The sequence below is a fragment of the Microcaecilia unicolor genome, chromosome 14 (assembly GCF_901765095.1).
Source record: "Microcaecilia unicolor chromosome 14, aMicUni1.1, whole genome shotgun sequence".
NCBI classification, from domain to species: Eukaryota; Metazoa; Chordata; class Amphibia; order Gymnophiona; family Siphonopidae; genus Microcaecilia; species Microcaecilia unicolor.
In genome coordinates this window covers 37724732-37864877 of record NC_044044.1, presented here as the reverse complement: position 1 = coordinate 37864877, position 140146 = coordinate 37724732, and the positions used below count along the sequence as shown (strand labels likewise).

At 46.3% G+C, this 140146-nt stretch overlaps 6 protein-coding genes across 13 annotated transcripts; 5 read left to right on the top strand and 1 right to left on the bottom strand.

Moving 5' to 3' along the window:
• Nucleotides 1-3931: 3931 nt before the first annotated feature.
• On the bottom strand, nt 3932-13717 carry CKS1B (CDC28 protein kinase regulatory subunit 1B). Its single transcript, XM_030188334.1, has 3 exons — nt 13580-13717; nt 9586-9713; nt 3932-4382 (listed from the first exon to the last, which is right to left on the bottom strand). Exons 1-3 carry the CDS (start codon nt 13636-13638, stop codon nt 4327-4329), a joined length of 243 nt encoding a protein of 80 aa, XP_030044194.1. The 5' UTR covers nt 13639-13717; the 3' UTR covers nt 3932-4326.
• A 336-nt stretch (nt 13718-14053) lies between these two features.
• Nucleotides 14054-42845, top strand: SHC1 (SHC adaptor protein 1). Of its 3 annotated transcripts, XM_030188332.1 has the most exons (14): nt 14055-14152; nt 23901-23978; nt 29083-29244; nt 30924-30994; nt 35791-35854; nt 37020-37139; nt 38408-38461; nt 38546-38597; nt 38800-38926; nt 39258-39453; nt 39536-39596; nt 39678-39854; nt 41258-41526; nt 41669-42845. In XM_030188332.1, exons 2-14 carry the CDS (start codon nt 23967-23969, stop codon nt 41795-41797), a joined length of 1494 nt encoding a protein of 497 aa, XP_030044192.1. In that variant the 5' UTR covers nt 14055-14152; nt 23901-23966; the 3' UTR covers nt 41798-42845. The 3 variants fall into 3 exon arrangements, with proteins under 3 accessions (XP_030044193.1, XP_030044192.1, XP_030044191.1); XM_030188333.1 differs by lacking the exon at nt 23901-23978 and having other exon boundaries at nt 14054-14152; XM_030188331.1 differs by lacking the exons at nt 14055-14152; nt 23901-23978 and having other exon boundaries at nt 28004-29244.
• A 13007-nt stretch (nt 42846-55852) lies between these two features.
• Nucleotides 55853-69734, top strand: PYGO2 (pygopus family PHD finger 2). 2 transcript variants are annotated; one of them, XR_003940050.1, is made up of 5 exons: nt 55853-56083; nt 62850-62899; nt 63227-65644; nt 67467-67469; nt 69724-69734. XR_003940050.1 is itself a non-coding variant. In XM_030188313.1 (3 exons), the coding sequence occupies exons 1-3, from the start codon at nt 56017-56019 to the stop codon at nt 64247-64249; spliced, it is 1140 nt and encodes a 379-aa protein (XP_030044173.1). In that variant the 5' UTR covers nt 55853-56016; the 3' UTR covers nt 64250-65747. The 2 variants fall into 2 exon arrangements, 1 of the variants encoding a protein (XP_030044173.1); XM_030188313.1 differs by lacking the exons at nt 67467-67469; nt 69724-69734 and having other exon boundaries at nt 63227-65747.
• Nucleotides 69735-69894: 160 nt separating this feature from the next.
• Nucleotides 69895-84467, top strand: PBXIP1 (PBX homeobox interacting protein 1). Of its 3 annotated transcripts, none has more exons than XM_030188310.1 (11): nt 69895-70038; nt 72097-72227; nt 72808-72887; nt 73756-73828; nt 74461-74525; nt 75827-75980; nt 77387-77605; nt 79740-79813; nt 80506-80631; nt 80816-82152; nt 82754-84467. In XM_030188310.1, exons 3-11 carry the CDS (start codon nt 72828-72830, stop codon nt 83337-83339), a joined length of 2694 nt encoding a protein of 897 aa, XP_030044170.1. In that variant the 5' UTR covers nt 69895-70038; nt 72097-72227; nt 72808-72827; the 3' UTR covers nt 83340-84467. The 3 variants fall into 3 exon arrangements, with proteins under 3 accessions (XP_030044170.1, XP_030044172.1, XP_030044171.1); XM_030188312.1 differs by lacking the exon at nt 69895-70038 and adding an exon at nt 71532-71586; XM_030188311.1 differs by lacking the exon at nt 69895-70038 and adding an exon at nt 71604-71694.
• Nucleotides 84468-91142: 6675 nt separating this feature from the next.
• On the top strand, nt 91143-95397 carry PMVK (phosphomevalonate kinase). Of its 3 annotated transcripts, XM_030188184.1 has the most exons (6): nt 91143-92043; nt 92297-92480; nt 93508-93571; nt 93677-93829; nt 94589-94718; nt 94997-95397. In XM_030188184.1, the coding sequence occupies exons 2-6, from the start codon at nt 92398-92400 to the stop codon at nt 95131-95133; spliced, it is 567 nt and encodes a 188-aa protein (XP_030044044.1). In that variant the 5' UTR covers nt 91143-92043; nt 92297-92397; the 3' UTR covers nt 95134-95397. The 3 variants fall into 3 exon arrangements, with proteins under 3 accessions (XP_030044044.1, XP_030044045.1, XP_030044046.1); XM_030188185.1 differs by lacking the exons at nt 92297-92480; nt 93508-93571 and having other exon boundaries at nt 91737-92043; XM_030188186.1 differs by lacking the exons at nt 91143-92043; nt 93508-93571 and having other exon boundaries at nt 92407-92480.
• A 14445-nt stretch (nt 95398-109842) lies between these two features.
• Nucleotides 109843-138902, top strand: LOC115457460 (putative PIP5K1A and PSMD4-like protein). The gene is made up of 25 exons (XM_030186874.1): nt 109843-109963; nt 113040-113074; nt 115258-115350; nt 115641-115771; nt 115996-116113; nt 116456-116608; nt 117103-117402; nt 117742-117947; nt 118755-118838; nt 119087-119135; nt 119499-119583; nt 120261-120398; nt 120543-120672; nt 123239-123299; nt 124258-124352; nt 129990-130040; nt 131542-131682; nt 133328-133442; nt 134351-134437; nt 135124-135192; nt 135427-135642; nt 136030-136138; nt 136718-136849; nt 137155-137222; nt 138369-138902. The coding sequence occupies exons 1-25, from the start codon at nt 109858-109860 to the stop codon at nt 138534-138536; spliced, it is 2940 nt and encodes a 979-aa protein (XP_030042734.1). The 5' UTR covers nt 109843-109857; the 3' UTR covers nt 138537-138902.
• The last annotated feature ends 1244 nt before the right edge of the window (nt 138903-140146 follow it).

Sequence of the window (140146 nt, the reverse complement as noted above, 5' to 3'; positions counted from 1 at the left end):
CCTCTGGTAATGTCTCTGCTAGCAGGTCAGGTATGGGTTTACTATCCTGCCACTCTTCTGGTGGGCTGCACACATTTAGCACCATAGCAGTGCTACCTGCCTTGAGGGTCCATAGATAAAAGATTGTATTATTTAGGCACTATATGAGCTTGAAAAGGTCCCTCCCAGTTAGCCTGAAGTTTATTCTGACATACTAGGACTAAAACAAGTACCTGCTGGCCCTCATGAAATTCTCTACTTAGGACTTTTGTTTAGTCTGGGCTGCCTGCAAGTTATCTCTGACAAAGCCCACAAGGTCTTCTAATTTCTGCCACATAATTACATATTCAATTAAAAGGGTGTCAGAGGTATCAACTTTCCCCTGCCAATTTTTTTTTTTTATTAGTTCAAGGGGCCTTCTCACTCTCCAGCTATAAAGCAGCTGAAATTGGGAGAACCCGGTAAACTCCTGGGGTACTTCACTGTAGGCAAGTAGAAGGTAGGGCAAGTACTTTTCCCAGTCCCCTAACTCCACAAGTGTCTTTAACATATGCTTTAATGTCTCATTAGTTTCAGGGTGATAGGGGGTGCTGCAGCCCAACTGTGTCCCCAGAGCTCCTCCTTATAAAACAACCTCTCAATACTTTCAGATCATCTCCCTCCTCTAACAGCTTCTTTAACAATGGCTCCTCTGAATAGACGGAGGCTACATCAGATAAGAAGCAGAGAGCCTCATCTGCCCACTCCTGGAAGTCCAAACAAGATCTCTTATGAGGCGGAGGGGCAACGGGGACAAGAAACTGAAGCACCTTGCAACTCTGACTGTCCCTGCTTCAGTAAATAGGCCTGATGTAAGAGCAATATGAACTCCAGAGAAAAAGATCCCGATACAGCTAAAATGCTCCGTCAGGACCCAAGGATGTAAAATGGCAGCTGTGCCTTGTGCATGATCATCCAGAGGCTGCTTCTCACTGCCAGTCGGCCCCAACAATATGGCACCCGTTCCTGTGTTCTCTGTATCAAACCGGCCTTGTAGAAGAACCCAAAGACCCCAGCATATTCAAATCAGATGTGCTGCCACCACCCATACTGCAATGTCCCGACGCCAGCTGGCAGGTCCCACTGCAAACGCCACTTAACTGCCTCTGCAAAAGTTGTCATTCACCCCAACTGACACCAGCGCAGCACAACACATCCCAAGTGAGGATTCAGGATCCCTTCCCTGCCCCCAGTAGAACTTGCAGCCCTCTAAGCAATTTTGAACCAAGCTTCAGTCAGACTTACCACTGCTGGTTGCTCCCCCCCCCCCCCCCCCCCCCCTTACCACAGAAGAGAAAGGATCAGGATTAATACTCTCTCCCATGCACTCCAGCAAATCTCTCTCTCTCTTTTTTTTTTTTTTTAAGGTTGTGCTGGAAAAGGACAGCTCCAAAGGAAACAAGGTTGAGGTGAAGGGATTATGGATTAAAAGCTGGTTAAAAGATAGGAAGCAGAGAGTAGGGTTGAATGGTCATTATTCTCGACGGAGAAGGGTAGTTAGTGGGGTCCCTCAGGGGTCTGTGCTGGGACTGCTGCTTTTTAACATATTTATAAATGACCTTGAGATGGGAGTAACTAGTGAGGTAATTAAATTCGCAGATGACAAAATTATCCAGGGTCATCTCGTCGCAGGAGGAGTGTGAAAGATTGCAAGAAGACCTCATGAAACTGGGGGATTTGGCATCCAAATGGCAGATGAAGTTCAACGTTGACAAGTGCAAAGTGATGCATGTGGGAAGGAGGAACCCTAATTACAGCTGTCATGCAAGGTTCCACTTTAGGAGTTACAGACCAAGAAAGGGATCTGGGAGTCATCGTGGATAGGACGTTAAAATCATCAGCTCAATGTGCTGCAGTGGCTAAGAAGGCAAACAGAATGTTGAGTATTATTAGAAAAGGGATGGAAAACAAGGATGAGGATGTTATAATGCCGTTATATCGCTCCATGGTGTGACCACACCTGGAGTATTGTGTTCAGTTCTGGTCGCCTCATCTCAAAAAAGATATAAAGGAATTGGAGAAGGTGCAGAGAAGGGTGACAAAAATGATAAAAGGGATGGGACAACTACCCTACGAGGAGAGGTTAAGGCGGCTAGGACTCTTTAGCCTGGAAAAAAAGGTGGCTGAGGGGTGATATGATAGAGGTCTACAAAATAATGAGTGGGGTAGAGCGGACAGATGTGAAGCGTTTGTTTACGCTTTCTAACAATAATAGAACTAGGGGACACAAGATGAAATTAGAATGTGGTAGGTTTAAAACAAATCGGAGAAAGTTTTTCTTTACTCAGCACGTAGACAGACTCTGGAACTCATTGCCAGAGAAGGTAGTGACGGCAGCTGGCCTTGCTGAGTTTAAAGAGGGTCTGGACAGATTCCTGAAGGAAAAGTCCATTGATCATTATTAAATTTGGGGTTATTGCCAGGTTCTTGGGGCCTGGATTGGCTGCTGTCAGAGACAGAGTGCTGGGCTTGATGGACCTTTGGTTTTTTCCCAGCGTGGCAGTGCTTATGTACTTATGTAAAAGTAAATTCAGGAGCCACCAGACAGGCATCTGAAGACCTCCAGAAATGACTGCAGACTAAAGCAACCTACAAAAGTTTAACTGGGGATCTGACCAACTGGACCAGGAGCAAATCACTCAGAAACAGAGGCTGAAAAGTATGTCTATCCACTTGCTGGAGATAGAAAATACAGAGGAGGTGGACTGGATGCCAAAAAAAGATGTGTCTCAGCTAGTTTTCAATTCTGTATCTCCACCTGCTGGTTGATAGACACAACTACCCTAAAGGTCCTGGAATAGCAGGAAGCGCCTCTTTCCAGTTATTTTTTTTTTTTTTTTAAATCTGTGAGGAAGGAAGTGGCAGGAATGTGGCACCACCAGGTGTACCCCCCTAAAGCCATCACCAGTCAGCCTAAGCACCTCCAAGCTCTATTGAACCAGGAAACCCAGAACAAAAGCTGCTGCAGGATATAAAGAGCACTGAACTGTATTATATCTCTATCTGATTCCAGTTCTGTTACTGGATGAGCTGGAAGATTAAAGGGGAACTAAGGCAATCTGCAGAGCTGCAGTTACAAACCTAAGCAGCCCAGACTTTTACACAAAGTAACATAGCAGAGGACAGCAGATGAACTGCACATGCCACCCAGTCACATTCACCCCCCACTCCCGCTATTGAGAAAAAACACATTCATTGCATATGCTCTGAGTGTGTACAGCATAACACTTGATCCTGATCTGTCTTTGCCTTTTTCAGGACACGGACTGTAGAATCCTAGCCTCAGTAACTGTTAGCTGTGGGGATTACAAAACTTGATAAAAATACTGGATGCCTGGGTGGTGGTATTTAACTACTGGTTTTGTAAGAAATTAAACTGAAGATAGCAAGGTATGAACTGATCTGCTAAGAGAAGCTGAGATTCTAGGCATGCTTGAGAGAGGTTAAGATGGGTAGCAATGGATAGAAAGGTTGAAAGATGGAGTAAAATACATAGGACAGAAAAAAAAAAAAAGTTAATGTTGAATAGCATATAGGAATCTTATTATTTTAATTTGACCAAATTAAAAAAAAAAAAAAACATCAACCTACAAACTGGTAGAGCCATTTTTTCCCTATGTTATCCTCAGGTAAAGAAGTTTTTGAAGTGAAGTTTCTCAGCTGTTCAACACCTAGGGGGTTGTTTACTAAAGCAGGGCCCTGCTGCAGATAACTCAAGCTAAGCTTTAGTAAACAACCCTCTAAAACACACTTACTGATGGTTCTACAAAGAGAAATATGTAAAACCTGCCGAAATACTGGGTGATCAAAGAACTTTACCAGCTCTAGGGAAGGATAAGAGGATGAGAAGTTTGTTTAAACGAACCAAAAACCTGTCAGTTATTTTAATATATAGGCTAGATACACAGATCTCTTTACAAAAAAAGTCACTTTATTCAAGTGAATATTTAAAATGATGTCCAAGATAATTTCACAAGGTCAGTCAACATAAAAAGGATATTGTTTACCAGATGTGGACACGTACATGAACATGCAGAAAAGCAGATGAGATAGTTATACATGCACAACTCTGGTAGTGGGTATGGCAGTTCCTTGGGTTGAAATTAAATTACTTTTAATACCTCTTAATGTGACCGCTCCCAGTGAATATGTGGTTTTAACGCAGGGGGGATGCACTGGTTCACGTTATTTGTAACATTACATTTATTCATAAAAAGACAAAGCAGCAGCAGCAACACCTAAGGTGCCTTTGAATAAAATGGGACATATACAAGATTATGTACACAAAAAGTTAAAAAAAGCTGTGGTTCATTTTTCTGGCTTCTTTGATGGAAGCGGTCTTCGGAAGAGAAGAATATGAGGCTCTGTGGGGGGAGGAAAAACACTAGTTTAGGACATTTCAGAAGCAAACTACTGACCAATGGGGTCTCTAATGTTCAGCAGGCTCAACCCCATAACATAAGAGACAGACTTAAAGCTCTAGCAAGCCTTTTATAGAAGGGGGGGAAGGGAAATGGGACGATATACTGCCTTTCTGAGGTTTTTGCAACTACTTTCAAAGCGGTACACATATATTCAGGTACTTATTTTGTACCAGGGGCAATGGAGGGTTAAGTGACTTGCCCAGAGTCATAAGGCGCTGCAGTGGGAATCGAACCCAGTTCTCACGGATCAAAGTCCACTGCACTAACCACTAGGCCACTCCTCCACCAATAAGAGCCAACCTCATCAGTGATGTCACAATGGCTTGATTGCCCGATACAGTTCCCCAGGATCAAAGTCCACTGCACTAACCACTAGGCCACTCCTCCACTCATTCCACCAATAAGAGCCAACCTCATCAGTGATGTCACAATGGCTTGATTGCCCGATACAGTTCCCCAGGATCAAAGTCCACTGCACTAACCACTAGGCCACTCCTCCACTCATTCCACCAATAAGAGCCAACCTCATCAGTGATGTCACAATGGCTTGATTGCCCGATACAGTTCCTCAGGATCAAAGTCCACTGCACTAACCACTAGGCCACTCCTCCACCAATAAGAGCCAACCTCATCAGTGATGTCAATGGCTTGATTGCCCGATACAGTTCCCCAGGATCAAAGTCCACTGCACTAACCACTAGGCCACTCCTCCACTCATTCCACCAATAAGAGCCAACCTCATGAGTGATGTCACAATGGCTTGATTGCCCGATACTTGGCTCAGATATTGTGATGTCATAAGGGAAAGGGAAATGGGACTTGATATACTGCCTTTCCGAGGTTTTTGCAACTACATTCAAAGCGGTTTACATATATTCAGGTACTTATTTTGTACCAGGGGCAATGGAGGGTTAAGTGACTTGCCCAGAATCACAAGGAGCTGCAGTGGGAATCGAATGCAGTTCCCCAAGATCAAAGTCCGCTGCACTAACCACTAGGCTACTCCTCCACTCCATCCTGAACAGCCATCCAGCACACACAATGACTTTCCTCTTTTGATAGCCTTTAACTGATCACCTGCTTTAACACTGGCTTACTCCAGGATGCCCTCCAAGCTACTGTACATATGATTATTCTAAAGCTTCTTTCCCTGGGAAACAGCAAGGGAAGGGAAGAGGTAGCAAAAGCACAGCAATTCCTGCATTTATAACGTCATATCCAATCCCCTTTTTTAGGATATGGTTAGGGAATTCTTAGGGTGCTGGATCTTGCATCATTTTGGTAGCCCTTTAAATTTCTAAGTATCTTTCAACCTTATTGGACACTTTGAAAGGTATAAAGAATAAGCTACAACGACCAGAATCTTGCTTGCTTCATTTCAAACCGGTTGAAGTCAACACCATAACCTGACAATATTGCTCTTTACGGCTAGTAACTCGGCTCTAGCGCAGGCATGGAAGCAGCCTGGTTTGCCCTCCATACCTTGGGTTCTACAGAAAATGGATTTTATTTGTTAAATTGTCCAAGACGGACTCTTAGTTAACTTTTATGGGTTTTGGCAACTTTATGAAACTTGCCTCATAAGTACATAAGTAATGCCACACTGGGAAAAGACCAAGGGTCCATCGAGCCCAGCATCCTGTCCATGACAGCGGTCAATCCAGGCCAGCAAGATCTTAAGGAGATTTTTTATTTTCCTTTTTTTTTTTAAATACAGGTCTGGATCTTTAATGCCACTGCTGTCCTAGCATGGGGGGGTGGGAGTTGGGGGTTGGTTCTGTTATATAGACTGTATTTGGAACTTTCTTGCATTTCAATAAAAATGATTTTGGAAAAAATAATTTCTTTCTAGCACTACTAGGCATTATCAATGTACAAGGGGAAGCAAAATAGAAACTAATTCCCCCCTCCCACCCCCCTTTTTTTCCAGCAACTGCTTGGAATTTCAACAAAAAATTGTATAGATTTACTATATTTGTGCTGAATGAAAGGAGTTTATCTTTAAACATGGCAGACAGACCTTTTAGCACGACCACCTAACAACTGTGTTCAAAAATGTAAAACCCTTCAGTATACAGCACTCGTTTTTTTCTTACAACGAACACTACTAAAAGGTCTTTCTCAAGGTATGTACACAATAACCACTTGCCACAATTCCTTGCTACTTTTTCCGTTTTCCCCCACTCTGTTTTCCTTGTATTTCAGTTCTTTTTTACTATTCTCCTGTGGGTTATGTATCATTGATCAATTACATCCATTGTTCACACTGCTTCCCTCAACACACTAGGCTAAATCTCTCATTTCATCCTCTCTTGTGGATTATTTACTGTTTTCTTTCCTCTACCTACATCCTTTCTTCTTTTAGTCCACACACACAGAGGCATTACCAGAGTACCGGACCGTCCTGGTTCCTTCCCTTTATTCTTCCCCTTGGCATAACCATTTTGCTCCCACCTCTAACTTAAACTTTTATCTTCAAACATTGTTTTGAAACCAAAAGGTCACTTACAAAAGACTATCCAGCGCACTTGGTCAACTAACCTTTCAAGACAAAGCATCCAGGTTAGTTATCACACCATTTTTTTCCAGTCGTTTTTAGTTTACCCTCTATTTATTCACTGTATTTTTAAGCCCCAGAGATTCTTTTTGATTTGTTTGTAACCTTTACACTGTTCACCATGCTTGCAAATGTCATAAGTAGAAGCTGATTACCTTATTTTAAATGATTCAAATCTTTCACCACCAATTGTTTTTATCTGTTTACCTTAATATATGTTATGTTTATTAATATATTTGTAACATAATTTCTTTACATATCCCTTTATACTGCTGAGGAAGGCACTCAGTGCCGAAACAGGGTACCTTGTAGAGTCTTTCAATAAATTATATTTCAAACATTGGATGCCTTTGGTCTGCTTTTCAAGAGCCGGGTTCAGTTCCCACTAGAGAGCTGCACGGCTTCCGTCCCCGCGGGAATCCCGCGGAACCCGCGGGATTCCCGCGGGGACAGAGGCAGTTCCTGCGGGGTTCCCGCGGGGATGGAAGCAGTTCTGCGGGGTTCCCGCGGGGACGGAGGCAGTTCCTGCGGGGTTCCCGCGGGGATGGAACCAGTTCTGTGGGCTTCCCGTGGAAGTGTAAGCTGCACCTGCACCAGCCTCTCATCTACCGAATACCAATTTATTTGAGTGCTGTCTCTTCCTCCTCTTCTTCCTTGCTTTAACAGCATAAATGTAGAAAGTCTTCCATTAAGGAGGTGGTAGAGTCACAAATGATGACGGAATTCAAAAAGGCATGGGATGAACACAGAGGATCTCTAATTAGAAAATGGAAGTTATATAAAAGCTAACCTTAAATGGCTGCATGTGTGTGGATATGTCAAGTGACACTTAGATGGCGACTCTGGCTGTGATAAACTAGAGCTGATACCTGGCAGACTTGTATGGTCTGTGTCTCATACATGGCAATCTGGTGTAGGATGGGCTGGAAAGGGCTTAGACAGCAACTTCAGTGGCTGGAACATAAGGACAGTGCTGGACAGACTTTTACGGTCTGTGTCCCACAAATGAGAACATGAATAGGCTGGAGTGGGCTTCGATGGCAACTCCAGCAGTTGGAACATAAGGATGGGGCCAGATAGACTCCTGTGGTCTTTGTTCCAGAAACACGAAAGAAAGACCATAATCAAGTATATAATATCACACTCGTTGATTTAATGATGAATTGATCATGAGTGTGACTATTGGGCAGAGTGGATGGACCGTTCAGGTCTATTTGCTGTCACTTACTATGTTACTGTTAATCCTCTTTGCTCCCAGGCTGGTGCACAGACCTCAGCTCTGACACAGGCACGAGAATCAGATGTCACCTGACCTACTGGCGCGTGCATGTGGCGACCTCTCAGCACACACTGCCAGTGAATCAGAGACAAATCTTACATGTGCGCACCAGAGTGTTCCAAGTTCCAACTTCCATTCCTTCCTTGCCTACAGTGCTGTGGCTCAAATCCAGAAAGGGAGCTGACTGGAACTTTCTTTTATGTACTATTAAATTCTTACGGGGATGGGTGGGGATGGGTTAAATTCTTGTGGGGACGGGTTGGGATGGTTTTAATTTTTGCGGGGATGGGTGGGGATGGGTAAGATTCCAGCGGGGACGGGCGGGGATGGGTAGGATTTCTGTCCCCGTGCAACTCTCTAGTTCCCACTCCTGTACCTGCTCCTGAGACATTACATGGGACACTATTGTCCTTTTCCACCTCTGGTGGTTTTGTTGCTCAAAATTGTAAACCTACCATTAGGGGAAAAAATGGGGTACCAGCTTACTGTTAAATGTCACAGTTGTCTGGGGAGCAATGTTGAAGGCCTATCAAGCTCCACTCAAAGAAGCGCTGAGGATGATTAGGACAACCTGCCACAGGGCTCCATCAACAATATTGTTAAGAACTTCCCAAAGCAACTGAAGACCTATGTTAAAGCTGGGAATGGACTGAATTCACAGTGACTGCAAAATTCTGACATTAATTGTATCTTCTGAACAACAGTGTTTTAGCTAACATTTTTAATGTGCAAAACGCTAAAATGTCAACATAGCTTAAGATAAATGTTGTTTAATAGTAATATGTTAGTCTGACGACTAAGTATATAAAAGTTCTTGTTGAAATTCAAAGCAATTGATGAGAAAACAAAAAGCTCTATAGAGTAAGGCAAAACGTAACCCCCTATAGTGCTGCATAATCCTTGCCCTGAGAAGTTTCCAGTCTATGTGGATTATTACAAGCAGTGTCAGCAGGTGGGATTGGAAATCAGCCCAATGCTCTAACTAGGGCCACCTCTCCCTTAACTGAAATGCTTCCACCTTATGGATGTCAATGCCAGTTCCAGAGCTCCACTGTTGACCAGTAATCTTTGGCAGCAAGCATAAGGTAGACACCCAAGTCATTTTAAGATTGCGCCTGGTTATTGAATGCACCGCACTTATATCCAGCTACATTCTACTGGTACTAGGCTGGGGCTACAAATACCAAAAGATTTCCTGACAGATCAAAACACATACTGGTCCACATAGAAACCAACACCTTATATCAGTATGGCAGATAATAGTTTGTATATATATTGTAACCAGGTCTAAATCATCTTCAACTTACCAGGCTCATGGATCATGTAATGGACCCAGCCTTGACTCTGCTGGACACCAAGGTTCCTCCACTCAGACTCAGACATTAAGTGGGTTTTTGGGACCAATCTGGCTATGTCTTTTGGTAGCATCACGTGCCTAGACAGGGAAAATAGAAGTTATAAAAAGTTGTGGACTGGAATCCTACTATTTCCTTCTGGATATAGACCTGCAAAATTTCTAAACTGCAGCATGTGGAAATTTAATTCCCCCTACTCTGGGAATACTGTTTTGTTGGAATATTTACTCTTGTACATAATGTTACATAGAAGACAACTAAAAAAGAAAGGATAAAACACTGAAGCTGATATTGTAAAGCATTTGGAATTTAACTCTTAAACCAGAGGCAAAATCAGGGTCTCATTTGACCTATAGGTTGTTTCTGGCTCCCAAAGCTACAGAAGTAGTGGTGACATTCAATCTTTTAAAAAGTATCTCCATGTGCAACTGTTTGTTCCCTACTTGATTCCACAGCACAGACATGCGTGGGATAAACATAAAGGAATCCTGTGCAGAAGGAAGGGATCCTCAGGAGCTTAGCCTAGAATGGGTGGCCCAGCCGGTGGTTGGGAGGCAGGGCTAGTGCTGGGCAGACTTATACGGTCTGTGCCGGGGCTGGTGGTTGGGAAGCGGGACTAGTGCTGGGCAGACTTATACGGTCTGTGACAGAGCCGGTGGTGGGAGGCAGGGATAGTGCTGGGCAGACTTATACAGTCTGTGCCAGAGCTGGTGGTGGGAGGCGGGGTTGGTGGTTGGGAGGCGGGGATAGGGCTGGCCAGACTTATACGGTCTGTGCCCTGAAGAGGACAGTACAAATAAAAAAGTAGCACATATGAATTTATGTTCTTGGGCAGACTGGTCTTTTTCTGCCGTCATCTACTATGTTACTATCACTGGGAGGATGCTACAGCTAATCTAAAACAACCTTTTCCCGCTGGGAACATTTGCTGTCTGCTTCCCCATACTAGAGTTGGTGAAAACAGTAAAAGCTCTTTATTTTCTTCCTAGTTGCAAGAGAAGCACTGGAGAAGTATAATACACATCCCCCCACACATACACACTGCTACAGGCTCCATGGTTTACAGCAGTGGTGCCCAAGCATAATCCTGGAAGCACCCCAGCCAGTCATGTTTTCAAGATACCCACAATGAATATTCATGAGACTCTTGCATCCACTCTTAGGAGTTACTACTGATCGAAATCTCACCATCGACAACCATGGGAACAATGTGACAAAGAAAATGTTTTTTGCAATGTGGAAGCTGTGTCTCAAGGGAAGTATTTCGTACGCTGGTGCAATCATTGGTATTAAGCCACCTGGATTATTGTAACTCCATTTTCGTAGGATGCAAGGAAAAAACTATTAAAAAACTTCAGACTGCACAGAATACCGCAGCTAGACTCATTCGGTAAGGCGAAATATGAGCGCGCCAAACCCCTTACAGAAAAATTGCATTGGCTTCCACTAAAGGATCATATTGCCTTCAAAATTTGCACCTTGACCCAGAAAATCATCCATGGAGAAGCTCCTTCATACATGTCAGACCTAATTGACTTAGCGGCACAAAATATCAACAGTTCGTCGCGTACCTTCCTGAACCTCCACTACCCTAATTGTAGAGGACTCAAACACAAATCAATACATGCATCTACCTTCACATACCTCTGCACAAAAGCATGGAACAAACTACCAAACACTATAAAAATAACACGTAACAAACTTCAGGAAATTACTGAAAACACACTTGTTTGAAAAAACGTACAATAAGAATCCTCCTTAGAACTTAATTATTCTATATCTAAACCAACCACCTACTAATCCCTCTAAACTGATATTAGCCATATCATATTTTTCTTCTTTTTATGTGTTATGTAAATTATTCCACAGACATATCTTCCTGAATTCTTACATAGTAATATGTTAATTTAGAACAAACCTCTTACTCTGTTCATAACTATATCTTTTGCAATATAATGTAAGCCTGCAAATAGGTGGGAAAATGTGGGGTACAAATGTAGCAAATAAATAAATCTCACATGAATATTCATTGCAGGTATCTTGAAAACTTGACTGGCTGGGGTGCGTCCAGGACCAAGTTTGGGAACCACTGGTTTACAGTCTTTGGGCCACTGAAGAGGGGGGCAACACAGAAGCTACAGACTCGAAGGATAGACCATCATAACAGCACAGGATTGCCGTTACCTGCTAACAATCTTGTCTGACTGCACTGAAAACTGGCTCTCCAGACATCAACCAGAAGAAATAAATCCTGTGCAGGCATGACAGTCTGTCTTGGGGGTCTTCGGCAACAAACATCTCCAAGCTGCTGCAGTGGCAGCTGTGTGCCCCCCCCCCCACCTTTTCACAACAACTGGGAAGCCACTGGGTCCAGCAGACCCTAACTCTGTGGCATTTTGAGCCCTTAGTCCACAAGTTAGCACAGCTGCCACACACAGCACTGTGGTTTCAGAATATTACAAGGGGAAAAAAATGGAAGGCTTTATGCTCTGAGTGCAGATACCACAATAGTTATGAAACCTGCTTGGGGGGGGGGGGGGGTGAGATCATGAAGTGTATGAAGCAGGTTAGAATCAGATGAAGACCCTGTGAAACAGGATCAAAAACTGAGAGAGAAAAAAACATTTCCTATACCAAAAAACTTTTATATCATCTCCAAAACACACAAAATCGGTCACCTACCCTCCTGCAAGACCTATCATCATGAGTATTTTTAACCTTTGGTGTGCAAAGGTAAATCTTGATGATTCAACTTTTGTCATTCATAAACTAAGTACAAGATTTACATCCAGATGGTTCCTGGCAACTTCGGGCATACAAAAAAGCATAACGGGCGTCACACATTTATTGAAGGACTCAACACAGGCCATGTTTTGGCAAATGCCTGTGTCATGGGTCATATCAAATAATGAGACACTTATGTGGATTTTCAAAAGTACTTGGACATACAAAGTTCCATAGTAATCTATGGAACTTTGTAAGTCTAAGTGCTTTGAAAATGAGCCCCTTTATGTCTCTTCAGTAATCCTTGACTAGACCTTAGCTTGATTCTTTTGACTGAAGTGATCCATTAATCATGCTTTTTTTTTTTATGTCTCTGTTTCTTACAGACTTCAGCTGTTACAGTGCAATACCCAGAGGGAATTCATACACACTTATTTTAGAAACTGCTGTCAGAGGACTGTCCTGATAGTTTGGCATCAATTTTGACATTTTGTTCAACAAGTCTGTGGGACTGCAACATGATCAGCCATCTTTATGTTACACAGTCTGAAGAGACTGACATTCTCTGGGGTTTGGATGAGAAAACTGTCTTTTGGATTCGTTTTAGCCACAACATTTTTCTCTTCATTTGGAAAAATTCAAGGAATGGTTTTAAGAGTTTTGGGGATTGGCTGAATACGCAAGGTGAGATTTTGAACTTTACCACTAGCCACCTACTAGGTTATTATTATTATTTTTTTGGACTTCCATTTTCTACCCTAGGATTCAGTTTTTGGGAAGGAAATAGACTGGAATGATGAGTAGGGTTCGGGTAAAAGGTGGTTCCTGGGATTCACAGGGTCTAAGTTTTATCCGAACCTGTAAAAACAGTGCGTTTTTTTTCTAGTGAAAGAGGTGCCAGTGAAAATGCTAGGCCTCCCTTCAGGGGGGACCCTCCCCACAATAGGCCCCCTGCAACCAGTCACAGAATCTATGACAAGGCAGAATTGGTGTGTAGAGCCTGAGCTCTTTCATTAGAGGTCCATGGGTCAATTTTAGCAGACAATGGAAAAGGTGCCGGTACTCAGTTCCCCCGAGTACCCCCTCAAAAAAAGGCCTTTGTAAAAGTAGCAGCTAGTTTGCAGATAACAGTCCCACACCACAGTAGGTGAAGGTAACATGGGCCGGACTATTAGGAAGTAGAGCTTACGTCCCCCGCACCCCTCCCCATCCCTCTCCTCACCGGTACTCGAACTCCTCGTCGTCGTACTTGTCCGAGTAGTAAATCTGCTTATAGGACATGGCAGCAGCTGCAGCCTCTCTTTCAAACTCACGCGCGCCCTTAACCGCCCGCCGCAGCCTCTCTTTCAAACGCGCGCCTTCCGCGCTCCCATTGGTCGAGACAGAGCCCGAGCCGCTCAAGCCCCTCCCCCTTCCCCTCCCCGGCCGTTGGCACGGACACAGGGGGTTTCCGCCTCCGGTACGCTACGAGGAAATTGGCGTCGAAACGATGGTAAACGTAAAAATAGCAACAAGGAGGAGGAGGAAGAGCTTTAACGTAAGAGGTTTTTCTTGGCGGCTGTTTGCGACGAACCCGCCCAGTGTCACGTGATGCACTTGACGCCCCAGACGCTCCGTCTCGGCCGGGCACGCCTCTTTTGCGTCACGCTGCCGGGGCTCTGGGAGATGACGTCAGGAGGAGCCGGAAGTGGGTTGAGCGCGGTGTAAAGTTTCTTCTGCGGGAGGGGTCGGAAAAGTTTGGCGGTGGAGAGGCTGCATGGAGACGGAGCAGAGAGCGGTGATTTAGGCTGTGCTGGTAAGAGAGCGCTCAATTGGCTTCTCCCCCCCCCACATATGTCCCCCCTGCTCCCGTCACCACCCCTCCCCCCACGCCTTATTCTTTCAATGTCTCCCTTCCCTTGACCCAATCAACCCCCCCTCACAGGTCCCCCTCAGTCCCCCACTTTCCTAGTTCCTCCTGATTTCTGTACAGACCCCCCCCCCCTCCGCTTCTTTCTCTGCCCCTCCCCCCTATTCTTTCAGTGCCTCCCTTCCATTGACCCAGTAACCCCCCTCCTCATTTCTGTACAGACCCCCCCCAATTCTTGCTTCTGTCTTCCTTCACTGTCCCTCCCCCCAAATGTCCCCCCACTGCCCCTCCCCCCTATTCTTTCAATGCCTCCCTTCCCTTGACCCAGTACCCCCCCCCTCACAGGTCCCCCTCAGTCCCCCACTTTCCTAGTTCCTCCTGATTTCTGTACAGATCCCCCCCCCCCCAGTTCTTGCTTCTGTCTTCCTTCACTGTCCCTCCCCCCAAATGTCCCCCTCTGCCCCTCCCCCCTATTCTTTCAATGCCTCCCTTCCCTTGACCCAGTAACCCCCCCCCCCCCTCACTGGTCCCCCTCAGTCCCCCAACTTCCTAGTTCCTCCTGATTTCTGTACAGATCCCCCCCTCCGCTTCCTTCACTGCCCCTCCCCCTTCACATTCTTGTGCTCCCCTCTTCATCCTACTTTCTTGGCTCCTGCCTGCCATCTCGCCCTCTCCTCAGCTTTCCCTACTCTTCCCCTTCTTTTCTCTTGGTGTTTCTTCCTCTCATCTCTGCTCACTTCCCTCCAACTTTCCCACCATCTCCTCTTCGCTCACTGTACTCCTTCCACCTTTATTCTCACCTCCTCACTGCTGTACTCTCCTCCATAACAAGAACCTCTTAATTCTTGCTTTTTCCTTCGTATTAATGTTCCCACCCTTTCTGTTATCTCTCCCCTGTCACTGCTCCCACTGTTTCTTCCAGTCTGTCCTTACTGTCCCCCTTCTCCTTAATGCCATTCTCTACCCCCACTGTTTTCTTTCCCTTCTTATTGTGCTCCTTATCCCCCCCCCCCCCAATCCTTTTACCTTCACCCTCATTTTTGCCTGCCAACATTTGACTTCTAGTTCTTCCACCTGGCCCTGTTTGTTCCATATTCCTGATTCAAATCCCTTCTTTTTCCACCCCCTGCCTCCCAATATTGAGTGCTAATACTAACGTGTTTTATTAGGAACTAAGTCCAATTACATAAAATGGATGAATAATACATGTTAGCATCTGAGTCGATCTAGCCATGATGTACTTCTTTGTTAAATAACAAGACTTAGAAGGGAGTTTAATGTGCCAACCTATCTGTTGCTAAATGGTTGAGTCAGTGGCTGACTGTAGGATCTGTAACTGTTTGCTGTGTCTTGGTGATGTAGGGTTTCAATCCTGATTGTTGATCTGTGTCCGCTGCGGATACATTATCCAGTCATCGCTCCTTCCTGTTTCTCTGCAGCATTTGTGTACTTGGGGACTTGCTGAGCATATGAGAACGATTAGTTCCTGTCCTGTGAGGTAAAGGGAGAAAAGCCTGAGCAGCCCTCTGTGGCAAACAGCCTGCTCAAATTTATGTAGCTGGATTGAGAAGGGCACATGTCATGACTTGTGTGTCCTGCTCTTTGGTGCTGGATGCTGCAGGACCAGTTTCTGCATATTTCACAGGCTTCTCATTGCTCAGTTTCATGCATCAGTGCTGCTTCTTCCCTTTAATTGTTCCTAAATGAAAATACACCATATTTGCTAATGCAGTACAGGCTGCACTCAGTCTCTGTGGTGCAGCTCTCCTCACTGAATCTTAAAATCATTTTGCAATTGTGATTGTATCTCTAGTTAGTTGTTGCTGTTTTGATACTGCTTGGCAACTTTAAAGTTCCTGTGTGTTTTCTGCACTGAGTTGCTTCTCTTTTCTAGCCCCCTCCTTTTTGTCTGTATTCAGTAGGGATGCCGTAGGCTAAGCAGGGCAACGGGCAATAACCAAAATACCCCTCTGCAGTCTCTATAACCTTTAACTTCAGGCTTATGTGCTGATTTGGGAGTAAGTGTCAGTTGTTTTGCTTCTTAGTAGCGTCTGCACTCATACTAAGTACGCCGCACTTTTTCCTAGTGTCCTTTTTAACTGAAGGGATTATGTGCACGTTGCAGCTCTGCAGGTAAAAGCTCACACCTTCATATTTTTCGATAGGTAAGAAACTCAAATATGTCTAACTGAAAAATAAATGCTGAGCACTGAGGCTGCAGTGACCGTTCCAAAGGGTCACGTGGAAAACTTTAGCTCATGTCGGCTTTTCATCATGTTTGTGCAAAAAGGAATTTGTTGCTGCTTGCTTCCCCAGCCTTTCTTGTGGGCAGCTTTCTGCAGATTTTCTTGTTTCAAAGGTTGTTGAAAAAAATAGTTTTTGCCCAGTTAAGTCGGTCTGCAGAGAAGTTTCTGGCCCTCCACCCTGGTCGATCCGGTTTTAGACCGTGCTGTAGTACAGGGACAATTATCACAGCCGTCTTAGGTGAAGTTGATTCCCATCTGGACAAGGGCCAGGTCACTTTGGCAATCTCACTGGACCTTTTGGCCATGTTTGATCTTGTTGATCACTCTTTATTGTCTAGATGACATAACTTGGGATTATCTGGTACTGAATTGGCCTGGTTCCAGTCGTTATTAACTCACTAACCGAGTCTTTCCCTAACCCTTTGTCCTGCGGTGTGCCGTAAGGATCTATTCTTTCTCCTGTTTAATCTTTTTCTGGGCCCTCTGGCTACACTTATTCAAGAATCTAGCATATCTTTCTACTTCTGCTACTTCACCACACTGATCTGGAGGATCCTGATATTACTGCCCTTCAGCGTCGTTTCAGCTCAGTGGCTCGATGGCTATCTGAATTGCAACAAGACGGTGTCCTGCTGGCTATCTGGACACTTTTCATATCCCTCCAAGGCTCTATAAATTTCTTAATCCTTCTGTTACTCCAGTAAATGATTTCTGTTATCTCGGAGTCATTTTTGACTCTTGCTTGTCCTTCATTCCACAGGTGTCTTCACTCTGCAAGTCAAGCTTCTTTATTTTGTCAGTTGTGATCAGTACGTCTTTTATTCGATGTTGCTAGCTTTCATTCTCTGATATTGGCATTTTTTATGACACGTGTAGATTATTCTAATGTTATTCTTACTGGTACTTCTGAGGTGATTCTCAAGTAGAGAGGTGTGGTAGCCGTGTTAGTCCACTCTTAAGGTTATCAATAGAAATCAAACAAAATAAAACATTGAAAAGAAAATAAGATGATACCTTTTTTATTGGATTTAAGGTGAGTCTCAGAAAGCGCCAAACACTTCAAAACATGGCTTTTTGTATCTTGTGTCTCATGTCACTCCTTTGCTCAAGCAGTTTCATTGGTTACCCATTGAACAGTGTTTAAAATATAAACTTCTCCCTCTCACTTGCAAAGCATTTTGGCTGGGCAGCCTGACGACTCCATATACCCCTACTCATGTTTTGTGATTTTTCAATTTATTTTATTTTTTATTTTTCTTACATTTGTACCCCGCGCTTTCCCACTCATAGCAGGTTCAATGCGGCTTACATATTATATACAGGTACTTATTTGTACCTGGGGCAATGGAGGGTTAAGTGACTTGCCCAGAGTCACAAGGAGCTGCAGTGGGAATCGAACCCAGTTCCCCAGGATCAGAGTCCACTGCACTAACCACTAGGCTACTCCTCCGCTTAGTACTACCCAGATCTCATATGGCACAGCTGGAAAGTGCAAGACGTAGTGTGTTTTATGTTGCGGCCCCTTTGTCAGTTTGAGGTGAACTTTCATCTAACTAGGTTTTTACATTTTTGTTTTATTTCAGCAGGTCTTAATCTCAGGCACCGATTAGGTGGTTTCTGGACTCCAGCTGCTTGGTTGAAATTGTAGGTGTTTGTTTTTCTTGGACTGAATGTTTCTCTATTCTTTTCCAATTTGTAGTTCCTTTCATTATATTAGTTTGTAACACCGCTTTATCTGATCTTTCAGCGTGGTACAAGTCTATTAATGATAAAATGTGAATGTCCCTTTATCTGCTTGATGGGTACACAGGGCTGATGAACGGCAAACGCAAGAGATTGGTTCTTAAGGGCCCTGTTTACTAAGCTGCACTACAGATGCCAACACGGTCAGCATTCGCTAAAAACGGTAGCCCACCTTAGTAAACAGGACCCTAAATCTTTGCCCCAGCTTCAGTAAATAGAGCTGTTCAGCTGGTCGGTAATGCTGGACAGTGGCCTTTCTGATTCATGGGGCACATGGTGAACAGCTTGGCATTTGTCTCCTTTTATCTGGGCAGTACTTTGTTACCATAGTCAAGTTAACTACCTGCTTTGAAATGGTGCGATTTTATTTATTTATTGGGATTTGTTAACCGCCTTTATGAAGAGATGTATCGGAATACATTGTCGAATCGCAAACATGACAAATTGCATTGGAAATAGTCAACCACTGACGCACGGTAACGATATTGTGAAGTTACTCTTTGCGTGATTGCCTGTGTTCATTAGGTGAGAATCTCGCAACTCCATGCTTTGTGATGGGTCAGTTTGACCACTGTAATTCACTACGTGAGGGTGCTCGTGAAATCCCTTTTGCTGCTTCTGCGTGCGTTCTGATGGGATTCTTTGATGGTCAGTCAGAACTCATTTTAAAGCCCTTACGCTGAGGTTAAAAGTCCTTCCTTGTCCAGGACGGACCTGCTAGACTGTGTATAAAGAAATGGAAGCGATGAGATGACTTGAAATGTAGCAAACTGCAGAAAAACATGGATTAGAAATGAGCAGGATCTTCAGATGAAGAAGCCAGGGTGCTGTTCAGATAGTTTCTGTTTGATTATATAGGTTTTCTTTGTAATCTGTCTAGAGTGGTAGATAGAGGGGAACGAAAATTATTTAAATAATGTATCTGTATGCTTAATACTCCTGTGTCTGGTATTGAGAGGCTCATTTTCAAAGGACATAGATTACTATGGGGCTCATTTTCAAAAGAGAAAAACATCTAAAAAGCGACATAAAGCAGCATTTGCACAAAGTGTATTTATTAGGATTAATTTACCACCTTTTTGAAGGAATTTACTCGAGGCGGTGTACAGTAAGAATAGATCAAACAAGCAATTGGTAATTACAGCAGTAAAAATATTCAGATAATAAAAAGTATACTATTTACAATGTCAACACAATACGTAATAGAACATTATAATTGATAGCGAAGGGTAAAGCAACGATGTAACATATAGATGAGTAAGAAAGTAAGGTGATTGATTTTAAAAAAGTTGCACGTGAGGTCAGAGAGATGGTTAAATATTATCTCAGCTAGGGTAGAAGTTGGATAAACATGTCCCACTGCAGTATGTGCAGCCCGACTCAATCCTTGTGTATGTGAGTGAAACTAATAAGTTAGTTACTTCTTCCATTGAAGGCCTGGTTGAAGAGCCAAGCTTTCACCTGCTTCCTGAAGTAGAGGTGGTCTTGGGTTAAGTGGAGCCTTTCAGGCAGTGCATTCCAGAGTGTGGGGGCTACTCCGGAGAAGGCTCGCTCGCGGGTATCACATCGTGTAATGTCTTTTGGAGAGGGTGTGGTTAGGGATACCCCTTGGGAGGTGTGTAAGAGGGTCATCCTCATTCTTGTCAAAACGTCCAAAGCGGTATTTTTGAAAGCTATTTTGCAGACGTTTATCTGTGTAGTTTGTCTGCAGTGCATCCAAATCATAAGAGGGGCTTAGGGCAGGCCTAACACATTTTGGTGTAGACCTGTTCTTCTAACGAATAAGACCCAAAAAGGTGACCTAAACGACCAGATGATCACTGGAGGGATTCAAGGATGACCGCCCCTCCCACCCCCAAAAAATGTACGATGAAAATAGTACCCGCCAGTCTTGTTATAGCCAGGTCCATTAGAGCAGCATGCCTATCCCCGGAGTAGTGTAGTGGTGGGTGCAGTGCACTGCAGACAGGTGGACCCAGGCCCATACGTCCCTCCCTCCAAATCTCACCAGAAACCCACTGTACCCACATATAGGTGCCCCCTGGTGTACAGTTGGAGGTAGTGAGTTTTGGAGGGCTTAGCAGATGAGCTAAGGGAGCAACAGTGAGATATGAAGTCCACAGCAGTGCCCCCTAGGGTGACCCATTGCTCTCCTGGGATGTCTGCTGGACTCTCCTACATCCCAATGGCTTGATTTTGTGTGTTTTCAACTTGTGCAAATTTTTTTTTTCCAAAAATGACCTAAAAGGATAAATGCACAAAGCACAAAACCTTATTGGAAATGGTATTTTCGAACAAAAAAAATTCTCTTTTTTTGAAAATGATTACATTTGCTATTTGGATTTGGGATGTTTAGAGCAAACTGTCCAAAGTCCGTCATATCGAAAATGCTCTGTAAGTCTAAGTGCTTTGAAAATGAGCACCTTGGTTAACTTTGCACTGTAGCTTGTGGTTTTTTTTTTAATTAGTTGATGGTGTTTTCTTTTAATTTTCTTCTATCTTGGTTTTTGAAATGTTTGTACCTCTTATTCTAAGAAATTGGTTTTCATAATTAAACAAACAGATGTGCTAGCTGTTTGGTGGCTTGTGAGAAATGAGTGGGCGATCTGTTGCTGAAACCCACTACTGGGGGCCCATATTGAATTTAACCAGCAGAGACCAAGGAGTGAGCGAACATGGTAAAGCTGAAGCCGAGGACCTGGGAGCGCAGGGTTTATTACCCTATGAGTAATCAAAGGGCTTTGCTGCTTTCAGTGTTGTACCTTTCAGCTCTGTTTTCTGCATAGAATAGAGCTGAAATAAGCATTAAAAGTAGCAGTGCTAAAGTTTAGTCTGAATACAGGACCAGGATTAAATTTAGGATTCTCGCTTCTCTTCCCCCCCCCCCCTCCAGTACCGGGCTCGGGGTCCTGCTTCCCCCCCCCCCCCCCCCCCCCAAAATCTCCAGGTGGTAGGAGAACAGAGGGTGGTTGTACCTGGGTTCAGGCCCCCACTGCCCCCACCCCCCCACACACTGTCTTTGGATGATAGAGCTGCTGTTTGTTCTCTTGAGATCACCGTCTCCATTGAAGGACCAGCTGAGTGACTGGAAAGCAGGACCGAACCAGGTACCCCCACTTGTTTCAAGGATGTTTGACCCTTCTGATTCTCCAGCTCTGAAGAATGTAAGTGATTGAAAGTTGATGGATTATTTAATTTCCCCCAACCATCAAAGGCAGATTTCTGTGTCCTTTTGGACATTTAATGGTCTTAACAGTGGTTTGGAAAGCAGCAGACATGAGTTTTGCTGCTGTGCCTTTCTCTTACCCTCTAACCAAAACTGGAGGGACACATTTGCAGAGTTGTCCACGACACCGGCGAACGTGCCTGTAACATATCACTTCCCATGTCTATGGGCTGGGTATTGAGCAAGTTTGATTTGAAGTGGGCCCCCGGAAATGTGCTCATCCATCTTAGCCTGTGCAAGTTCTGTGGCTGCCTCCAGGGCTGGAATGGAAGGAATGTCTGTGCGGGTTTTCGCATGTCAGCAGGGACACAGCAGAAGTGCAAGAGAGCTTGGGAAGAGGACATTCTCGTCCTGGGTGCCCTGACATAGGGGAACTCTGGGTGGCAGGATAGCAGGCAGAAGCTAATTCAGTTTAGCTGCTTCTTTACCTTAGTTTACCTTACCTCTATTAGATTGTAAGCTCTTTGAGCAGGGACTGTCTTTCTTCTATGTTTGTGCAGCGCTGCGTATGCTTTGTAGCGCTATAGAAATGCTAAGTAGTAGTAGTAGTTCCTGTGTTCATGGTTATAATCTTGCTTTATTGGCATTTTTCTCTAGGATGGTCCATCCTTGGTGCGTGTTTCAAAGCAGCTAAGTTTTCCCTTCATATGAGTCATTCTGCTTCTTTCTCACTGTTTCAGTGATGGCTCACAGAGAGTTAAAATAAAATCTCGGTATAAAACACTGAGAGGGTCATTTCCTAATGCTTAATGTATGCTGTCTGCATCAGACCATAGAGCAGACAGTGCATGCTAATGCCATTTGTACAGGTTAATCATTGGTAAGAGACTTGGAACCATCTAATAAAAATATAGGGTCCAGTATTGAAGTGTAGATATCAGGAGACCTTCTGGAGCTATGCAGAAATGGCCGTGGATATTCAGATAGTGCTCAGGTGCTCTAGGGCTACATTAACCACCTGTGCTAGGTTTGCTTTGATCTAGCCTTTTTTGCTCTCCTAACTTCATGTGGATAGTGGTCTCAGCATCATTCTAAATAACTGAGACCAAATAGTGGACGGATTTAATTTTATTTATATAAAGGCTCGCATCTTAACATTGTAAATCCCTGTCACAGTCTGACATTCAATACCCCCCACCTCCCAAACTAGAGAACTGGAATAAGTCGCATAACAGGGAGATCACACACCCTCCTCAAATCCAACAGGTTAATTTAACAGTTCACGAACAGTCCTCTCCCAGTATCCAAATTGTCGATCCCCCTCCAGCCCCGTCCTAATAACGAACAAGTTGAACAGTTGAGAGCGGCTAAATCAACCCAAACCCGGCATGAAGATTAACTACTTTTCCAAAAACAAGGAAACTTGGGCTGGCTGAAGAAACTCTCCAAGGGGGTGGTAGACCTTCACCCGGTCATGCCTGGGTCCACAGGAGGCAGGCCAGGCAACTGGGCCTGTCAGAGAGGTCTTGTCCATGCCTCCCTCCCCCAATTCAGTTCCATCAGCTGGATCTTTGCAAGGCCTGCAGAGATGTCCCCATATTGTTTTGTGCTGGAGACTAAGAGGATTCAGGTCTCTTCTATTGGCATTTTAGCATTAAGCTGGGCATCATCACTATATATAGATAATTTTGATTATTTTAATCTTTGAGCATTTTCCTGCCCCCCCCCCCCCCCCCCCCACACACACACACTTGTATGACATAATTCATTTCCTGAAATAAGACACAATATAAAGCTCCCATTCCACTACAATTTGAAGCAGGCCCAGATCATGTTCGGAGCACTGGAGCTGCGTAGGTGGCCGAGAGGTTATGAACAGGAAGCCTGTGTTTTCAACGTCATTAGCTGCTATATTTAATAAATGAAATACCTTTAGGAAAAGATTCACACAAGGCAGTGCGCAGTAATTGTAGACTGATAGAGACAACTTACGTGAACAGCATAACAATATTAAACTAACCAAATGTCAGTGTAATACACAATTGGAATGGAGAGTGGAACTTGAAAAGTAGATTAATTGAATTGTAGCAATAATAAATTGTCAATATAGTACACATTAAAACTGCACAGTACAACACACATACAACAAATATGGTGCTCATATAAAAATATAGACACTGACGGCAGATAAATACCGTACAGCCTATCCTTAAGAACATAAGAGTGGCCATACTGGGTCAGACCAATGGTCCATCTAGCCCAGTATCCTGTTTTCCAAACAGTGGCCAAGCCAGGCCTCGTGTACCTGGCAGAAACCCAAATCGTGGCAACACTCCATGCAGCCTATCCAGTCTGTCCATCCACACCAACTACTAATCTCTACAAACCCTTCCTGTCCCTCAGAGATCCTCTGTACATAGAAACTGACAGCAGGTAAAGACCATATGGCCTATCCATAGTGAAGTATGTTAATAACAGAGGGGATGTGCATAATGACTGGTGCCCCTCTTAACACATCTCATTTCTTACCGAAACGCAGGTTTGAGTCAACGGAGAGCGAGTTTGCACTTTGGGCCTTTGCTTTCTGTTCCTCCGAATCACGGAGATGGAATATGTGGTAAGCAGTGGCTCAAGGCATGCGGTGGCGGGGCTTTGCTGGTTCTGCTCTGGTGGTGGCTAAGCCTTTTCTTACCCGTGGCTGATTATGGACATGCATGCATTCCGATGGGTTTTCTCTTGGGTGAAAGGTGTACTTTTGGAGTTCGAGATGGTGATTGGCATACAGAGCAAGAGGCAGATAGTTGATCTCTGAAATTGTTAGCATCTTGTCATTGCTTCGTAATGCTCCACGTGTTTTCTATACGGCAGTGTGAACAGTAGGGGCTTGTAAGAAATCTCATGGGTCCCTGAGTCATAGGTGACTGAGTCCAGATGGAGCACTTAAAGGGAAAGGTGATGTACCACCTTTGTGTGGTTACAATCAAAGCAGTTTACACGTTACATACAGGTACTTATTTTGTACCTGGGACAATGGAGGGTTAAGTGACTTGCCCAGAGTCACAAGGAACTTCAGTGGGTATCGAACCCAGGTTCTCAGGCCCCTGCACTAACCATTAGGCCACTCCTTCACTCCACTTAAATCATATGTTTGACTGCCAAGGGAGAATCGCTTTAGCATGTGAGTGTGAACCTGAGTGAACTACACTGAGCCCCTCCCTCTCTTCCAGCAAGTGCTCGGGGTGCTCCTTGATTCAACTGAGCTAATCTTGGAGAATGGAACCAGGAAGCATGTAGTTACCATTAGGAAAATCTACAAGCAAAGGGGTCACTTACATGGATCAGAATGTATTAAAAAAAAAAATAGCCAGAAAGTAAGTAAAGGTGCCTCTGTCCGTGTCTGCTGGGAACAAAGGTACAGAACAGTGAAGTATGCCTAGTGCCTGCAGGAGCCATCGGTACTGGACTGAGTTGGGGACCATGACCTTTCTGTCTCAAGCTAGCTCTTAGACTCCTCATCTCTGACAGTCCAAAATCCTCTGTCTCCCTCCCCCCTCTATTCGTTAAAAATATTTTTTTTAACCTTGCCCAGCCGCTACATTTCCCTGAGGGCCAGGGCCCAGGCTGGGATCTCTGTAGCAGCATCCTGTTTCAGTATCCAGTGGTTGGAGCGATTTATCCTAAATTCTTTGACTTGATGGTATCTCGATTACACAAGTGCAAATAAAGTTCAGTGTTTAGCAATGAAAGTCGACAAGGAAGCCATGGCTGCTATTAACTGTTGAAGACTTACTTTCAAGAACTCTGCTGTCTATCTGCTGTGTGAAGAATGAGCCCAGAGTGAGCTGAGTAATGTGGAGCGTCTCCAGGTAGCTTGAACTTTCCTGTCCTGATTCAGACAGAAGCAGCGACTGGTTCTTCCTGGCCCTCAAGACCCAAGATGTGCACTGATCAGCTGATTTAGGACCCTTGTCTTCTCTCCCCTCTCTGCCAAGGAAGATGATAAGTGATTTCATCTCTAAAAAGCTGTAGTGTCTTCTCCCACACCCAGATAAGATCCTGGCCCTGTATCTGCACACCTCCTCTCCTCTTTATGCAGGCCCTCAGAATGCACTGACCTGTTGCTTCTTGGCATGGACAATCCTTGCATGTTCCGTGTCCTGGATGCTTGACCATGGGGAGCTGGCTGGCCTGCCTTATCTGTCATCCTGGTGGAGATGCTGGTGCTCAAGAGTTTTTACTTTAAACAGATGGATGCTCCTGTCAGTTTGACATTCAGGAGCAGGTCCTCCTGGGGACGAAGGAGTTAAGGAACAGGACTGGAGGAAGGCACTTAGTGTCTTTCTCCCCCCCCCCCCCCCCCCAAGCTTCCTGTGTGCGTGTCTTGTTGGAGAGTGTTCTGGATGCACCACTGGAGAAAGTTGCAGCCCCCAGGAGAGCAGACGTGCAGAGGGTACAGAGATGAGCCGGAAATGAGGCCTTAAAAGTACACATGCTTGGCAACCAGAGACATAGTGAAAGAGATCCGAACACAGATTGTGCATTTCTGAGGTGTGTAAGACTCTGTTACCAGTGAATATAGTTTGCACCCTTCCCCCTAGGTCAAGATTTGCTGCTCAGATCTGGCCACATTTAGCAGTATAGGCCGGGACAGGGGCTGTATGTACAATCTGAGCTCTGATATGATCATGATTCTGCTGAATCGCATGGCCATATTTCCTTCCTGCCTTATCATGTTTCCCAGAGGACACCCGTGTCTCTGGCGTGGGTTTACCCCTCTCCCTCTCTCACGTCTTTCAGTGCGGTGCTGCCAGTCCCAAAAAAGCAGCTGCTGACTGGGAGGTTGTGCCTCCCCTCAGGCTTGCAGAAAACCACTGGGGCATTGATGCCCTGGGAAGTTAGTTCAGTATCTGAATTCAAGAGAGCAGGACCTGCTGGGGAGTTAAGTAAAACTCACTTTATTGCACAATTTCCAAGCATTTCTGTGATCTTAAGGTTCTTAACCCGTGTTGGTCTCTCTAAAAATTTCTGGGCTCACTTAAATATTATAGCTCATGTTAGGTATATGTTTTTGCTAGTACAGTAGCTGTGGGTTTTGTTTACTTGATGAGCATTTCAGCTACCTTTCAGTGTTTTTTGTTCAGTTTCCCATTTTTTTTTGGGGGGGGGGGGGGTTAGAGACAGCACAGGGGTAGGTTCCGTCCGCTGGGGAATGTGGCTTTTGCTGCTGTGTCCTCTCAGCAGCAGTCTGGCAGCTGGATCTGTAAAGGGGGGGGGGATGAAGGTACAGCAAGGGCTCCGTTCTACAGTCACGGTGGGTGAATCGATGCTGTGGGTCAGTCCAGCTCTCCCTGTTATCTATCTGGAACTGAGCAAGAATGGGATCAGGAGCTGAGAGGAACAGCTGAATGGGACCCAGTGTCGTGGACAAGTTCACCCCTCTCCTCTCCTGCTGTTCTCCTGTAACATCTGGCTGAGAGTCTCACTAAGGATCTAAAGCTGGAGAGGGTAAAGACATCAGGTCCTTAGAAGAGCCAGAGACCCTCCGATGTCTCTTTAAACCTATATGTTTGCTGCATCTGAATATATGTAGGCCCTGGAGTCAGGAACAGCTTTAGTGCTGTGGATTCATGCTATGTTATGGGGAAAAGCTGCGCTGGCTTGCCTGTAAAGTGCCCTGCGGCAGTGCCAACTTGCAGGTCAAGCACCTTCTGGTGGGGTGACGCTGTGCCCATACGATAGTGGCAATATGTAGGTAAAGCACCCTCTGGCGGAGTGGTGCCATGCCCCTAGGATGGTGCTGATGTGCCAGTAAAGCACCCTCTGGTGGGGGAGGGGATGCCGTGCCCTGCGATGGTGCCAGTAAAGCGCCCTCTTGTGGGGCTGGTGCCAACGTGCTGCTAAAGCACCCTCTGGGCGGGGTGCCATGCTCTACAGTGGTTCTGGTAAAGTGCCCTCTGGCAGGGGTGGTGCAAATGTGCTGTTAAAGCGCCCTCTGGTGGTGGGGGGGTGCCATGCCCTACAGTGGTTCTGGTAAAGTGCCCTCTGGTAGGGTGGTGCAGTGTCATGCTGGTAAAGCGCCCTCTGGGGGGGGGGTGCCAACGTGCTGCTAAAGCACCCTCTGGGGGGGGGGTGCCATGCCCTACAGTGGTTCTGGTAAAGTGCCTCTGGCGGGGGTGGTCAACGTGCTGCTAAAGCACCCTCTGCGGGGGGGGGGGGGGGGGGGGTGCCATGCCCTACAGTGGTTCTGGTAAAGTGCCCTCTGGTGGGGCTGGTGCCAACGTGCTGCTAAAGCACCCTCTGGGCGGGGTGCCATGCCCTACAGTGGTTCTGGTAAAGTGCCCTCTGGCGGGGGTGGTGTCAACGTGCTGCTAAAGCACCCTCTGCGGGGGGGGGGGTGCCATGCCCTACAGTGGTTCTGGTAAAGTGCCCTCTGGTGGGGCTGGTGCCAACGTGCTGCTAAAGCAACTTCTGGGCGGGGTGCCATGCCCTACAGTGGTTCTGGTAAAGTGCCCTCTGGCGGGGGTGGTGTCAACGTGCTGCTAAAGCACCCTCTGCGGGGGGGGGGGTGCCATGCCCTACAGTGGTTCTGGTAAAGTGCCCTCTGGCGGGGTGGTGCTGTGTCATGCTGGTAAAGCACCCTCTGGCGGGGGGGGTGCCAACGTGCTGCTGCCGTGCCCTACAGTGGTGCTGTGTCATGCTGTCAGCTGTGCCGGAATACCTGCCATCTGCTGCTTCTGGAGTGCTGTCAGATCAGGCGGTGCTGGGAGTGGGCGGGTCCTAAGCTTTGGGGCAGGGCTGTGTATTCCAGGATTTCCTCAGAGGGGACCATAGAGAGCACAAAGTCCGTCTTGTCCTAATGTCTGTGTATTTTCAAGCAACCACAGTGAAATGAGCTCTCCTGTGCTCTGTCTGCTCAGGGATTTCAGCCTGCGCTGAGCTAAATGATCTTGGCGTAATATTCAGTGCATGAAGATGGAGCACTTTACATGGAAGCAGCAGGGGCTCTGAGCTGCTACTGAAGGCATGAGAACAGGAGACACAGCCGTCTGGTTTCCTCTTGGCTGCCCTGGGCAGGGGGGAGGGAGGGTGAGAAGGGTTTCTGCCTGAGGATATCTTTGCAGATCAGTTGTTGTGCTTGCAGGATTGTTCTGTGGACTCTGCCATTCTAGAAATGAAGTAGGAGTGTATCTGACCTCTTGGGTCTTGCTGCCAGTTTCCCATCCCCTCTGAATGCTGCCTGCTCCGGTCGGACTATGAGAGGGCCTTGCCTTCCTGGCCCAGTCTGCGAGTGCCCTGTGCAGGGCTATAGAGCCACTGCCATGGATCTGCTACACAAAAGCAAATATAACCATTTACGAAATGAGTCTGTCTCCTCACTGGACGATGCAATGGTGGCTCCCCTGAGCTCTACAGTGGAGCTAATGGTTACCCAGTCCCTGCCCAGCTCAACCTCCTCTTCCTCCCTCACCCCGATGCTGCCCATTGGGGAACTCTCCCCCGAGTCGGAGGACAGCCCCACCACCCTGTGTTCCTTCTTTCCGAAAATGGCTAACCTGAAGCTCTCCAACCCTGCCAACCTGCTGAACCTGAGGGCTTTCTCTCTGGGTGGGAAAGATGCAGGGAGCCCAGACGAGGTGGCCGAGCCTGTGGGCTCACTGGCAACTGCTGCCACCGCCTCCTCCAGCCCAGACTCAGGCACCACTATCACTGTTTTCTCCCAGGATATGAACAAGCTGAGCTGTGGAAAGAAGACCCGAGTGGAAGGTGGTCAGCTAGGGGGTGATGAATGGACGAGACACGGCAGTTTTGTCAATAAGCCCACCAGGGGTTGGCTACACCAGGACGACAGAGTTATGGGCCCTGGAGTCACCTACCTCGTCAGGGTGAGTAAAACATTTCCTGCCTTTGTATTTCTAAATGATTCCTGTCAGCTCTGTGCTAAGTTGTTCCCAAACCTGGTCCTGGAGTCACCCCAGCCAGCCAGTCACTTTTCCCACCATGAATATTCATGAGAGATTTTCTTTGTGGATATCCTGAAAACCAGGACCAGGTTTGGGAGCCACTGTTAGACCTTGAGGTACTCAGGAAAATAAGGGGTTAACAACATTAGTGAGACTTTCTCCGACAATCTTGTCCTGAGGCACGCCTTCCCCCATACCCAGCTGTGCTAAATGCCCCTCACCCCTGGCTTACAGCCCCCCTCTCCACCCTTATTCCACTGCTGGGACCCTCACACACAGCTCTGCCAACGCCCCTCAGTCCTGCCATCCAGCACTCCTGTGCTATTCCAGTACCGAGACCCCCCCATACAGAGCTCTGCCCTGTACCCCTCCTCTCTGCTATTCCAGTAGTGAGACACCCCCCCCCACCACACACACACACACAGAGCTCTGCCCTGTACCCCCCTCTCTGCTATTTGCCGTGCCCTGTACCCCCCCACCTTCCTGCTGTTCCTGTACTGAAATCCGCTCCCCCCCACACACACACTTTTTGCACTGATTGAGACTAGATGGCTTCCGGCAGCATTTACTGGAACCAGTGTTGGTACTTATTGTTCTTGTAAGAAAGTTTTCCAAGAGAGATTAGTGAGGAAGTGGGACGGGGCAGTTTTAAGATGAATTTCTCCCTTCCCTCCTGTTCTTAGGCCCTGCTAAGGTAAAATCTCCAGCCACACAAGGGAGAGGGGTTTCCGTGAGGTGCCTGAAAATGTGCTCTTTACTGTTCCATTTATTTAAAATTGTTTTCTCTGTTCTGATATTGGTTTGATTTTGTGTCTGTGTGCGCAATGCATGTTAGAAAGAAATACATAGAAGTAAAAAGGTGATATTTTTTATTGCCCACACTTTCAAAGGCAATCCCTTTTTTTGCTTTTGCTTTGTTTTATTTCCAAGCTGGAATTCTTTTTCAGATATGGTGCAGGAAATGCCCAGATTTCAGGCTTAATCCAAATTTTGCTGGAACTTGCAGCATCTTCTCGGAGTGGCTCCAGATCTGCCCTCCCATCCCAGAGACGAAGGGCAATAGAATCCGCTTCCCAATTTGTCATGTGCGCTTGGGAGACCAAAGTATAGGGAGATAGAATGATCTCGGGCTTCGGCCATGCCTAGGAGACGACCCAGTAACCAATACCCAGACCTTGCTTGCGGAGAAAGAGCTAAAGGCCCCCTCCCTGTCTGTCATTAATGGCAGTGATGCTGCATGTTCCAGCCCAGCAGTGGAGCAATCTCTGAAGAAAGGCCCAGCCTTCTCCAGACATTCAAATAATGACCCTGCTGCCCCCCCCCCCCTTTTTTTTTTTAAAGATTCATAGGACACTGCTTAACTGGCTTGAAAGTTTAAAAAAGACCCTCAAGTAATGCTGGGACAAAGTGCTTTGAATATATGATTGTCTGACCCACGTTTTACAGGGTGGGGCAGGGGGGGAGCTGTGCACACCCTTTTATAGATTTATGCCAGACAGCACGTTGGGGAAGGGGGGGGCATGTGGATCTCCTGGTACTTAGCTGAACTTCTGGTGCTGTGGGTCCCTCTCACCTTCTCTTTCTCTCTCTCTGACCCACAGTACATGGGATGCGTTGAGGTTCTGCAGTCCATGCGGGCTCTGGATTTTAGCACTAGAACTCAAGTCACCAGGTGAGATCCTGTTTCTCATGTACAAGTGTAATACAGATAGTGTGAAAGAAGAGGTGACTCTAGAGAGACCTGACAGTCCAGCCCTCCCCCACTCCTCAATCAATGCAGAATGGATGAGACAGGTCTGGAGAGACACCCCTCCCCCTCTCCTCAGGCACTGCAGTAAGGATGAAACAGGCCTGGAGAGACACTTGTCCCCCACTCCTCAGTCACTGCAGAATGGATGAGACAGGTCTGGAGAGACACCCCTCCTCCTCTCCTCAGGCACTGCAGAATGGATGAGACAGGCCTGGAGAGACACCCCTCCCCCTCTCCTCAGGCACTGCAGTAAGGATGAGACAGGCCTGGAGAGACACCCGTCCCCCACTCCTCAGTCACTGCAGAATGGATGAGACAGGTCTGGAGAGACACCCCTCCTCCTGTCCTCAGGCACTGCAGAATGGATGAGACAGGCCTGGAGAGACACCCCTCCCCCTCTCCTCAGGCACTGTAGTAAGGATGAGACAGGCCTGGAGAGACACCCGTCCCCCACTCCTCAGTCACTGCAGAATGGATGAGACAAGTCTGGAGAGACACCCCTCCTCCTCTCCTCAGGCACTGCAGAATGGATGAGACAGGTCTGGAGAGACACCCCTCCCCCTCTCCTCAGGCACTGCAGTAAGGGTGAGACAGGCCTGGAGAGACACCCGTCCCCCACTCCTCAGTCACTGCAGAATGGATGAGACAGGTCTGGAGAGACACCCCTCCTCCTCTCCTCAGGCACTGCAGTAAGGATGAGACAGGCCTGGAGAGACACCCCCACTCAGGCACTGTGATGAGACAGGCTTGGAGAGACAGCCCCTCCTTGTTTTCACTACTGCTTCAGGTGGTGCAGCTCCCCTCAGAGCACGTGACTCATGTCTGGTGTTAGCTGAGCTCTTTTGTGGTAATCAGCTAAGTTAGCCTTAGCAGAAAAATCCTGAGAACCAGAGAGCCTTGTGTGAGTCTCTGATACTTGCAGCAATGTAGAGATGTCTTTGCACAGAAGAGGCGGGAAGAACTGATGTATATGTAAAATGGAGGTTTGCACCTCAGCTGCTCTTCTTAAAGGGACAAGGAACCTGGTTCTGGGATAGTTCTAGAATTTTTATTTATCACACGAAAGGGCTATGAGAGGAGGAGGAGGAAGAGGCAGTGTCACCCGGCTCTATAAAGCCCTGCTGCTCCTCTCAGCACCGCAGGACTATTACACTGAGAGATGGGAGGAGGCACTTCAGACGAGATTTTCTTCAGGTTGGTGGGCGGGTAGTTATAGACATCTGCTAAAGCCCTCCATCGCCCAAGCCTCGATTGACGGGTATAAAATACTATATTGGTGGTATTACACACCAGATAGGTTACATAAAATCTACCCCCAGATCCCAGCAGATTGTTGGAGGGAATGTGGAGGGCGTGGAACCTTCCTACATATCTGGTGGGAATGCCCAAAAGTACAGACATATTGGACCCAGATAACTGAACTGGTGAGAGAGGTGGTACAGGTGGAATATCCCCGTCGGGCAGAAATATGCTTATTACACTCGGCCCCCCGAGAAGCCGGAAGTACGGCCACAAGTTGGCGATCCAATTCTTGGTGGCGGCAAAGATGGCATTGGCGAAGGCCTGGAAAAAAGTAGCAACACCCACCATTAAGGAGGTGTTGGTTAGAGTTGATTATTTGCACCTGATGTCGAGATTGACGGCCGTGAGAAAAGGCCAGTTGCACATATATCAGAAAATTTGGCAACCATATGATAATGTAAAAAAAGATTTATTATAGCTCCATAAAGCTGAGACGCAAGGGGGGGAGGTTACTATGGGTGGAGTTCTGTTATGGATAAAAGGTATTGAATGTGGATACTGACCGTTGATTTGAATTGTATCTATCAGTAGTATGTTTCCAGGTGATATTGGACAATGTTTTATAGAACTGTTATATTAAAATAAAAATAAACTTAAAAAAGAAAAATCTCACACAATACTTCCCAATATAACGAAAATAGTCGCTCCTTCCCCCCTCCCCCCCCAATCATTTTTTTTCCAGGTCTTAAGTATGCCCAGGGTGTTCCCAGGGAAGCCTCCATCGACCAGCAGGAAGAATTAGCCACACTTGTGGGTGACGTCATCTGAGAGTGCAAATGAGGATGAGATGGTCTTTTCCAGCTCTGTAAATGGATGCGAACTGTCTCATTTTGAGCTGCCTTATGATTTCTTTCCTTTTTTGATTTGCCTCTGTGAACCCACGCCTCTGGGGGATTGCTGGGGGTGTGTCCTTTCTTTTGCCTCGGACATTTTTCCATCAGTGGCTCCAGACAGTAACCAGTGTACAACAGGAAAACGTCCATCACTGATTGTGGCTCCAACTGTATTCATTGCACGATCCTTGCATAGTGCAACTGGGGCTCGTATCTTGCAAGGATGCATCCAAAAGTCATCAGAGTCAGGAAATGTAACTTTACTGACTCTCCAGTCTTTACTGTGAGATCTACATCTCTGGCCTGTTGTAGATTAATCCTTCATGTTTGAAGGAGCCACCAACTGCCTCATCTTCCTCCTTGGCACATTTTCTCCTAGCAGCATTGACGATCAGATTCTAGCCTCCAGGACATACCTCCCACTTTGAAAGAGGTGGCATGCAGCGTCAGAACATGCTTTAACCCCCCTTCCAGTCATATTTAACCCCAATGGTGCTGTTCTCCAGAGAATACTTGGATGTTTGCTTTGTCAGTGCTACCAGAGCACCCGCATCGGTCACCTTCAACGGAACAACAAGATGCCACACGTGTTACTAGCGCAAAGCGTTCATGACACATGTATTTCAAACTGCACAAAGTTGCATCACATGAAGACTTCACTTGATCCCTGTTTGTGTCAACGTGTGCTTTGTGATTATTTTAAGGTGAGATGGTCAGCTTGGCAGCATCTACACCTTCAGAAAGCTTTTGAACTGTCTACAACCTCTATCTTGAGGTGAATGATTCTTCAGCAGCTACATTTTTGTATCGGCAAGTGATTTCTCTCAAGATATTGATTGTTATTCAAGCAGACCTTTGCCAGCTGCCTTAATGATCCAGTGCCTGCACTACCTCTTGTCTTCCCCAGCCTGTCTTAGAATCTGTACTCTTCTGCCCTGTTAGAAGACTTCTCCTCCTGGAGGTGTTCTGATGTAGTTTGACTCTTCTCATTGAGTCAATCTAGCTCCGAGGATCAGCTTCCTCCATCACCAGAAAAACACACTACTCCCCTGTCTTTCTTTCTAGAGGATTAGAAAAAGCAGTGATCACAGCCCACACTCAAGAACATACTCCTGTCTTGGTACCTCTTGTATCGCTCAGATAATATTACTTCAGAAAACCAAAAAGTCATAGGATTTCTTTCTGACTGTCTTCACCCCACTGATAAGATCTTCCAGAGGTGAAACCCTTTCATATCCCCAATTCATCCAGAAGCTAAGGACATTTCTTTTTAGACCAGACCTCCTTTGAATTATTAAAAATGATTGATGTTCAGTCTAGAATGTGGCAGATGCAAATTTTAGTTTGATAGCGAGAAATAAGATGCCTGAATTACATTGAAGATCATTTGCCCTCTCCTCCTATTGAGACAAGTTAGATGCTGGACCTGATTGGAAAGGTGTTTTTTTTTTTTGTTTGTTTGTTTGTCTCCTCCCCCACCCCCAGTGCCAGATATGATTCAGTACTTTTATGCAAGAATGTATTTAGAAAAGACACATTTTCATGATCCTGTTAAAATCTGAAGATCAGTGTTTGTCTATCCTGTATAACTTGGGCAGAAGAACTTGGCAAACATATCAGAAAACTTGTTCATGATGATTGACACCCTTGCAATAGGGGCAGTGCATTTCAGTCTTCTCCTGAAGGCACACCCAGCCAGTAAGGTATGTGCAATGAGTCTCCAATATATGCAGTTCTATCTCATGCATATTCATGGTGGTAATTCTGAAAACCTGACTGGCTAGGTCTGCTTCCAATAGAGGGCCGAGTGAGGTACGTTGACTATCATGGTAGGAAGGAGTGTCTGAGAAGCATGTGAAAAGTCCCCTGATGAGGCATGCTCAGGAGAGAACTTCATTGAAGATAAAGTTGACGTGTTCGGGACTCTTTGTGTAGCCTTCATACACAAGGAAAGCCATTCTATTACCACTGATAAAGGGTCGCTCAATAATCCGGATATCCTCATTGGAGGTAAGATGGCCAAAGCCCTAGGCGGCTTTCTGACTTCTTCTCCTTCTTGGTTTTCCTACGACCTCCGAGTCAAAGAATGTCTAAACTCTTCCAGCAGTTTGTCCTCCAATCACAACCAGTGCTTAGGTCCTGAGGATTGTACAGTAGGTGTATCACCATTGCATCTTCCGTCGAGCCCCTTCACAATCTTGTCAACTCCGCCATCGAAAGAAGTATGGTTATCTTGTGGTGATCGGCTGAAGTCCTAAACTCATGAAGTGTACTGGCTTCTAGTCCTTTTTGAGTTCCAGAGCTTTATCTGTTGGTGCCATCAGATGATGTTGCCCCCTTGTGTGGTCGATTTTTCACCTGCCGTCTTTGGAGAATAAAGGTAGGTGAAGCCCTATGGGATTCTGTAATAACATCTGTATTTGTCGAGGGAGCACAGATGTGTCTGGGTCATCTTGCACTTACATGTCCATGCAGCCTTGTCTAGCTAGGCACACACATTTGCTGCGTGTGTGTGTGTGTGTCTGAGGCTCAGGTTTCTCTTTTGAAGGGCATTTCCCAAGCTTTCTGTGTGTCTTTTTGCAGGGAGGCCATCAGCCTGGTGTGTGAGGCAGTTCCTGGGGCCAAGGGAGCACTTCGCAGAAGGAAGGTGACGCACTTTGTTTAATTTTGAGCATGTGTTTAGAAGGCAGTCACAAGGCAAATCTGTGCAAAATAAAAGATCTCCAGGAGAGAAATGATGTTGCAGATTAAAGAAACAAGGCACACGTCAGCCTCAATCTGCTGCCTTCTGTACTGCCGGCATTGGAGTTCATAGTTTTATTTGTTTTAACCTTCTCCTTTCCTTTCTGCTCCTCTGTTTCATCTGGTTACAGTTCTGGGGTAATTGTCTCTCCCCCCCCCCCCCCCCTCTCTTCTTCCAGCTTCCCAGTCAGCTTTCGTCAGGGAATCTTCTCCTAGTGTTTTCTATTACTTGTCCTTTTTAGCTGGTGGGAAACTCCCCGTGCAGATGGCATGCCCTCTCCTCAGTCTGAAAGGCCCTTTTCAGTAGTGCTCTGGCCTGATATTTAAGAAACATAGAGGAAAAGCCAGCACTGTTCTGTAAGCAAAGTGTGTGTGTGGTGGGGGGGGGGGGGGGGGGGAGGAGATGATGCACCTTGACAATGTCATTCTGAACTTCTGGCCCAGTGTAGTGAGTGCTGGGCCCTGGTTCACAGCTGGAACAGAGACTTAGCTTTCAGGTCAAGAGAACATCCTCCCACTTCCCCTTCACCCCCAGGCCTCAGCAATTTGATTTGTAGGGCAGGGACAGATCAATAGCTCTCACTGTACCCTCAGTGTCTGCTCTTGTCTGCTGGCTTCACTAATGGACCTGTGTGGCTGGCTATACTTAGGAAGCACCAGGGGCCGTGCATATTCCAGACGAGCTTTCTTGACATTAAATTAGATTGACAGTTTCCCAGTGAGCCTCTCCTAATGAGACTTAATGGATCAGCCCAGTAGTGAAGTTCTAGCAGATGTGGGGGAGGGGAAATGTTGAGCATAAGGGGAAAGAATGAAGGTTGGGGGAGAGAATGACAGCTTGAGAATGTGTTTACTGGTCCTCCCTAAAGGACAGTCAGCCTTGTGTCTCATCCCTCAAGTGAAAGGTGAGGTTCAGGTGCCAGGGTGTTGGGCATTTGGGAAAAGCCACCTATGCTGCTCTGGAACACCAGTAGAGGGCAGTGTTCTGCTTGTGTGGTTAGAAATAGGCGTTGTTGGTACTCCTAGAGGTTCTGCTGTCAGTCTGTTTATTGGTTGCTGCTCTTTTACAGACATGTGGCCTCTCGCTGACCTCTATCCTGGGGAAGAGTAACCTGAAATTTGCTGGCATGCCCATCACCCTGACTATCTCCACCAGCAGCTTAAACCTCATGGCCTCTGACTGCAAACAGGTTAGACTTACCATACCCAGTCTGCTGCCTGTTCTCGTCCTACTCTTGGGTCACGCCAGCCTCGGTCCGTTTCCTGTTGTCCTTCCGCCCTCAGGTCAGGCTCGCCAGCCCCGATCCGTTGCCTGTTTTCTTCCCAACCTCGGATCACACTCGCCAGCCTCGGTTCCTTGCCTGGTCTCCTCCCGCCCTTGGGTCACGCTTGCCAGCCTCGGTTCCTTGCCTGGTCTCCTCCCGCCCTTGGGTCACGCTCGCCAGCCTCGGTTCCTTGCCTGGTCTCCTCCCGCCCTTGGGTCATGCTCGCCAGTCTCGGTTCCTTGCCTGGTCTCCTCCCGCCCTTGGGTCACGCTCGCCAACCCCGGTCCGTTGCCTGGTCTCCTCCCGCCCTTGGGTCACGCTCGCCAGCCTCGGCCCGTTGCCTGTTGTCCTTCCGCCCTCAGGTCAGGTTCGCCAGCCCCGATCCGTTGCCTGTTTTCCTCCCAACCTCGGATCACACTCGCCAGCCTCGATTCCTTGCCTGGTCTCCTCCCGCCCTTGGGTCACGCTCGCCAGCCTCGGTTCCTTGCCTGATCTCCTCCCGCCCTTGGGTCACGCTCGCCAACCCCGGTCCGTTGCCTGGTCTCCTCCCGCCCTCAGATCACGCTCGCCAGCCTCGGTTCCTTGCCTGGTCTCCTCCCGCCCTTGGGTCACGCTTGCCAGCCTCGGTTCCTTGCCTGGTCTCCTCCTGCCCTTGGGTCACGCTCGCCAGCCTCGGTTCCTTGCCTGGTCTCCTCCCGCCCTTGGGTCACGCTCGCCAGCCTCGGTTCCTTGCCTGATCTCCTCCCGCCCTTGGGTCATGCTCGCCAGCCTCGGTTCCTTGCCTGGTCTCCTCCCACCCTTGGGTCACGCTCGCCAACCCCGGTCCGTTGCCTGGTCTCCTCCCGCCCTTGGGTCACGCTTGCCAACCCCGGTCCGTTGCCTGGTCTCCTCCCGCCCTTGGGTCACGCTCGCCAACCCCGGTCCGTTGCCTTGTCTCCTCCCGCCCTTGGGTCACGCTCTCCAACCCCGGTCCGTTGCCTGGTCTCCTCCCGCCCTCAGATCACGCTCGCCAGCCCTGTTCTTCTACCCTGCGATGTTGATCCTACCCTAGAGGAAATTTCATGTGCTTTGGGAGCCAGCAGAGGGGATAAATGCACTCCTCTTCTGAAGTTCAAACAGGCGTATAATGAAGTTTGCTTCTCTGGCTCCTCACCTTCCAGCTTTTAATAAGAAATGTTTTTCTGTCTGCACAGATAATTGCCAACCATCACATGCAGTCAATCTCGTTCGCCTCGGGAGGTGATCCAGTAAGTATGTAGGTGAGGGGGTGTGTAATGCCTGGGCTCCTGCTTCCTGCAGTAATTCATTTTTTTCTGTATATTTCTGTTCAGGATACAGCTGAATACGTTGCTTATGTTGCCAAAGATCCAGTGAATCAAAGAGGTAGGGAGAGACACTCTGCTATCTGGTTGGGGAATGTTCTCGTTTTCTGCCTGCCTTCTCCCTCCTAGTTAATGTGCTCTGCCAGATATTTTCTCGGCTGAATTTTACTTGCTGCTGAACTGAGGAGCTCTTGTAGTATTCTGCTTCTGTTGCCTTTGTGCATGCCCTTTAGCACCTAATGTGCCTGTCTGTTGCCTTTCAGCCTGTCACATCTTGGAGTGTCCGGAAGGACTTGCCCAGGACGTGATCAGCACCATAGGGCAAGCCTTTGAGCTGCGCTTCAAGCAGTACCTCAAGAACCCACCAAAGCTTGTGACGCCCCATGATAGGTAGGCCTGCACACCCAGTGTATTATTCTCGGAGGGTTTAGTGGTGCGTACTCTTCTCGCTGGCAGTTGTCTTGCTAAGATGTGCAAAAGACTTAACTGGGTAGTAAACAATGACAGCTCAGCTGATGGGGTAAAAGTACCTGAGTTTTTCAGCTCCCTCTGTCTACATGTTTTAGGGGAGTTGCAGTTGGCATACGTTTAATGTTATAAGAACGAAAGGGCTTTGCTTAATTTTCCTGGGGGTTGTGAATGTTTCCAAGATGCTGGAGAAGTGCTGGGTGGTAATGGCGTAGGGATCTCTCTCATGGACAGTCTGTCTCTCCTATCCCAGGATGGCTGGTTTTGATGGCTCTGCTTGGGATGAAGAGGACGAGGACTCCACAGAGCACCAATATTACAATGATTTCCCAGGCAAAGAGCCTCCCCTTGGAGGGCTGGTTGACATGAGGTTACGGGATGGGGCTGGCTCAGGGCAGTCACGGTTCCCAGCTCCTAGTCAAACCGCAAATCATTTGGGAGCAACACTAGTAAGTGAAGGGTTCTGAAGGTGGGGACCGATTAGTGTGGTGGCACTGAATGAGGTCTCAATCTGTCATTTATTTCCTGCAGCCCGTGGGCCAGATGTCTGGGGAAGACTATGATTCCAGGAAACAGTACCCTCCTGTACAAGGTAGGGTCCGCTCTGGTGACAGGGGAGGGTTTGGGGATTCTGTGATCTGCCTGACCCCCGTGTTCTCGGATTCTTTTGCAGGAAGGGACAGGTTTCCTGCAGCGACCTCTTCCACCGTAAAACCGCCAAACCGGGCCGAACTCTTCGATGATCCTTCCTACGTCAACGTACAGAATCTGGACAAGTCCCGGCAGCCAGCAGCAGTGGGGGTCCCTGTTTCCATGAATGGCACTACCCAGAGGGATGCCTTTGACATGAGTGAGTTTGCTGTACCTGTAGCCCTAGTAGTAACGACACACTGCCCACATGTTCTGCCCTACGGACGAGCTGCTGCCAGCCAGTGACTGAAGGAGAGAGTTTGCAAACGGGCATGTGTAGCTTTGTCTGATAAAGCACCACAGATAACTAATAGGAGTCTTAATCCGATCCTCAGTACACACCAAGACATCTGCAATGAATATGCACTGCCTCCACTGTTATGTAGATTTCTCTCATGCATATTCATTACAGATATCTTGAAAGCCTGACTGGCTTGGTGTGTCCCGAGAGCTGGGTTGAGAACCCCTGAGCTGGAGTAATGTACTGCTATGGATTTACAGTCTGTCTCACTGACACAGACTACTCAATAATTACCGTGGATTCTTTTAGATTCATATTAGGTAAATGAGACCTTTATTAGAGGTGCCAAAATCTACAATGATTAAGATGATTAAGATATACACACACACAATGATTAAATCATCTAACTAAAAGAAAGCTATATGGTCAGGGATTTCAGGCCCTTATCTCATGAGCTGGGAGGTCCGTTGCAGCGAAAGCCCGATGTCTCCTTATGACCAGGAACAAGTCCTCTGTGCGATACATCTACCCACAGATGAGCCTCAAAACTCTGCTGCAACAAGCCCCCCTTTTTATAAGGCTTAGAACTCATATTCAGAGCTAAGGAAAATTACAGAATGCTTCTCTGTTTAGGTAAACAAGCCATACTGTGGGAACATGGTCACATGTTTTCCGAGTCCAGGTGGCCAGGCTGAACTCCGAAAACAAGCACCATCCTCCTCTTCACATACCAAATTAATTAGAGCTGTGTCTTATCTTCTGCATTCCAACTTATTTTCACACAATCAAAGTTAAACAATCATTTTTAAACAGAATTATTTCTAATCAACAATACAGACCCCGAGTGCACTGGTCGATCAAGGCAGAGTTGAAAAACAATCTTTAAAATTCACTTTTATTACAAGTGACAGTCCCCCCGTCCCCCCCCCACACACCCACACACACACATTTTATCATTGTCGGTGCAGAGGTGAATGTTGGGAATTTGGTTTCTCATATCACTTGCTGATTTCAACCCAAGTCCATTATAAGACTACACCAGAAAGAGTGGAAAAGAGACGGCCACACCGCGAGACATACAGCATATGAACAGAGCTTGAGCAAACATTTAAAACTATGGAGTGTCTGGCGGTGTGAGGGGTTGATATGTAAAGCGTTAGGAGAAATAAGGGGATATCTGTAGATCAGGAAGGGTAGGGCCATAGTTCTGCTTATCTCTTGGTGGGGGAGGGGGTACTATAACAGTCCAGGCCCGTCAGACCTAGTGTGTGTTCTAGTTTTAGGGCAGATTGCATCTTCATTTGTATTGTATTCTTCTCCAGAGCCATTCGAGGATGCCCTGAGGGTCCCTACACCTGCTCCCACCCCTACAAGTCTTCCTGCAGCTCAGTTGGTGGCTTCAGTGGAGGAGCAGCTGAAACGGGAGCTCTGGTACCACAGCAAGATGAGCCGTAAAGAGGCAGAAAAGCAGCTGAAGAGGAATGGAGACTTCCTGGTGCGGGAAAGCACAACCACGCCAGGGCAGTATGTGCTGACAGGGCTGCAGAATGGGCAGCCCAAGCATCTGTTGCTCGTGGACCCCGAAGGAGTGGTGAGTCCTTATTGCATGCAGATAGGGAAGTGAAGAAAGCTTAAAACCCTTGAAAGACCCTTGGCCCTGCCTTCCTCCTCTCATGTTAATCTTTCCAGTGTTTCACCTGTAAAACGTCTGTTTGTTGCATCTCTTGTTACAGGTTCGAACCAAGGATCACCGCTTTGAAAGTGTAAGTCACTTGATCAGCTACCACATGGACAATCACTTACCGATTATCTCGGCTGGCAGCGAGCTGTGCCTGCAGCAGCCCGTGGAGCGGAGATTGTGAACCGTCTCGGATTTCCTCAGCTTTCCTATGGACACAGCTCTCTCTGTGCCCTCTTGCACCATTTCTGCCACGGCATTCCATTCTTTCAGAGTCTCTACAATCTACCTCCAGTGTTGTCTGGACTGAAGGACCCCAGCCCCCCACTCTGGGGAAGAAAAACACCTTTCCCTCTCCAGCTCTGAGATTTCTCCTATAGATTTCCTTCCACTCTGAAGCAACAAAGCCCTCTTCTGTCCACTGTGGAATAAGGAGCGAAGGAGGGGGGGGGGAACTGGCACCTTGTTCCCCTCCAGTCGTCCTGAAGAAGACAACACTGAGCTTCTCTGAACCTTAGTCCTCCTCTTACCCTGCTCTGACACTTGATAAACTGAGAGTAGAGACGCTGTTTGCTCACACTCAGGGAACCTGCTGATAGTGGAAGTGTCTGCATTCACAGTGGCTCAGCCCTGATGGAAGGGCTGCGCTTCATTTCTGCTAATGTCAGCCCAATGACAACTCGATGGGACCTCTATGCCACCAAAAATTGAACCTTTTGTGGAAGAGACTCAGTGGTCAATCTAGATCTACATAGCCCAGATCCTGGTGAGGTCCTGCAGGATGAGGAAAATCTCACCTGATGGTCTTTCTGCAGGGCAAGTTCCAACTTTGTTTGGGTGGCTTTTGGATCAGAACTAAGCCTGCAGATCCTAGGACTCTGTAATAATTTAGCTGTAAAGACTAGGGTCAGGAAAATCTTGACTGATGTCCCGAGTGCCTGGATTTGGGGGAGATATAGCACCTACCCAGCCAGAACTTCAGCTGCTGGGACCCCCTGTTCCCCATTAAACTTGGCAGAAAATGTGTGGCAAGCCCTGCATCGTTCTCTTCCTACCCCCAAGTTCTTCAGTGGCCCCAAAGGGGTGACATCGGGAACTCTCCAGGTCTGCCACGTGACAGAGCAGACTTCACACTCCTGTGAATGCAATCAGTTTGGCCTTTCAGAAGTGTGAGCTGTTTGCTTTGGATTCCTGCATGCAGAACGCAAACTTTTCACTATGAAACCATGTGCCTTGGTAGCTCTGAACAGATTTATTTTATGCAAGTAGTTTGTTGAAGATGGTGGTATCTCGTGACGCCCAGGCTGCTGTGAGAAGCCTGGGTAAGGTGGGTGACAGCTGGGACAGGATAGGAAAGTGGAAAGGATGGGGAGTGGGTCTCATTTGAGACATTCTTTAATTTTTAAAACCCCATCCATATATATATATATATGTATAAATATCCCTCCGGTATATCCCACCTCCCGTTTTCCATGGAAATGTGCGGCTGCTTCCAGACATCAAAGCAACAGTTTACCAAAAATACTCGGTTTGATCACGGGAGAGCTGCTATTTCTGAGGGGTTTCCCTGCTCGGGTGAAACTTCGTCTGGGGAAGGGGGGCGGCATCGAGAAGCAGTAGAGAAGGTATTCCATCCCTCCCCCACCCCTATGAGCAGGACACGAGTAAAGGGGCAGAATCTCTTGTCTGGCACTCTAGTTTGGTTCTTCCTAAAAACGGATGCCTCCTCCTCCTCCCTTCCTGCTGTCCCCTCACCTGCACTCTGGGAGGTTTCTTTGCTTGGATTATTTGCCCTGTATTCTTTCTCTTGGTTTGTTAACAGGCCATGATTATACCAAAGGAATCTGCTGCTTATTAAAAGTAGTATTTTTAAAAAAAGGGACAATTTCTGTGTAATGTCTTATTCAGAGCCCCCCACCGCTGGGCCCTAAAGTGACTGACTGGGTTGGGAATTGGTTGAGGGGCAGGCGACAGAGGGTAGTGGTAAATGGACCTCACTCTGAGGAAAAGGATGTTTACCAGTGATGTGCCACAAGGTTCACTTCTTGAGCTGATTCTTTTTAACATTTTTATAAATGATATTACCGAAGGGCTGTCTGGTAAGGTTTGCCTCTTTTTACTGATGACACCAAAATTGTCAATAGGGTAGATACCCCTGATGATGCGGAGAACATGAGGAGTGACCTAGTGAAGTTTGAAAAATGGTTCAGAATTTGACAACTGAGATTTAATGCTCAAAACTTGTGGGTCATGTATTTGGGCTACAGAACCCCAAGGGAACAGTACAGTTTAGGGGGTGAAGAAAATGTTTTACATGAAAGAGGAGCGGGACTTGAGTGTGATCATATGTGATGATCTTAAAGTAGCCAAACAGGTAGAAACGTTGATGGCTGGGTGCCTAAGGAGAGGAATAGCCAGTAGGAAAAAGGAGGTGGTGATACCCCTGTATAAGACTCTGGTGTGGTCCCTTTTAAAGTACATATACAAATCTGGAGACCCCACCTTCAAAAAAAATATAAACAGGATGGAGTCGGTCAACAGAGCGGCTTCTAAAATGGTCAGTGGTCTTCATAAAGCATATGAGGACAGACTTAAAGATCTCAACATGTATACGTTTGGAAGAAAGAGGAGGGGGGAATATGATGGAGATGTTTAAATACCTACATGGCATGAATGCACAGGACGTGAATCTCTCAATTGAAAGGAAGCTCTGGAACGAGGGGGCATAGTCCAGTCAGGAGGATATAGTTGCCAATTTAAGGGGATTTCTTTGATGCAGCCTGGTGGGCTAAACATGTTGGATGTTTCCCCTAACTTGACTGAGAAAGATGTTAAAAATCTTCATTATAAGAAGAGTACGTTTTGTTTTGTATAAAAGAAAAAGCTGTATTTGCTGGAAACATTCTAGTGGAGATGAGAAACAAAACTAAGGAATGTAGGCGACCTGTGATGTGGTGGGTGTGTAAAGCTAAAGTGTTGAGCCTTTGAGTGACACTGCTGAGGTCTGTGATTAAATTGAGAAGAGCTTGATTGTACACAGTGTCTACTAGAAGGGAAACATAGCAAAGATAGATTCTGCATTCCATAAAAACTACAGCCTAATGGTAAATTTATAAACTCCAACATCTAAGATAGAGCTTCTCCATATAGAGTTTTGAAAACCAGAGGACATGTCTTGAATTGAACTCTGGCTTCTGTTGGTAGCCAGTGAAGTTCAGACTACATGGGAGTTTGAGTCAGTCAGACATGTGGCCTGCTCGCTGACCTCTATCCTGGGGAAGAGTAACCTGAAGTTTGTTGGCATGCCCATCACCGTGATTATCTCCACCAGCAGCGTAAACCTCATGGCCTCTGACTGCAAACAGGTTCGACTTAGTTACGGACCAAGAAAGGGATCTGGGTGTCGTCGTCGATAACACACTGAAACCTTCTGCTCAGTGTGCTGCTGCGGCTAAGAAAGCAAATAGAATGTTGGGTATTATTAGGAAAGGTATGGAAAACAGGTGTGAGGATGTTATAATGCTGTTGTATCGCTCCATGGTGCGACCGCACCTTGAGTACTGTGTTCAATTCTGGTCGCCGCATCTCAAGAAAGATATAGTAGAATTGGAAAAGGTGCAGCGAAGGGCGACTAAAATGATAGCGTGGATGGGACGACTTCCCTATGAAGAAAGACTAAGGAGGCTAGGGCTATACAGCTTGGAGAAGAGACGGCTGAGGGGAGACATGATAGAGGTATATAAAATAATGAGTGGAGTGGAACAGGTGGATGTGAAGCGTCTGTTCACGCTTTCCAAAAATAGTAGGACTAGGGGGCATGCGATGAAACTACAGTGTAGTAAATTTAGAACAAATAGGAGAAAATTCTTCACCCAACACATAATTAAACTCTGGAATTTGTTGCCGGAGAACGTAGTGAAGGCGGTTAGCTTGGCAGAGTTTAAAAAGGGGTTAGACAGTTTCCTAAAGGCCAAGTCCATAAACCGCTACTAAATGGGAAAAATCCACAATTCCAGGAATAACATGTATAGAATGTTTGTACGTTTGGGAAGCTCGCCAGGTGCCCTTGGCCTGGATTGGCCGCTGTCATGGACAGGATGCTGGGCTCGATGGACCCTTGGTCTTTTCCCAGTGTGGCATTACTTATGTACTTATGTACATTTCATAGCCACAGGATGGACACTGACCTTGGTGTAAATCACTTGTGTCCCGGCGTACAGGTGCCGTTCTAACCCCTGCCATTGCAGCGTTTCCACATTCAGCCAGGTGGAGCTGATAGTATCTTATTGTTTGTTTGGTATTTACTATTGCTATAGAGCGGTGTACAGACTAAAACACGGCTAGAAAGGAACTCCAATTAAGTTAGTGGATAGAAGAGAAATACATGGCAAGCGCACTATCCCCTCCCCTCCCCTCCCCCCCAAGACTCAACACTACCTATTCAGTCTTCAAGCCTGCTTTGAATTTGCAGAAGTTCAGCCCTAGGTGATGGGGCAATGAATTCCATAAGGCCGGTGCTAAGTAGAAAAAGGCTGTGAGCCAGCTTGAATCTAGATGAGCCTTGGACATAGGTAGCAAAGTAAATAGTAATTCAGATGAGGAAGAGTGTGGTGATGAGCCCGATGGTACCAGACGTGGGGAACCAGTGTGAAGTGCTTTATAGGCAAGTATAAAAACCTTATGCTTGAAATGATATTGAATTGGAAGCCAATGGTGTTGATATAGCAGAGGTGACACTCGATCATACGTCAGAACCCTACAGAGTAGGCTGATTGCCATATTCTGGACTGATGTTTTTTTGTTTGTTTACAGAAGGCTTGATACACTGCATACTCTATGATTGAAACCATTTAAGAGATGATTTTGGAAGGCCTGCATCGATTTATGTACAGACAGAGTGAGGGAGAAGCTTTATTAGATAAGATCATCATGGCCAGATCTTCTGAACTTTATCCATAGACCTAAAACAAGGGGGGAAAGGACTAGTTTTAGGGCATCTTCCATCAAATTATTTTAATCACTCTTAATTAATTTGGACAGTGTTCTCTGCTATTTGAGGCCTTGTACTGGCCGCCTCCACCTTGTGTCCACTGCAGCAAAATGAGACAGCAGGGGATATGAGCTTGCCTGGTGTCCAGCAAGCCTTAAAATTTAACTATGAAGAGAGGCTGAGAAGGCTAGGGCTTTTCAGCTTGGAGAAGAGACGGCTAAGGGGAGATATGATAGAAGTGTATAAAATAATGAATGGAATGGATCGGGTGGATGTGAAGCGACTGTTCACGCTATCCAAAAATACTAGGACTAGAGGGCATGAGTTGAAGCTACAGTGTGGTAAATTTAAAACGAATCGGAGAAAATTTTTCTTCACCCAACGTGTAATTAGACTCTGGAATTCGTTGCCGGAGAACGTGGTACGGGCGGTTAGCTTGACGAAGTTTAAAAAGGGGTTAGATAGATTCCTAAAGGACAAGTCCATAGACCGCTATTAAATGGACTTGGAAAAATTCCGCATTTTTAGGTATAACTTGTCTGGAATGTTTTTACGTTTGGGGAGCGTGCCAGGTGCCCTTGACCTGGATTGGCCACTGTCGGTGACAGGATGCTGGGCTAGATGGACCTTTGGTCTTTCCCAGTATGGCACTACTTATGAACTTATGTATTAGCGTTATTTAATATACTATTTATTTTTGTTACATTTATATCCTGCGCTTTCCCACTCATGGCAGGCTCAATGCGGCTTACATGGGGCAATGGAGGGTTAAGTGACTTGGCCAGAGTCACAAGGAGCTGCCTGTGCCTGAAGTGGGAATCCAACTCAGTTCCTCAGGACCAAAGTCCACCACCCTAACCACTAGGCCACTCCTCCACTCCAATTCACACTGAAGTATATCATAATAGTTTACAATTGAAAATATTCACTGTGATGCTGTGGACTAGGATAAGGGCGGGAGCAAGAAAGAAAAGGGACCGGTACATCTGAGACTCATTCATGGAGGTTGGGGGGGAGGGGGTTGAAACTAGAGGCATAACAGTGTAAGAGAGCCTGGGAGAAGCATGGAGAAATCAATGTTAAATCCCAGCTCTTTTTTTTTTGTAATGACATTGTACAAAGAATGAAATAGGGCAGCTAGATTTCCCCCCTCCCCCCTTTATCTGTGTTAAGGAGTCTGGAAAAAAGCCAGGCAGCAACATTTCAGCTCCATCAATAAAATAACCAGAGCACTTCAAGTTGAGAGCCGGAAAACCGAGGAGCTGCAGGCTGCTCTGATTATGTTAATTTTCAGACCGGAGTCCATTTCCTAAACAGCCCTAATGGGGGACAGAAGATGCAGCCAGTAGGTCTGATGCCAGGCACGCCCTCCTGGTTATAGAATTACACCGCAGTTGGGGAGGGAGTAGATGAAATTCATCTTCCAGGAAACAGCGTGTATGTGTTCATTGAAGGGAAATTAGATGCAAACATGACCTCTCATTTTCAAATAAGCTGTATCATGGGTTGATCCTCTGGGTGCTCAAACTCCATGTCTGGTGCAGATCAGCAATTTTCCAGAGCTCAGATTTGGATGCCTTTTAAAAATGGGTATGCACTTATTGATATAGCACTACAGTACATAGGGAGACCTATTTGCAGGCTCGATGTGGCTTACGTTATGCCGTAGTGGCGATCACCATTTCCGGAGTGAGAAATAAAGTGGTTTTGTTTTAAAGTTCATAAGTGATAGAGTAAATTAAGCAATCAAGTATAGAGAGTTCATTCCGGCATGAGAAATAAAGTGGTATTGCGTTAAAGTTCGTTAGTGACAGAGTAAATGAAGCAGTCAAGTATAAAGAATACAGTTTTGTCCAGTTCTGGTATAGGTTTCATTGTCTGATATTTAGGATGGATCATTGTGGTATGCCTTATCGAACAGATTGGTTTTTAATGATTTTCGGAAGTTCGTTAGGTCGTGCATTCCATAGTTGCGTGCTTATGTAGGAGAAGCTGGATTCATATGTTGATGTATATTTTAGTCCTTTGCAGCTGGGGTAGTGGAGATTCAGGAATGTACGTGCTGACCTTTTTGTGTTCCTGGTTGGTAGGTCTGTGAGGTCTGACATGTAGACCGGGGCCTCGCCGTGAATGATTTTATGAACCAGGGTGCAAATTTTGAACGCAATACGTTCTTTGAATGGGAGCCAGTGTAGTCTTTCTCTTAGAGGTTTGGCGCTTTCGTATTTCGTTTTTCCAAATATAAGTCTGGCTGCTGTGTTTTGGGCAGTTTGGAGTTTCTTAATGATTTATTCTTTACATCCGGCATAGATTGCATTGCAGTAGTCTAGGTGGCTTAGCACCATTGATTGTACCAGGCTACGGAATATTTCCCTTGGAAAGAAAGGTTTTACTCTTTTGAGTTTCCACATTGAACGGAACATTTTCTTTGTTGTATTTTTTGCATGGCTTTCTAGTGTGAGATTTCGATCAATTGTAACTCCGAGAATTTTCAGGCTTTCTGAAACAGGAAGGGTATAGCCTGGGGTGCTTATAGTAGTGGGTTTCTTCGTGTTATATTGTGATGAGAGGATGAGACATTGTGTTTTTTCTGCGTTGAACTTTAGTTGGATTGCATCCGCCCATGAATTCATTATTTGGAGGCTGTGTTTGATTTCATTTATGATTTCTGTCGGATCGTGATTGAACGGGATGTATATTGTGACATCGTCTGCGTAGATGTAAGGATTGCGGCCTTGGCTGGATAGCGATTTGGCTAGGGGTGTCATCATTAGGTTGAATAGTGATAACTGTTCGGGTAGGAGAGGTCCCTGCACCAAACAGCTTACAATCTACATGGGAGATACTGACTGCCCTACAGGGAGTGTTAGTGGCAGAAGCAGGATTTGAACCTGCGTTCCCTGTTTCTCTCAGCCCATTGCTCTAACCACTTGGCATTTCTTTCCTCAGCAGAGCTCGGGAACAGCTAATGAAATGTTCCCTACCCTGAACTGTTAGGTTTATAGTATTGTCTTGTCTTCTGCTCATTAAAGTGTCTGTTCCTCTCTCTCTTCTGGGTTCATTGGGCAGTTATTCTTTGCAGCCAGTCAGTGTTTCCCACTGTCTTCCCCCCCTCCCCTTCCCCCCAGAGCACCAGACATACAAATGCACTGACCTTCAGTGGGAGACAACAGCCACTGGAATGATGCATCATGGAATATAATGTTTAATGTTTTGGGTTTTTTTTTTACTTTCCTATCTACTTTTTCGTTTGACTGTTAAGAAGTGGAAATATATTCTGCAGTTTGGCTAATGGATGCATTTGAAAGAACAGACGTTGGGCTAAACATAAGGCACCTAATCGAATGCTGCTCTTACTTTTTGGGTTCTGAAGTCAGGAAATTGAGATGGGCTGTGCGTGGAACTGGGCTGATTGCCAAAATGGCGCTTATCAAGTGCTGGCTTGGAAGGGTTGGGTTCAGCACCATGGACAGCTGTGGATCCACACCTGCTCCCATAGACCCCAACTCATTTTATTTATTAGGATTGAAATAGGCCACCTTTTAAAAACAAATTCTCTCAATGCAGTGTACAGTAAGAATAGGTTGAACATAGGCAGCAGACAAGCAGTAAATACATTCAAATAACACTACATCGTATACTGCTTAAATTATCAGTACAATACTCAATAAAACATTTGCATAGACAACATAAAGGTGAAACAGAGATACTATAGAGTAACAATCCTCTTATTTTCTACCTCCTAACTTAGGAAAGGTGCATGAATATAATCTTGGAGTAGGAGTGGGGTCCTGGGACAGTATGTAATTGTCAGAGCAGTCAGCAGGGATGGCCAAAGCCTTTGGGGCTCATTTTCAAAGCACTTAGACTTACAAAGTTCCATATTGATATAGCTTGGTGCTTTGAAAATACACCTCCCGCATGACCTTGAGCAAGTCACTTAACCCTCAATTGCCTGGGGATGGGACAATAGCAGCAGGACCTTAATATAACTGGCCTTGAGCTACTACTGAAAAATAAAAGGTATGAACTAAATCCAAAATCTCTCTCCTGTAGAGGGTGAGATCTCCCCTTGGACTAGGACCTTGGGCTAAATTCTGCTCACAGCTTATTAGAGTTCACAGAAAGCCTCTGGATCCCATAAAATATCCTTTGGAAAAATAGCTTATATGTAGATAGGGATTGGCTGGGAACTGAAGACTGGAAAATGGGACATTGGAAAGAACTTAAGTACCAGGTGAGTCTGACGTCGGTGCTGGGCAAAATGGTAGAGACTATTATTAAGAACAATATTACAGAGCATATTCAAAAGCATGGATTAATGAGACAAAGCCAACATGGATTTAGTGAAGGGAAATCTTGCCTCACCAATCTACTACATTTCTTTGATGGGCTGAGCAAACATGTGGATAAAGGTGAGCCGGTCGATATTGTGTATCTGGATTTTCAAAAGGCCTTTGACAAAATACCTCATGAAAGACTCCAGAAGAAATTGGAAAGTTATGGGATAGGAGGGTAGTGTCCTATTGTGGATTAAAAACTGGTTAAAGGATAGAAACAGAGTAGGGTTAAATGGTCAGTATTCTCAATGGAGAAGGGTAGTTAGTGGGGTTCCCCAGGGGTCTGTGCTAGGACCACTGCTTTTTAACTTATTTATAAATGACTTAGAGATGGGAGTAACTAGTGAGGTAATTAAATTTGCTGATGACACAAAGTTTATTTTTATTTATTTATTTAGATTTTGCTCACAATCTAAAGTTATTCAAAGCTGTTAAATTGCAAGAAGATTGTAAAAAATTACAAGAGGACCTTGCGAGACTGGGCGTCTAAATGGGAGATGACGTTTAATGTGAGCAAGTGGGAAAGAGAAACCCGAATTATAGTTATGTTATGCAAGGTTCTACATTAGGAGTCACAGACCAAGATAAGGGATCTAGATGTCGCCGTTGACGATACGTTGAAACCTTCTGCTCAGTGTGCTGCTGCGGCTAAGAAAGCAAATAGAATGTTAGGTATTATTAAGAAAGGAATGGAAAACAAAAGTGAGGATGTTATAATGCCTTTGTATCGCTCCACGGTGCGACCGCAAATAGATGGGAAGATGTGGGATACAAGTGCAATAAATGAATAATAAAAAATACTTCCTGACATTTTTCTTGAGTCTGCCCCCCTTCAATCTCATATCATGCCCTCTACTTCTACCGCCTTCCCATCTCCGGAAAAGGTTCGTTTGCAGATTAATACCTTTCAGATATTTGAACGTCTGTATCATATCACCCCTGTTTCTCCTTTCCTCCAGGGTATACATGTTCAGGTCAGCAAGTCTCTCCTCATACGTCTTGTAACGCAAATCCCATACCATTCTCATAGCTTTTCTTTGCACCGCTTCAATTCTTTTTACATCCTTAGCAAGATACGGCCTCCAGAACTGAACACAATACTCCAGGTGGCGTTCAGTTGCTGCGGCCGCGTCGTCGTCGGTTGGTTCCTCTGTGGGATTTGAATCTCGTTTTGGATGCTTTGGTTAGGCCTCCATTTGAACCCTTGGTTTCGGCCTCTTGCAAGGATCTTTCCTTAAAGGCGGTATTTTTGGTGGCTATTACTTCAGCACGGAGGGTTTCGGAGCTTCATGCTTTGTCTTGTAGAGGTTTCTTTGCGGCCGGTGCCTTCCTTTTTGCCCAAGGTGGTTTCCGAGTTTCATGTAAATCAGGTCATTTCTTTGCCAGTTTTAGATAACTTGGCGGGAGATTCAGAACAGTTTTGCATTATCTGTCTAGAACTCAGGAGTTCAAAGTCTCTGATTGTTTGTTCGTTCTTCATGGTGGACCCAAAAAGGGTGCAGCGGCTTCTAAGGCGACTATAGCAAGGTGGTTGAAGGAGATGATTGCATCTGCTTATTTGGTGAAGGGTCGTGAGATACCCAAGGTTTTTTCAGCTCATTCCACTAGGGGAGTGGATCCCTCCGTCAGATATTTGCCGGGCAGCAGTTTGGTCTTCCTTGCATTCTTTTGTTAAACATTATAGGATTGATGTGCGTGCTAAGGAAGAGACGCGCTTTGGTGAAGCAGTTTTGACCTCTGGCCTTTGTAGGTCCCGCCCATAAGATAGTTACTGCTTTGGTACGTCCCATGCGTCTTGACCGGTCTGGAGGGTCGCGGAGGAAGGTGGAATTAGATCCTACCTGCTAATTTTCTTTCCTCTAGACCCCCCAGACCGGTCAAGGGCCCGGCCTGTTTATACTTTAGGCCAGGAGGTATGCTTGGTGTTTTTGATATTCCTCGGCAGCTGCTGATTGTTGTTCACATAATTTCAGACTCTGATTACCAGATTCTTGTTGGTATGAGTCTGAGACAGGTGAGGCTGTGGTTTTGTAGTCCACCTGTGGAAGCACAAAAGAAAAAGAAACGGAAAATGATATTGCAGTTTTGCAGTGACTACGTACAGGGTTGCTGTCTGGTTATAGTTAGTGTTTTGTTTTCTCTGCTTTGTTAGTGTTATACTGACTAGTGGGTGTACTGCACAGGTTATATATACAGTATCCAAAAGCTCAGTGTTTTCTCAGTCTCCCTCTGCTGGTAGGAGTACATAACCCACACGTCTTGCCATCGCTGGTCCGCCCACGCTTCGTCCCTCCGAACACCAGTTCGTCGCCTCCCACCCTCCCTCCAACCCAACAAGCATCAGGCCAAGCCCGCCCGTCCTCCCTCCCAGCACCAGGAACCCCCTCCTCCTGTGAAATTTAAAAAGTGTACCGTCCTCGGGATTAAGGCAGCGTGCAGCGGCAGTGAAGCACATGTTCTTTGATCGGCGTGCCTTCGGCCTTCCCTTCTGTCTCTCAAGCTCGCTTGAGAGACAGAAAGGCTGAAGGTGCGCCGATCGAAGAACATGCGCTTCACTGCCGCTGCACGCTGCCTTAATCCCGAGGAGGACGGTACGCTTTTTAAATTTCACAGGAGGAGGGGGGTTCCTGGTGCTGGGAGGGAGGACGGGCGGGTGGCCTGATGCTGCTTGGGTTGGAGGGAGGGAGGGCGGGAGGCAGGCCTGGTGCTGGGTGCTGCTGGGTAGGAGAGAGGCCTGATGTTGGGTGCTGGGAGGGAGGCTTGGTGCTGGGTGCTGCTGGGTAGGAGGGAGACCTGATGGGTGCTGGGAGGGAGGGTGGCAGGCCTTGTGCTGGGTGGGAGGGAGGCCTGATGTTGGGTGCTGGGTGGGAGGAAGGCTGGGTGCTGGGAGGGAGGGCGGCCTGGTGCTAGGAGCGAGGGCGGCAGGCCTGGTGCTGGGTGGGAGGGAGGCTGGGTGCTGCTAGGTGCTAGGAGGGAGGGCGGGCTGGTGCTGGGTAGTGCTGGGTGGGAGGGAGGCCTGATGTTGGGTGCTGGGAGGTAGGGTGGCAGGCCTGGTGCTGGGTGGGAGGGAGGCCTACTACTGGGTGCTGGGTGGGAGGGAGGCAGGCCTGATACTGGGTGCTGCTGGGTGCTGGGAGGGAGGGCAGGAGGAGAGGAGGGTGGCTGGACATGGGTGGCTGGAGGGGAGGGGAGGGTTGCTGGACATGGATGGAGGGCAAGAAATGAAGAAGAAAGGAGAAAAGTAAAGAAATAAATGGAAAGGAAGCTCTGGAAATGGAGTTAAGAGAACAGATAGCAGCAGAATCAGAGACTGGACCAATATGGATAGAAAAACAAAATCACCAGACAACAAAGGTAGAAAAAAAAAATCATTTTATTTTCATTTTAGTGTTTGGAATATGTCCAATTTGAGAATTTACATCTGCTGTCTTATTTTGCACTGGGTATACTGGAGCTGTAACAGCTTACAGAAATGATTTATAATGAAAAAAAATCATGTTATTTTTTCCTTCTATACTAGTATAATATTTTCAATGATGTCTGTTTATATGCACCATGGCTGGTGTAGGGGGTGTGGCTATCATAGGGGTGGAGTCATGTGGTAACCCCGCCCATAATGAGTACCGGCACTTTGCGATAAATAATTCGATTTTGGGTTGCTGTTTGGGCACTCGGTCTCTGAAAGGTTCGCCATCACTGGTCTAGAGGAAAGAAAATTAGCAGGTAAGATTTAATTTCACCTTGGTTTTGCCTTTGTTTATTTTTGGTATTGCTTATTAACCCCAATCTATGTTTAAGGCATATGTCCTAAATATGTAATATTTGCTAGCAGGGGCGTAACCAGACTTTGGCGGGAGGGTGGTCCAGATCCTGAGGTGAGGGGGGCACATTTTAGCCCCCCTCCCCGGTGCCGCTGACCCTCCCCTGCCATTCTTGAGCTGCCGCTGCCACCACCAACAACAACTTTGATCCCACCCCCTGCTGACGACCCTTTCGACCCCCCCCCCAACCCCCACCATTGCTGTTGGCTACCTTTGCTGGCAGGGGACCCAACCCCTGGCAGCTGTGTTCCTCTTCTTCCGGCGCAAGGCTTCATTCTGTTTCTGACGTAGCCGATGGCGTGGGAGGGGGGGTCGAGAGGGTCGTTGGCAGGGGCAGTCCAGGGCCAAATCTATGGGGGCCCAGGCGCCCGTGGCCCCACATAGATACGCTACTGTTTGCTAGCAATGATTAAAGAATGATGGAATATTTACATAGGCAGCCAACAGCTTTATTTTCCACTGAAAATAATCAACTTCGTATGATGGTGGTGACTAATCCTGTGCAGCTTGCTGGTTTGTATTTTAGTGGCGTATTGTTTGCCTGCATAATAAAATCACAAATATTTTTCTGACATGGCTTTATTTAACAAAAGCTATGAAAAGAGGCAGACAGGGGTGTAGAATTAACATAATTTTATTTGTATTTGGGTAATGATGAGAGAAAGGGGTAGCTTTTGCTGTATTTATTTATTTATTGCTAGCAACCAGTGTTAATCATATGAAACTTTTTTTTATCTGTTTATTACTATTACTTAAGAATTATTACTACTCTGCCTATGAAAGGTTGCCCCGTTTTTATGCTTCCTCTGTATACTGCCCAAGCGGGCATGTTTGAAAATAGAAGTGCGTTCAAAGAGGACGACGTCCTTGCAGCAGCTGCTAGTTTTGCTTGCTTTGTTGGGGAAGACAGCGTTTTGACGTCACTTCATTACCCCTACGTCAACGAGAACTGCATTTCCCGGCATGCTGGCAAGAGAGGCGCATGCGCATTCGTCGCAGGCGGTCCCAAGAGGAGGGGTGTTCATTGCGAGTAAGTTGTCGGGCCCAGTGTCTGTGAGAGGACATTTCAGTGCGGGGAATGGCGTGAGATGATGCCTCTCCGTTTCCCGGGTGTCCAATTCTCTTTTCCGGGTTCCCCTCACCCCCCCCCCGGGGGTAGTGGAATGTTCCGGAGCACTTCCGTCGCGCGGAGGCCGCTTCCTGTTTTTTTTGTCTACGTTGGTTCCGGAGGTGGGACTGAGTTGGGCGCCTGATGGCGGCGGAGCCGGAGAAGCTGGACGGAGGGCCGGGTCCCGGTCAGGGCAGGCGGGGGAAGACAGGTGAGCTGGAGCCCCGCTTGGCTCTGTCCCCGCCCCGAAGAGCTTCCGTCTGACTCAGGGCGGGTCACGGGGAGAGAGGAAGAGAACTGGGGGCTTTGGAGGACATGAAACGGGCCCTAGGAAGGCCTACTGTCTAAGCGTTTTCTCTTCTCTCCCCTCCATGTCCACCAATTCCCCCCCTCCCCCTCCATGTCCAGCGATCCCCCCTCCCCCTCCATGTCCAGAGATTTCCCCCTCCATGTCCAGAGATTTCCCCCTCCCCCTCCATGTTCAGCGATTCCCCCCTCCCCTCCATGTTCAGCGATCCCCCTCCATGTCCAGCGATCCCCCCTCCCCCTCCATGTCCAGAGATTCCCCCCTCCCCCTCCATGTCCAGCGATCCCCCCTCCATGTCCAGCGATCCCCCCTCCCCCTCCATGTCCAGCGATCCCCCCTCCCCCTCCATGTCCAGCGATCCCCCCTCCATGTCCAGAGATTTCCCCCTCCCCCTCCATGTCCAGAGATTTCCCCCTCCCCCTCCATGTTCAGCGATTCCCCCCTCCCCTCCATGTCCAGAGATTCCCCCCTCCCCTCCATGTTCAGCGATTCCCCCCTCCCCTCCATGTCCAGCGATCCCCCTCCATGTCCAGCGATCCCCCCTCCCCCTCCATGTCCAGCGATCCCCCCTCCATGTCCAGCGATTCCCCCCTCCCCTCCATGTCCAGAGATTCCCCCTCCCCCTCCATGTCCAGCGATCCCCCCTCCCCCTCCATGTCCAGAGATTTCCCCCTCCCCCTCCATGTCCAGAGATTCCCCCCTCCCCCTCCATGTCCAGCGATTCCCCCTCCCCTCCATGTCCAGCGATCCCCCCTCCCCCTCCATGTCCAGAGATTTCCCCCTCCCCCTCCATGTCCAGAGATTTCCCCCTCCCCCTCCATGTTCAGCGATTCCCCCCTCCCCTCCATGTCCAGAGATTCCCCCCTCCCCTCCATGTTCAGCGATTCCCCCCTCCCCTCCATGTCCAGCGATCCCCCCCTCCATGTCCTGCGATCCCCCCTCCCCCTCCATGTCCAGCGATCCCCCCTCCCCCTCCATGTCCAGCGATTCCCCCCTCCCCTCCATGTCCAGAGATTCCCCCTCCATGTCCAGCGATTCCCCCCTCCCCTCCATGTCCAGAGATTCCCCCTCCATGTCCAGCGATTCCCCCCTCCCCTCCATGTCCAGCGATTCCCCCCTCCCCTCCATGTCCATCGATCCCCCCTCCATGTCCAGCGATCCCCCCTCCCCCTCCATGTCCAGCGATCCCCCCTCCCCCTCCATGTCCAGCGATCCCCCCTCCCCCTCCATGTCCAGCGATTCTCCCACTCCTCCATGTCCAGCGATTCTCCCCCCCCCCATGTCCAGTGATTCTCCCCCCCTCCATGTCCAGCGATTCCCCCACCCCATCATGTCCACCGATTCCCCCACCCCATCATGTCCAGCGATACCCCCACCCCACCTCATCATGTCCAGCGAATCTCCCTTCCCCTGCCCTCCCATCCCATCTCATCTCATCCATGTCCAGCGATCCTCCACTCCATACCTGAGGTCGCAGCAGCAGCAGGCTCGGCTCACGTTGCCTCCAGCCTCCCTTGCCTTCCCTCTCAGGGTCCCGCCCTCCTCTTGACGTCATTTCGTCTTTCCGCGAGGGCGGGACACAGAGGGAAGGCAATGCTGGAGGCGTGCTGACGTAAGCTCATTAGCATACAGTTACAAACCCATCCAGGGACGCAGATTGACAAATTATTATATAGCGACATCTGCAGCTTAATAAGGATAATATTTATCCACTTCTTATTATACATCATTTTCTTAAGCACCTTAATTGCATCAATTCTGAAATTCTTATTCCGTTAATATGATTGCCATGACATTCTTATGCACGTTATCTGTTATCTATATTCTGATTTTCTTATTCCATCAATCTGATTATTGTTGTATTATGTTGTAAGCCAAATTGAGCCTGCAAATAGGTGGGAAAATTTGGGGTATAAATGCAGCAAAATAAAATAAATAATAAGGATGTTTTAAAAATTAAACCAAAAGTGGTTTTTAACGGTTGCCTCTCGGCTCATTGCCGGGCCCGTACTCTATGATCTCGTTCAGTGGAACTGGAGCTCTCTGTGCTGCTGCATCTTCTCTTATGTTCTTGCCAGACTGATGAAGTCTGACAAGGGCAAAGTAGTGTTTTCCGATTGGTCTGTTTCTGTATGTGGCAAATCCGTTCCTCAGATCATTTGCATAGGTAAAACGGGGGAGAAAGGAATAGGGTGGGCTGGGAGACCTGTATGCGATTATAGGTCTTTAATGGAAAGCACCAAACGACTTGACAGCTGCTGTGTTTCGGAGCATAAGCGCCTGCCTCGGGAGTCTTATGCAGTAATAAAATGTTTCCAAGGTCAAATTCAAGGAGAAAACCAAAACCAAGCTAATGTCCTAATCCAAAGTCACAAGATGTACTTCTAGGCAGCCACCAAGGTGATGTGAGTGACAATGCATATACGCAGGACTTTTTTTGAGAGGGTACTGAGTACCGGCACCTTTTCCATTGGTTCCTAAAATTGACCCATGGACCTCAAGTTTATAATGAAAGAGCTCAGGCTCTACACACCGATTCTGCCTTGTCATAGATTCTGTGACTGGTTGCAGGGGCCCTGGCTATCGTGGGGTGGGTCCCTCAGTGATCACCCCACCCCTGAAGGGTGGTCTGGCATTTGACTACCGGCACCTTTTCCATTGTTTCCTAAAATTGACGCATGGACCTCAAGTTTATAATGAAAGAGCTCAGGCTCTACACACCGATTCTGCCTTGTCATAGATTCTGTGACTGGTTGCAGGGGGTCTGGCTATTGTGGGGTGGGTCTCTCAGTGATCACCCCACCCCTGAAGGCTGGTTTGGCATTTGAGTACCAGCACCTTTTCCATTGTCTGCTAAAATTGAGCCATGGACCTCTAATGAAAGAGCTCAGGGTCTACACACCAAGTCTGCCTTGTCATAGATTCTGTGATTGGTTGCAGGGGGCCTGGCTATTGTGGGGTGGGTCCCTCAGTGATCACCCCATTCCTGAAGGGTGATCTGGCATTTGAGTACCAGCACCTTTTTTGATAGAAAAAATGCGCTGTATATACATCGCCCTGGTTGTTTGGAAAAAGCCAGCCTACCCTACTCCTCACTTGATTCACTCTCATAGGTATTGAGTGTTCCTCCACTTCTGTAGTTGTTCCTTTCTTCATAGATAAAACAGCCCGTGGGGTGTATGAAGAGCGGAGGTGTTGGGCTGGCTTTCTTAAAAAAAAAAAAAAAAAAAAGGTGGCCCATTGTCAATGCCGCACTAGTTTTACAGGGGAACCTTCGGTGTCCAGGGAAGTGTGGCATGCATCAAGTTGTACTTCCTGGTTTTCATTCTTGTATTATAAGGTACCTAATTTGTGGTGATTCTCTATAGTTAAAGTGAAGTTGTTCTAAGGAACGGAAGACCGTTATCCTTGGTTACTTGCTTGCTTATATAAAGAGAGTGTGGGTGGGTAGTACCAGAAAATTACTTTTCTTGTCTGTGTGTGTCAGAATTTTGTTGTTGGATGGTGCAGCCAGCCTTGCTCTCCTAGAGATGAAAGCCATCCGGGAAGAATCTTGGCAAAGTTGACTAAGAGATGCCATGACTTACAATGAAGGAGAGGGCAGCAGAGCAGAAAGCAAATGAGAACACCGCAGTAAAGAGATGGGTTTATGGAGGTGATGGATGCTGGCGCCCTGGCACTCACTGGACATATTCACGGACAGTGCTGTGTGGGAAATGAGTGGTCACTGTTCTTTTCCCTGTGTTCGCTCTCTGAAACTTCTCGGGTTCCTATGCCTATTATGGGTTCTCACTACTGGTATAGTACAGCAACTTTGTCCACAGTTGTCAGGGAAGGTCTGTGCACATGAGTAGGCCAACCTGAATGTAACTCACTTTGAGCTACTACTGAAAAAGATGTGAGCTAAAACCAAATAAAGAGAAAATAAAAGATGAAGCTTCTTAAATTGTGAAATAAGGGCATGAGGCAGGGGTGTGCTGGTAAATTGTTAACAGGGGGCTCTCTCTCGCCAGCAGAGTAAAAGAGAATTCAGGAGGGGCTCCAGCCCCCATTTTGGGATCCATTTGTTAAAGTAGCCATGGAGAACCGGCTCCCAAAATTCTTAAAAACTTAACAAACGGCTCTCGAGAGCCTGTGAGAGCCTGCTCCAGCACACCACTGCGAGTCATACCCCTTCCCCAGCCTTTACCCTGTCTCTCTCTCTTTCATACCCCCTCCTCCAGCCTTCACTCTGTCTCTCTCTCTATCCCCCTCCAGCCTTCATCCTGTCTCTCTCTCTATCCCCCTCCAGCCTTCATCCTGTCTCTCTCTCTCATACCCAGGGGTGTGCTGGTAAATGATTAACAGGGGGCTTTCTCTTGCCAGCAAAGTAAAAGAGAATTCAGGAGGGCCCAAGCCCCCATTTTGGGATCCATTTGTTAAAGTAGCCATGGAGAACCGGCTCCCAAAATTCTTAAAAACTTAACAAACGGCTCTCGAGAGCCTGCTCCAGCACACCACTGGCATGAGGTCTCGATTTGTGAGCCCTTCAGAAAAGATGGGAATACAGTTCTCATGGCTGATTTCATTATGTGATAATATTATAAATATAGGTTCTCATTGAAAGCAGTAAGCATAAAGAAAGCAAGGGAGGGAAAAGCCACAATTAGCTGGACGAGCAGGACTTCCTCATCGTTGGCATTAAAAAAAAAAAAATCCCGTTGCACTATAAATTTTTATTCGATTTCAGTAGTTATCAAAACTTAAAAATACTTAGCTGCATCTACCGTTTTCCAAATCCACCACAGACTGTGACCGATGGAGGCCAGCGTTTCATTAAAGCTGTGTCAGAGTCAAACAGTCATGGCTCTGTAAAAGAAAAACTAAAGGCAATTAACATAGCCGATACAGCTTTGTATAACTTTCAAAACAGCGCTTACTTCAAAAAGGCAGGCACAGTCAAAACTTTGAAAAACACTTATATAATGTGAGGTCAGATGCCAAAACCTTTAGAAAAAAATGGCACACTTTTCCAATTGGCATATTTTGTACGGTGAGCCGGTTTTGCTTGCTGATTGGTGCATTCCAGTGTTGGCGTCGGACGTCACATTATATGCATGCTTTTGAAAGTTTAGACTGTGGCTGCCGTTTTGCTCCGACAAGGTGGAACGGAGCCTTTTTGAAGTAAGCTCTGTTTTGAAAATGTTATACAAAGCTGTATCAGCTATGTTAATTGGAGTGGAACGGGTAGAAGTGAATACTAAGATAGAAGGCATGCAATGAGGCTACTAAGTAGTAAATTTAAAACAAACCAGAGAAAATATTTCTTCACTCAATGTGTAATTAAAGTCTGGAATTTTTTTTACCAGAGAATGTGGCAAAAAGCAGTTAGCTTAGCAAGGTTTAAAAAAGGTTTGGATAGTTTCCTAAAAGAAAAATTCATAAGATGTTAAGATGGACTTGGGATGAGCAGCATATAATGGATGCAAAGAACAAATCTTGAAACTTCAAACTGCCCAAAACACTGCAGCTAGACTTGTATTTGGAAGAACGAAATAGGAAAGTGCTAAGCCCTTACGAGAAAAACTACACTGGCTCCCAATCTAAGAGCGAATCGCGTCAAAAGGTCTGCACCCTAGTTCATAAAATTATTCATGGCGAGGCCCCAGCCTACATGGCAGACATTATAGACCTCCCAACCAGGAACACAAAAAGAGCAGCACGCTCTTACCTAAATCTCCACTTCCCAAGCTGCAAAGGTCTAAAATATAAAACATATGCCTTGCCTCATTTTGCCTTGCCTCACCCTATGCCTGGAACAGTCTTCCTGAATCCCTACGCCAAGCCCCCTCCCTACCCATCTTCAAATCCTTGCTTAAAGCTCACCTCTTCAGTGCTGCTTTCGGAACCTAACCTTTCGAACATATAGGTTGCCCCAATCTGTCTGACCTTTCAGATTAACTGTACATTTGTCTTTTAGATTGTAAGCTCTTCGAGCAGGGACTGTCTTTCCTTGTTAAATTGTACAGCGCTGCGTAACCCTAGTAGCGCTTTAGAAATGTTAAGTAATAGTAGTAGTATATGCATCCAGCTTCTCTTATATAAGCATGCAACTGTGGAATGCAATTCCAAACATCACGAAAAGAATGCACGACCTAACAAACTTTCGGAAATCGTCAAAAACCTACCTGTTCACAAAAGGCATACCAGAAAGAACCAACCTAAACTCCTGAACTCTGCAAAACAATCAAAACTCGTACCAGAACTGGTCAAAATCTAACTCTCTCTCTCCTTGATCACTTAAAATACTTTGTCACTCTGTATTTCTCTTACCGGAATTGGCGATCGCCATCACGGTACTATGTAAGCCACATTGAGCCTGCAAAATAGGTAGGAAAATGTGGGATACAAATGCAACAAATAAATCTGTTTACTTTTGACCTGGATTGGCCACTGTTGGAAACAGGATGCTGGGCTTGATAGACCTTTGGTCTGTCCCAGTATGGCAAAACTTATGTTCTTATGACTGCAGAGTTTATTTCTAGGTGTTAGAACATTTAAAGTCTATTTTCCAGATTCATGTGGTTGTATCCCTGGCTACAGTCTAACGTTTGTAGCATTAGTGACAAAACCTGACAAGGTATTAGAAAGAGGCTGTATGTAGTATCTGATCTCCATGTTTCTGTTAAAGGTCTGCAGATGAAGAGCCCAGAGAAGAAACGGCGGAAGTCGAGCACTCAGGTAAGGCAAGTGAAGGGTCAGCACAAGGCATGTCTTTCCTTTTGCCCAATCCAGCTGTTGCATGTTGGGCGTCCATCTGCTCCATTCAAAGTGAAAACACGGCAGCATGTGGGGAAGTGAGCATCTATAGGTAATGGAGGGGGGGGGGGGGGATATGTTCAGACTCTTTGTTCAAAGTAAGCTAGAATCTACATACAATTAGATTAGACGCTGACTTTGCAATGCCAGCATTCTGAACTTTAAAGGAGTGGGCATTAATGTGTTTGAAGAACACAGAAAAATGTGTGACAGTCACCCTTCACATAAACTGCCTGTGCTCTCTTTCAGAGTCCTGCTTATTCTCATCTCTCTGAATTTGCCCCTCCGCCGACCCCGATGGTTGACCATCTGGTGGCCTCTAACCCCTTTGAAGATGATTTTGGAGTACCCAAAGTGGGGGGTCCGTCAGCCCCTTTCCTCAACAACCCCATGCCATTTGGGAACTTTCGAATGCAAGGGGCCTTGACTTCACAAATTCCTCCCGGCTATGGAGGAGGGCCTCAGCCTATCCGAAGGCAGCCTCCACCCTTCCCGCCAAATCAGATGGGCCCTGCTTTTAATATGCCTCCAACCCCAGATTATGTCCAACAAGGTCACATGAACTTCTCTAATCAACCTTTTAACCAAGCAATGGGACAAGGCTTCAGCCCCCCTGCGGGGCAGATGATACAAGGACCTGCTGGGGGCTTTGGACCCATGATGTCCCCAGCCATGGGTCAGCTTCCCCGAGGAGACATTGGACCGAGTCCTGCTTTAAACTCTTCTGGTGCCCCGGCACTGCAGCAAAGGTTCAGTGTAGCAGGCAACCCTTTTGGCCAGTCTTCTATGCCACGGCCAAACTTGCCACCAAATGCCAGTCCCTATGCCGGGGCTGAGCAGAGCTTCCCCTTGGCCGGAGAGGAAACTGGAAAGAATCTGAACCCGCCCAGCACTGCTTTCAGTCAGGAACAGCACGTAGGATCCCCTGCTGCTGTGAACGGCAATCAGCGCAGTTTTCCTCCGAGCAGCAGCACGCCAGAACTTAACAATCTTCCGCCTTCAAACAAGCCAGCAGCTTGCTCAGGACTGGTGTACCCCTGTGGGGCCTGCCGAAATGAGGTCAGTGACGACCAAGATGCTATCCTGTGCGAGGCCTCGTGCCAGAAGTGGTTTCACCGGGAATGCACCGGCATGACGGAGAGCGCCTATGGGCTACTGACCACAGAGGCTTCGGCTGTGTGGGCCTGCGATTACTGTCTCAAGACTAAAGAGATCCAGTCGGTGTACATTCGGGAGGGCATGGGGCAGCTGGTGGTGGCTACTGATGGATGATGGACGTAGACTGAGGGGCTGATGTTGCAGATGTGTTTTGTTTACCTCTGTCAATAAATGTGGGGTGGGTGGGAGTGCAGTGCCCACAACATCGCTGGCCTGCTGGGCCTGGTGACTCCAGGAGGATTCTTTTACCAACCGGATGAGAGTGTGGCTTCCACACCTCCCAGGTGCTGTCTGGGCTGACGGCTAAGCAAGGGCAAGAACAGTCTTTTCTTTAAAGTTTAAATACTACTTTGCTATTTGACAGAATACATTAGCAACACATGCAAGAGACACATTAAGTCCTCAGCGGTAGCATCTGGGTTTTTCTTCGGGGGGAGGGGGGTCAGGGTCCCACGATCCCGTCTTAAAAATCAGTGTATTGTTTTTAAAGGTTTGAGGTGGAGTATCTGGTTTATAGAGAGGGAGGGTTGGATGAGTTTTTAGGACTGGTATTTATGCAGAGGTGACCTCTTAAGCTCTCATTTCATTTTATAAATTTGTATTCTGCACATTTTAGGCTTTCTTGAGTGGATTAAACACCAACTATTCCCCTGGTATAATAAGCAGTCCAGTGGTTCTATGAATCAGGCCTACAAGAAGCGGGTAAAGTAAAGCAGCTGCGGCAGAGCAGACCTGACCAAAGCGCAAAGCCAGATGCTAAAACAGTAGCTTTAATCCCCTTTTTTCGTCAGCCTATCTAACCCCTGAACGTTACTGTGAACTGTCACTACAGATTCTTAGAGAAGACGGCAGGGGTGTAATGTTCCCCTTAGCAAAAGAACAGAGCCCCACAAAGGTGATTAGCCCTGCCTGCTTTACGTTTTGGGAAGAAAATCGGTAAGAAACAGCAATGTTTGAGGGAGGGATGCAGTTGTGGAAATGTGTGCCTGAACTTGCACATTAAATAGAAATCTTGAATGCTTAGTGAAGCTGTCAAGTCTCTTTTTTTTGTAGCGGTAAAGAGCAGTTCAGAGACCTCTGTCACGTTTCGTCAGGACTTGGGAATGTTCATGTGCCCAGTCCACCGTGTGGACCACCAGAAGCATCATCTTGCCTGCCAGCACTGGCTGAAACTAGTAGCCCCACCCGTGTGCTGCCCCTAAAGAAAGGAACAAGGCTTTGTTTTACTAAGATGCCAACCAGCAGAAAGTTGCTCTCAGATGAGCAGAGGTACTTTTGTCAAAAAAAGGATTGAATTGAAGCTGAGTAGCTTGTTGGCCTGTCGCTTTTCTGAAAGAAGTAGGCATGTGCTTGAACGTATGTCTGCGAGGGAAATCTGTATTTGAAAAGCAGCCATTTTCTTGGTGTACTTTGTAGGAAGTGGTGGGGTGTCTCTGCCTTGTATCGGGGGTTGTCAAGTGTGTTTCAGAGCCTGAACAAAAACAGAACCGTGTAATTACATGTGCGAACGTGTGCAGAGGCCGTGCAAGATCCGAGTTTGAAACGGCTTTTTTCCTTGTGTGTGTATACAGAAAAGAAATAAAAATGGAATGTGGTGGATTTAAAACAGAAAACAAAATGGATAAACAGCCTATAACTTGTCTTGACAGCTTGATCCTCGGAGGAAGCTCCTCACCAGGACAAAAGGTTCCCATTGCTTCCCCCTCCCCCAATGTGCCTCGTGAGCTGCTGTATTTCTTTTAGCTCATGCTCTAGAGGGCAAGAATATATTAAGTATTAATATGGAGAGAAGTTTATGAGCACCACAGTTGTGTCTAGGGTTCAGACAAGGTGGGTCTCTGGGATTAACGGTGTGTATTAACTGTTACTAAATGACCCCCTACATATGGTGTGATAGCTAATTCATACCTCTCGTTATGGTGGGAAGAGAAAACTAATATAGAACTTGTCCGTGTGTTTTTATATCAAAAACGGTGGCACAGCAGCCCACAGGGTCCGAGGTAAGACTGCAGTTGTCAGTCATAGGACTTCACCACACTTAACACAGTAACTGTCAGCAGATAAAGACCTGTACCATTCACCGAGAGATTTCTTTTTTTTCATCTTCCTCCGCTACACACCATTCACTTCTCCTTACAGCCCATCAAGACCTTTCCCGGCTTAGAGGAGAAGCTGGGGATGGTGGCAGACTGACGGAGATAAAAGGCATGTATACTGTGGGGAGGGGGGAAGCGTACGAGAGGAGAGGAGTTGCAAACAATGTTGAGGGGTAATGTGTTGGGGCATCCAAATGGCAGATGAAATTTAATGCCAACAGAAGGTAACCTCTCCACTTAGGAGCCAATGACAAGCAAAGAACAGCGGAGCAAAAAAAACCTCTCTCAGATGGCGTTCACAAAAAGATGTTTATTCAAATCAGTAAAATAAGCGACCCAAAAGAGCAAACAGGATGCTGGGAATTATTAGGAAAGGGATGGCAAATAAGACCGGAAATACTGTCTCGGAAAAGATATAGTGGAACCCTTGTTCACTTGTTCAGAACCCTTATTTTATCATCCTCACTTTAATATTCCCTTATCTCTTGTTTGTCCTGTTTGTCTGGCCTAATTAGATTGTAAGCTCTGTCGAGCAGGGACTGTCTCTTCATGTTCAAGTGTACAGCGCTGCGTACGTCTAGTAGCGCTTTAGAAATGATAAGTAGTAGTATTGCCCCGTGGTGCGTCTACACCTTGAGTATTGTGTTCAGGTCGCCGTATCTCAAAAAAGATCTAGCGGAATTAGAAAAGGTTCAAAGAAGAGCCACTAAAATGATAAAGGGGATTGGAACTCCTCTCGTATCAGGAAAGGCTAAAGAGGTTAGGGCTCTTCAGCTTGGGAAAGAGACAGATGAGGGGGGGATATGATTGAGGTCTATAAAACCCTGAGTGGTGTAGGTAAACCTGTTCTAATTCCGCTATATCTTTTTTGAGATAGGGCGACCAGAACTGAATGCAGTACTCGCGGTAAGGTCGCACCATGGCATTATAATATTCTTGCTCTTATTTTGCATTCCTTTCCTGAAAATTCCTAGCATCCTGTTTGGTATTTAAGTCGCTCTGTGGCCTGAACTCTGAAGATGTAGCATAGTGTTTGCTGTTTGTGTACCTTGCCCCGAAAAAGATATGTTTAAAGTCTATTCCTGAGATCTTGTTCTCATTTGAAGCTGCTAAGGAAAGCTTGAAGACCTTTTTGTTTGATCTATAATGTATCAAAAAATGTTATAAAGCACCAGACTGAGGTTATAGCTTATCCTATGCTTCAATAATGTTCTTGTGGTTTTCCCTCAAATGAGTAGGTGTGATCTTTTTATAAACTGCTTTGAATTCCTTGGGAGAGTTGGCAGTATATAAAAACATGAATCGAAATGGCCTGAAATGCAGAGTCCAGAGCAGCAGTAACGCTGTGTCCAGCCTCTTCCTTTGAAGGGAGGGAGGGAGGGAGCCTGCTGCCTAATTCAGCTGGCACCTGTCTCCTTCTAGGGTTCCACAATTCTACTTCCTTTGTGTCTACAAATTAAGCTCTGTGTGTGTACCCCACATTTTCCCACCTGGTGTTTTTGATGAGATCATTCTGAAGTGATCACAGAAGGTGAGTTTAGAACCACCTGACATTTTTACAACTTGAAAGATGAGGGGGAAGGGGGTAGCACAAGGCCGAAGGTTTGCCTAGGGTGCACATACCCTTGCCCAAGCCCTGGCCTGTCACTTTCTCCACACGCTGCCTCCCCTTCAGAAGCAATGATTTGGTAGAAATGCTTTTTCGATAGCCAGGTGCAAGGAATCGCAGGTTGTTGTGTCAGAGCAGGAGCCCACGGTGTCCATTTTCAAAAGTTCCATAGGTTCCTTTGTAAGTCTAAGTGCTTTGAAAATACATAAGTATTGTCATACTGGGAAAGACCAAACGTTCATCAAGCCCAGCATCCTGTTTCCAACAGTGGCCAATCCAGGTCACATATACCTGGCAAGATCCCCAAAAAGTACAAAACATTTTATACTGCTTATCCCAGAAATAGTGGATTTTCCCCAAGTCCATTTAATAACGGTCTATGGACTTTTCCTTATAGGAAGCCGTCCAAACCTTTTTTTAAACTCCACAAAGCTAACCGCCAATACCACATTCTCTGGCGACGAATTCCAGAGTTTAATTACACGTTGAGTGAAGAAATATTTTCTCCGATTCATTTTAAATTTACTACATTGTAGCTTGATCGCATGCCCCCTAGTATTTTTGGAAAGCGTGAACAGACGCTTCACATCTACCCTTTCAACTCCACTCATTATTTTATAGACCACCAAGTTTCTAAGTGTGAATGTTTAGGAACATGTCTAACAGTTGGGCTGAGCTGGATTTCTTGGGATAACTCCATCCTACGCTGGGGGGATTTTCTCTTAGCTTGAATTCTACAGGGCTGACGTGGCCTTTTGCAGGGTCATTTCAGTGTACTGGAAGCACTTGCGTTGTAGACCTACATTGGACTTGCATCACAGCTTCGGGGATCTTCCTATCACAATTAGTTTATATTCAGAAAGCTGCCCCTCCCCAAGAAAAAATTAGAGAAAAGCCTTGACACGTGTCAAAATGGAGTTACCACGTGGCTCACGGTAATTTCATTTTTGGCACACGCCTGATATGCGCATCCGAAAAAATTATTTTTACTTTCAGACGTGCGCAGATCATTAGCACCCGGTTTACCACGTGAGACTTTACCGCTAGGTCAATGGCTGACGGTAAGGTCTCAGACCCAAAATGGATGCGTAGCAATTTTCATTTTGCCACACGTCCATTTTTGGCAAAAATTTTAAAAGGCATTTTTTTACAGGTGCGCTGGAAAATGATTCTGCATGCGCCCAAAACACGTGTCTACACAACACAGGCCATATTTTCCTGTGCCTTTGTAAAAGGGCCACTTAGTGATCTAGGTGGGGGGTAGGGGGGAGAATAAGGGAGATGCTTACAGAAAGATTTTCTTTGTGCTGGAAGAACAATTCTCAAGATATAGTTAAAACATTTTTGGTCTTTCTAATGTAACTGGAGTGAAACATGTTCTGTGTTGGGGACTTACCATCTTTCCTTCAAGAATGCTGGATCTGATCTGCATAAGGTGATTTATGTGCAATTCAGCTATTTACAGGGTTCCACACCTGTCTCCAGATCAATTCTCTTTCGGGTCATTTTGTGAACTGATGTTATTTCTCACAAAACTTTGATGAAAGTGGTTTGTAGCAAGAAAATGTATTAAACTGCAGTGATTATACCATTTGGTGCTGCTGTCCCTAGTTAAGAACCCAAAAGAACTTTCTTGAGCTTTATATACACTCATTTTGCACAGGAGCTCATTGGTTTTGATGGGCTTGTAGAAGAGCAGCTGCACTTACAGGGTCGGTCTCTGCCCTCAAGAGCTTACTCTAAATAGGGGCTATTGGACGGTTTGCTTGGCGGACAGGGACTGTGCTGTGACATCATAAGAATGATGTAAGAGATAAAAGAGCATCATCACTGCCCCCTCAGGAGTAGGACAGGGCACCCAGCCTATTGCCCATCCCATGCAGCTGGAGCAGAAAGTGGCTTTGTGCTGACCCCGCCCCCTTTAGCTCCCTCTTACCATAATAAGCTGCTCCCTGGAGGCTCCGCCTCTTCAGTCCTTCTCTAGAGCTGTGTGGCACGCCCCTAGCTGGACTCCTGCCCATTGGACACTGAGGGTGTGCGTACTCCTCTGGGGGTGGGGACTTCCTGAAACTGTGGCTGTGATACAAAGTTGCAGGGAGTGAAGTTAACAAGTCAGAGGGACCAGACCTGATGGGGCTGGAAGCTAAAATGTCCTAGAGCAAAGAGGAGTGCATTCGGTTACTCTGTTATATAGACAGGTGAGAGTTAAATCTGTATTGGATGCTGAAGGGATTTGTGGGGGGGGGGGGGGGGGATACATCTGTGTGAGGGTTGGGTTTATAAGAAACTAGCCTTTAATGGGTCTGGGAGAGTGGCAGCTCATTTACTTGATAGAGAGGGTATGACACGGGTTTATAAGAGACGCCCTCATACCAGGATATTCACAGAGAGATTTGCATGCAATTCATTGTGGATATCCTGAAAACCTGTTTGCCTGGGGCGCGTCCAGGACCAGGTTTGGGGACCACTGGACTAGCCCGTAATGGGTCCTGGAGAGCAGCAGCTGGTTGAGGTGAGGGATGGAATGGAGGAGCTTGCTCAGTCTCTCTCATGCCTGTGCACTTACTAACTGATCTGGCCAAGTGTTTGCTATTCTTAGCCACCCTTGACTTTATTTCTGGGACACTGTAACCCTTTCGATGTAAAGTCTGGCACTGAGGCCCATTAGAGGGCTGTTTCCTTGGGCTCGGAAGTCTAGATTCTCTGCTTACCAACACTATTTTCATTTTCAAATCTCATTACCTGGTAATTGATCTGCAGCCCTTGCAAGCGTGCTGTGCAGGCTGGAAATGCAAATCATTTTGCTAGGATGCTTTAGGCCAGGGCTACTCAATTCTGGTCCTTGAGATTCACAGGCAGGCCAGGATTTCAGGATATGCATGAGAGAGATGTGCATGCACTGCCTCCTTGGTATGCAAATCTCTTTCATGCATATTCATTGTGGATATCCTGAAAACTTGGTCTACCTGGGGGACAGGTATTGAGTAACGCTGTACTATATATGAGAAATAGAATTTCAGCTATTCATGATTGTATCATGTCAGCAGTGATGGTATTAGCGCACCTGTTGCCCTTCCCCCAAATAGCTGCTTTATAACCTCAGGTATTTGGAGGGGGGGAGTCATAATCTGCTGTGTCCTGTGGCTAGAGATGAGGCAATTATAACCCAACAGGAAGGTGAAATACATGTGGAAACAAACTGTCGGGGCAGTAAAGCAGTTACTGGAACCTCTGCCCCCACCTTCTGAGGGGTGGCTATTTGGGAATGTGAAGGGGGGGGGGGGGGGTTCAACAGTGGAGCCGTGTGGTGTGCTGAAAACTGGGCCTTGCCTCCTTTGAACGTCTTCTGTTCCACAGTTGTGGATTGATTTCTCACTATCTTTACGCCAGTCGCTGAGCCTGGTCTCCCCCAGCATCAGTTTGTCTGCGGGACTGGCCCAACCAGTAGGCAAGACTAGGCAGTTGCCTAGGACAGCAGCTGCAAAGCAGAAGTAAGTCCTGACAGCTAGACAAACTGAAAGAATTATCAATGTGCACTTTTACCTGCAAAAAAAAAAAAAGTTAAACAGACTTTTTACATGTTAAATCATTTAAGCAATGTTTTTTATAGAATTGTATGGTGTTTAAGACGGTAGAGTTTAATTATTACAACTTTGGAGGGTGGGGATGAAAGGTGGAAGGTTTGACTAGAGTGCCCGATAACCTCTGCACCACTCCTGTTTGTGCCCAAATCCCAGAGTGACGGGGTGAGTGTCACCACTTCCATAAATTACATTAATAGTGGGCCATGCAGACTTTCTGAGGTTTGGACATTGCATCGTGTGTGACTTGGCAAGGAGAGGCAGCTTGAGAGGGTGAGCCACAGATCGGCTGCGCTATCTTGCAAAAACATCTAAATCCTCACACCCCTTTTACTTCCTTCCTGCTCTCTGGTCTCATAGCAGGCGGGGGGGGGGGGGGGGGGGGCTTTTAACATTCAGGGCCAGACTGTGCCCTTCAAATCCTTAAAAAAAGTTACAGAAGGAAAGTTGACAGAGATGAGAGGAGTGGATGCAGCTCCTTGTTCTCTCCTCCTGCAGCTGTTCAGTGCTATATCTGGTGTAGTTCAAAGAGCAGGAGGCACATCCCCTTCTCAGCATTTAGAAAGAGCTTTACCTTTTTAGGACTCAGCTTGGCTATTGCTTTCCTTTAGTGCATCGACTTCCCATCCAGCTGAGGTACAACCCCCACCTTTCATCATTTCACTTTTTCACCAGTGGGAGATGCTGGAAACTACATCTTTGGACAGACTGAGAAGCGGAGTGTATGTGGGAAAGCGATTCTCTTTTCCTGTAAAGCCCGTGGAGATGTAGTTTGCATGAAAGGCTTAGCCTGTAACAGACGTCAGGTGAGTACATGTAAGAGGGAATGTCTGCTGAACTGCAATTTCAGCCACTTTGGAACTGACCTGCTTCATGAAAGGATCCTGGCTCTCGTTTGCAAGTCAATTTATTTCCAATGCAAATTTCCCTGCAGTTACAAGTCACAAAAGAATACTTTGCCAACTGGGGCAGGGGGTGGAGCTGGGAGTGGAGTCCAGGACTTGGGTACTCAACTCATTTTTGTGTCTGTCATTTATTAATTTGATACACCGCCGCTTTTGAGCATGAATTGAGGTGGTTTACATACAAGTTGTCCAGGTACTTGCGCTGTCCCTGATAGGCTCACAATCTAAGCAGTATATGCTGTCCCGTCCCCCCTCCCTTCACATAGCGTCTGCTGTTTTATGCAGAGATGGGCTTTATAGTTCTTTAGGGACAGAAAACACCCCAGCTGGAAGTCACTGGCAGTCTGGCTCCAGCTTTACACACTTTACATGGATGTGCCCAGCATTTTAAACGTGGCTTGAAAACCACCTGATACGTGTCCCAGAGCTCATGTTTACGTAACGTGCAGGACCCCTCATCCAGCCTGTCTGTTTCCTACAGGTGGGAGCTCAGCAACAAGAATGTCTCATCCCTCCAATTCTAGAGGTTCAGATAGCAGTTGGGTCACAGCGAACACTGAGGTATGTTACCACTGAAATGCTACTGAAAGTGACTATTCCCAAGCAAGAAGGGGTCTAATGTGTTCAATGTAGCAAAGGGTGGGCACAGGTAGGGAATAGGCAGGGTGGGTAGCTTACGTCCCACCCCCAAACCCACAAGTTCAGGACTGAAAGTTCTGGGGAACCAGAGCCCTGGAACGCCGTTGTGTGGTTGACGAGACTTTGCCAAAATGTGTAACACGCACGGGTCAGCTCTGGGAAGTCTGTAGCGGTGTTTTCTATTGCACATCTTAAGAGCCTGGCTAAAGGAGTGAAAGTTACCAGGGAAGTGTTAGGGTGGCTGTTGAGTGACTTGGGGGTAGAAGGTATTAGAACAGAACTGAACCAGACCCCCTAGATCGGTCTTGAGCTCAGCGGGTGACTGATTCCAGAGCAGTTTGCCTGCATTTCTGCCCATCTTGCAGGGAATTGGGTGAGCCAGGTATAGTGAGGCCCTGTGCTGGAGTTGAGGGGTGGGGGTTAGTCTTGAGGGCAGTGGGTTAATCTTGTGCATAGCAGCATGAAGATGAGCTTCTGTTCGGAGTTTGACGTGTCAGATTTACTGCCATGCTTGTGCAGTGACGGGCCGCATGGGGAGTCAAAAACTCTGCAGGACCTTCAGCCACCTTTTATTCCAGAGTGACCCAATGGTGGCTGGCTGCTCAGGAGAGGTACGTAGTCTGCTTGCCCCCTCTCGTTGGGCTGGTCCTGGTCAGGAGATGGGGTGTAACAAGCTATTCCTTCACGGTGTCTTGAGCTGCGGAACTGACTCATAGGAAACACTGTCTATTAAATCTTATTGTTACTTGCGTGCTCTGCTCTCTGAGTAATCGGACTCTTGCGTTCTTAGGGGCTGCATGTGGAGACATTGGGCCCAGTACAAAGAGGAGAATCCCTCCAAATCCCAGCTGATGGAGCCTCAGGTAGGAGTTTACCAAACGTCTTTCCCTGAATAATCGGGAGGCCTGGTGATCGGGTCTTCATGGGATGGTCCTCTGACTTCACAGCTACAACTTGTTCTCACACAAATGCTGCAGAGTGAAAATGGAGCAGGAAGCTTGACATGATTGTCCTGAGCTGATCTGTTTCTTAGTTGGGCCAGATAAAACGTGTTTGGTGACATTGGTTTCAGAAGACTGGTATTTTTCTGAGCTTTGTTTTCACTGCGGAGAACAGGGTTGGATCCAGCTGTGACAATCCTCAATAGTCTTGAGTGGCAGGCACACCTCCCCCTCAGACTAAACGGGCATAACATGTAATCATGGTAAAAATACAAGAAAAGTAAAACGTGAACAATAAATACACGGGCAAAATCATAATCACATATTACAAATACAAAGCGTAGCAGCCATCAAAGTCGTCAGCTTCCCAGTATTAATTTGAGGCCCAGATTCCCTCAGAAACCAATTTAAAAATAACCACCATCACATCACCCCTCCCCCCCCCCCCCCCCCCCCCCCCAGGGAGCTCCTTGCATGAAGACATACTGTACACAGGATAAGATGTAGTGACGGTGCTTTGTGTGTCACTGGACCTTTTAATCCTCTCTTCATAGGTTCTGCCTCTGACAGGGGAGAAGATTCTGGGACCTTTGATCCTTCCCATCCTTTGAAAGTGAAGGTACAGGTTCCCTCTTATATTTCAGCTCCAGGTTTAATGAGGGGCCGTAAGTGCATCTAGCAAAAGAAAACAGACAGATGAGAAGCATTTTGGTCTTTCTCGGCCTCGTGTACTGTTTAACTCCATAGTTAAGTCGTGCTGGCTTGGATCAGTGACGTGTCCCATCGAGAGTCCTGCCAGACCTCGCTTCGTACAAGAGCCTGTCCATCCCATGTATTGTGTTCTACTTGCTTTTCAGAACATTTTCTATCATCTTTCCTATTTCCTATTTTCTGAGGTAGGGTGACCAGAGCTGCGCACATGGGCATCTCTAAACCAGGCAGCCTCATGCATGTAAATGTTTACAATACCGTCATCTACACTGGCACCTACGCATGGAAAGGTTTAGAATGCAGTTGCGTCCTCATCCTCGTCTGCCCACATAAAGGCTAGCCTGGGACCTAAGCACCGTTCTGCAAATACCCTGCTTAACTTGTAGCAAGGGTTGGACATGGGGGGGAGGGGATACGGGCAGGGCTCCCGAGGGTTGGACACGGGCATGGGGTCGGGCAGGGCTCCTGAGGGTTGGATTCAGGAGTGGGATACGGGCAGGGCTCCCGAGGGTTGGACACAGGGGTGGGGTAGGGACAGGGCTCCTGAGGGTTGGATTCAGGAGTGGGATACGGGCAGGGTGGGCATGAGTGGGATACGGGCAGGGCTCCCGAGGGTTGGACACGGGTGGGGTAAGGGCAGGGCTCCCATGTGAGTGACTTACAGAATATCGTGGCTTGTGTTCATCCATGCTGTACTTGTATCCGCTCTCTGCCTTGTGTAAGTTCCAGCACGTAAACGCTAGGCGTATTGATACCACCTTAAGCTACTATTGTATAATGGAACCTAAACGCCTACGTCAGTCAGGTTCCTGCCTTGTGCCCCCACCCCAGTGCTCACGATGAACAGAAAGGCAGTATGATGCTGTTTGTGGCTCATGGTGGAAGTAGATCGGGTGTATGTACGTTGAACCATTAACTGCCTGTTGCTCGTTCATAAAGTCAGGGCTAGGAACACTACAGACATATGTTATGTCCTTTTAAAGGTGAAGAGAATGTTTTCTAAGGAATTTGGAAGGAAGCGTGTATTTTGGTTTTACTGACACTCTTCCAGGGAGTGGCTCTGGAGATGAAACACACTCTGGTCCCATGGCTGCTCCTCAGATTGTGAGGGAGAAAAGACCATGATTTGTGCATGAGAAATGGCTTTACCTGGGAGGGGAAGATTACTGACCACACAGGATAAATGATAAAAGTTTTCTTTATCCCAAGGATGAAGACGAGAAAGAGCCACCGATCAACCTTAAGCTGGCTGGACAGGCAGCAGATGTGTTGCTGCCACCCTCTCCATCCAGCTGTGCAGGGAACCCTCCAGATGAAGTGCCAACCTCCCACCCAGAAAAACCCTCATTGGCTAACAATGGAGGTAAGTGGAGAGGGAGGGAGGGAAGCTGCATTTTTCCTTCCTCTCCTGAGGGTTTTGGAGCAGCCTTCACGTTACAGTTCATTTATTAGCAAATGCGGAAGGTGAGTAACTTCAAAGCTGCTACTCTTTTTCTGCTTCTTGGTTTTTTGTTGCGGGTTGGCACTTGCTTCCCTTTGCTTTTTCTCTTTTAATTTCCTTCGTCTGTGTGCCCACTTTCCCACAGCTGGACCAAGCCAAACTCTGTGGGGTGTACAGGGACTTCTCCCACTCCCAGAGCTGCCAAGTTAACCCAGTTCCAGGAAGTCTTTCTGGACAGTCCTGGTTTTAAGCTTGCATCCCAAAGCAGTGTGGGATATGTAGTCCTTGATTCTACCCATTGAAACTGGCACAGCAGATCCCATAATGCACCAGGACAGAGTTGTCAAATCCTGGACTGGCCTGGTAATATGGAAGCTCCGCACTCTAGCCCTTAGGAAAGAGAGCAGCGGAAGCAAACACTCGCTTATGGATTTCTTCTGAGTTTGTCTCTCCAAAAGGGTTTGAACTTTGCTTTCTGAAACTGGTACAGAGCATGCTGGGAGGTTATTGGAGACGTGTGTGTGATTTATACATGAGGCCATGGCACACTCTATCTGTAATTCAGACACGTGTAGCCCTGTCCTTCGAGGATCTCCACTCCCCGATTGCAGACCTTGTTCTTACACCAGTGCAGGTTGCTCAGGGACTGCAGGAATCCTTCCCACCTCCGCTGCAGTATTAGTGTTCTGATGGCCTGGGCTACTGGCATGTTAATGTGCAGATAGCATGATTTACATTTCTGCAGCACACTGCAGCTGGTCGCTCGGTGTTGGAGAGGTTGGGTGACAAGTAGGACCTGGGCTTAATATGTAATCATGGATTTGTGGAATCAGCATTACTTGCACCCCAAAACTACCAGGAGAGGGGCTGCAGTCAGCCTGCCTTCCATGAAGAAAGCAGGGCTCCAGTGTCACAGTGCTGGCTTGGTTATTTGTAACGCATCCTTCATCCGACCAACAGGTAGATAAGTGTTGCCATACTGGACCAGACCAAAGGTCCATCAAGCCCAGCATCCTGTTTCCAACAGTGGCCAATTCAGGTCACAAATACCTGGCAAGATCCCAAAAAAGTACAAAGCATTTTATGCTGCTTATCCCAGAAATAAGCAGTGGATTCTCCCCAAGTCCAATTCAATAATGGTCTATGGACTTTCCCTTTGGGAAGTCGTCCAACCCTTTTTTAAACCCTTCTAAGCTAACCGCCTTTACCAGATTCTCTGGCAAAGAATTCCAGAGTTTAATTACACGTTCAGTGAAGAAAATTTTCTCTGATTTTGTTTTTTGCTGGAACTGATGGCTGGGTCTCTTGTTGTATGTGTTTCTTTTCAGAGGAGGAGGACATGGAGGGGGGGAGCTGTTCCAGCAATGAGGACGATGACATGGAGGGACTGCAGAAAAGGCGGCCAAGGGGCACCTGCCCATCCCCTGCTGCTACTGCTGACCAGGGAGAAGCTGAGGGGGGCAGTTGGGAGGGGGCCTGGCTGACTTTGAACAAGTGTCTTCTTGGCACCTTTGCCCTGTTGTGCGTTGGATTCGTGCTGTTCTCAGGTGAGCTGGGGAGGATCAGCAGCATCTGGTCTTGGATTACACCTGCAGACAGACCTTGTTCATTTACTAGCAGGGTCAGTGAGCTGCACATGAGACATTTCCATGCTACTACTACTACTACTACTTAACATTTCTAGAGCGCTACTAGGGTTACGCAGCGCTGTACAATTTAACAAAGAGAGACAGTCCCTGCTCAAAGAGCTTACAATCTAATAGACAAGTGAATGCTGAGGTGGAACTGCCTAGATGATTGAATTTCAGTGATATCGTAAATAAGTGTGTGTGTGGTGGGGGTGGGGGGAATGCAGCAGCTCTTGTCAGTGTGTGATATCATTTATGCAACACCACTGGCCGACCATTAGGCAAGGCTAGGTAGTTGCCTAGGGAGCAGCTTCTGGAGACAGCAAAGAGCAGCTGCAGTCAAAGTAAAAAAAAAAAAAAACAGGTCCTGATGGGCAGAAACTTAAAAGAATCAATTTCCTGATGTGTTGGGGGGGGAGGGGGTATAAGGTTTGCAGAGGGCGCCAGTGCCCTGGACTAGCTTCTGGTGCGGTGTGGCCTGGCAGTCATTGTGGAGAGAGGTCCTTACGGCATTCTCGTGGGTGTATGTGTCTCTCTTATCTCCCAGGCAGCCTCTATGATGCTGAAGACGGTAAGTAACCCCACTCCACCAGGATGCAACCACTTAAGACTCAAAATTCTGTAGAACATTTATAACCGTTGCTTATCAGTCTTTGTGGTTGTGACCCTGACTGTGGCAAATAAAATTGTGTGACCCCCAGATGTGCATATGGAGATCCCACCCAGGTCACAACCTCAAACACAGGTTTTGTGACCCCACTTGGGAAGCTCTGGTTTAAAGAACGAATCGGAGCCTCATGTAAGGCTCCATTGGTCTTCCTCACCTGCAGACGGACAGATGGCAGGAGGTTTGTAAAAGTTTAGTGTTTATAATTTAATAGACACAGAGGTTTGCAGCAAAGAGTAAAAACATCTTCAATGTAATAAAAATAAAACATAAGGCAACATGATGAGGAAACAGCAGGAAATTGGAGAGAGAGAGAGAGAGATGCAGAGGTTTTTCAGAAAAAGTGAGACACAAACCACAGGATCAACAGAAAAAGTTTTACTGCAGTGTGTAAAAAGCAACGCACAATAACACAAAATTCATACTCGAGACTCGAAACGGCACCGTGTTTTGCCACAGATGTGCCTGCCTCAGGAGTCTGATACGCTCGACCTGATATTCTGTTTATACCAGAGTATTAGGCCCTATATTACACTAGTGTTTTACGGGGGTGTAGCCAGACTTCGGCGGGAGGGGGGGTCCAGAGCCCGAGGTGAGGGGGCACATTTTAGCCCCCCATGGTGCCGCCGACCCCACCACCTGTCATTTTTTACCTCCCCGCCGCCACCACCACCTTTGACCCCCCCCCCCCCCCCTAAACGCCAACCCTTTCGACCCCCTCTTCTCGCCACCATCCCTCCCCCGCCACCGGGTACCTTAGACTCACAGAAACAGAAGCCTGCCCTTGCAGATCAGCAATGCGGCCACGCTGGAGAAGAGGACTTCGGCTGGCGGGGGTTGGGGACTCCCACCAGCAAAGGTGCCCAGCGGCAGGGGGGGCCAGGGCCAAATCTATGGGGGCCCATGCCCCCGTGGCCCCACGTAGCTACGCCCCTGGTTTTGAATGGTGCATTATTCATGTATGTGCAGTCTTTTTAAAGACCAGTCCATCATTTCTACTCAACTGTACAATCTCATTTTGTCAGACTCCTGAGGCAGGCACATCTGAGTATCAATTTTGTGTTGCTATGCATTGCTTTTTACACATTGCAATAGTAAACGTTTTCTGTTGATCCTAGTGTCCAGCCTTCCTTCGTTTCCCACTTTTTGGTGTGTGCCTGTTTCTCTTGTGTTCAGTTACCATCTGGTTCCTGAAGGTTTTCACAAGCCACAGAATGAGCAAACGGCAGAGCTGAGTGAGACTTGGTTAGACAGCTAACCAGCTCCAGTGCTACTAACAGAAGAGACGAGCAGAAAGCAGCTGTCGTTTTTACACATGACCCCCCCTGCTCTGAAAGCGCTGGCTCTCAGGTGCTGAATAACTTTTCCTCTCCTTTCTTTACACAGCTCCACTTGAGAATTTGGAGCAACAGAGTCTTGGGGCAGGGGAGAAGCAGTCACAGATCTTGGATGAGCTTAGGGTGAGTAGGGTGGGGGGTGGAGGGCAGCAGTTTCTGCAGACGAAGACTGCAGCCAGAGTAGAGGGACGCTCTCCACTTTTAGTGAACCATCAACAGAATGTGGCCAGAAAAGCAAACAGGATGGCAGGGGTGCTTCCATACCTTGAGTATTGTGTACAGTTCTGGTCGCTGTATATCAAAAGAAGATATAGCGGAATTAGAAAAGGTTCAAAGAGGAGCGACCAAAATGATAAAGGGAGTGGAACTCCTCTCATATGAGGGAAGGCTGAAGAGGTTAGGTCTCTTCAGCTTGGAAAAGAGATGGCCGAGGGGAGATATGATTGTGGTGCAGAGTGGGTAGAAGTGAATCGTTTTGGGGTGGGGTTTTTTTTCCACTCAATGAAATTACATGGAAATACTTTTAAAACAAATAGGAGGAAATATTCTTTCAACATTTGTATTCTGCTTATAAAAATAGGCTGACATAGGGTGTGCTGGCTGTGGAAGGGGGGAGAGGGATGGGGCATGCTGGCTGTGAAAGAATGGGGGGTGGGGGGATGGGGCGTGCTGGCTGTAGAAGAAGGGGAGAAGATGGACAGGTTGTGGTGGCTGTAGAGAGGAGGGGGGGTGGGTGGGTGTGTGAAACTCCGCTGTTCTCTGCCACTGCATGAGGTGAAGGTCTTCCAATGAGTGTCCGTCTGTACCTCACACAGGATTGGCTGAAGTGGCATGCGCAGGACTCCTCAGGAGACGTGGACAGCCTCCAAGCTATTAATGGGCTGTTGGACAGGTTGGTCAAAGAGAACCAGGAGATTGGACTCTTGCGGGTTCAGCTGCAGGTAAGACTCTTCTTCCAGACTGCCTTCAGGGGGAGGCGAAGGGGGTACAGTAGCAGCTGTGAACAAGCTAATTCTTGGAGCTTGAGAGGGAGCTAACCCTGAGCTTTCCTCTTATCGAGTAACTAAAGCAGTAAAAATCCGACGCTGTGACTGACGGATGAGTTCTGTTTTCCATCTTATTCAGGCCCAAAAGGAAGAGCTTCAAACCTTGCTTAAGAAAAGCAGCAATGAGAGAGACTCGGCAGAGTCCCAGCAGCAGAGCCTCTTGGAGGAAAATCTGCGCCTTAGAGAGTCTGTGCTGCATGAAGAAATGGAACACCTGTCTGCACAGGATGAGCTCCAGGCATTGAAAGAGACGCTTCAGGTGCTGGAACAAACCGTGTCGGACAGCAGGAATCTTGTGACTGAAAACATGAACCTTAATGAAGCGCTGGATGCAGAGAGGCAGCGGATCAAGGACTCCTTGATACTGAAAGAGATGCTGGTGGCCGAATCCCAGATGCTGAGGCAGGAGTTGGACAAGCAGCGGATGCTTGTGGCTTCCATTAGACATGACCTTGATCATCTGAGCAGTCAGTCGGTGTCCTTGGAGACTGAAGGGGAATCACAGCAGCAAAGAGAAATGCTGATAAAGTGGAGGAACAAACTGGTGTTGGAGCTTCAGAGAGCGGAGTCATGGGAGAGCAGCTATGTTGAGAACAAAGAGAAAAGCAGAGGATCCAAACCTGGAATTCATGAGGAAAGTTTGACTGACCCTTCTAACACCTCTGGATCCTCGGGTGCTGCCTTGAAGACAGCCACTGTGCCACCCAGCACAGAATTCTCAAAGGGACCCATCCACGGTGAGCGGAAGAACCTAAACAAAAGCTGGGAGCAGAATAAATCTGAACATGAAGAAGGGAGGCATGGCCAACAGCATCCAAAGTGGGGAGAAAAGAAAGAGGATCAGGACGGCAAGCCAGGGAAGGAGAGAACTGAGGCCTGGGTGGAAGAGAGAGGCCACCAGCCCAGAAGAAAAGTACAGGCTGAGCGGGAGAACCCAGGTGATGGGCTGCACTCCCACAGAGAGAATAGAGTGGACACAGATGGTGACCAGCATGGCAAAGAATCCATCCACAGACACCACGATCACAACAAATTCTGGAAGAAACTCTCCAGTCACCAGTACCGAGTTCCCGAAGGATGCACGGGGATACCTGACTGTGCTCGGAAGGAAGGCCTGGACCTGTTCAGTACCGAGCTGGAGCCAGTCAAGAAGCAAGACTTTCAGCAGCTTCTCGAGAAATACCTGGAGAAGAGCAACTTGTCCAGATACCTCCCAGAGCTGACATCTGTCTTGAGTGGCTTCTTTCAGGGGGACATCTTCAGCCATGACCAGATACGCTTCCGGGACTTTGTGGACGATGTGGAGGATTACCTGGAAGATATTGCCAGGAAGGAGAAGGGAGATGATGATGCTGTGGATGACTTTGAAGATTATGTCTTCAGACACTTCTACGGAGACGCAGCTCTTAAAAAGAGGTGGGTCCAGATGGCTTTGCTGTTTGCTGTTTGACTTGGCTGCAGGTATAGAATTGTGTAGTTGGGTTGCTGCTGGCCCAAATGCTGGTTTGAAGGTACTCTGAGCTCTTCCAAAGAAAAGGAACAGAGTTTTGAAATTTAAACCAGAGTTAATTCCAGAATTATTATAGTTTTATCTTCACAACCGAGAGGGGGGTTGTCTTATTGCACCAGTTCCAAAGGACCTAAAGAAAGGCCTTAAAGGAGTCACTTGTTTAATCTTCCCTGGTCATAGATGGAAACGGAGAAAAATGAAGGCAGATAAAGATCCATATGGTCCATCTAGTCTATCCATGTCATCTACTATCCCTTCCTCTCCCTTGGAGATCCTATGTACTTATCCCACGTTTTTTTGTCTCTAGCACCTCTTCTGTGAAGAAGTATTTTCTCAGGTTAACCCCTGAATCTATCCCCTTTCACCTTCATCCTACGCTTCCTTTCAGTTGGGTATTGGGTACCACTGTGCTGGTTTTGGGAAGGTGGGATCTTTGTCTGAAATGACTTAATGAAACTTATTTGTTTTTCTAATAATAGTTACAGAACTGCATTATTCCATTTCTAGGTCTACCAAGAGGGACACGTATCAGAGGAAGGATCGGGGAGGGAAGGTCACCATCCACCCTCACAAAAGCTCTGCAGGAGGGGGAACTATCCATAAACCAGACAGTTCTGATGAGCAATTGGACCACCACAACAGCCATAAACGGCCACACTCCAAGGAAGAGTGGTCTGGCCAGCACAACAGAAAGCCCACACACGTCAACCAACACCATCATCGCCAAGAAAGCTCCAAACCAGTGAGAGAGAGAGACATGCTATCAAACCACTACCACAAAAACCACAAAGAATTCAACCACAAGCAGAATCGGAAGGAAGAGAAATCCAAACAATTCAACCATGAAGGCAGAGCCAAGCACTACGCTAAAAACCATCAAGGATCGACTGGTGACTCTCCTCTTCCAGAAGGACGATTGGATTATCTCAAGAGTGCTAAAGAATTTAACCATGAAGATTCTCCTAAGGGAGGGAGGTCTGGCCATTACAAGAGCCACAAAGACTATGGTGATAAGCATGGAGGAGGGGACCATGAAGACTCAAAACCATTCACCACGAGGAAGCACCACCACAAGGAAAGAGGGGAAGAGTAGAACTACAGAGCTGCCAGTTGGGCAAGGACTGTTTAGGCAGATTCTGACTTTCTCTGGTGTGACCTAACCAAATTATTCCCATCTGTTTTTTCTCTGTGTGGTATCCTGACTGTGGACACTGGTGTTCTTTATCGAAGGAAGGGGACGGATTGTATGGCACTTTATGAAAAAGAAATGGTCTTTTTTTTTGTTTGTTTCTGGGACATAGACCGTGGAAGTCCACCCGGCTCCATCCTTATATTCCGTTGTCTGGACTCAACTTTGTAAATGAGCTCTGAGCTGTTAACTGCTGTTCTGATTTCCATATGGACTTATCCCTTAATTTTTGTTTTTCTTCCCTTGCCTTGCCTCCTCAGACTAGAGCACAAGCAGGTTCTTGTCATAGTTGGAAAAGAGCCACTAAAAGTTAGGATTTGTTTGTTTTTGTTGTTTTTTACTGGTCTGGCCTCTGACATTTTTATTCCTGAAGTGCCTTTGTGCTTGATCACAGCTGCGATTAGGACTTCTTAAGCTGATCTTCCTAAGAAAATGAGTCTTTTTCCCCTGTGGCTGGGGGCTAGGGTAGGGGTGTTTTTTTACTAATACATTCTTAATCCTGTAACCTGTTGTGTGTTTGTGAGGGTTGTGTATTTGCTAGTCATTCTACACGTCAGAGCCCCTGCTGAATGGTCTTCCAGTGGGGAGAGGGGGTTGTTTCTGTCCCTGAACTCCTCCCAGCGGGTCAGGTACAAGTTACTGGCTAAAGAGCTTCTCGGGGCTGGTGCCGGGTTTGGTTCCTGTTTGCCCTGATCAGAACCACCTTTCCCTTACTGGGCTGCGGTCCAGTCCTGGGTTATCCCCTTTTCCCCACCTCCTTTTCCCATGCTATTTCAAAATACATGGTAAGCTCAGTCAGGACTGGTTGAAGTTGATGCTGGGCTGGAGTTACTGGTAGCCACAGTGCTGACTGACTATTTCCTTTTATGTAAATAACTGATCTTACACTGGTAAGACACTGTGAGCTTTGTTTTAAGGGCACCTCTGTTGCCTCCTTACTTTGTGTGTGTTTTGTTTTGTTTTTTTGCCGTCTAGCTGTCTGTAAACAGCGCCACTGGCTATTGTCAATAAAACCTAAGTCACCCTGTTTTCTTTCTCATCTGTGATTTGCCCCAGGGTTAGTCGAAATTCTCCCCCTCCCTTCTGGGCAGCAGGAGAACAGAACTGGCAGCTGGTTGCTTTGTGTTGTGTGTGCTGTAGATTTGGGAGGTGCAGTGCTTTTATTGACAGCCAACAGGAAAGGAGAATGAATGGTGTGCCATGATTAATACTGTGTACTCTTTCCCCCCCTCCCGCCTTCCCTCCCAAAACAAAACCCCTTGTCCTGACATTAACCACAGCACTAATGCTACAACCTCATTCACTAGGGAGGAAAAGACAGCCAAAAATAAAAAAAGTGACAGCACTCATTACAGACCAGCAGAACTGATTGTTTTAACAGGGGAAAATGCCAGCCGGAAAAAATGGGTAGAGCAAGCTGCCCACAGACCCTGCTCACATAGTGGAGAGGAAAGAGGGCGATACCTGGCCTGTTCCAAAGGAAAGCAGCCATTGTACACCTCTAACACAAGTGTCACTGACTTAAAGGGAGGACTGAACCCCACCCTGCCGCTGGCATGTGCTGCAAATGATTTCAGGTTATAACACTTACACTGGGCAGTCCTGCAGCCAAGATTCCTTGTGCCATGTGGCCTGGGCTCCTGGGAACCCAGCCGTCAGCTGTGGAGCAAGAGGCTTCCTGTCAAAGGCCTTGGATTTGTGATAGACTTACCTTTAAGGCTGCCCCTCTTATTTAGAATAAAACTACAGTATTCGGTAAAGCAGCTCTGCGGGAAACATGAACATAATCATCTCCTTAGGCCTAGATGGATTCATCCAAGGTTACTGACAGAACTCAAACATTCGCTGCAGGAAAAGGTGGTTAAGGCGGTTAACTTAGCGGACTTCAAAAAAGGGTTGGACGGCTTCCTGGAGGAAATAGCCATAGAATGTTATTGAATGGACGAGGGAATAATACAGTATTTCTAGGATGGGCGGGACAAATTGCTTGTTCTTTTGGCCGCTGTCGGTGACAGTGTGCTGGACTCGATGAACCCTTGGTCTGTCCCAGCATGGCGATGCTTATGTAAATTGCTGATCTGCTAGTTGTAATCTGTAACCGGTCATTCAAATCGTACCTAGTACCTGAAGGTTGGAGGGTGATTTTTAAAAGGGGTTCCTGGCACAATTCCGGGCAAAATAGTGGAAACTATTATAAAGAATAAAACATGGTTTCATGGGACACAGTCAGCATAGATTCAGCCAAGGGAAGTCTTGCTTCACCCGTTTGTTTAATTTCTTTGAAGGCGTGAATAAGCAAGTCAATAAAGGTGAGCCGGTTGACGTAGTGTATCTAGATTTTCAGAAACCCTTTGACAAAGTTCCTCATGAGAGACTTCTGAGAAAATTAAAAAGTCATGGGATAGGAGGCAAGGTTCTGGTGTGGATTAGGAATTGGTTATTGGACAGAAAACAGAGGGTAGGGTTAAATGGTCATTTCTCTCAATGGAGGAGGGTGAACAGTGGAGTGCCACAGGGACCAGTACTAAGACTGGTGCTATTTAACATATTTATAAATGATCTGGAAAATGGAACGACGAGCGAAGTGATTACATTTGCAGATGACACAAAACCATTCAAGGTTGCTAAAATTACATGTGGACTGTACAAAAATTGCAGGAAGACGTTAGGAAACTGGAAAGACTGGGCATGTAAATGGTAGATGAATTTACTGGACAAATGCAAAGTGATGCACATTGGGAAGAATAATCCAAATCCTAGTTACCTGATGTTAGGGTCCACCTTAGAAGACACCACACAAGAAAAAGATCTAGGTGTCATTGTATCTAATACACTGAAATCTTCTGTCCCTTGTGCAGCAGCTGCCAAAAAAAGGCAAACAGGATGCTATGAATTATTTGGAAAAGGATAAGACCAAGAATGCTATAATGCCTTTGTATCACTCCATGGTGTGACCTCAATTCGAGTTCTGCGTTCAGTTCTAGTCTTTGTATCTCAAACAAGATATAGCGGAATTAGAAAAAGTTAAAAGAAGGGCGACCAAAATGATAAAGGGGATGGAACTCCTCTCCTATGAGGAAAGGCTAAAGAGGTTAGGGTTCTTCAGCTTCGAAAAGAAATGGCTGAGGGGAGATAAGATTTGAGGTCTATAAAATCCTGAGTGAGACCAGGGGATTACATGGAAATACTTTTAAAATAAATAGGAGGAAATATTTTTTCACTCAGCTGTTAAGCTGTGGAATATTTTTTCACTCAACTGTTAAGCTGTGGAACTCATTGCCAGAGGATATGGTAGCAGTTACTGTATCTGAGTTTTAAAAAGGTTTGGACAAGTTCCTGGAGGAAAAGTCCATAGTTATTATTGAGATGGACATAGGGCAGCTACTGCTTGCCCTGGGATTTGTAGCCTGGAATGCTGCTTCTGTTTGGGTTTCTGCCAGGTACTTGTGACCTGAATTGGAAACAGGATACTGGGCTAGATGGAGCATTGGTCTGACCCAGTATGGCTACTCATGTTCTTGATAAATCAGGGCAATGAACCAAGTGGCAGTGCTGGGAATAAGGCAAAGATCCCAAGAGTCAGAAAGGAAGAGGGGGGCAAGAGTGAGGGAGGCACGAAAGAAGTCGGAGTAAAAAGTACACCCTCCCCACCTGCTCCCTGTTTTTGGAAAGTCCATCATAGAAAGAGAAAATTGAAGGTGGGAGGGGGATGTTTTGCCTGGTTGCTGTGAGCCAGAGTTGCAGAAGCTGGTTGGAAATAAGACCCAGAATCAAAAGCCCTTTATGGAGAAGAGAGCGAGTGTTAAGTAAAAGGGTGATCGATTCATTCCTACCTGACTGCAGTGGGAAGTCTTTCTTTTCCTGTCAGCTTTGGAAAATGGACTTAATTAAATCACTCCAGTGGAATATCAACACCTCTGTATTCTGTAACCCACCAGCTTCTATCATTTAGTGATATTTCTTTTGATGCATTTGTATCCCACATTTTCCCACCTATTTGCAGGCTCAATGTGGCTTACGTTATATATTGATGCCTCAGTGGGGCAACACACTGAACTTTACTGTAATCAGAATTCCAGCACCCAGCTTCTCATCGGCAACTTTATTACAGTCAAAAAGGATTAATTTCAAGAGCTCTCGTTCACTTACCTTTCAAACAAACTATCATCTGCTCATGTAAAAGCTGCCGGTCGGGACTCAAAATCTGACGTGCATGGGTGGAGTCATTTTTAGGTACTGGATCAGCACGTTCTATTTAAGTGAGTTAAATGACACCGCCATTTTTACCTGGATGGCATAATGCATTGTTGTTATTATTAACTTGGGGTAGTGGATTATCATGATTGGGCAGAGTTGGATGTAATTTTCTTCCTCTGCGTAATTTTTTTTAGGGGGACAGTCCTTGAGGTAGCTTGGTATAGCGAAACATGCATATCGGGTTTTGAATCCCTGACCAGCAAGCTTTTTCATCATTGGATGATAATTTGTTTAAAATAAGTGAATGAGAGCTATTGAATGAATCCTGCTTGACTATATTAGTAAAGTATTATTATTGTGAAAAGTAATCTTCTTAATATTAATTGAGTTGCTGATGAGGACGTGGGTGCTAGAAATCTCACTGATTACAGTAAATTCCCCCCCCCCCCCAACTTGAGGCAATCAATCTGTAATATTCAGTACATGATACAATCTGGTGCATTACAGTATGTGGAGCTTTGGAAAACATACATAGTAACATAGGCAGAAAAAGACCCGCACGGTCAATCCAGTCTGCCCAACAAGATAAACTCATGTGTATACCTTACCTTGATTTGTACCTGTCTTTTTCAGGGCACAGATCGTATAAGTCTGCCCAGCATTCCCGCCTCCCACCACCAGTTCTGGCACAGACCGTATAAGTCTGCCCAGCACTATCGCCGCCTCCCAACCACCAGTTCTGGCACAGACCGTATAAGTCTGCCCAGCACCATCCCCGCCACTGGCTCTGCCACCCAATCTCGGCTAAGCTCCTTAGGATCCATTCCTTCTGAACAGGATTCCTTTATGTTTATCCCACACATGTTTGACATACATCTCGGCTATCTTTGTATGTTGCATTTCTATTTTGTGTGTGTGTGTGTGGGGGGGGGGGGGGTTAAGCAATTCGACTCTCCAGCACAGGGCCGTTTCCTCCTGTTTCAGCGCTGCGTGTCTTTGTAGATTAAAACAAGTGATAACCTCATCAGCTCTGCAACTCCTCCAGATGTACCAAGAGCTGAAAAAGTAGGACAGGCCACATGATTAATAAAATGACTATTAGTAAGACAAAGCACCTGGTGGGTTTTTATTTTTGGAGAAGGTAATGAACCCAGGTCTGTGGGCTTTGCTCCAGCACAAAAAAGGTGTTGGGAGCCATGACCCACTCGAGTCACAGTAGCTAAGGGTTAGCTTGTTTTGTTTTAATCAGTCTCTCCTCCATGGGCTTCCAGCTGAACTAAAAGGTCACAAGTACCAGCTCTTTGGGTGCAGTAGTGCTTAACAACCCCCACTACGGAAAAAACCTCTTCAAAAGTGGGCATGGGGGCCGTTTCTGTTGAGTTTTGCACCTCCAGTCTCTTTAAAAACAACATGACCTATGGTTGCTCAGATTTTGGTCATTTCTTTTGCTGTTGTAACAGCTGTGCCAAGCAAGCCAGGGTCTACTGAAGGGGAATTTTAAGGTAAAACCGCCTATATGATCAAAGATCCTGATGCTGGGATTTTATGAAGAAATATTATTATTAAGAAAATGACAAACCCTACATCAACATAGTTGTTTCACTAGTCTTGACTGAAAGAACAAATATGTAGCAGACCACTGCCAGGCCAGGGCTCATTGGATGCCCTAAATTAACCTTCAGCCTTATGCCACCTGCAGTAGATGAGGGACAATTTCTAAATGCCATATAACCACAGAAATGAGCAATTTGAAAAGTGATCACTCTTCCTGTAGGTAAAAGTGCTTGTTGATCGTTCTTTGATTTTGTCTGGGTGCATAGGCGCCCCATATAAGAGGCTTGGGGAGGCTAAGCCTCCCCAGCCCAACCGACCGTGACCTTTTTCCCCTGCTGCCTCCACCCCGTGAGCTGCAGTCTTCCCCGCTCCCCAGCCAGGTCATCCATCATCTCTCCCGTCTGCCCTCAGCTCCCCGATAGCCCTCGTTTCCTTCCTGCCCCGGCCCCCCAGCCCTACCTTTAAATATTCTATTTTTCCTGGAGTCGCGGGTGGCGCTGGCGTTGAAAGCAGCAGCAGGCTCATCTCGGCTGCAGCCTTCCCTTGCATGGCTCCGCCCTCTTCTGACGTATTTCCTGTTTCCGCGAGGGCAGAGCCATGCGAGGGAAGACTGCAGCCGAGATGAGCCTGCTGCTGCTTTCAATGCCGGCGCCGCCTGCAACGCCAGGAAAAATAGAATATTTAAAGGTAGGGCTGGGGGGCCGGGGCAGGAAGGAAACGAGGGCTATTGGGGAGCTGAGGGCAGACGGGAGAGATGATGGACGATCTGGACATGGGTGGATGAAGGGGAGGGGAGGGTTGCTGGACATGGTGGATGGAGGGGAGGGTTGCTGGACATGGGAGAGGGGGGCAGGGGAGAGGAGAGTTGCTGGACATGGGTGGATGGAGGGGGAGGAGGGTTGCTGGATATGGTGGATGGAGGGGAGAGGAGAGTTGCTGGACATGGGGGAGGGGAGAGCAGAGTTGCTGGGCATGGGTGGATGGAGGGGAGAGGAGGGTTGCTGGACATGGTGGATATAGGGGAGGGGAGAGTTGCTGGACATGGGAGGATGGAGGGGAGGACTGGGGGAGAGGAGAGTTGCCGGACATGGGTGGATGGAGGGGAGAGGAGGGTTGCTGGACATGGAGGGGAGGGAAGAGTGAGGAAGGAGATGAGATGAGGGAAAAGGAAGACAGAAAAACTGCACATGGAGGAAGAAAATAGGCAGAAGCTGGATCCACTGGACAGTCAAGTCTGTGGAGGACCCAGCTTTTACTTACAGATGTAGGGCAAGAAATGAAGAAGAAAGGCGGAAAGTAAAGAAATAAATGGAAAGGAAGCCCTGGAAATGGAGTTAAGAGGACAGATAGCAGCAGAATTGGATACTGGGCCAGCATGATCAGAAAAACAAAGTCACCAGACAACAAAGGTAGAAAAGATCATTTTATTTTCATTATAGTGTTAGAAATATGTCCACTTTGAGAATCAGGTGCTCAACATTAAAAGTTTATATTTATTTACTTATTTATGTCATTTTATCCCACATTAAACATGAATTAGGGTGTTTTGTGGCTCTACACGTATCATGATATTATGATCCCTTGTTTCATATTGTTGAGGGTTTGCATTTTCCGTATGGGTGGTATATTGGTGTATTAGGTTCTGCCCAGTGTAATATTTATGGTACAGTAAGGTTCTGAGTGTGTTTTTGCACAAAGTTGTGCATAGTGTTTTGCAGTTGAGTGATTGTGGTTAGTATATGCTTTGAGCAACCACTTTATTCTTCGACATATGATACTTAGCTAATATCTAAATGTAATAAAAGGTATTGTGACTTTTATTTTTTTTCTGTGTGTTATCAGACAATTATGGATTTAATCTCCACCCCTGGCCCCACCCTTAACCCCGCCCCCTTTAGCCTCCCCAAACATTTGGGCCACCGACCATCTATGTCTGGGTGTCAGTCTGTATTTATTGTTGTGATTGCGGCTGCTGCCCTAGGCAACCGCCTAATTGTTGGGTGGCCCTGCTTGCAGCACCCCAGGTGATCAATGTGTGTACTCTCCAGAGAACAGAACAAAGTCCAAAACATGTTTCCTGGCTACTGTAAAAGCAAGAAGGGCTCCTTCTCCCTCCCCCCCTGAGTCTTTCTCTTCTCACCCTCATGGACAGACCAGTGTGAGCTTTTGCCAAAAGCAGCAGACCACAAACAAAGCCTGAGGACTGTGACAACCCAACCCACTTCCCACTTCTGCAGTGTGTATTTCACAAAAAGCCCAACCCTGCATTTTGCAATGCATGCTGTGTGTTTTTTCCCTTTCAAGATGATGCAATATAACATTTCCAATGATGTGCTTGGTTTCATATACAAAGAGAAGCCAGGAAGTTCTGAAAAGCACAGGCACGAAATAGTTACATCAGAGGCTTGGCTCTTGGAATACACTCAAAAGAAGCAACTGGAGCACCAGGACAGTCTTGGAACGCAAGGCGAGAGACTATTGGAGCACTAGAATGAGGCTTGGAATGCAAGGAGAAAGGCTATTGGAGCAGCAGGATGAGGCTTGGAACGCAAGGTGAGAGACTATTGGAGAACTAGAATGAGGCTTGGAATGCAAGGAGGTTATTGGAGCAGCAGGATGAGGCTTGGAACCCAAGGAGAAAGGCTATTGGAGCAGCAGGATGAGGCTTGGAACCCAAGGAGAAAGGCTATTGGAGCAGCAGGATGAGGCTTGGAACGCAAGGCGAGAAGCTTAGCTATTGGAGGAGCATCAGAATGAGACTTGGAAGTGAAGGAGAGAGACTATGGGAGCGTGAGTGAGGCCTGGAACCCTTAGGGTTGACCACTACTGCACAAAGTGAGCCAAAACCCCTCAACCTGTAAGTGCAAAGTTTCCCGTAGCTGCCTTCAAACAATAGTTCAATTAGAATCTGTCAGACTGTCAAAGTAATGCTTTGATGTTTCTCTTATATATACTATCTGCTACCACATTTGCTTATTTCCGATCTGAGGAAGAAGGGCAACCTTCGAAAGCTAATCAAGAAATGTATTAAGTTATGTCCAATAAAAAAGGTATCATCTTATTTTCTTTTCCATGTTTTATTTTGTTTGATTTCTATTGATATCAATTAGACGGGAAACTGCTTAACAAGCAACCCCGGCGTGTGGCAGGAAGGAGGAGGAGTCAGAGCGAACCGGCGTCTGTTGCACTGCGTCCCGGTCCCGGTCTCAGCATGGTCGCCCCTCGCCTTATTCTGCTCTTCAGCGGCAAGAGGAAGTCGGGCAAGGATTTTGTGACAGAGTCAATCCGGGACAGGTACCAGGATGCAGGGACTGGGAGGGGGAGTGATCGGAGGAATGGAGGGCACAGCAAGGTCTCAGGAGGTGGTGGGATGGGGGAATCAGGTACTATTACTACTTAACATTTCTAAAGCGCTACTAGGGTTACGCAGCGCTGTACAGTTTAACATAGAAGGACTGTCCCTGCTCAAGGAGCTTACAATCTAAAGGGCAAATGTACAGTCAGTCCGATTGGGGCAGTCTAGATTTCCTGAATAGGTATAAAGGTTAGGTGCCAAAGGTACTGGGAGAGGGGATGGGATGGGTGAATCAGGTATCGGGAGAGGAGATGGGATGGGGGAATTGGGTACCGGGAGAGATGATGGGATGGGGGAATCAGGTACCGGGAGAGGAGATGGGGGAATTGGGTACCAGGAGAGATGATTGGATGGGGGAATCAGGTACCAGGAGAGATGATGGGATGGGGGAATCAGATACCAGGAGAGATGGTGGGATGGGGAAATCGGATACTGGGAGAATTGATGGGATGGAGGAATCAGGTACCGGGAGAGATGGTGGGATGGGGGAATCGGGTACTGGGAGAGATGATGGAGTGAGGTGAGGAGTCAGAAACTGGGAGAATTGATGGGATGGAAGGGGAACAACATGAGGAGATAAAAAAATATGTATTTTATACTTTTCAGTTTGTTTCATAAAGTTTTATTTTTATTATTATTTTTTGTAAGCTGCTTAATTTTATTATTTGTAGTATAACAAATCTAATAAAATGTAGATGAGGTGGTAGTAAATCATTTTTACTTCAGGTCTGGGCTCCAACGTTTTGAAATGGTTTGAGGTAGTAAATGCAGCACAGATGACCCTCCCTAGGCTCAGATTCATCAATACAGGAGCTGCTCAAGCACTTGTGTCTCTGGATCTGAGATCTGCCACGCTGTGTTTCTAGCTGAAACAACAAGACTTCCCGGATGACCAGCTTTGTTTTGTATAGTGAACATTTTTAATAGAAATAAGTATAAAAGATACAATTTGCTGTTGTACCACAGGTTGGGGTGTGACAGTTGTGCATTTCTGCGTCTCTCTGGACCCCTCAAAGAGCAGTTTGCTAAGGTATAACCCATGTCCATACCTAAGTTCTTGCCTGAGAGACCCTTTTCTCTCTGAAAATAAAGGGCTGAAAGGTGTGTGTGTGTGTTTTGTTTTGTTTTTTTGCAGGATAATGGTTTGGATTTCCAGCGCTTGTTGGATGCCAGTAACTATAAGGAGATTTACAGAACTAAGATGATCCGATGGGGGGAGGAGAAACGGAATGCAGACCCGGGATTTTTCTGCAGGCTTATTGTGGAGGGTGTCGTTCAGCCTCTCTGGGTAAGAGTGAGGAGGAAACTTTTCATGCATTTTGTGTCAATTGATCTTTTTGTCTCCTCCACCTCCATGGGACATGTACCTGGGTGTGATACCAAGATCCCTACTAATCGGAAAGTCCCCGAGTCTTTTAGCGCTGATTCACAATGGCTTCCTTCAGGACCGGAGCACGTTTTCTGCATTCAGCTATCTGGAGTGGAGGAGTAGCTTAATGGTTAGTGCAGTGGCCTGAGAACCAGGAGAGCTGGGTTCGATTCCCACTGCAGCTCCTTGTGATTCTGAGCAAGTCACTTAACCTTCCACTTCCCCAGGTACAAAATAAGCAGCTGTATGTAATGTGTAAACCACTTGAATTGTAACCATAGAAAGGCAGTATAGCAAATCCTGTCCCCTTTCCCTGGTGAACATGAGCCATGGGACCAGTAGCTGGTGTGGAGGGTGGGCTGCATGGGCTTTAGTTGCCATCATTTTCTATCTTCATGATGGGTTTGGCAGGTTGCTTTACAGAAGTGTTTAATGCTTACGTTGGGCATGAGGAACTGGCGTCCTGTGAAAGGGGGGGGGGATGGGATGCAGCTCTATCTTGGCTAGTGATACCTGAAAAGACGGGGGCTGGTGTCATGGCTGACAAAGACTAATACAGCAAAGCTGGAGATTTAGTGTGAGCTTGGGCTCAGCATTTCCCTGCCTGTTCTCTCAAGCCAGGAGTGATCCATATGACACCTTTCCTCCACCACCCCCCACCCCCACCTTCTGCTGCAGGTCGTGAGTGACACTCGGAGAAGGTCAGACTTGAAGTGGTTCCAAGATGCCTATGGTGACATAGTGCAGACTGTTCGAATTGTGGCTTCAGAAGAGACCAGGAAACACAGGGGCTGGGTGTTTACAGCAGGTCAGTGACCCTGCAGCAAGAAGCCAGACCCTATAAAATGTTATAAAATGGAAGAAAGTGAGGGCAGCTCTGCATAGAGTGAGAGAACATCTCTTTCAACCAGTCAGAGTCCTGCACTGACTGAAAACCTTGACCTTTCATCATTTCAGCCGTAAAATGGCTGCACAGCCCTCAGTAAAATTGATCGATCTGCGCTAGCCCCAGGTTTTGTGCTCTGGTGATGCTGGTTGACTGGTGGGTAGGATGTGATCCCCCCTCTCTGGTATTTCCCTTGGCAGGAGTCGATGATGCGGAGTCTGAGTGCGGACTGGATCATGGAGTGAAGTTCGACTGGACCATTATCAATGATGGAGACCAGCAGTCTCTGGAGGGCCAACTGAACAAACTGATGACCTTCATTCATGGCAGACTTTAACCGGAACCAAAACCACATGACGGTGCCGTGAAGCAGGTTCCATCCAGACTCGCAAACCGTGGCAGTGATGTTGCAGGAGGGGTGGCACTTTCGAAAATCAGGAGCACGGTAGTAGGCCGAGCTCCAGCTCGTGAGAAGTACTGCAAATGGTGGATCTCGGCCCAGTGAAGCATCTGCTTTTAAATATCTGGTAAATATTCCCCAATGTGAAATCTCTACAATGAGTCCATCTGCCTATATATGTGAACTGTGGGGCAGGGGAGAGTTTTAATTGAATAAGAACATTAAAACCCATGACCCTACCCTTTTTGGTCCTGGTCATGTCATTAGGCCTCTTCTTTTGTGGAGTTGGACAGGATCATAGTAGCCAGAGCAGTTGGCGGAGAAAGTGTTGCCCCAAGCAAGTGCTTTTCTGCCTTCCTCCTACGTTTTTGAGTTGATGTGTTGAGAGCTTGACTGAAAGGGATGCAAATGAAAAGGGTGCAAATTGCTGATGTGGTTTCTTCTCTGCCCCCTCCCCAAATCACCACCACACACACACTACTGTAACTATAACCCTGCTTGTTGCTGTGGAGTCATGATGTAAGGTTATTGCTGTTTATTGTGTAAGTTATAAGTGGCATATGAGTTTTTTTAAATAAATAAGACACACACACACTCTCTCTCTCTCTATTTATTAACCTTTAAAGTGGACATACTAGGTCAGACTATTGGTCCATCTAGCCTTCATTCATGACATTCCATGCTACCAATCCCAGGGCAAGCAGTGGCTTCTCCCATGTCCGTCTCAATAGCAGGCTGTGGACTTTTCTTCCAGGAACTTGGCCAAATCTGTTTTAAACCCAGATAAGCTAACTGCTGTTACCACATCCTCCGACAATGAGTTCTAGAGCTTAACTATTCTTTGGACTAACACAGCAACCACCTGAAGAAAACTGGCTTGCTTATTTCTATTATGGCTGTACCAAATATACTTTGTGCTCTGAGACTGCTTGTTCTAGAGTTTGTTACAACAGACTTCAGCGCATCCTGTCCATGGTAGCTAGAGGCCTGATAACGGTCATATCTGCAAACTAGTACAAACCAGTTTTAGCTGGACATATAAGAATAACTGTACGTAAAACATGTGATAATGACCAGACACATGGGCGAGGCCCTGTGTATGTGCAGGATTGCTGATTGGGTGATATATGAGGTGGTCCTCTATGAGGGGAAGGGTATATAAGTGACTGCTCATCTAAGAAGCTCTGAAATACGCCTCCTGGACAAGAGTATTACTTCCTTGCCAGAGCCTATTTCTCAGGGTACCTCCCTCCCTCCCCCGTGACAACTGAATCTTTGCAGCTAAGAATCTTTCTTTCTGATCTCCACCAGAAATGCCTTTGATAATGTAGTAATTTTCCAAACGCTGTTTAGTTATTCCCTGGTAGTGGACCTGAATTGTTTCTTATTCTTTCTACAACCTTGCATTCTGTTTGCCTTTTTAGTCTGATAAGCCTGGGTATAATAAAAGTAACTTCTCTGTACTTGTATACAAAATGACCTTCTGTGGTGAGTAATAAAACCTCCCTTTTTCTATCTTCTGGTCTTTGCCTGACTTTATTCTTCCTGAGAATAGCATAACAAATGCAGCCAGTACATTTGAAAGGCGATAAATAAATCCTAATCTGTTTTGTGGATTGCAGTGGTATATTATAAAAATGCACTTGCCTTTTTTTTTTATTACTACTATTCACAGGGGGGTATTGAATAATGAGAGAAGAGCTTCAATCATCCAAAGTCAGTCTAATCCAGTTTTGCACACTGTTAGCTGCCAAGTTCATACAAAGTTAATTATGTTTAATGGGAAATAAATCCGCTGGCTCAGGCAACCTACTGCTACTACTTATCATTTCTATAGCGCTACAAGGCATACGCAGCGCTGTACACCATACACAAAAAAAGACAGTCCCTGCTCAAAGAGCTTACAATCTAGATAAGACAGGCAGACAGACAGAACAATTAAGGGTAAGGGAATAAAGAGGTGAGGATAAAAGGACAGGGCAAGCGAGCAGTGGTTAGGAATCAAAAACAGTGGTAAAGAGGTGGGCTTTAAGTTTGGACTTGAAAACGGCCAAAGAGGGGGCTAGATGTACAGGCTCGGGAACCTCCTATGTGAATATTCTAATTTCATTATTGCTACCAAGTATTACATATTTAGGGCATTTGCTTTAAACTTTAATTTGATTCTGTCCTTACATGCACATGGTTTTGCATTTTAAACCCAAGGGAGAATCCTAAGGGTGGTTGAACAGTTAGGTACAGTGGTTCCCAAACCTGGTCCTGGAGGCACCCCAGCCAGTCAGGTTTTCAGGATACCCACAATGAATATTCACCAGAGAGATCTGCATGCACTGCCTCCACTGCATGCAAATCTTTCTCATGAGTATTCATTGTGGGTGTCCTAAAAACCTGACTGACTGGAGTGCCTCCAGGACCAGGTTTGGGAACCACTGAGGTATAAACTGGGTTGCTTCTGACCGTACTTGTTTTGGACTGCTTGGGTCCTACTGATCTGTACACCTGCTGTCTAGAATTTTAGAAGATGGAAACGAGAAAATAAAAACTAAGTTTTGGATGTACTCTGTAGAAGTTGTTGTTTTCTTTTGCAATGTGTATATAGATGACTGTTCTGGTGTATGCATTTAATTATGTTTGAATAACTATACTTATGGCTGAACATGTGGCATCATTAAAGGACAGCCACATTGCGTTTGCGTGGGATAATGTGGGATATAAATGTAAAAAAAAAAATCCTTTATCCTCCACCTTTTAAGACACTGCCTATCCTGCTGGATTATGATGGCACAAGGAAAGCAAGTTTGGTCCAGTGCAGGCTAACTAAAAATTATCTGTTCCATAGCTGGGCTCTAGTATTACCATATTTAAAATGTGACCATACTGTGCCTCTGTGCTTATGTTGCACTAATAAGTTAAATGATTAATAATGTGTCTTTCTTGAAAGGATTATATAACCTTTGGATGCATGATGGGGAACAAAAACCTATACTTATTTATTCAGTATCAGAATTCCTAATTTACAGCCACAAAACAACCTTTTAGGGTGGATAGTGTTCACAGTGAGCGCCTTTTATTATCGACCAGATAGAAGAGATGAGTTTTCAGTTTTGCCACAGTCTAAGTCATCACGAGAACAAAATATAAGAAAAGCAATGCACAGTTTTAGGGACTTGTAATCCATTTAGTTATGTTTAAACAAAAGAGATCTGCTTGAAACAAAACATTAAATTTTATTTTGATTTATAAAACCATTTGCCCCTGAAACACGTTCAAAGAATAATCCATTTGTGTATCTAACATGTCAAATTCCGCAAAACAGATGAAGATGTGATTCCATGTGGCCCAATGAAAGGAGAGTTTAATTTTACTTCCGCTATATTACATGTCAATATATTCCGTCGTTATCAGGCTTCGCAGTTTACAACAACAGTTGAGATGAAGCCATCAGCAGAGCTTCCATTACAGGAGGGAGACTTTTGGGCCAGGCCTGGATGTCTGCCAACCTCATCCTGGTGCATTATGGGACCTGCAGCACTGTTTTCAATGGAGACAATCATCATGGACTATAAATCCCAGATTGCTTTGGGCTGTAAGTTTAAAACCAGGACTGGCCCAAAAGTCTCCCTCCTGGAATGGGTAACTTGGAAGCTCTGCATCAGTAAACAGGATATGTAGACTGAAATGTGGCCATCTGTATTGTGTAGAAAAATGGGTCCCAAAAGCCATTTAAACCCGCTTCTCTCTTCCACCCAGACTTAGGCCTATAGGGTTTGTTTTGGGTGAACTAAAAGCGCGGAAGCTCCGCCCACTTGCTTCAGCTCTCTCATTGGCCTAGAGCGGTTCACGTCGTCTGGCTGTCACGTGGATGGCACAGGCGTGCTGTCGTCACTCTCGGCCGCGCATGCGTGACAGGGTTCCGGCGCGCTCCGTGAGTGTCCGCTTTTGTTTTGGGTGAACTAGAAGCGCGGAAGCTCCGCCCACTGGCTTCAGCTCTCTCATTGGCCTAGAGCGGTTCACGTCGTCTGGCTGTCACGTGGCTGGCACAGGCGTGCTGTCGTCACTCTCGGCCGCGCATGCGTGACGGGGTTCCGGCGCTCGGCGCGCTCCGTGAGTGTCCGCTTTCGGGCTTTTGGCCGGGCTGTTGTTGTGAAGAGCGACCGGCCGCCGGCGCCCGTTTCTTTTCCTCGCTGGAACCGGCTCCACCGGAGGAGACATGGCGTCGGCTGCGGAACCCACCAGTAGCAGCAGCGGCCTCGGTAAGAGAAAGAGAGGAGGGGCGGCTCGTGTCACCCCCCCCCCACCCCCGGCAGCCTGTGCGAACTTTTTCCTTACTTGTCAGGGCGGGGGGGGAGGGGAGGACCACCACCACCACCACCACGTCTCCCCTTCCCCCCCCCCAGTGATACCTGAATTCCCCTCCCCCACTAAGCAACAACTCCCCTCCCCCCCCCAGACTGACTCCCCTCCCCCCCCCAGTGATACCTAAATTCCCCTCCCCCACTGAGCAACAACTCCCCTCCCCCCCCAGACTGACTCCCCTCCCCCCCCAGTGATACCTAAATTCCCCTCCCCCACTGAGCAACAACTCCCCTCCCCCCCCCAGACTGACTCCCCTCCCCCCCCAGTGATACCTAAATTCCCCTCCCCCACTGAGCAACAACTCCCCTCCCCCCCGTGATACCCCTCCCCCATTGTGTGATACCCCTCCCCCACTGATACCTAAATTCCCAGAATGATACTCCCCTCCCCCACCGACGGACAACTCCCCTCCCCCCCCCGTGATACCCCTCCCCCATTGTGTGATACTTAAATTCCCCTCCCCCACTGAGCAACAACTCCCCTCCCCCCCCGTGATACCCCTCCCCCATTGTGTGATACCTGAATTCCCCTCCCCCACTGAGCAACAACTCCCCTCCCCCCCAGCTTGACTCCCCTCCCCCCCAGACTGACTCCCCTCCCCCACTGAGCAACAACTCCCCTCCCCCCCCCCAGACTGACTCCCCTCCCCCCCTGTGATACCCCTCCCCCACTGAGCAACAACTCCCCTCCCCCCCTGTGATACCCCTCCCCCACTGAGCAACAACTCCCCTCCCCCCCCAGACTGACTCCCCTCCCCCCCCCAGACTGACTCCCCTCCCCCCCCCAGACTGACTCCCCTCCCCCCCTGTGATACCCCTCCCCCACTGAGCAACAACTCCCCTCCCCCCCTGTGATACCCCTCCCCCACTGAGCAACAACTCCCCCCCCCCCCAGACTGACTCCCCTCCCCCCCCAGACTGACTCCCCTCCCCCACTGAGCAACAACTCCCCTCCCCCCCCAGACTGACTCCCCTCCCCCCCCTGTGATACCCCTCCCCCACTGATACCTAAATTCCCAGAATGATACTCCCCTCCCCCACCGAGGGACAACTCCCCTCACCCCAGAGTGATACCCCTCCCCCACTAAGTGATACTTTCCTTCCCTAAAATCCCAGAGTGATACACCCCTCCCCCACAGAGTGACAACTCCCCTCCCCAAATTCCCAGCTACTTCCTTCTCCCACCCCCAAGTGATAACTCTCCAGAATGATACTCCCCTCCCCCACTGATTAATAGCCACCCTGCCCCCACTCAGTGATACTTGCTTTCCCTAAATCCCCAGAGTGATATTAGCCCCCCCCCCTCCCCCAGGGTTAGCATAATCCCCCTTCTTAGATCCCTACTCTGATTATCCTTCCCATCTGCACTTCTCCAGGGATGGGGGCAGATGGGGAGATAGTTCCTTAAACCTCCAGGGTATGAGAACTCTCTCGCTTCTCAGAGAGGAGTAGTGTGAATCTGGCTATTCTCTCTCCTGTTTTACTGTAAACTGTTTTTGTTTGATGGTTTCTAAGAGCATTATTTGGTTGTATTCTGTGTGACATATTTTGAAATGAAAATGTGGCTGACCTCCCAGAGCGCGATAACACTTTCTCTTATCCCAAGGGATTATGAGCCTTCCCCCTCCCCACCCCCAACCTTTGTGTGAGAGAGGGTTGTAACTCCCTAACCAAATCCCCCCTGATAGAGAAGATTTGAATTGTTTACATCTTTTCAGTAGTAGTGAGTTACTTTCACATATACTGGGTATTTAACTATATCCCTTCAATCCCACCATTTGTGGTTTTTATCCATTTCTCCCACCAGGAATGCATTAATGCTCCCCCATTGGCATACAGTAACTTTTGCAGTAATTCCCAAGCGTGGATTTGTGTACCTCCTACCACCTTAGAGGTGTGATTAGGGTCTCTTTAGGTCATCCTGTTCCTCAGGTGTGTAAAAATACTGACCTCTTCCTTATAAGGTGTTTGATAATATTCATTCATTCATTTGAGTATTTATATACAGCTTCACAGTACATTATACTACTGTTGTACCCGCATCAGCAGAGGGTGAAGTGACTTGCCCAGGGTCACATGGAGCTGTAGAGGGAATTGAACTTGGCTCCTCTGAGCATCAGTCCACAACCCACTACACTAACCATAAGGCCCACTTTGTTCTCGCATTGGATGTAATTTTGTTATTTTGTTTTTATTCCTTTGATATTGTGACTTTTTCTAGCTGAGGCACAACATTCAGGGATTTGATAATCTCCCAAGATGGTGATAAACATCCTGTTACACAGAAGTGTAATTAGCTCGTGCTAAGTGCGTGCTTGTTCCCCCTCATATCACCCTCCCCACCATAAAGAACAATAACTGGATTGTGAGCCTGTTTCTGGGTCCAGAAGGGAATAGTACAGTGCTTTGTGGGGACAGAAATTTGAGAACAGAAAGATAAAATAGACCTTCAGCTGGGAAATCAAATTGTCGTTTGCCTGGAACCAGTAGCGGGCAGCGCATGGGATCTGCGACATCTCTGAGGGCTTCAAAGAATTAAAGAACAGGATGAGCTTTACATGAATATACATTCTTGCATGCTTCACAGGAACTACTGCTGATGGCTCCATGTCACGATAATCTATCTGTGCATGACTTATTATCTGCCTGTGACAGAAGAAATGTGGCCATTGGTTGGAGACTTTTTCATTTGACGTACAGACTCTTCATATTTGTGTTATTCCCCCCTCCACCCCCCATCCCAACATGCAGTGCTTTAATTTCTTCCTCTGTACTCTGAGTTTGCTGAATGGTGTAGATCTGTTTTATTCAGTTAAGTGAAAGCATGGTACTTAGCTTCACATGGTGTAAGTCTCTGTTAAACCCTGCCTTTGCAGGTGAATATGTCATGCATAACAATGGAATGAATGCTGGGATAAGACCAGTTGGATCAATTCTTTCTTCTCCCTGAGAAGTCCCCTGAGGTTCTCCCTTACTTTTTTGAATTCTAGTACTATCCTGATCACCTCCACCTTTCTAGGACATGAAATGAGATTGAAGGGGGGCAGACTCAGGAAAGATGTCAGGAAGTATTTTTTCACAGAGAGGGTGGTGGACGCTTGGAATGCCCTCCCGCGGGAGGTGGTGGAGATGAAAACGGTAACGGAGTTCAAACATGCATGGGATATGCATAGAGGAATCCTCAGGAATGGATCCTCAGAAGCTTAGCTGAAATTGGGTGGCGGTGGTGGTTGGGAAGCAAGGATAGGGGAGGGCAGACTTATACGGTCTGTACCAGAGCCGGTGATGGGAGGCGGGACTGGTGGTTGGGAGGCGGGAAATACTGCTGGGCAGACTTATATGGTCTGTGCCCTGAAAAGGACAGGTACAAATTCAAGGTAAGGTATACACATATGAGTTTGTTTTGGGCAGACTGGATGGACCATGCAGGTCTTTTTCTGCCGTCATCTACTATGTTACATCGGTGGCTGCCATCTTGGCCTTCCTCCAGGAGGGGCTCTGAAAGAGTCTGTCTCTGAGTTCTCTTAGAGTCCAGGTTGAGGCTTTGGCCTGCTATAGAGGGCGTGTGAAGGGTGTTTCCCTTGCCTCTCAGCCAGATATTGTGCGCTTTTTTTGAGAGGGGTAACCAGCTTCGGCCTCCCCTGCGCTCCATTTTTTCCTTGGCAGTTTAACATGGTGCTGAGAGCCTTGCAGTAACCGCCGTTTGAGCCTCTTTCTCGGTTGTCTCTGAAGGATCCTCCTGAAGACTGTGTTTTTTGGTAGCAATCTCTTTGGCAACAAGAGTTTTTGAGCGTCAAGCTTTGTCTTGTAGGGTTTCCTTCCTGCGTTTTACCATAGCAGGTGTCTCAATACACACAGTGCCTTCTTTTTGCCGAAGATTGGGTCTCGCTTTCATGTAGATCAGCAGCTCTGTCTCCCTTTCTTCCGAAAGGAGGATTATCTTAAGGAGTTTCAAGCCTAGAGATGCTTGGATGTTAAGCGAGTTCTTTGCAGATACTTGGAGGTTACGAATGACTTCCGAAATTCGGATCATCTTTTTTGTACCGCACGCTGGGTCTAGGAAAGGTCAGAAGGTTTCCAAGCCTACAGTGGCTCGCTGAGAGAAAATAAAGAAAACAGGATGATGAATGGAATTACCCAAAGTCCTGTGTAGGGAGTGGCAAACCTGGGTTTAGAACCCTCCAGACTCTGTTTTCTCTAAGTCTGGATATGTCCAGTTATTTTTGTAAACATAGTGTAATTTGTCTACAGGATTGTGTAGTAAACAAAAGACCAGACTGAGCATTTGGGGGAAGTGTGTAATCATTGCTAGCAAAGCTTACAAACAGTTCAGCCAAATGCTGGAGCGAAGGTTCAACAAGAACAGCAGGCTTTTCCAGGCTGTCCTCTTTCCCAGTGAGTCTCTTCAATGGCAGCTCAAAGCGGTGTTAATCTCGGCAACAATGAGGAGAGATGTTATGTGTACCTGCCTTGCAAAGAAATTACAGCAAAAAAGTCATTTTGACAAGATGCCAGAATAATGTTGGCATCTGAGTATCGAAATGACAGATGAGATTTAATTTGGGAAAGAGCAAAACCATGTGCATAAGGAAGCAATCCAAACTGCTCTCTGCATGCAGACCCTGGCATGCCTGATCATTACACACATTTAATTGTAGTTACTTTGAAAGTCTGTTTGGGTACGGCACGTGATGCTTCTGATGTCATAAACTTGTCACATAGGTGCCTGTGTCATAGTGCGTGCTTGTGCACACCACAGGTATCATCTGTATGACTGTTTCTTCCTCTGGGAGCTCACTAAACCTTACTCTGAATTTGCAGCATGGTGGCTTGGGTATAACTGATTAAGAAGTGAGATCTTGGGATTACTGCAACTCCTCTCAGACGGGTGTTACACTGCCTTGACTGCATTCATAGGTAAAAGTTGATCTTCCAGAGCACAGCACACTTGCTGAACTGTGTCAGTGAGAGTGTCTGTTAATCCTCTCAAATGCAATTATTGTGAGAGGAATATACAGCTGCTATCTTGCCTTCAAGCACAGTCTCTCTCTTGGCAATAGCTGGCAAAGAAGCCCAGCTTCCCTTGCCAGGCTCCAGGTTTGACTGTGGATTCTTTAATTACACTAAAGCTGTCAAGAACATCTGAAATGCCATGTTGGGTCAGGGCAAAAGCCCCTGGAGCCCATCAGTCTGTCTCCGACAGAGGCTCATCTGAGTCACAAGGACCCAGCAGTACAGCCCAAAGAACAGATGCTCCCGGAATAAACGGTGCATTTCCCAAGTCTACCAGGCCTGCTAATGCCTGAAGCCTTTTAAAACCCATTTTCACCACCTCCTACAACAAATTCTACAGCTTAATTGTGCATTGAGTGAAAAACTATTTCTACAGTCTGTGTCTTGAACATGGCAAGGACAGATCAAGAACAAGTATGTATATTGTACGTAGCGGGATATGAATAATATATCTCGGGTTGGTTGCCAGTTTGCAACATTGCTGGATTGTTGTTTAATAAAATACAGACAATGTGACTGTTCTAAAAACCACTCTTCCAAGATTGTGTCGGGCTTTTAGCATTTTCAATTCACTTTTCTACTTCTCTTAGCTTTTTGAGGTTGGGTGACTAAAACTGTACACAGATGATACGATATTGTTCTCCATTCTTTTCTAAATACTAATATTTGCCTCTCTGACTACAACTGTTACATACTGAGCTTGAGGATTTCCAAGTGATGTCAAGATCCTTTTCCTGGATGACGCCTAACGCAGAATCCAGTATAGTTTGGACTATAGTATTACTTTGCACTTTTCCACATAAATGTATCTGCCGTTTTGATTCCCAGATGCCTAATTGCTGGTAGATGTGATGACTTTACGGCTTGTTTCAGAGCCAAAGGTGTGTTCAAGGAAATACATAGCACCACAGTGTAAAATAATAGCTAAAGTTTTAGGAAAGACCATTATGCAACAGCAAGCTCAGGAGCTTTGCAAACAGGCTTCTAATCCCTATTTCTGCTAACCTGTTTTTATTAACAGATACATTCCGTGGCATGATAAGAAACACACTTTTATTTTCTCACTACCTTTCTGTTACGTTAATAGGTACACCAGTTTCCTTCATGTCTTAGGTACATTGGGTTCAACAGATAATTATCATAGTAACATAATAAATGATGACAGATAAAGATATGTACAGTCATCCAGTCTGCCCAACAAGATAAACTCATTTTACATGGTCTGTGATACTTTATATGATTTGTCCTTGTCATTCTCAGGGCACAGACTGCCCATGCAGTGCATGCAAATCTCTCTCATGAATATTCATTGTGGTATCCTGAAAACCTGAGTGGCTGGGGTGCCTCCAGGACCAGGTTTGGGAACCACTGAAGTAGGTAAACAGAGACAATGACAGTAAATAAAGACCACACAGGTCTATCCAGTCTGTCTGTTTCCACCAACTACTAATCTGTACAATCCCTTCCTCTCCCTTGGAGATCCTCTGTGCATAGAAACTGACACAGATAAATGAAGGGTTAAGTGACTTTTTCCCAGAATCACAAGGAGATGCAGTGGAAATCAGACCCAGCTCTCCTGGTTCTCAGTCCACTGCACTAACCATTATTTATTTATTTATTTATTTGTTACATTTGTACCCCACATTTTCCCACCTATTTGCAGGCTCAATGTGGCTTACATAGTACCGTCAAGGCATTTGCCAGGTTGGTGATTGAATGAGGTAGCTGTAGAGGGTCGAAGGTAATGAAGATTGTATATTGTCCGGTACGATCATTGGTCATGCTGTGTTGCTGGGTGAAGGGGTTACGTTGGATCATTGGGGTAGACCTTTTTGAAGAGGTTGGTTTTTAGTGATTTCCTGAAGTTCAGGTGGTCATGGATTGTTTTTACAGCTTTAGAGAGTCCGTTCCATAGTTGTGTGCTTATGTAGGAGAAGCTGGATGCGTAAGTTGTTTTGTATTTAAGTCCTTTGCAGTTTGGAGAATGTAGGTTTAGGTAGGATCGTGATGGTCCGATACTGTTTCTTAATGGTAGGCTACTCCACTGCTTAAATGTAATGAAACTTGTATATAATGTGTACAGTGCTGTGTATGTCCAGTAGCGCTATAGAAATAAGTAGTAGTAGTGGTATTTTTTGGTGGGGGGGGGGGGGGGTCAAAAGCTATCTAAAGGCAGTAGGCCAGTTTCCTCGGAGATCTCCAAAGGCGCAGTCAGAGCTGTAGAGAGAGATCCAGTACAGCCTTTCTAGAGGACTTCAGTAAGCTACAAGGATAGATTTCAATCCATAGAAGAGCCAGGAAGCCATGTAACTGAGAAAAGGAAAGATCCTGAGCTGTTAAGCCACACCTGTTAGATGTGTCTGCTGCGTTTGGGATCATCTGGCCTTCTTGTAAAAGAGGGGTAAGGAAAGCCAAGTAGTCCAGTCCTGACAGTGTTAATGCCTCAGCCTTAATGGGGAGAAAAGGCAGCCTGCTTTCAGCTGTAGTTCCACATGTGTCTCCTGTTTATTCACTGTGGATTTCCTGCTGGTTGTGAGGTCCTCAGGATAGGTTTCTCCTCTATTCGAAACACCACACACATGGAAAGGGAGCCCCAGAAGTAGTTCATTTGTCTCTTGTGACATTTGCTACAATTGTCTTATCCCCAAGTGTTTCCCCACTGTTTCCTTCTGCTTTGTGGCACATCCTAGCCCATAGCTAATGTCTTTAGATTGGTGACGCTTCTGGGCCGGTAAAAACAGCTTCATTTCACTAGGATTTCATGTTAACCTTGGCTAAAAATAATCCACCTTTAATGTCTTAATATAGGGCAGGGCTCGGAGGGTGCTTTTTTGAGCAGCATAATTTTGAAATAGCACGCTATTGTGTCTTATTTCCTCCTGTATTTTCAGAGCAGAGTTGTAACTTACACTGCTCCCCAGATATTGCGACATAGGGCCTTCCTGTTTAAGAGGAGACTGAAGATTGGAGTCATGGGACAGCTGAGGGTTTCTGCTGATGCACTAGTAATCTCATCACTTGGGAATCACTGGATGGCAGACACAGGATGAGACCTTACTGTGTCAGGAACTTTGGCTCCTGTGGCTGTGGCTTCCTGCCAGGATTCTTTGTGAGTAAGCAGGAAGCGATCCTTGAATCTTGGCTCTTGCTTCTCAGTGCAACTAGAATTTCTGGCCTGTGATTCCGTCAGTTTGCACGGGGAGCTCCGGGACACATGTCCAGAGGACTCATCTGTAGCCACCGATATTATGATGCGTGCACCTTGAGCCATATGGAGGTCTGCTGGTTACAGGGAAGAAGTTTTGCATTTTTTTTACAAACATCACTTTGACCAGTGTATGTTCATCTGTGTTGTAGCCTAACAATGACTGCAGATGGAACACTTCATTACTCTTAAACTGAGCTAAAGAGGCTGTAAACTATGGAATGGCCTCTCCAGACCAATCCGATCACTCAATGACCATCTGCCCTTCCGGAAATCAGTAAAAACCCTACCCAAATGACCCAGATTAATTCCTATGAACCTATCTATCCATCACATATCAAGGAGACAACGATAATGACCTAGACTACATCTCCCGCCACATTCTCCCCTCCCTATCCACTGCTCTATCCCCTCATCCACCCCTCAAATTGCTCACTTACCCTTGCTCCGCCTTCTACTACTCCCCCCATCCTTGCATCTCTACACTCTTATTCCTTTTATTACACCGATAATACCCAACTTACTTCTCTTCATCAACACTTTGTAATCCCAATTACTATGTAAGCCGCATTGAACCTGCTTTGAGTTGCAAAGCGCGGGGTACAAATGTAATAAATAAATAAAAGTTCTTGTTGAGATTTTGTCTGATCTACTCTCATATCTACCCCTGTTCTCAGACCTTTGATCATTTTAGCAATAGTTTGTCATGAAGTTTGCTGTATCAGGTTATTTCCTTCTGTATTCACCCTTTTTTATCCCCTTTCACTGGTTCTGTGAAAGACTTTGGGACATTCACAATTGAGAATCTTTTTAGTACCAGTTCTGATAGAGTGTAACATCTTACTCATTCTCCTGGTATCCAGCCCTCTCTTCATCACTGTCCTATTCTGCTTTTAATAGGGTAAGGAGGGAAGGCATTCAGGCTGCTATTCCTGCCAGGGGTAAGCTGTGATTTCTCTGACTTGGTGTCTGCTTGTGGTTTACGTTGAGTTGGTACAGAAAACCACACACTGTAGTTCCTTCTTTTTTTTTTTTTTACGTGTGACGTGCTCTCGGTTAACGTCAGCAGAGAGTCCCATTCAGAAGTTGGCTTCTTTATAATAGGATTGCCAAAGAGATTCAAAAGACTTCATGTGGTAACTCTACTTTGGACCAAGTACCTAAGCTCGCTGGCCCCAGGAAAGCACTCTTAATGGTTCAGTTAAGATGCTGCTCCGGACAGGCACCTGGGAACAGTGGAGGGGCCTGTGAAGGCCAGTGTTTGTGTTTTCCTCTGTGTTCATTTGTCCTTCAGTGAACCCAGCTCCAAATCTGGATCTTTAGGTCTTCAAACCCATGGCATTTAGAAATGTGCAAATGTTAATCTTGGCAGGTGATTTCCTAGGTAAGAGCACCGATTCTAAAACATGTTGTTGGAAGTTCTCCTAACTCATCGTCTTCCCCTTCCCTTGGCCGGATATGTTATTACAGTCTTGTACTCGGAGCATGGCTCACACTAGGAGTTTGGTTACTCTTGAGGTCTTCTTCTAAGAGAAGAGAGCTCCATGGATGCGAGGAGATTAGACCAAACATCGCAAATGCTTTTCCTCTGTAGTCACAGAATGGAAAAGCTCGGGTGTGAAACACTTCTAATCTTTCAATATGACGCACAGTTCACGTTTTACAGGTTCTGTTTGAATCTCTCTAGTCAGGGGAACTGGATTTCCTCTTAAGATGTGGAAGACCGTAAGAGCTTCATAAACTCCTGCTTGTTCCTCTCTGGTGCTTTCTGTTGAATTTGTTCCTCTCTCTTCTCTGTCTAGTCCTAAACTCTGTGTGCTGTGGGAGGTGTGCAGGAGATGTTCGGAGAGGTAGATACTGTGTGTGGGAAGCACCATGTCTGCCATCATTGCTTGCATGCCCTGCCCGTGAAAGGCATGTTTTGGTTCATGGGTGTAACAAGCTTGTGCAAGTTCCTGGCAGTAACCTTGGGAAATGCTTCTAGACTTTCCGCAATGTGTAACCCTTTGTTACAGCCAGCTTAACAGGACTGACTGACTGCTGTCTCTTGAATCTAAATCCAGCTCTCTGTAAGTGGGTGCTGTCTGTATGCTGGCTTGGCCTATACTGGTTTCAGGTGTCAGATACGGGTATACACTTGCAGCATCTGGAGAGAAGGAAAAAGACTCCCAGTGTGCAGATGAGGGTATTAGCAGTAAGTGTGGGATTAAAAGTAGGCTGTGTGATCCTGCATTTCCCGATCATGCTACAAAGCACTGGATTGTTGTGAGATACGGAGAGGCCCTCATTTTTGTCAGGGTGTCACCAGCTGAGGCAAGCTGATTTGTTTATGGTGTGAGACCAGATCCCCTTCTTTTCCATGTGGTGTGTGATTATCTGGAATGTTGGAGAAGGCTAGCAAGACCCATTTATTCAGAATATTTATTTACTGCATTTGTATCCCACATTTTTCATAAATCAAATTGTCAGTTCAGTGTGGCTTACAATTTACAATAGTTGAACATATATTCTCGTTCGAAGTCGACGTGTGCTTTGTTCAGTTTCTTTTAGTGATTTGAGTTTTGTGATGGTTGGTGTTCAGTTTAGTAAAGGTTTTCTGAAGAAGTGGGCTTTCAGGTGTTTTCGGAAAGTTAGGTAGTCAGTCGTTCATTTTAGGTCTTTTGGTATCGTGTTCCATATCTTGGGACAGATGTATGTGAGGCTGGTTGAGTATGAAGATTGTATTTTTGGCCTTTGCCATCTTGGAAAGTGTAGGGTAGGTTCTTAAGCCTTCTAATGCATTGCATATAGGTAGGTTGATCAAGTTTGTCATGCAAGGCCAAATATTATTTTATAGGCCAGGGAGCAAATCTTGAAAGATATAAGTTCCTTGATGGGTAGCCAATGTAATTTTTGGAGCAGTGGTCTTGTGCTTTTGAATCTCTTTGTTCCGAATATTAGTCTAGCAGCTGTATTTTGTGCCGTTTGCAGTCTCTTTAGTAATTGTTTTCTGCATTTGACATAGGTTCCGTTGCAGTAGTCTGTATGGGCGAGGACCATGGATTGAACTAATGTGTGGAATATGTCTCTCAGTAGGTCATTTTTTTATGCGCTTCAGTTTCCACATGGTCTGGAACATTTTCTTCGGCGTGTTTGAGATTTGTTTATCGAAGGATAGATAGCAGTCAATGGTGACTTCTAGGATTTTTAAGTTGTCAGGTATTGGGAGGGATGTGCCCATGGTCTTGATGTTTGGAAAGCGTTCAGTGTTGTGTGATGTGAGTATCAGGCAGTGGGTTTTTTCCTTGTTCAGTTTAAGCTTGATTCCATTATGTTTACGATGTCCACAATCCTGGTTGCAATTTCATTCACATTCTTTTAGCAGGGGATGTAAATTTGTCTCATCATCGGTGTATATAAGGGGGTTGAAGTCTTAAGAACTTAAGAATTGCCATACTGAGACAGATCAAAGGTCCTTCAAGCCCAGCATCCTGTTTCCAACAGTGGCCAATCCAGGTTACAAATACCTGGCAAGATCCCAAAACAGATTGGATAGTGTTTGGGCAAGGGAGGTCCTAGAAGAATTAGGATCTTCCTAGATGTACTCAGGGTCGTCATCTCTCAGAAGAGTGCTGCCTTAATGAGAGACGTTTACAGTGCATGAACACTTAGGACGCTTTATATTCACCTAATGGGGATGTGAATGTTTTATGTGTTTTAAGCATAGTATTGATTCCCTGCCGCGGGGTGGGATGGGAGGACCTGGAGTCCTGCTCATCTTTTTGGCTGTGTCCCATGTTGATTTGAACCCATGCTTGCTTGCTTGTGACAGTAGTGATTGCAGTGCACTGCTAACCAGGCTGTGCTGCAAGGCTGTACACTGTGTGTGGAGAGCAGAATTTGTCAGGGGGTTGATCATTTCAGTAATTTTGTTTTTCTGGTTTGTCTCATGCTAACATGAAACAGCCCAACCTAACAGAGACTGAAAATGCACATTGCTATTGTAAGGGAGAAGAGAACTTAAATCACTGTGTGTGATGCAGAGTACATTCTGCAAAGACCTGTAAGGAGTCCTGGTCTAGTTAGCAGGGTGTGTGGGGAGGGGGAGGGAGCTCTTGATCAAATATACACTCTGCTCCCTGTCTTTTAAATTAGTCAACAGAGTCCAGTTGTAAAGAGTGAGTCTGTGGACTAAGTCGGAGAAGTAGCCTAATGGTTAGTGTATCAGGTTGCGGACCTGGGGAACTGGGTTTGATTCCCACTGATGCCTGACGGTCAGCAGTTGGTTGAGATCCTGGAGAACCGAGTTCAGTTCCTGGGCAAATCACTTAACCCTCCATTGCCCCAGGTACAATATTTAACTTAGATTGTGAGCATATTAGGGCTACCTGTAATAGAAATTATAAACCGCATAGTCACCTCACGGATCAATTGCGGTATATCAAGTCCTATCTATAAATAAGATAGATATTGTAATGGAGTTGCAGACTATGCTGCTGGCACAAAACATGATTCATGATATTCCCAGAAGGAAAGGCTGAAGCGGCTAGGGCTCTTCAGCTTGGAGAAAAGGCGGCTGAGGGGAGATATGATAGAGGTCTATAAAATAATGAGTGGAGTGGAATGGGTAGATGTGAAGCGTCTGTTTACGCTTTCCAAAAATACTAGGACTAGGGGGCATGCGATGAAACTACAATGTAGTAAATTTAAAACGAATCGGAGAAAATGTTTCTTCACTCAACGTGTAATTTAAACTCTGGAATTTGTTGCCAGAGAATGTGGTAAAGGCAGTTAGCTTAGCGGAGTTTAAAAAAGGTTTGGACGGCTTTCCTAAAGGAAAAGTCCATAGACCATTATTAAATTGACTTGGGGAAAATCCACTATTTCTGGGATAAGCAGTATAAAATGTTTTGTACATTTTTGGGATCTTGCCGGGTATTTGTGACCTGGATTGGCCTCTGTTGGAAACAGGATGCTGGGCTCGATGGACCTTTGGTCTTTCCCAGTATGGCAATACTTATGTACTTATGTAATAGCAGTTCAGATCTCGGTGGAAGTATGAGAACATGTTAGGAACACAAGGATGGTGGTGTATTATATATTACCTGCATGCAGGTAGCTGGGAGCCAACATAATCACTGAGTATAACATGCCCTTAATACCTGCATGCAAGTTGACACTATGTCTCGGGTACTTACACACAAAAGAGAAGCACCAGAGGGGGTTGGGTTACTAAAGAATTTTCTTTCCTTCATGCTAAACCTTTCTGTCTGATATTTTGTTCTTAACAGGAGCCGTCACTTTAAAGAAACCAGCCACATCTGAGGTAAGCCATGAACTTAAAAATGCGTTTTGCAATTTTGGGTGTTACTCTGTATCCATTAGAGACTAAAGTCACACAGAAAAGGTGAGTTGTGTTAATTGGGAGCCAGGCTTTATGCTTCAGCAGTGCACTTGTGTGGTTAGGTGGTGGATAGTTCTTCAGACAGGCATTGCTGTGACTTGTCTTCTCTTGAAATACTCATCTATTGGGCCTCACTTCCAGGAGATAATAATATCTGTGGAAATCCGACAGGCTACGACTAGCTATTTTGTGCATTGCTCTGTACTCTTTGAGATACCGGGCCCAGTAACTTATTAATCAACAGATCCTACCAGAGCTCAAATAACAAAAATCACCAGGACTTGATGGTTTTCATAGCAGAGTTCTGGAGGAAATCAAACGTGGAATTCCAGACCTGCTACTGTCATCAAGGCGCTTGGTGTTCCACAGTAAGGACTGCGAAATACATGGAATTCCCCAGTCGCTGAGGGAGAAGTTAGCAGTTGCCGTGGTGGCTGGTACATCTCCAAACCGATCCAGGTTCTGGGTGAAGGAGTGGTAGAACCCTCTGGGCTGCTTTCTCCTCTGAGTGGCACATTTTGAACGGCAGAGTATTGTGGTGGTGCCTGTGATTCAAAATGCTAGGCAGCCGGGGGAATCATGCTGCTACACTGCCAAACCTGGATTGATGGATTAGCAATTAAACAAGGCAGGTGGTGAGGAGAAGCGATCAGCTTTACTGTATGAGCCCTGGAATTAGAGGGAGCATTACATAAGAATGTGCGTGAAGGGGGTCATTTACGCTGTGTGAAAGCAAGTGAGACAGGGGCTTGGAGTGACTGGATCTGCCCACCTCTGTCATCCGTTGCCCCTCCATCTTCTTTCTGTCTATCGTTCACCTACAAGATGTCTTTCAATCCCCTTGCTAGCACTGATCAGTGGAATCCCTTCCCCTGTAAAGATCATCAAACAATTTTGTGTTTTCCTTTATTAGAAATAGTTGCAGCAATTGTAGCAAATGTGTCTATTAAAGAGTGCAATATTTCAGAATGTTTGTCACAATTTCTTAGCTCTTGCGGCAGAACTGTAGGGCTCTGGCACTCATTCAGCTCTGTCCCTGACCTGACAACCAGAGAGTATAGCCGTTGTAACACCAGTTAAAAAAAGGAGGGGGGGGGCTCAAGGGCATAGACGGTCGGTAGCCCAACTGTTTGGGGAGGCTAAAGGGGGCGGAGCTTAGCTCCGTGGCAGCGACGTCAATGAAGAAAAAGACTACAGGCTCACCGCCAGCTTCTCCCTTCTCTCTGCACACAGTGTCCCGTGATGCATTTCCTGTTTCCGCGAGAGCAGAGAGAAGGGAGAAGCTGGCGGCGAGCCTGTAGTCTTTTTCTTCATTGATGTCGCTGCCACGGAAATAAAAGATGAAAATGCACGGGGCGGGAGGGTGGGCTGCACCACAAGCGGAAGTGGACGATTGGGCTGGGGAGGCTTAGCCTCCCCAAGCCTCTTATACGGGGCGCCTATGCTCAAGGGATGACCCAAGTAAGTATATACTGGTGAGCCTGACCTCAGTGCTGGGTAAAATACTGGAAGCAGTTTTTTAAGTGTTTGGATAAATCTGGTTTCATGAGGAAGAGGCAGTGTGGATTTAAGAAAGGGAGGTTGTGACTTACTTATTGGAAGGCATGAAAAAACATAGTAACATAGTAAATGACGGTCCATCCAGTCTGCCCAACGAGATAAATTCATTATACATGGTATGTGATACTTTATATGTAGATAAAGGTGAGCTGGTGAATACAGTTTATCTGGGTTTCCAGAAGACTTGTGATAAGTCCATGAGACTCCTTAGGAAATTAAGAATTCATGGAGTAGGAGCCATTGTTCTTTTGTGGATTTGGGAAGCTCAGAGTTGAAAGATGGGAAATAAAGCATGACTGGATGGTCCATTTTCCCAAAGGTGGAGCTTTCCAGTTCAAGTTGCATAGAACCCCAGAACCTCAGGTTACATCTGGACTGCTAAGAACTACAACCGACTTTAAAGTTTTTATTAGAAAAAGGCCACAAGTCCCAAATCATCTGACAAAATTCATCTTAGGTGCAGATCGGATTGCTATTATTCTGTGAAAGGGAGCCGTCAACTGGAGCAAATGACATTAAAACTACTGTTTCTGCCTTCTTTCCAGATGCCTGGTTCTTCTGGACAGCCCACCACCCTAACTATGAAGAGGATCGGCCACCGTGGAGTGGATCCCTCAGGTGAAACTACGTACAAAAAGGTATACAGCTCGGGATTATTGAGCTTCTGTCCTCTCTGCTTTTAGGGTCCAAGGTGGGGAGGGAGGAGCACAGTATTTGCCATTAAAAATAATGATCGGATGCCTCTTGGAAACGTGCCTCGCTATTTCAGCAAGTAAAGTGAATCGTGGTTACTGCTGCTATGCTGGTAGGTGGCACACTTTGTCGAGCACAATGAATGATTTAGAACAAAATGGAGGTTGGGGTCTGAAGACTACAGCTCTTAAGTGCTTCTTACCCCCTCCTCTGACTCTTTTTGCTGTGTCCACAGACAACCTCCTCTGCCCTTAAAGGTGCCATCCAGCTGGGCATCACTCACACCGTAGGGAGCCTGAGCACCAAGCCTGAGAGAGATGTCCTCATGCAGGACTTCTACGTGGTGGAGAGCATTTTCTTCCCCAGGTAGGAATTGGGTGGAGCTTCACACCGGTAGTATGAATTTATTATGCAGACGAGCTGTGCAGGTGCTCTGCTCTGAGCCTGGTGAAAGGGGGTGGGACAGGAGAGCTGTACTGGAGAAGAGCAATGTTTACACAGCCCTACGAAGGAATGTTTTTCGAGGCTGCGTCTCAAATTGTGCCGGGGGAACCGGATGAGACACTGATGCGTTGTCCTCTCTTCTGCAGTGAGGGAAGCAACCTGACTCCTGCCCATCACTACAATGACTTCCGCTTTAAGACATATGCCCCTGTGGCATTCCGCTACTTCCGAGAACTCTTTGGCATCCGGCCCGATGACTATCTGGTGAGTTCTGTACCACCAATGGGATGGGGAGAGGTACTGTTCCATCCGGAGAATTTGTTAGCTTTCTCCATTTATACAACAGGCAGACATTGCACTTGTATATATACAGAGGCTGTTACTGAACCTCATAATCCACATTAAAATTCTCATTAGAATTCTCGTCTAGTTTTAAAGAGGTAAAATTCTAAAAGCCTCATTAAAATCTGTTAGAACTTGAGATGCATTTTGTTTTGTTTTCTGAAACTGTGCTGTGTGTGAGCCCAGAGAAATCAGCCCTGTCTTTGCAGGGTGGCAAATTTCCCTGCCTATTTATGTTCATGTCTGTGTCTTTCTTTGCTGCAGTACTCCCTCTGTAATGAGCCACTGATTGAGCTGTCCAACTCCGGGGCCAGTGGCTCCCTCTTCTATGTGTCTGGGGATGACGAGTTCATAATCAAAACTGTTCAGCACAAGGAGGCAGAGTTCTTACAGAAGCTGCTGCCAGGTTATTACATGGTAAGTGCTGTCAGGATGAGAGCAAAGAGCGTGGGATTGGGGTCCCAGGAGAGAGAATGTCTGGTGTCATTTTGCTCAGTGAGGGATCATCATAAGTTCTGCTGTGCTTCACTTATGAAATTTCCCAGAATCCCTTTCATCCCCACTCACCACCCGGTACTATAAGTCCAGACACCAAATGACTCGGCATGCCACTACTAGCAAGGCCGAGAGTACCAGCTCTGAAAAGCAGAGGTCCAGAGTCATTCCCGGTGTGGAGCACAAGACCAGCAGCAGCCAGAGTGCAGGATGGCATCAAATCACCAGGGCCAAAGTTTTATCAGTATTTTTCCCTGGTTCTAGATTTATAGATCTATATACGGTACAAGTCATAGGATTTGGGTGGGGGTGGGGATGTTCCTGAAGCAGTTTTTATTGTTCCCCCACCCCCCCTTGGGTGAGGAGGGGGGAAGGCTCATGAAGAAACCTTTCTCTGAATTAATCTTCTTTTCCAGAACTTGAATCAGAATCCACGGACCCTGCTGCCCAAGTTCTACGGTTTATATTGTGTGCAAGCTGGTGGCAAGAACATCCGAATTGTGGTGATGAACAACCTCCTTCCCCGCTCCGTGAAGATGCACCTAAAGTATGATCTCAAAGGCTCTACCTACAAGCGCCGGGCCTCCCCAAAGGAGCGGGAGAAGAGCTTCCCCACGTACAAAGACTTAGATTTCATGCAGGACATCCCAGATGGCCTTTTCTTAGACAATGACATGTACAGTGCCCTGTGCAAAACCATCCAGAGGGACTGTCTGGTAAGACTGCTGTAGCCCAAGAAATTCTGCTTTAATCGGAGGGGAAGCTTTCATTTCATGGCTCTCACTGTAGATTTCGCCCTATGCAACTGTTACAACTTCTCCGCTTTGCAGACAGTAAGAAGGGCTTTCTTTTCCTGTTCTTGAATTGACCTGGGGAATCTGTTTTTCCCTGTACGCGCTGATTCAAGAATCTTTTCAAACTAGAGAAAAAGTGACGACACGCAAGCCGCCATCGCCAGTGCTGGCTCACCTGTGCACTTATACTCTTTAGACTAAAGGTTTGTGTGACTCAGGCGCACTGCTATTCTACAGCAGGGTTTTCTGTTTCCTCTCCAGGTTTTGCAGAGTTTCAAAATCATGGACTACAGCTTGCTGGTGGGAGTCCATAACCTAGACCAGGCACAGAAGGAGTGGGCAGCAGTGGACAGGAATGTCCTTACAGACACGCGGAGACCAGCGGGGCAGAAGGCATTGTACTCCACAGCGATGGAGTCCATCCAGGGAGAAGCACGGCACGGAGGCCCCATAGAGACTGATGACCAGTACGGGTTCCCTGGCTTTGAATATCTGGGAGCAGGAATTGATTTAATCTGTTTCACTGCTACATCCTGCAACTAGAGTAGATAAAATTGGCTCTGTGATTGGCTGGCATGAGTGTGAATATTTATCTACTGGGTTTCTGCATAAATAAAGATCGCAGTGGCCCTACCGGTCTGCCCAGTTGAGATTGTGACGCTTGGAGAGGATGGGTTGCATGTGAAGACTTATATGCTCAACATTGCCCCCCCCCCCCCCCCCCCCCAGATGTTTTTGGTCTTTTAACCACATCTGTGCCAAGCATGCCCAGAATCCACTGGTACACCATTTCAGGCCTTGTTAAATTAACATTCATTCTTTCGTGATCATACCAAGCCAACACCCAGGCCCTCCCCCCCTTCTGTGGCTTATTTCTTTGATGTGTGCATGTGGATTACCCCAGTGCGTTTTGGAGGCCTGATGCAACTGTATGTTGTAATGAACAGAGGAGCTCACAAAACATTTAAAATTAGATAAAAAATGTGACTTGTCAGAAGAATACTTGGTATGTTGGTAAACAATCCAGAAGACAATTAATTAACCCCTTTCAGGTTGATGGTAAAATCAACCTGAAAGGGGTTAATTAATTGTCTTCTGGATTGAAAGAAGGCCTGAATTAGTCTTCAGACTTGCAGCTAATCAAGGTTACTATTGTAAACCCTACCTGTAGTTGGTTGTGTCAGGCTTGTTAGTAAGTTTTTATGGTGGTGTCAGTCGGTGAGAGACAGACTGGCACAACCTGGCAGTCATCTCATTTCTATACTTCTTCCTAGGATGGGCGGGATCCCAGCACGCAGTGCCAAGGGGGAAAGGCTGCTACTCTATGTTGGCGTTATTGATGTGTTGCAGGCGTACAGGTGAGCAAGGTGTTGGGCCAGAGGGAGGGAAGGACCTGTTCTCTGCATGTTGTGCTCTGACATGGATCTGAGCCTGGGTCTGAAATTCTGCTGCAGTTTTAGTAATCTCCTGAAGTGTCATTTTGACTGTAGCTGAGATGACGGGCTGGCAGCAGCAGGAGACAAAAACTTAGTGTGCTGTGCCTTCTCTTAGGGGAGATCCTCGAAGCTGATTGTAAGCACCTTTTTTTCCCCACTTCACTCAACAGATTTATTAAGAAACTGGAGCACTCCTGGAAGGCACTGGTACACGATGGGGTAAGGAAGGGAACAGATGCCCAGCCATTACATCTCTTAAATAATAGGTGTCTGAAGTGGGTCTGCTCTGATGCAGAACACAGGGAGGGACTGGGCCTGTGCTTTAACAAGGGCTGTAATGAAGGTTTCAGCATTCACATTTGTTTTCACCTATATAAATGATTGTAGTGGAAACCATAAAACTGCCTCATTCTCATACCCCCCACCCCCTAAACACACACATGCACAATGGCGGAGCTGAGGATAAGGATGTCCAATTGAATGGATGAAAAGCCAACTTGGCTGAGGTGCACATCACCCTCTGCTCTCGTCTCATCATTCCTTTCCAGTTCTAACTCTTCCTTCTCATCCTCATATTTTCAGGACACAGTATCTGTCCACAGACCCGGCTTCTATGCCGAGAGGTTCCAGCGTTTCATGTGCAGTACCGTCTTCAAGAAGGTACCTTGTAAGTATCTCCTCTGAGTGTAGGTTACGATGAGAGATTGTCAAGTCAAGAAGCGATGGAGGCAGCCTCGGGGCCTTTCTGCTCTCTGCAGCAGCCGTGGGGGTAATGTTGTGGTATTTCCAGTCTGGCCTGGAAAAAATGATTAATAATATGAACAGTTCTGTTGTACCCAAAGGGCTCTCTTTGAATGTTTGCAGCTACACAATACCACTGCATTTCCTATTATCTTGTTCCAAGTAAGATTTTACTGGCATTTCTGTGGTGCCCATTTCTCTGTACCTTTTATCAGCATGGACACTAACTGCCAGACCACAGATAACTCATGCTCCAATGGCTGTCAGTTTTGTGAAGGCTCTTCCAGGGAAAATGGTTTGGTTTTTCTCTTGTACGGTGGAATTTGTGGCTTCTAGTCCGTACCTGTTTCAGAACATAACTCAAAAGTGAATTTCCTTGGCCAAAAAACGAATAGCTCCATTGCTGTTGGACACTGAGTAGGAAAAGGGTTTGTGAAAGTGTTGATACTTTCTCATTTACACAGTCATGTGCTCACCCTCTGTAGCCACACGGCTGTATTCATTGCATGATATATGGGTCCCTGAATTGTGCATGTGAACCTACAATGACCAAGAACTGCAAGTAAGGCATTTTATGTATGTATTTATTTTTTGGTCATGAAGTGAAGCCTTCTCCCTCTAAAAAGAACCGCAACATCCCAGGTGTTTCTCGGCGAACCACACAAGTGGAAATCCCCTCTCAGCTGCAGCTCACCAGTGAAGCCAAGGCTCAAGTCACAACTGAAGCCGATGTTGAGCAAGGTTTGTGCCCCTGTCGCATCTCCCCAGCACAGGCTCCAGGACCTGGAAACTAATTGTAAACTCTTATCTAATCTTTGTGGCTTACACCCCACCGACTTTCATGTGAGAACGCTGTTAATCTATTCTAATCTCTCCACCCCACAGGTACACAATTCGGCCGCCCTGATCTGCTCCCCAGGACACCATTAGTCGATGAAGCTACCAGTGAATCTTTAGCAACAACATTATCCTCTTCCTCTCTGGGCAGTGGCGGGTTAAACTCTCCAACACGCCGGTGAGTTTGCTGAGAGAAGGCATAACTCTGCAGATAATGAAGCTTTCAAGGTCCCTGGAGGATGTGGTAAAAGCAATTAATGTGGACAGATTTCTGGAGGTTAACTCCATAAACTGTTGTTCCTTTGTGTCACCACCAGATCAGTCCAAACATGTGAGTTATGACCATTAATCAGCAGGTGAAGATAGTGTGCTGAGCCCATAAAAACCCTGTGCAGCTCTCACAGTTCAGTATTTTTCTATCTCCAGCAGGCGGTGGATGGTTGCTGTACAGCTCCAGTTCAATAGCCAGTCCTCAGTAGAGCCATAGGGGTTCTTTGCAGTTCTCACTACCTGGATTCTTCCCCCTTCCCCTGCTCTCTCCTTCCTGTCTACCATCTGCTTCTATGTCTCTTGGGACTAAGTTACCAACTGAGTCTGATTCTTGAGTAAAGATTGAGTGCTGCTGAGTTAATACATGAGTACAGCTATGTTGCAGTTTTCGCTTTGCTGCCTTGACTGCTTGCGGGGCACTAGGCTATTTCTCCAGGACCTCATCCATTCACTCAGTGCTCCACTACATGGCGATGCTGGCTGAAATGGTGAAAAGATGTTGCAACACATGGCATTCAGCTACGTGCAAATGTGGCTCCCAGGGGGTACCGGTCCTCATTGGGAAGTTCAAAAAGATCTGTGTTGGCAATGTCCGGTGGCTGCTCAGGCTTTCAGATGCACAGACAATTTCCTTATGTTTCGCTTCCTTCTGCTTTTGGTACTTTATTACTGGATCTTTCTCTAGCTGGCAAAGGCTCTTATTGGCTCTCTCACAATAATGAGATGCTGGTCACTCCTCAGATGGGGCAATAAGTACATAAGTAGTGCCACACTGGGAAAAGACCAATGTGCCTCTGGGCAAGTCACTTAACCCTCCATTGCCCCAGGTACAAATAAGTACCTAAGCCACATTGAGCCTGCCATGAGTGGGAAAGCGCGGGGTACAAAAAAAAAGTGTATTGGTTGGGGTTCCTCGAGAAGTGAAGCAAAATAAGTTTGAGAGATCGTCAGAGAAGGATAAAAAGTGGAATTTTCCCGCCTGCTCAAATTTTTTTTTCCCTTGGAATCTCCATGCAAGGCTTCTTCCTAAAGAAGGAGCAGTTCAAACCACATTACAAGCAGCGGTTCACTTGGGGGTGGTAGCAGGGGTACCAAAGGGCAAATGCGGAAGTGGAAGGTCTATTTTGACGCACAACTCTTGAGTGCATGCGACAGACACTTTCCTCCCGCTGAACTGCCAAATGCTCAAAGCTATGAGCGCACCTATATTTGCATCTCATTAGAGTTGAGCATTAGGGAGTTGTTCCATTGCTGTTTGTCTGGCATTGTTCAGCACAGCTCCGGAGTTTTGAGCGTCTGCCCCCTAGTGGCCTATATGGCAGAGCTTTGTACTCTCTATCTCCACCTGCTGATGGATGGATAAACCTGCAAGTGCTGGACTGATATGATGGGACTACATGGAAGAGAATTGGCAGGCAAGACCTAATTACTATGTATATGGTTCAATTTTGGTAGATTACTGAAGGAAAGTTTGTTTTTTATGTTCTTTTAAAAACAAACCAAAAAAAGGGATTGTTAGATTTCTACTGCTTGGTTATAAAATACAGAATTGTGAGAGCTGCACAGGATCTTTATGAGATCAGTACAGTTCTGTACTGTATCTGCGCATGCTGGTCAATGGCCATAACCCACACGTTTGGACTGATCTGGTGAGACTAAAAGAAATGTTATCAGGAAAGATCTAATTTCTGTAAGGTAGGTTTGGGGAAAGGGGGTAAGGTAAGCAGCATACAATCTTGCTGCTTTTTGGGATTCTGCCAGGTAGTTGTGACCTGGATTGGTTACTGTTAGAAATAGGACACTGGGCTAGATGGATGTTCTTATATTTTGTTAATTCCTATGCAAGTGTGCAAGTATCTGTAGCAGTCCTGAGGAGCTGATATAATCAACAGGTTCAGTTTACCTACCTCAAAACTTATCAAAGGTTTTTTCACTGGAGTCACATGCATAGAGTTGCTCATTTAAACATGTTTGTGCAGTCCATCTTCTGGTTTTTTTTTTCTTTGGAAAAGGGCTGAGGAAGTAGGGGGCTGGCCCCAAGCTGTGAACGCAGGGTTTGGCTTAGAGTTTTCTTTTCCCCTTTTGTTTTTGTAGAAGTGTGGGTGTAGAGGTTCATGAGTCAGCAAGCAAAAATCAGGATACAAAGGGCTCATCCGCCAGCATGTGAGTGATAAGGCCCGTGTCTTATTAACTCCACTTCTTTGCATGTGTAAAAAATGGAAATCTTATAGCCAAGGGAAGTTGAAATGATCTACAGCTGTGAACAGATCATAGTGATATTCATAGCAAGTTAGAAAGATTTTGTACCTTAAAGTGGATAGATTGCTAGGTCAGCTGCTTCATTGACGAATGCCCCAAGAGAACCCCTGGCTAGTTGAGTGGGCTGCAGTGTTAAGTTTGCGGGGATCAAGGCTCTGGAGCAGCACAGCAGTGATCTGGGGGTTTAACCTGTTTTCCCATTCTCCACATTCAAGGGGAACGGCAAATGCTGAAGAGGAGGATGAAAGGGCAGAAGAGCTGCTTGAGACAGACATCTGAACTGTAAGTAGTGCGTTCGCTGGGCTGTCTGAATGCAGGGAAGTCTTGGTGATGCTCAGCGTGGACAATGCTGTTTTTATTTACTTTGCAGTGGGGCTAAAATGATTCTATTTCTGCTTACACTTAGCAGCTCACATGATCGTGTCTAAACAGCTTTGCTTCTGCTTGTTACTAGACACACACGGGAGACGTTTAATTTTGAACACTTCGTGACATCACATAGTTTTGGGGTCAAACAGAAGCTGCTTCACTTTGATGGAAGGGGGGCTAGGGGCATAGTGGAGGAGATTTGACTCTAGTATCTAGTGGGGCATAAGAGATGAGGCCTGCTAGAGTTATTTTTTAGAAGTTGGTTTATTTTGGGGGGGGGGCTTTGGAAGATAATAGGGGAAGAGGTGTGATTTGACATTGTAAAATTTGCTAATGGAATTTTCATAATTTGTGTATATATGAGTTAAAGGAAGTAGAAAAAGATGTAATTTTCCAGGGGTTTCAGAATGTAAACTGTGGCAATGAATATGGTAAATTGGGGGTGTGGAGAGGAGTGCTAGGATGTGGTTGCAGCATTCTGCTTCTGTACCAGGTCTTTTGTCTTCTCTCAACTCCTCACTGTGCCACTAACACAGGCAAACAATGGTGAAATTAGGTCTTACCTGCTAATTTTCTTTCCTCTAGATCCTCCAGACCGGTCAAGAAGTGCATAACCCAAGCGTCTTGACCGGTCTGGAGGGTCGCTGAGGAAAGCACCATTCACAGGGACCTGCAACCTCTGCCAGTCCAGATACCTTGTGGCATAGCTGTAATAGGTGGGGGTATATTATAACTGTACCTGGTTTTCTTGTCTGTTTGCAGTGAGAGGAGATTCCACCACATGTGAAGTCAGCACAACCCTGGACTCTGCAGTTAAGCAGATTTCGGTTCCTTTGGCCTCTTGCTGGATGTCTGTCTTGTACAGGAGAAACTCTACAATTCTGAATGCCAGGCAGACTTGGTTGACCATGGGGAGCAGGTTTTAAAGATAACATGCTTGGGCATGATGGCGACACACCCGTACAGCTTGAAACCAGAATTATTTGAGGCGGCAAGTGGGCTTTCCTCTCCTCACTAAACCTGGCCAGAGGACACCTGGAGCTTGCTGGTGTGCTGTCCACCAGAGCCGTGGGCAAGATGCAGAAAGTGTGATCCCAAGAGAAATGACAGTGCAGCCCTACTCCTGGGCTTTACCCACCTGCTTCCCACATTCAGGAGGGAGACTTAAAAACTGCTTTTCTGCTTGTCTCTTTTTTAAATCCATATATGTAAATTATTTGCATTCAAGCAAATGGACTTGTTTTATTGTATGCCATGAAGAAAGCTATTTAGGTTTTACTTACTTTTTAAGAAGAGGAAAGGGAAGGTTCGTTTTCTTTGCCTCTTCAGGAGCCAAGAGAAGGCAGCAGCACTTTATTGAGAGCGTGAAACCTTCCAGCTGCCCCTAGGTTAAATCGACTGACATCCCCAGGCCTTAATCACGGACTTTGCTCTTGGGGAAGTTTCATTATCCCTGCCTACTTGTGTTTTCTTCCAAGAGAAACATGACTGAAGGGAAGACAGCTGCTGCCTGAAGCTGGTAAACCCAGTGAGCGGACCAAATCGGTGCCAGCTGTGGGCTGCAGTTTTGTTGGTGACGGGATGTATGGAGGCAGTCAAGGCTGGTGCTGAACTGTGACACAGTCGGTTAACTACCAGCGAGTGACGCTGGACTCTCTACATCTGGTGCATAGCAATGTGAACATTTGACAGTGTTTTCTGTAATGTTGTAACCTGCTCCTGCTGCATTTTAACACACAGCTGAGCAACATACTTTTTGTTTCAAGTTCTGTTTCTAGCCCAGAGGCTGACACTGCAGGCCGTGTGTATTGTCATTCATTCAGACTGAAGAGGGGGAGGGTGTTCAGTAGCCTGCCATCTTAATGGCTTGGTGCTAAGATCAGACAGTAGACAGACTTCTGCTCTCTCTGCTATCAAGTTTTACTGGTAGTGATGCATTGGGAGCAGAAGCTCTGCTGAGCTGGCTTTCTCATCTAGAAGTCAAGAAAGGGGAAGGACAGGTGTACACAGCAGTACCACGGTATAAATGTTGATATTTTCACGGTCACTGTTAACAGGCTCCAGTTTCTGGTTTGGCATTGAATTGCTAGGCGCTTGATGTATTGCTGAACCATTTTTTCCCAAGTTGTGCCTGCTCTTTACCTCAGCTATCCGCTCTTTCACTTATTGCAGGAACTCAGTTTTGTATACTAAAATGGACCTGGCTTCTGCCACTGGAACACATGTTTCGAGAGGCAATAGACTGATGTCACGCTTGCCCATCTGTAGTGGACCCATGAATGCCTCGTGATCTTGATGTAGGGACGCACTGAGCATATCAAAGCTAGAGCTGGCCTCTTCCCCTCATCATCTCTGCTCCCTTATGGGGGCTCTGTATTATATGTGTTGCTTCTTGCCAGCTTGAATATTTTTTTACTTAGAGGGAAAGAATTAAAAGCTCTCAATTATGTGTTTTTTGTCATGGTGTAGTATTTATGGAAGTTATATTTATCTTATTGTACTGCAGGAAGGCTGACAGGTGTAGATATATATATATTTGTACTTAGAAATTAAAATTGTTACTTTTTTTTTTATATATATAGGAAACAATGGCCAGCCCTCTTGCCAGAATCACTGTGTTTCTTGTTCTTGTGATCCCCCTTCTCTTAGGGTTCGAGGAGGGCACTTTGGAAATCTGTGTAGGCTGTAGTATGCCATGAATGCAAGAGCATGGCCTGTGCTGCTGCCTTTTGACATGTAGGGGATTTGGGTTTTATTCATGGTTTGATGAACACGGAAAAACAGATTTACCTCTTCTTCAAAGGAAAAGAGAGTGTTGTGAGCACGTGAGGGTAAAGAGATTAAATGGTCTGCTTATTTGTAGCAGGAGGCCTGGATCCTCTTGACAGTTGCTGAATGAAATGATTTTGTAGGAAAGTTGGCCATCACTTGATTTTTGGTAATGGATGAAATCTTCGTTTTTAGTCATATAGAAATGTCTCTTACAAAAATATACAGGACTGTGCCGTACGGTACCCCCCCCCCCCCCCCCCAAAAAAAAAAAAAGGAAAAGAGACATAAGCCAAGCTTCATACAGATGTATTGAAGTAGATGAAATGTCTCTATTTGGCCAATTCAGACTTTCAACAATTGAAGGGCTCATTTTCAAAATCCCAAACCCTCTTAAGTCCAATTCAACTAAAGTGGGTTTTGGGAATAACCTTTCAGTTGAAATTGGGTTGTCTCTCACCAGCAAGGTGTGTAATACCCTTGAACCAAGCAGATTCACGTAGTCTCTTTTAAGGTGGATGTCTAGCCTTAGTCTGTCCTATGCTCTCTCTACCTCATTTCTTCAGGGCCTTCTCCAGACCACCATGGTAATACATACCAAGTCTAAACGGCTGCCACCATATCCAGTGGTGCTTGAGCAACTGTTCAAGTTGTGCCCCACCCACCTTCTGTTTTGTTTCCAGTAGGGGTTTATCCCATTCCAAATTATCCTTGTCTACCACTTTCTATTTCAGATGGAGGAGAAGGGGGAAGGACGGATGTGCAACTGCCCGACTCCAGTGGAGAGTTGAGGCTTCCTCATAGCCCTCAACTAGGGCTGGACTTGGTTGTATTTAATCTGTTCGGAGAAGCCCTGGTGGTTTCCATCTTCCCTCTAAGTCTTCTAAAGCACTGCTGGAAAAAAAAAATCATTACTTTCTATTGTGTTTAAAAATTAAGTTGGAAACAACTGAAGAAAAAAAAATCTCAATTTTAGAAAACGGATTCTAATGCCTGCTGCCTAAAGTTTACTTGATCTAAAACATGCTGAGTGAACTGAGCTGTGTTTTTTTTAACTGGTTCTGCTATGCTTTTTAGCACACAATGTTTCCAGTGTTGTTCCTGGTCACTGTAACATGCAGTACACTGTTATCCTGACAGGCTTTGTAAGATGCACAAGTGCTGCTCCAGGAGATTAGAGTCTACCTGTACATACAAGGAAGAAACCAATCAGCTTTGTGAATAATTTTGTTCAGGTTGGCTTGGAGTTTAATAAAAGACCTGACTCAACTTTACAGTGCTTTCATGTCGTATTATTTCTGGAGTGGGGGAGGCAAAGGCAAGAGAGTCAGACATACACTTGAGCTGGCTGTTAAGGTTGTCCTGAGTCAAACATAACACTGGAGTTGGTGGTTAATGCTGTCCTAAGTGGAAACATGTACAGTCTCATTAGTTCGTTGCTGAACGTCATACAAAACAGAGTAGCAAAGTGGTTCTGGGTAGAAAATGGCTTGGAATATTAATAACTTTTTAGAATCACATTTTCAGAACCTAACTAAACAAGATGAGACATAAACTAGGCCATACTAAAGCATTCAAAGAGACACTCTGAAACGCATATGTGGAAGTAAACAACAATAGATTTAGTGCCGATACAAACAGTTTGGTGAGGCGGTGACCATTAAAGCTGTGCCCCGGAGACGGTACTAGGCTATCTAGCCCTTGATATGGGTTGAAGCCAGTAGGCGGAGTCACAAGTACACCCAAAACAATAGCAAACACTATTGAAAGCAATAGTAAAGGATTATTAGAAATAATGGATTCCCTTTGTGTGGTCCATCTGTAAAAAGCTGTTCTAGTTGGATAGGCAGTGCCTTAAAAGGTGGATGACAAAAGGTTGGTTGTTTTTAACTTATTTGAAAGTGTCCCATTTTTGATTTAATGATATTTATATCACTTAAAACAGCTTCAAAAATTATTGTAGCTGGTGGAAACCACTAATAAAGGCTGTATTTTGTGCTCATTTTTCTACACTGTTCAATACAGTAATACATGGCCAAATTTCAGTGAGGAGATCCGGTTTACACCAATAGTTAAGATGATGAACCCATCAGTAATCTGCCTTGGGAAGCCTGGTGTTATTTATTTGTTGCATTTGTATCCTCTTTGCAGGCTCAATGTGGCTTACATAGTACCGTAATCGGCATTAACTGATTCCGGTGTGAACAAATACAATAAAGATTGGAAGTAAAATTAAACTCTCCTTTCATTGGGGCACATGGAATCACATCTTCACCTCATCTCTTTTGTACAAATGGATTATTCTGTTTTCAGCATGTTTCAGGGATAAGTGGTTTTCATAATAAAAACAAATATTCTCTTTCATGTAGATCTCTCATTTGTTTAAACATAGTGGTCTATAAGCCTGTAATGCAGTCCATTGGTTTTCTTATATTTTGTCCTTGTGATGAAATACTGTGTCAACACTGGAAATACAGTGAGATGAGATAATAGAATTCAGTAATATTCAAAATGTATTAACATAATTGTTTGCAATTGGGTAATAACTGAGAAAATGCTGTTCATTGACTTGAAGAAGAAATAAATATGTATCTTATAGAACTGGAAAATGTTGGCACATTTACATTGACTCTGGACATCTGCAAGAAGTTAAGCTTTGCCTTCATTGTTGAATATCTCTCTTCTAAATAGTAGTAATAAACAATATTAAGTGCATTTTTGTAATATATACCATTGTATTCCACAAAACAAAAGGAGCAAGTTCCCATGCACCATATTTCTCTCTTGATCTAGGCCCAGGAAGAAGTGGGGTTTTTTTTTTTTTAATGTGCCCAACCTTCATGTTTTGCTTTCCAAAATGGGAAGGCGGTAGAACGAGAGGACATGAAATGAGATTGAAGGGGGGCAGACTCAAAAAAGATGTCAGGAAGTATTTTTTCACGGAGAGGGTGGTGGATGCTTGGAATGCCCTCCCGCGGGAGGTGGTGGAGATGAAAATGGTAACGGAGTTCAAACATGCGTGGGATATGCATAAAGGAATCCTGTGCAGTAGGAATGGATCCTCAGAAGCTTAGCCGAAATTGGGTGGCGGAGCAGGTGGGGGAAGAGAGGTTGGTAGTTGGGAGGCAAGGATAGTGGAGGGCAGACTTATATGATCCGTGCCAGAGCCTGTGATGGGAGGTGGGACTGGTGGTTGGGAGGCGGGGATAGTGCTGGGCAGACTTATACGGTCTGTGCCCTGAAAAAGACAGGTACAAATCAAGGTAAGGTATACACATATGAGTTTATCTTGTTGGGCAGACTGGATGGACCGTGCAGGTCTTTTTCTGCCGTCATCTACTATGTTACATTGAAAGCAATGGAAGTAAAACCCGGCTGGCTCAATCCGTCCCCTAAGTGTGGGATAGAAATAAAAAGTGACTGTTTTGAATATTATACCTAGGTGTCCCTATAAGTCACCCAAATGACACATTGCTTACTCCTCCACCTGTGAAAAGTTATTCCGTTCTTCTACGTCCTCTGGCCTGTTTGAAAATAGAAGTGGCTGCAGCAGCGCAGAGGCTGGGTTGGCTTTGTTTTGAGTGTAGGCAGAACGACGGCTGCGCGGGGGAAGGGGAAGCAGAGACTAACCTAAGTGGCGTCATGTTTTTTTACGTCATGCCGCCTCCTGCGCTGTTTGGGCGCCACCGACGACAAAACAGTGCAGTGCGCCTGCGCCGCCGGAAGTGCGCTCGTGTGCTGAATGTGGGCGGGCCATCTCGGAGCCAGTCAGAGCAGCGGATGTTGGAGCGCGCCGGCGGCCGGGTCCGTTGCTACTGGTTTGTGAAGAGCGGAGGAGAAGTGTAGGGAGAAGATGGTGCTGGAGAGTACGATGGTGTGGTAAGAACCGGCCCTTGGACCTTGGCTTGGGTCACTCGACCACTTTCCCTGAGTCATGGCTAAGACCAGGCCGCAACACAACGCTACGACTGGAAGCTCTATGGAACGGGGGCTCCGAGTCATCACACCCGGGGAAGGGGGAGGGGACTCAGTGACACGGGGGAGGGGGGAGGGGCAGCAGCTCTCGGGGACTGGGACTCCGAGTGACACCCTGAGGGGAGGGGTGGAGGAAGAAGAGGGGGGAGGGGGGCAGCAGCTCTCGGGGAATGGGACTTTGAGTCACACCCTGAGGGGAGGGGGGTAGAAGCTCTCAGGGAAAGGAACATTGACACAGGGGGAGGGGGGTAGAAGCTCTTGGGGAGGGGGAGGAGGAGGAGGAAGGGGAGGGGGGCAGCAGCTCTTGGGGACTGGGACTCAGAGTGACACCCTGAGCGTAGGGGGGGAGGGGAGGGGGAGGAGGAGGAAGAGGAGGGGGGAGGGGGACTCAGAGTAACACCCTGAGTGTAGGGGGGAGGGGACTCAGTGACACAGGGGGAGGAGGAAGAAAAGGAGGGATAGAAGCTCTCAGGGAATGGGACTCTTGAGTGACACCCAGGGGAGAGGGGGGGATGGGTAGCAGCTCTTGGGGAAAGGAACATTGACACAGGAGGAGGGGGGTAGAAGCTCTCGGGGAATGGGACTCTGAGTGACACCCTGAGGAGGGAGGGAGGGAAGGGGGGCAGCAGCAGCTCTCAGAATGGGATGGGGGATAAGGGATGGAGGTTAGCACCGCTTGGTGAATGGGACTCAGTGACACAGGAGGGGGTAGCAGCTCTCAGGGAAAGGAACTCTTGAGTGACACGGGGTGGGGGGGAGTTCAGCAGCTGTCAAGGGAAAAGTACTCGGGGGGGGGGGATTGGCAGCTCTTGGGCAAAGGGACACTGAGGTGGGACATCAGATCTCGGAGGAAGGGACTTCGGGCGAGCGCAGCTCTTGGAGAAAGGGTATTGGAATGACACCTGGGGGAAGCAGCAGCCTTCAGGGAAAGAATGACAGAGTGACACCGGGAGGGGTTGGGGAGAGAGCAGCCCTCTGTGGTACAGACTTGGAATGACAGGGTAGAGAGAGAGAGAGCTACTCTCTGGGCAAGGGGTGAGTAGTTTTCTGGGGAAGACTCAGTGTGATAACAGTAGGGAGACAGTCTAGGGTACAGTACCAAAAAAAAGGACTCATAACTCTTTGTATATTTCTCTCGAGTCCTTTCTCCAAAGGGATGAAACCATGGTAAAGGAACGAAGAAAGATTCCCACCGTTCCCCCTCCAAGGTTTCAAGACAAACAACAGAGGGACCTGTGGGTGTGCTTTGGTTTCCATCTAGAAGTTGTAGCTTAGATTGTTTGGGTTATAATTCTGCACAAATAATCTGTGACGTTAGCTTTTTCAAATTTCTCAGCCTGTTTTACAGTGACTTCGTTCACCTAATGTACCTGACCCTCTCTACTCTTGTTGTTTACTTTTTCAGTGTTGATAATAGTGAATATATGCGGAATGGGGACTTCTTGCCCACTCGCCTGCAGGCCCAGCAAGATGCTGTGAACATTGTGTGCCATTCAAAAACTCGCAGCAATCCAGAGAACAACGTGGGGCTCATCACGCTTGCCAAGTATGCCTTTCTGTCTTACATGTGTTCTTCATGCTAGATACACAGAGAGCGCTAGTTAGGAAGCAAAGGTAGTGGGTGTGAAAGTGAAAAAGAAATAGTGCTGTCTGGCATTGGCATGAGGTAGATAAGCATATCAGCTTCTTCCTGGTCCTCATATATCTCCCTCTGCCAGTGTGTCTCATTCTTTTCTTGTCACAGACCCTGTTGGATTGTGAAAATTGAGTAACCGTTTTGTTTTGGGGAGAAAAAATCTCCCCTCAGGGCCAAGTTTAACAACCACGGGATTACACCACGGATGTGATTTAGAATTTATTTTAAATATTTTTTTTAATCAAAAAATTTAGATGGAATAACTTCTTACTGTTTAATTATAATTATTTACTTGCATTGAATGACAGCCTTCCCATATTTGGATTTCGGTTTTCCTATCATTTTTATAAAATTCCTTTCTTACTATGATTTTTACAAATATTTGTATAAATTGTACACTTCTGTGACTGCTTATAAGCATAGCAGTATATTAAATGTTAATAAACCTAAAAAAGGAAATAAACACCTGAATAGGCCACAAATACTAAATGAATCCAATCAAAAGAAAACGTAGCAAAGTAAACAGTAAGTAAGCAACATACATTATGGTGGAGAACCGATACTGCTGGTGAAGGAGAGGGCTTGCAGCTCTGGGTTTCTGAAACTGAAAAAATGCGATGAAAATTTAATACCTTGAAATTTAAAAATCTATAAGGAAATCGTAGGGAAAATAAACCTCCAATTTGCAATACATTTGGCCGTTTTCTCCCTGGATATATCTTAACCTTACAGTTCATAAAAATGGGATCCTGAATCCTAGCAAACATTTTAAGTAGCTGGTCTGTCGGGATCAAGTGAATAAGTTATCTCGGTAAAGTCAGTGTTGCCACAGACTCCAATCTTGATGTTTCCAACACATTTTTCAACTCCTAATTATCCATCATCAACTGAAATTTTAGGTGGTTGTTACTGGGTCTGTTCCAATTTGTTCCCTAGTTTCTTGTTTTTTTTTTTTTGGGGGGGGGGGGGGGGGGAGAGGTTCAAAAAAAGAAAAGAACAATATACTGAGTAGAACTGTGTTTGTGATTTGAGTCAGGGGTGCAGAGGAGCTCATCTGGCTTTGCTAAAGAAATGCTGACTGGGAGCTGCACAGGGTATTTATAGGCTAACTTGGAAGCCTAGTAATTCTCAGTCTCCCTCTGCTGGTAGGAGTGCATAATTAGCAGGCAAGGCTTTCCTTTTTAGTGTGCATCAGGTTAATCAAACCCTATATTTTGGGTTTGTTTTTTGCAGGACCTGTAAGACCTGATGCATCCAGGGAGCAGTTTCTGTCTGCAGATTGTTATGGTTTCTGTTTTGTGTGTTATATTTTGCTGAGTTGATTTGATTATAAATGTACTTGTGTAGATCAAGTTGCACTTTTTCGGACAGGCATCTCATGAATTTAATGAAATTATGCTTTTCTTCCAGTACAAGAGCTGCTGGACTTGCTCAGCAGTCCTTTTGCACTGATTGACAAGAGACCTCGTTCACAACGCTTATTCAGACTTGGTGAAGCACTAAGCAAAATGTTTGTTTAGAGCAGCTGCTAATTAACATTCTGTTTTCACTGTAGCAACTGTGAAGTACTGACCACACTGACCCCAGACACGGGTCGAATTCTTTCCAAGCTACATTCAGTCCAGCCAAAAGGGAAGATAACGTTCTGTACAGGAATCCGCATTGCACATGTAAGTGTCCCTGTGACATGAAGTACTGTGTAATTCAGGGCTCACAGAAATGTAATCTTTGCCTCGACTTAAAAAGAAGAAACACTAAACCAAATGACACCTTTGCTCGTGGGGTGCAGTAGTATGAAGACCTAATGCCACTGGTCTCATCAAACATTGTAGTGCAATGTAAACTTCCGTGAAGCAGGAGGTGGTTTAGATGAGAAGGCTGGCAAAGCACTGTGGCGATTGTAGTTCCATGTCATCAGCTCGTGTTGTGCTGTCAGGGCTTTGCCCTCTGTACAATGTGCAGCGGTCTCCCTCCAAGTTCTTGCTGTAGAATTGCATTCATAATCTGATGGTAGCGTTTTAATGCTCATTTGTATTTCCTTGGTTTTTAATGTTATTGTTGCTATATTACCTTTGCTCTCTCTTTAATGGGGGGAAGGAGTGAGTTACTATTCTGACTGGTCTACTTGATGTACTGCCTCATAAAAACAGAAGTCAGACCAAAGGTCCATCCAACCCGTTAACCTGTTTCCAGCAGTGGCCAGTCCAGCTCACAAGTGTCTGACAGAATCCCAGATAGTAGCAAGATTCCATGCTACTGATCCCAGGGACAAACAGTGGCTTCCCCATGTCTGTCTCAATAGCAGACTTTGGATTTTTCCTCCGGGAACTCTTTTAAAGCCAGATACACTAATACCGCAACCTCAGGCAATGAGTTCCAGAGCTTGTGAAAAAATATCTCCTCCTATTTTTGTTTTGAACGTATTATTTAACTTCATGAGGTGTGTCCCCTTGTCTTTGTGCTTTCTGTAAGTGTAAACCATTGATTTCGCATTTACCTGTTCCAATCCAAAGGAGTTGTGAAAGTAGGGTTTTCTGTATTTAGGTTTTCAGTCTCCTTGCTGTGTGCATTTTTTCAGTTGGCTTTGAAACACCGCCAAGGCAAGAATCATAAGATGCGTATCATTGCGTTTGTGGGGAGCCCCATAGAAGACAATGAAAAGGATGTAAGTAGCCGTTTATGAAGAATTATTTCTGTAGTGTTGCCAGGTATGTGCAGCGCTCTACAGATCAAATGATGGATTTCAAAGCTTATAATCTGAATTAAATTGTTATGTACTGGGGAAGGAGAGGAAAGCTTGGATTTCTAATGGCATGAATTCATCCTGTGTAAAAGATCTGCACACACTTTAATGGCAAAATGTGGTTAGCAATCTTTTTATAGCTTAATCAATTTGACTAGAGGCTTTTGGGAAAACTCATAGCAGTCTAGATTTTCTGTACTCTACTAGGTCAGCCGTTAGTCTATGGATTTGTATGGAAAATCATCTTAAGTAGAGGAGTGTGGTAGCCGTGTTAGTCCACTCTTAAGGTTATCAATAGAAATCAAACAAAATAAAACATGGAAAAGAAAATAAGATACCTTTTTTATTGGACATAACTTAATACATTTCTTGATTAGCTTTCGAAGGTTGCCCTTCTTCCTCAGATCGGAAACGAAGAAGGGCAACCTTCAAGAGCTAATCAAGAAATGTATTAAGTTATGTCCAATAAAAAAGGTATCATCTTATTTTCTTTTCCATGTTTTATTTTGTTTGATTTCTATTGATATGGAAAATCAGAAATCATGCAACACTTACCTGAAGCACCAAAAGAAAACAGCCCTAAGAACACCCTCTTTCTCTCTGCATAGCTCGTGAAATTGGCTAAGCGCCTGAAGAAAGAGAAGGTGAACGTAGACATTATCAATTTCGGAGAGGAGGTGAGTGGCTGGGCTTTCTCTGGAAATGTTACGTCTGTTCCCCTTTTCCACTGTCAGGGGAACTGCTGCCTCCTTGGGGCTCGGCCTAGGGAGTCTGGGGCCATAGCACAGAGGAGTCATTTTTGCCTTCAAAGCACAGCCTGGCCCTGTCAGGCAGGAGACGAACAGAGATTCCCTGCAGCTTAAGTCACAAGGTCAGTCCTCACATCCATTTTTTCCCCCACTCTTATGCAGGAATCAAACACAGAGAAGCTGACTGCATTTATTAACACCTTGAATGGGAAGGAGGGAACAGGTTCGCATCTGGTGACCGTTCCTCCAGGCCCCAGCCTGGCTGATGCCCTCATTAGCTCCCCCATCCTCGCAGGCGAGGGCGGAGCCATGCTTGGGCTTGGGGCCAGCGACTTTGAATTTGGAGTGGACCCCAGCGCAGATCCGGAACTGGCTTTGGTAAGAGACTTGGTGGGAAAGCTGTTACAGTCCGCTCAAGGTTGCCCAGGGGAAGAGTGATGTCTGAGCCTTATAAGACCTCTCCTTCATCCCCAGCACTTGTCAGTCTGCATGCTGGCATATTCCAAAGCAGTGGATAAATTTACAGGCTTATCAGAGAGTGAGAGTGTGTATGAATGCTGTCTTGATCAAGAGGGGATAAACACTTACACTGTGATATCCTTTAAAGCCCAGGAGATATCTATTGCCTTTTAGGTTAATTGTCAAACCTCGAAATGGGTTTCACTATAAGTAAATAAAGCAAGCCCCCTGGTCTGATCTGCATGCCACAGCACTATGCCCAGAGCAAGCACTGCCAAACTGCAAGCTTTCTCCGGTTTCTCCTAGGCACTGCGGGTTTCCATGGAAGAGCAGAGACAACGACAAGAAGAAGAGGCCAGACGGGCGGCTGCTGCCTCCGCTGCAGAGGCAGGGATTACATCCACAGGGGGCGATGGTAAGACCACCTCCTCGAATCCAGGAGAGAGTGAGGCAGTGCTGCTCTGGGTTGACATTCCTTTCAGAAATCGCCTAGCTGGGAAAAAAAAGGCACTCCTCAGGAGCTTAGCCGAAACTGTATGGCGGAGCCGGTGGGGGGAAGAGGGGTTGGTGGTTGGGAGGCGAGGATAGTGGTAGGCAGACTTGTACGGTCTGTGCCAGAGCCGGTGGTGAGAGGCGGGGCTGGTGGTTGGGAGGAGGGGATAGTGCTGGGCAGACTTGTACAGTCTGTGCCCTGAGAGAGACAGGTACAAATCAAGGTAAGGTATACACATATGAGTTTATCTTGTTGGGAAGACTGGATGGACCGTGCAGGTCTTTTTCTGCCGTCATCTACTATGTTACTATGGATGCACCAGAGGGCAGCTGAAACTTGGAACCCACAGGATTACATGTCACCACACCTAGGGAGAGTCAGAATTTGTTCAAATTGCAGCATTAGTCTGAAAGCTTTCTAATTATTGGAAGGCACCATAGCAACTGGCCAGGGAGGGACTAGTTGGCTCTTTGGTTTCTGCATTCCCTCCTCTCCTTTCAGATTCGGATGAGGCTTTGCTGAAAATGACCATTGGCCAGCAGGAGTCTGGGAGGAGCGGCTTGCCAGACTTCAGTACTATGACTGAGGATGAGCAGATTGCTTATGCCATGCAGATGTCACTGCAGGGAGCGGGTAAGTTCAGCTTGTGTTCATGGGATGCTCCACTCCAAAGCCCCCCCCCCCACCCCCCCCCCCCCCCCCACCCCCGTTCTGTCTTCCTCCAGTGCAGCGTTAGACCCTGAAGTATTTGAGTATAAGAAACAAGGCAATCTGTGCATGAACAATTTTCCTAACTTCTGGCCCGTTGTAGTCAAGATGGAAGTACAGGCACCTGGCTATCCCTCTTTAGCTGAGTACATGTTCCACTGGTGCTCCCAGAGGGAATCTGTGCGTACACGTGGAGTTGAGCTAACCTGTTCTTGTCCCTTTCTTTTCAGAGTTTGGACAAGCGGAATCTGCAGACCTTGACAGTGGTGCTGCTATGGACACTTCTGAACCCTGTAAGGTAAGATGTAAATCCCGCTGTATTCTGAGCTGCTGTCCAGATGTGCTGATGTATGGAAATTGTTTAAATCTCGTTTCTCAGGAACTGGCTCTTCCCCGGCTCGCTGGAAGTACCTGTTCAAACCAGCAGGGGTGTTGCTGTGCTGCTGCTCCTTCAGGCTTCATTTATGACCTGGGAGCATCTTTTCTGCAGCATCCAGAAAGTATCCCACTTGTTCATCTAACCACCTTGCTTCCACTTATACTCCTCTCATTACCTTAGTTGTTATGAATGGGCAGATTGGATAGGGAGAGGAAAGGAAATACAGACTGGATAGGCTATATGCTCTCTATCCTCGGTTTCTGTGTGGTTGCTCTGTTCCATTAATAGAAAATAAGGATCAGCACACAGATAACGTGGTCTCTCATATATGGGATGAGCTTCCAGCATCTGGGGTCAGGGAAAGAATAGTGCACAGTCAGCTAGGCCTGTACTTGTCTGCAGGGAACATATATATGTGGGGGAGGGGGGTCTGGTCATCAGATGTGGCAGTAAATCCTTCTAGTTCAAAGAGCTTGTGACTAATGAAGGAAACTGGATCTAACCCCTAAAGCTCCTTAAGATGTTGCCTTTCTTAATCCCCTGACTTAGATGGAAAGTTCTGTTCACCATCGTGTAGACAGCTTAGTTTGGGGATTCTGCAAAGGAAGCTTTCACAGCCCTGGGGGAGGTAGTTACCATTGGTGGGAATGATGCCTAGATCATCTGACTGGTTCTAGTTCCAAATAAATCGGTCTCCATAGTGACCATCCTGAGGAGGAGAAATTCACCAGGTGTAGAGCCTACCAGTTTGGTTCTAATTTGAGTAGGGGAGAACTGTCAGATCAAAAAAAAAAGGATGAGCTGTAAAACTTGACTTCCCCTCTGCACATATCCTGGGTCCTAGCATATCTTACTCACTTTATATGTGCTTGTCTGAGTTTATCATTTCAGGTGTAGTTTTGCATACCTGTTTTTTAGTATATTAATTTGGAACCAGTGTCGCTGAACTGCTGCAGAGAGCAGAGCTATACATGGCTTGCCCACTGTGTGCCTTAGGAACGGCTGCCCTCGTGTACTCTGGCTAAAGGTGGCAGGAATGACCTTGCTTTGCCGTTGTCTTTTCAGGAGGAAGATGATTACGATGTCATGCAGGACCCCGAGTTCCTGCAGAGTGTGCTGGAGAACCTGCCGGGGGTGGACCCCAACAATGAAGCAATCCGTAATGCCATGGGCTCCTTGGCCTCCCAGTCGTCAAAGGAGAAGAAGGACAAAAAGGAGCAGGAGAAGAAGTGAGGCCTGCTGCAGGCTCTAGACTCTGCAGCGCATCTTTCAGTTCACATTGCCTCACTGCTGGCTCTCTTGCTAGAAAGGATTTTCTTTGGTGTAACAGTTAATAAAAGATGTTTTAAAAGAATGCAGTATTGCTATGTATATGTATTAAAGACTGTATTCTGATTTGGCTTTGAAAAGTACTGTACTGCGGTGGAGAGTGTGGTCTAGTGCTGTGGGTGACTAGCAGATGAGGAGCAGAAGGCATGTCCCAGCACTGGACTAAAATGTTTTCTGCATCTTTGTGATGGAATTGCTGATGTAGCACCTGTGGCATTTCAACTAGGCACTGGTGTCTGCACTCTTGGAAATAAACCATGAAACTCTAAACATCTCTGTTGTGCCTTGTTTGAGAGTGCGGGAGATGTAGTAAGGGGGATTAAGCTGTGGGGAGAGACTCGCGTTGCATGTGCCATGGCAGAGAGGTGAGGTGTGCTAGTGTGATTTTGTACTGCAATAGGCATTGGCTGTTGTGCCTGTAAATTTGACCCTGTATCTCGGTTACTTATGTATCATCGCTGGCTTCCTGTCCAATTTTGCCGTCACTTTAAAATTCTTACTGTAATTCAGAAGACACTATAGTCTGCTGCCCCTATGTATTTATCTTCAGTTATGTCCCTATAAACCAGTGATTCCCAAACCTGGTTCTGGAGGCACCCCAGCCAGTCAGGTTTTCAGGATAAGTACATAAGTAATGCCACACTGGGAAAAGACAAAGGGTCCATTGAGCCCAGCATCCTGTCCACGACAGCGGCCAATCCAGGCCAAGGGCAACTGGCAAGCTTCCCAAACATACAAACATTCTATAGATGTTATTCCTAGAATTATGGATTTTTCTCAAGTCCATTTAGTAGCGGTTTATGGACTTGTCCTTTAGTAAACCGTCTAACCCCTTTTTAAACTCTGCCAAGCTAACCGGAGACTATGATAAAATGAGAAGAATGATGGCAAAAAAAGCTTAGGGGGGCAACTGAGAGGGTGAAAACTGTACAACAGGCATGGGCGCTGTTCAAAAATACCATCCTGGAGGCCCAGGCCAAACATATTCCACTAATTACAAAAGAAAGATTGAACTCCAAAAGACAGCCGGCCTGGTTGAAAAGTGAGGTGAAGGAAGCTATTAGGGCTTAAAGAAATGCCTTCAGAAAATGGAAGAAGGAACTGTCTAAAAATAACAAGAAGCAGCATAAGGAGTGTCAAAGCAAATGCAAGGCGCAGATAAAGAAGGCCAAGAAGGATTACGAAAAAAAGAATCGGTTGGGCCGCTGGATGACTGAGGGGTAAAAGGGGCGATCAAGGAAGACAAAGACGTAGCGGAGAGATTGAATGAATTCTTTGCTTCGGTCTTCACCGAGGAAGATTTGGGTGGGATACCGGTGTCGGAAATGATATTTCAAGCGGATGAGTCGGAGAAACTTACTTCATGGTAAACCTGGAGGACGTAATGGGGCAGTTCAGCAAACTGAAGAGTAGCAAATCTCCTGGAGCGGTTGGTATTCATCCTAGAGTACTGATAGAACTGAAAAATGAGCTTGCGCAGCTACTGCTAGTGATATGCAATTTATCCTTCAGGA

What these genes read in the sequence shown, in the direction of transcription:
- CKS1B (XM_030188334.1), bottom strand. Translation starts at nt 13,638, where the DNA reads ATGTCCTATAAGCAGATTTACTACTCGGACAAGTACGACGACGAGGAG. An exon ending in GACGAGGAGTTCGAGTACCG is followed by an intron (nt 9,714 to 13,579) that starts GTGAGGAGAGGG and finishes TTCCCTGTCTAG; the next exon opens with GCACGTGATGCTACCAAAAG. An exon ending in TTACATGATCCATGAGCCTG is followed by an intron (nt 4,383 to 9,585) that starts GTAAGTTGAAGA and finishes CTCCCCCCACAG; the next exon opens with AGCCTCATATTCTTCTCTTC.
- SHC1 (XM_030188331.1), top strand. Translation starts at nt 28,615, where the DNA reads ATGAGAGGGCCTTGCCTTCCTGGCCCAGTCTGCGAGTGCCCTGTGCAG. An exon ending in AGATCCAGTGAATCAAAGAG is followed by an intron (nt 38,598 to 38,799) that starts GTAGGGAGAGAC and finishes GTTGCCTTTCAG; the next exon opens with CCTGTCACATCTTGGAGTGT. An exon ending in CTTGTGACGCCCCATGATAG is followed by an intron (nt 38,927 to 39,257) that starts GTAGGCCTGCAC and finishes CTCCTATCCCAG; the next exon opens with GATGGCTGGTTTTGATGGCT.
- PYGO2 (XM_030188313.1), top strand. Translation starts at nt 56,017, where the DNA reads ATGGCGGCGGAGCCGGAGAAGCTGGACGGAGGGCCGGGTCCCGGTCAG. An exon ending in GGGCAGGCGGGGGAAGACAG is followed by an intron (nt 56,084 to 62,849) that starts GTGAGCTGGAGC and finishes TTTCTGTTAAAG; the next exon opens with GTCTGCAGATGAAGAGCCCA. An exon ending in GGCGGAAGTCGAGCACTCAG is followed by an intron (nt 62,900 to 63,226) that starts GTAAGGCAAGTG and finishes GCTCTCTTTCAG; the next exon opens with AGTCCTGCTTATTCTCATCT.
- PBXIP1 (XM_030188310.1), top strand. Translation starts at nt 72,828, where the DNA reads ATGTCTCATCCCTCCAATTCTAGAGGTTCAGATAGCAGTTGGGTCACA. An exon ending in CTCATTGGCTAACAATGGAG is followed by an intron (nt 75,981 to 77,386) that starts GTAAGTGGAGAG and finishes GTTTCTTTTCAG; the next exon opens with AGGAGGAGGACATGGAGGGG. An exon ending in GACGCAGCTCTTAAAAAGAG is followed by an intron (nt 82,153 to 82,753) that starts GTGGGTCCAGAT and finishes TTCCATTTCTAG; the next exon opens with GTCTACCAAGAGGGACACGT.
- PMVK (XM_030188184.1), top strand. Translation starts at nt 92,398, where the DNA reads ATGGTCGCCCCTCGCCTTATTCTGCTCTTCAGCGGCAAGAGGAAGTCG. An exon ending in ACAGAGTCAATCCGGGACAG is followed by an intron (nt 92,481 to 93,507) that starts GTACCAGGATGC and finishes GTTGTACCACAG; the next exon opens with GTTGGGGTGTGACAGTTGTG. An exon ending in GGGCTGGGTGTTTACAGCAG is followed by an intron (nt 94,719 to 94,996) that starts GTCAGTGACCCT and finishes TTCCCTTGGCAG; the next exon opens with GAGTCGATGATGCGGAGTCT.
- LOC115457460 (XM_030186874.1), top strand. Translation starts at nt 109,858, where the DNA reads ATGCTGGCTTGGCCTATACTGGTTTCAGGTGTCAGATACGGGTATACA. An exon ending in TCCGGCCCGATGACTATCTG is followed by an intron (nt 116,114 to 116,455) that starts GTGAGTTCTGTA and finishes TCTTTGCTGCAG; the next exon opens with TACTCCCTCTGTAATGAGCC. An exon ending in GGCATGATGGCGACACACCC is followed by an intron (nt 124,353 to 129,989) that starts GTACAGCTTGAA and finishes TGGTTTGTGAAG; the next exon opens with AGCGGAGGAGAAGTGTAGGG.